A 144,179-nucleotide genomic window follows, 5' to 3' on the forward strand; every position below is an offset into this window, starting at 1 on the left:
TCATCAAGAGAAGTGGCTTCACTGCCCAGTGTGCAGACAAAAGCAGGAAAAGAAATCCCACTGCAGCTGCATGTTCCTTCCAGTGCAATTTCTGCCTTCAGAGGTATATGTGCCACTGGAATGCCAGCTACCTAGTTCCTTCCGTATCATCTTCTTCAATCCTTCCACAGTTGCAGGTGTGAGAAACCCTCCTTCACAGAGGTCAGTCCTCTATTTGTAGGCATCCTCTGATTAAAGTGCTGTTGAGTCCATATTTGGTTTAAAGGTAATGAACCAGAAGAAGGAGCAGTGGGGGTGAGGAAGTGGGCCATCAAAGAGACCTGGAAAACAGACTTAGCAAGAACAGGTCACAACCTTCCATACTACGGTGAGGGACGTGTTGTATTTCTACTTACATTATACTCCATATGTCTAAATTTGCATCCGTCAGGGATAGTGAAGGCGCTGCTGTGGGATCTTGTAGTTTTTGCTAAGGTTTAATTAGAAGTAGTCTGGAAGGTTTTGGGCCTGTTCGGCCTCTCGAATATTAGAATCTGTGTGAGTTGAACTCTGCCAGCATTCTCAGAACAGGGATGGGGGAGCCTCCCTAATGCCACAGCCACCTGCTTGTCTCTAGCCACCACTGAAAAGGCCCTCTCCCTTGTTGCCATCCTCTGAGCTCCCCATTTGAGGATGTATTCAGAGGAAAGCTACAGATGCTGATTGTAATGTCTGGGTAGGTTCACATCAGGAGAGTTGCTCTGTCAGGTATTGCATTCCCGAACCTTGTAAGGCTTTATCGGTTAAACCAGCGGTTTGAATTGGGCTCAAAAACAGAAATAGCCAATGCAAGTGGACCAGAATTGGTGCTATATTCTTAGACCTTCTGGTCCTCGGTATTAATCTGACTGCCACATTTTGCACAAACTGCAGCTTCCGAACCATCTCCAAAGGCAGCCCCACATAGAGTGCTTTGCAGTAATCTAACTTGGAGGTTACCAGAGCATAGTTTACTGAAGCCAGGTTATCCCTGTCTAGATAGGGGTATAGCTGGGACATCAGTTGGAGTTCGTGCCACAGAGGCCACCTGAGCCTCAAGTGACAGAGGTGAGTCCAGGAGAACCCCCAAGCTACAAACCTGCTCCTTCAAGGGCAGGCAACCCCACCCAGAAGAGGTTGAGTATCCTCCATCCACTGTTTTTAAGCTGCAAGCCACTTCGGAAAGGTTTTTTCTTTAAAAGTGGGATAGGAATTATGTCAATAAATGCATTAATTCATAAAGGAAGTGAAGCAGGTGGCGACTAGGACGAGGGCCTTCTCCTCTGTGGCACCCCGGCTGTGGAACGAGCTCCCCAGAGAAGTCCGCCTGGCACCTACACTGTACTCTTTTCGTCGCCAGCTGAAGACCTTTTTATTCTCTCAGTATTTTAACACCCATTAACTTAAATTTTAAACTTTGCTGTTTTAATTCCATATTTCAACCTATATCATATTTTGCTGTGTGGTTTTATCCTGCTTGTGCTTTTTATATTGTATTTTGTATTTGTGTTTTTAGATTGTTGGTTGTTTTTATGCTCTTCATGGTTTTAATTTTTGTGAACCACCCAGAGAGCTTCGGCTATTGGGTGATGTAATAAATAAATAAATAAATAAATAAATAAATAAATAAATAAAGCAGGGACGTCATAGGGTTAGTGAGTTTTTTGTCCTCCAGAAACCAGATAGTAGAAGCTGGCCTGGGTAAATAGGGACAGTTGGATCACATGCATAAAGAACCTGACCATCTTCAAGTTTGTCTAAGAACCTCACATGTGTTTTCCTTGTTCTGCCTTTTGATGTCATTTGCTCTGGCTGCTATACTGCTGCATTTGTTTCCTGCTCTCCTCCCTTTCAGTTCGGTTTTTCACAGGAACCTTGGAAACCCATGCTGCTCAGCAAATGAACTCTGCACAGTTTACAGCCTTGTCATTTTTTTCTTTTTTACTGAGTTGCTGGAAGGAGAACGCAATCTCTGCTTTGTGTACAAAAACAGGGGAAAAATGGAAACGCACACTGGAAGATGAGAGAGTTCAATTTGGAGTCTGGAATTTAGGAGAAAATAAACTCTCTCAAAGGCCATTATGAATAATAACTGATTTCATGGCAATGGCCAGGTTGGAAAGCTCAATTTAACTGTACAAAACTTCTATTTTTTAACGTGGTGGATGTTTCCATGTGAGATGTGAAAGGAAAGGACAGAACCATTATGGTAAATCAGGAGAGAGGACAGGACAGGAGCAGGAAACTAGAAGATACATTTGAAAGAAACTGTCAGTGCTATTTGTTTAAATAACAACAACAACAACAACAACAACAACAACAACAACAACAACAACAATACAATTAATAAGGATAAGACAATACCTTGCAACCGACCAGACATAACAGTTATAGACAAAAAAAAAACACATTTACCTCATAGACATAGCAATACCCAATGACAAAAATGTTGTGGAAAAGGAAGAGGAAAAGAGAGAAAAATATACACTACTGGCTATGGAAGTTGAAGAACTGTGGCAACAGGAAAAGGTCACAATTATTCCATTAGTCACACCAGTCACTGGCATCACATCAAAAAACTATACTGAAAACCTTCAGAAACTGGGCCTACCAAAATAATCTACACCAACATCCAGAAAGTCATTCATGTTCAATAGTCAGGAAATTTTTGAATCGGTAAAAGTATGGCTTGGCAATGCCTGTCATGCCTATCTAGAAAATCACCATGAATGAAAAAAGAGAGATAATAATCATTTGTTTTGAGGAAACATGAATTCTGCAAACTGTCCAGCCCTTGTGCCCTCCAGATATTTGGGTTACAATTCCCAGTATCCATTCTGGTCATGCGCGCAATAAACAGATTTGAATTGGAACTCCCAGGAGCCAGCCAGGATGGCAATTCCCAAGCCCACACCAAGCTTTATAGCCTCAGGGCAGACAAGAGGGGAAAGCTGATTGGCTCCTGAGTGGGACCTGCATTATGGGATGGCCAGGCAGCAAATCAGCCTGGCATGCCAGTGGCCATGTGAGGAAGAGGAGCCCTTTGCCCCCACATGCCCCATCCCAGGTCAGGCACAATGAGGGTCTACTAGTAGTTGGGTTCCCAGGGCCTATGAACAATGCTTACCTGTGATGGGTACAGGGAACTTCATTGTTTAGAAGCAGTATGCCACTGAACACCCATTACTGGGAAGCAACAGTGAGAAAGGGCCATTACCTTTAAACCCTCTTGATGGATTTTTTTTTCTGGAGGCATCTGATTGGACACTTGGGCCAGTTCCCACATAATGCTAAGCCGAAGTTGGTTAATTAATCTGCAGGGCTTTGCAGTGCATCCCAGCCGCCATTTTGAATATGCAAGCTGTAGTGCTCACACACCATGTTTTATTCGGTCAGGGTGGTGTGGGTAGAACTATCTGGGTAGGGCTGTGGGAGTTGAGGTTGGTGTGGGGAGTGTGGGTAGGGTTATCTGAAGTTTGTTTACCAGCTTTGTGTGAAGAAGGCTCTTGATCTCATCCACCTAGGATACTCTTGCATTGTCAACATTAATGCGTCACATATAAAAGATTGTCTGATATAGACTCACAAATTCAGAAGAGCCATTTGGGAAACTAATTGGCCAATATGATAATCGTTTTTGAAATGCAGCATTTTGGTGTCTGGTCAACACTGAAAACCCCTTTTTGGCATCTACATATTACAGCAATGGTCATAGCCAGAGGGCCTGTCCTGGCCGGTCTCCAGTGGAACAGGAAAATGAGAACAGAACAGGAAAATGAAAGAAAGAGGGTGGTGTTATCCAACTGCAGCAAGCAGAGGGCACAAATGAATGGAAGAGGCTAGAATAATTCATTGCAAAGTTGCCAAGGTCTCTCAGAAAATACCCTTGATGAAACACTAAAGATAAATCCTGATACGTTTTGCATTATGTAAACATTTCGTTGCCAGGTTATCGAATAAAAAAATCTTATTAAAGTATCAAAAAGAGCATGAAACATTTCACCCATGTAGTTAGGAATGGTACCAAAGCATTTTGGCATTGTAGGTCTCCCTTGCTATTCCATTATCAAATCCGTATGTCAACTTCACCAATAAACTTAAAAACCTAATTTAAAAAAAAAGAAATTTCCATATTCTGTAGTTTATCAATTTGTTTAAACATTTATATCCTGGCCTTTTGATACAAAGGCGTGATGCCAGGCAGTTTGAAACTTTTAAAAACAGTAATTTCAAAACAGTATCACTAGCTTAGGGGCATTGTGGGTAACTGAAATGGTTCTTAGAGCTAGCTGCCCAATGTGGAAGACCCTATGGCCAGCATCAGTAGTGCTGGGTCCTGAGAAGCTGCTGGGCCCATAGGAGCTGCCTGGGTGTGCCCTCAGTACAAATTACATTACTTTTAAATGGGGTGGGCAATTTGAGGCCCTCCAGATATTTTGGCCTCCTCCCATCAGTCCTAGACAGCACAGGCAATAGTGAGGGTGTGGCGTTACACCACAGTTCCCTAATGTATGTCTAGGATTTGTAAGTCTATTGTGTTTAGAATGTTGACCTGAGTGGGTATAGATTGAATATCTTAGGACCGGGGGAGGAGGATATATAAGGGAATGACTGAGGTGATAAGGGGGGGAGGTGTTTTTAAAATAATTTGGTTCGAGGGGAGAATTAGAGGATCAGGGTAAAGAGGGGTGTCTTTTGAGTGTTGGGTGCAGATAGTCAGTTGGTGTATATTAAACAATCCTGATAATAAAGAAAGCTCAAGAGTGAATGTGTGAGAGAAAGGAAAGTGTGTATGAGAAGAGAGAAAGGATTGGATGAGAGGTTTTGACAAGGGCCTGAAAAGTTTTATTATGAAACAAAGTTTGTGAACATTGAAATAAATTTTTATTCAGTTTGTTTTACTACCACAAAAATCCCACGTGTCTCCTTGGCATTTATCGTCTGCAGTTATATACATATAACACCCGCTCTGACATTAATTCACCATCAGCACATATAATTCACAGTGCATTATTTTATTCTTGAAATTCTTCCAGTTTAACCCCTTTCTCCACATAGTTTGTAGAAAGGTGGTGTTTGTCCCTCGCCTCAGGCTCATAAAGTGGTGGCACTTAGCTTGAGCAGGGAGTGTCCATGGATAGGCCTGTTGTAAAGAGCCTGTGTCGTGGCACAGAGGGATCATGGGACATGTAGGCCAAAACATCTGGAGGACCACAAGTTGTCCACCTCTGACTTTCAACTAGTAATAAGCCATCAATTCCAAAGGATGAAGAAAGGGTATACTTTCTTACTTTGTGGCCAGTCTAAGGGCATGTCTACATCTGAGGGTGTAGAGGGAGGGAGGGGAAGGATTGCGGACTTACCTGCTTCCGTGATCCTCCCCCAGCATCTAGATGGCTGCACGGAGTCCCAGAAGGGAAGTGGGATGTTGCGGCTGCCATTTCTTTTAGAAGAAGAGGAGCTGCGTGCATGCACGCTGAAAAAGCTAAGTTAAAAAAACACGCCCACCCACCCCACCATCCTTGGGATGGCGAAATTGCTTCCCTCCTACCCCCATGGGCATGGAGCCTACCTGCACAGCTCTGTGCCCAGCCCTGCTACTTGCAAGGAGGAAGAGAGAAGCCAGGAGCGGGCGTCACACTGCCCATGGTCTTCGGTATGGGCCTGGGACTGCAGGCAAAATTGGGATAACCGAGGTCTCCATTATCCAGGGCCAGATATAACACTTTGAAAACGTTTTGAAGGCTATATAGGGAGTTTGTCCTGGGCCCCAACAGTTCTCACTACTGTTATAAACCATTTTAAAGCTGTAGTGTAGATCCTGCCCTGGAAAAATGGAGGGGTCATCCCTGTTTGCCTTCGGTATCCCCTGTGTGTCATTTGGATGCACAAGGATAATCTAGGGACGACCCCGGGGAAAAAGGCTGGTATAGACATGCCCTAAGTTTTATACTCATTGTGCGATTGGCTTTGTCACCTAGGTTGCTTTCCTGTTGTTCTTTTCACCTGAAGAATCCATAACATCATAGAGAAAACTGTCATTTTTCAGACACATGACGTTTAGCACTTTGAATTAATCAATTTGACCCTCAACTCGCCTCACGCCAGCCCTTGAGGCTCTTCAGTTGGCCTTGTGGAATGCTTTGAGCATGGGGGATGTTCCCAACAGGTTGGCATCAGCGAAATATCACCATTCCTGTCATCCAGGTGTCTCAAGTATTGAATAAAATGAGTCCCAAGACTGAGAGTCAGAAAAAAAACTCTCAAACTTGACAGGTTCTCTTCCTCCTGCTAATCAACTCCTTGGGGGAGAGGACTGTGTCAACTATGCACAGTTTCCAGCACAGTAATACCCCAATGCTCTGCATCTACACTGATAGTTGACTTCAGTGCAGGCATTCATTAAGAGTACAAATCAATGCATGGGAATTAGGGTTGCCTCTCTGACTGCCACATGTTCAGTGTGCCATTTGCACAGGAGCATAATATGCATGTACAGCCGGTCTCGGCAAAGAAAGGAGGGTACAGATTATGCATAGGGAAGCTATGTGCTATGCACCTTTTTAAAAAATAAAAAATAAAAAATGTATGCACAGAGGACTCTTGTGCTAATGGGAGTTTCGATGTGCCAGAGTCTGAGATGCTGCCATTTAGCATTGACCTATGGTAAGCAAGTAGTGCATCAAAAGTGTTTATAGAGTCCTAGATGGTGTAGACATCATTAGTAACCAATCCAGAAATGGATAAGGTGAGACCTTCATGGTTACTTTCCTCCTGCAGCGGTTGAATACCTGCTTCTCGGTATTTCTCTATCTCCTCACATCTCTTTAATTACAGAGGCAGAGAGACTTATAAAAATACTGGCTAATAAAATGAATAGCTCTTCAGTTGAAATACACTCAGCTCAATGTCTGCGGAGTCAGAGTAAATTTACGGATGTATCTGTCTTGTCACAGGTATATGAGAATGATATTTTGCGGTGAAGCTGATCAGGCAGTGTGCCCGTAAGAGCAACATAAACTTCTGGTTTATGGGGCTCCTTTTCTGCTTTTATGTTTCCAGTTTTAAATTTTTTACAGCATTGCTCACTGTAGAACAACAATTTCTGCCTTCCCCAACCTGGTGCCTTCCAGATATTTTTGACTACAACTCCCAGCATTCCTGACCATTGGCCATACTAGCTGCGGCCAATGGCAGCTGCAGTCCAAAAGTTCTTGTGTGTGTGTGTGGGGGGGGGGGAGACCAGGTTGGAGAAAGCAATATTATATGTACCACAATGATCTTAAATTCTGGAGACCATTTCTCCCCTGCAAAATGGTGTCAGGAAGGTCCAATTTGCAGGGGAGAAGGAGGCAAGAAGAAGGCGCTTAACCCTCACCCTACCTGCCTTGCAACCTCCCCCCCAGCCACTTCCTGCCCAGAATGCACGGGAGACCTGTAATTGGAGTGAAACAGCCTAGAGTTTGAGCCAACTGTTAAGGAAGAAAAATAGAGGCATGGCACAGATACCTGCATTTTTCCCCTCTACGGTGAGACTAATTGCAGTTTCAGAGCAGGAAGGTGATTTAGATCTGGACAATTTCATGGAGGTGAAGGGTTAAGCACCCACTCCCCTCAGACCTCTGTTCCAGTCACAATCAGAGCTCTTTCCCCAGCCCATAGCTGCTTTAAAGAAAAACCAAAAAACCAGATACCCACCCACCTGGAACAGCTTGGGCAGGAAAACGGCCATTGTGGGTGGGGAGGAGAAGAATAAAGTGCCACGTGTGTCCTGAACATATATGTCATGTGAGGCAAGGGCAGGGCAGAGCCTATATAGGCCAGCCCCATTAAGCATTGGCGTCTTTCACTTCCTGGCCCCCATCCTCTCTCCCTTCATCTAGAATGGGATTTAGCCAGTCGCTCCCTTTGGAGGGAGGAATGAGTAGGAATTTTTCCTCCCACTAAAGGTGGAAAGGGTTTTTGCCTACTTCATATTGGAAGTTATATTGAAGAGGGTGGATGAATAGGTTGATTTGTTGTGCAGGAATTTGCTGTATTAGAACAAGGATGGTGAGCACTCTGGTGATTGGCATATCCGGAGGACCTGCTCCTAGGGGACTATGCAGCTCCCATGTCAGGATTTTATTTATTTATTTATTTATTTATTTATTTATTTATTTATTTATTTATTATATTTTTATACCACCCAATAGCTGAAGCTCTCTGGGCAGTTCACAAAAATTAAAACCATGAAAAGCATAAAAATAACCAACAATCTAAAAACACAAAAACAAAATACAATAAAGGACAACCAGGATAAAACCACACAGCAAAAAAGTGATATAAGTTAAAATACGGAATTAAAACAGCAAAGTTTAAAATTTAAGTTAATAGGTATTAAAATACTGAGAAAATAAAAAGGTCTTCAGCTGGCGACGGAAGGAATACAGTGTAGGCACCAGCCGAACCTCTCTGGGGAGCTCATTCCACAGCCAGGGTGCCACAGCAGAGAAGGCCCTCCTCCTAGTAGCCACCTGCCTCACTTCCTTCAGCAGGGGCTCACGGAGAAGGACCCCTGTAGATGATCTTAAGATCCAGGCAGGCACATATGGGAGGAGGCGTTCCTTCAAATAACCTGGCCCCAAGCCGGTTAGGGCTTTGAATGTTAGTACCAGCACTTTGAATCGGGCCCAGAGCTGGACTGGCAGCCAATGAAGCTGGAAAAGGACTGGCATGATGTGGTCTTGCCAGCCAGTCCCTGTTAGTAACCGTGCTGCCCTGTTTTGTACCAGCTGAAGCTTCCGGACCATTTTCAAAGGCAGCCCCACATATAACGCATTGCAGTAATCCAAACGAGAGGTTATCAGAGCATGGATAACTGTAGCCAGGCTATGTTATGCCTTTGGGGACCCTCCTGCTTCATCTATTTGGAGTGTTTGTGCCACCGGGCAGGGGTAATGCAGAGCGGTCTCCCCACACTCACAAAGTGTCACATAAGAAGGGGGCCGGGTTTACCTGACTCCTGGCTTTGGAGAGTAGCAAGTTGCCAGAGGTAAGGACACATCGATTCCTGCACTTTCACATGCAGATCCAGGAAAGGGGTGAATCTCCCTTATTGTTTAAATAAAGAAGCCCTAGTTTATCCCAAGCTCTGCTGCCTGTGTCTTTATTCTATGCTTCCTTCTCCACTCACATCAGTTGGCCCAATCGGTTATTTATTTATTATTACATTTATATACCGCCCCATAGCCAAAGCTCTCTGGGCAGTTTACAACAGTTAAAAACAGTGAGCATTAAAAACTATACAGAAATCTAAAACCATCAAAAAAATAAAAACTACAGTATAAAAACAATGGTATCAATTTTAAAACAACAGTTCCGAGGTCTGTTAAAAAACAAACAAACTTAGCATTGTTAAAATGCTGTTAAATGCCTGGGAGAAGAGAAAAGTCTTGACCTGGCACCGAAAAGATAACAGTGTGGGCGCCAGGTGAGCCTCATTAGGGAGATCATTCCATAATTGGGGGGGGCACCACTGAGAAGGCCCTCTCCCTTGTTGCCATCCTCCGAGCTTCCCTCGGCGTAGGTAGTTGGAGGAGGACCTTAGATGTTGAGTGCGGTGTACGGGTAGGTTCATGTCGGGAGAGGCGTTCCATCAGGTATTGTGGTCTCAAGCCGTGTAAGTCTTTATAGGTTAAAATCAGCACCTTGAATTGGACTCGGAAACATATAGGCTGCCAATGCAAGTGGGCCAGAATCAGTGTTATATGTTCAAACCTTCTTCTTTTCCCCTTTCAGTAGGGGTTCCCCAAGGCTCGGTGCTTGGTCCGTTGTTGTTTTCTTTACACATGTTGCCCTTGGGTAATCTTATTCAATCTCATGGCCTCCAATATCATCTGTATGCCGATGATACACAATTATATCTTTCATCTCCGGATCTTTCTCCTGATGTTCACGATCGTATCTCGGCATGTCTTTCAGATATCTCAGCTTGGTTGCTTCATCGTCGTTTGAAACTTAATATGGCAAAGACTGAATTGCTTGTTTTTCCTCCTAAACCTTCTCCTCATCTCTCATTCTCTCTTACTGTCAATGATGTTATGCTTACTCCAGTCAAGAAAGCTCGTAGTCTTGGCTTTATATTTGATTCCTTGCTCTCCTTTATTCCTCATATTGAGGCAGTAGCTAAATCCTGTCATTTTTTCCTGTATAATATTGCCAGGATTCGATAATTTTTGTCTGTCTCTTCTGCCAAGACTCTTGTTCATGCATTGGTTATTTCTCAGTTGGACTACTGCAACCTTCTTCTCACTGGCCTTCCTTCTTCTCACATCAGTCCGTTGGTTTCTGTCCACCAATCTGCTGCTAAGATCATCTTCTTGGCTCGCCGCTCTGACCATGTAACTCCACTTCTGAAATCTCTTCATTGGCTTCCAATTCACTTCAGAATCCAATATAAACTTCTCCTGTTGACCTACAAAGCTTTTCACGGTCTAGCTCCTTCCTATCTCTCCTCTCTCATCTCACACTATTGCCCCGCTCGTGCTCTTCGCTCCTCTGATGCCATGTTTCTCACCTGCCCAAGGGTCTCTACTTCCCTTGCCCAGCTTCGTCCATTTTCTTCTGCTGCCCCTTATGCCTGGAACGCTCTTCCAGAACATTTGAGAACTACAAGTTCAACCGCAGCTTTTAAAGCTCAGCTAAAAACTTTTCTTTTCCCTAAAGCTTTTAAAACTTGATTTTGTTCTGACTTTATACTGTTAGTTTTACCCTACCCTGTTTACCCTACCCTGTGCCTGTTTGCATTCTCTTCCCCTTCTTATTGTTTTATTATGGTTTTATTAGAATGTAAGCCTATGCGGCAGGGTCTTGCTATTTACTGTTTGTACAGCACCATGTACATTGATGGTGCTATATAAATAATAATAATAATAATAATAATAATAATAATAATAATAATAATAATAAACCTTCTGGCTTATGGCTCTCCCAGGTCCCGTTGGTCTGGTCCGTCACCTCGGGGGAATTTAAAGGATGTGTTTCTTCAAATCCGGCTGCGTAAAGGGTAACTAGGGTCAAGCCCGAGTTTCGGGTTGAGTGTGTGTGTTTTCCCGCCTCCCGTTCCCTTTCAGCTGACCTCTTGCAGACTTCTAAGTGGGAAGATACAGGTCACGGGGAAAGGCAACGGCGTCTGTTTCTTCACTTCCCATGTGTCACACTCATTATTTGGAAGGAACAATGCCAACTGCTAATGAGCTCTTTTCCATTCAACGCTGCAAGTCAAATATTCGTTTCTCATTAATAATTCAATGTGACAAATTTATTACCTTGAAGGTGCTGGGAGGCAATTAGACAATGGGAAATTGTGTCTTCCTTTCAGCCCCCTTAATTGGCTTTCAAGTGTGACATTCATCAAAACCTTGACTTTTTATGTAAACTTTTCATTATGCGGACGGTGAGCTTCGAAACGCAGGGAAGATGAGCGTTTGACTCAGCCGGACAGTGAGTTTGCCTTGCCATGAACAGCAAGAAGAAGTGGGGAGAGAGAGAGAGAGAGAGAGAGAGAGCAAGCGAGAGAGAGAGAGAGAGAGAGAGAGAGAGAGAGAGAGAGAGAGCACAGAGGAAGACAAAAGAAGAAAAGGCCCTTTGTCAAGGTGTAATAAGCTTAGGGATGGATTTCGATGGATCTGTTCTCATGGTTTCAAGTTTATTTGTATTTGTATTTCGCATGTATTGCTTCCATCAACCAATACACAACTGTCAATGGTGGAGAATATTGAGGCTGGGGCCTTCTGGATGGCCAGAGACAAGTTCCCCAGCTTTGGAATACCTTTCCGAGGCACTGACAGAGTCGGACACAAATTCAGATGTCTACTTTTGAGCCGCACAGAAACTTTGCCACCACATTTTCACCAGGGGAGCTGTTTCTGTGAAAGAGCTTCCATGAAGAAAGCTGAATTGGCTACCTTAGAGGAAATGCAACTTTTGCCATTTTATCTCTAATCAGTTGACTGTTCCGCCTAGTGTTCAATAGTCTCCCGCCCTCTTCTTCTGACTGTTTTTATGCTCTCCAGACAGGGGCGGCCCTACCATCAAAAACAGTGGGGCAGCTGCCTCAGGTAGCTGATGCCAGGGAGTGTCAGCAAGGTATTAGAGGACAGAGTTCTGTGTGCCATGTGGGCATGTCTAGACCAGGCGTTATCCTGGGGGTCATCCCTGTGCATCCAGATGACACACAGGGGATCCTGGGAGCAGGGAGGGGTGATCCCTCCATTTCCCTGGGATATTGGCTGATGCTTTTCCACAGTTTTTCCCACGGTCCCAGGACAATCCCGAGGACTGCAGGTGGTGTGGCTGTCCAACCAGCTTTTTCAGAGGGAAGGAGCTGGGCTGGTGGTAGTCCAGGGCCGCTGGGGATTGGAGGTAGCAGAGTTGGGGCGCTTTTTTTTTTTTTTTTAAATACACACTTTTTCTTACTTTTTTCTTTTTTCTTTTTAACAAAGGCAGGCGCGATGTCCTGCTTCCTCACTGGATGTCGTGCGCCACAAGTGAACCCAGTGGGAGGATCTTGTGATCAGCATATCGTGAGATCCTCCCCCCTCCCTCTCCTGGTCTAGACATGACGGCAGCGTGCCCTGTGTCCCTTGAGCTAGCCTGCTGACCATGACCGCAGTGAAAGATGTGATGTTTATCACTAACAGTGCCTTCTCCATAAACTTTGAAGCTGTACCTGGCTAAAGTCTTTCTTCTCTTCAACAAGAAAAAAACCCTTGACATATTATTATTGTAAACAAAGTGTTGTGAAGTTTTTGGTGAGAAAATTTGTTACTTAGTTCTTAGTTGTGACCAATACTCCAATGCAATGCAACTCTGAAGTGAAAATTGAAGTATTCACTAGGAATGGATATTTCGAAACTGTATTTAATTGTAACACACACACACACACACACACACACACACACACACACACAATTGTTGTATTGTTTTATGTGGTAAGCCAGCTTTGGAAAACTATGGTCTTGAAAGGTGGCTAAGAAATGGATTGAATCAATCACTCAATCAATCTCTGGTCATGGACTACAATAAACAGAATTGGCTTTGGCTTTGGAGTCAATCCCACTGGGTTCCATGGGGACGGCACTGTAAGTCCCATTAAAGGAATCCAACTTTTTACTTGTGAACAAAGTTTTGAGAAGGTTCAGTGTTTGATCTCAATTACAGTTATAGCTTAAGGTGCAATTTTAAACACACTGCCTTGTGGGAAAGTCTCACTGAATTCTATTCTTTTCTATAAAATGTAAAAAAAAAATCTATATAAACTTTTTACATGAACTAAGTTCAATGGGATTTACTTCTAAGTAACCATGCATAGTAGGATCACTCCATTGATTTCAATGGAACTTGTACACCTTTCCCATGCAGGTTTGCTTAGAAGTCCCATTCCAGTCAACTGAACTTATGTCCCATTTCTGAGTAAGTATGCTTGATTGAAACTCAAAATTACAGCCTAGTTCCATCAATTTCCAACTAAATCTGAACATGAACCACAAATGAGTCTTGCCCACAAACCCAGGAAGACAGATAAGACCACAAACTCAGGAAGAAAGACACAACAACAATAGATGCATTTAAGCTCCCACAACTTTATTACAATTTCTTAAACTAGGATGATGCAGCATTCTGATGAAAGCGATATGAGAGAAGATGACAACCCTTCCCTATGCTGCTACATTTCTGTCAGCTCATATTTAATCTTCACTTGATTTGGCCCAGGTCTGAGGTTCTACTCCCCTGGTGTAGACAATACTGAACTAGTTGGACCCATGGTCTGACTCAATATATGGTAAATTTCTATGGTTCTGCAGTGTAGGGGAGAGTGCAGCCATGACACATTGGGTATATTTCTGGTTCCTAGGATCCAGCAGGAGTCAAAAGTGGAGCATTCTCCTTGGTGACTATCTAAGAATTTCCATCAGAGTCTGCTGAATTTACTGGGACCTGGGCTGGGTTCTCCTTTCTTCTAATCCAAGCTTTGAGTTGGCAGGTCCTGCCAAGTTTGAAGGATCTGTTCATAAAATATTTGTTTGCTTTTTTGGGGGGCTGTTTATCTAGCTTGCCTGTAGACTTCTGTGGGACCTATTGTGAATATGAAATCATCTCTAGCTTGGAAGATGTTGGTCCTTCCTCTCCCTCAATGTGGTTGGTTTTGTAATACTGAATTCTGCCACTAGTTGTTGCCACAATGCATTATAGGGCTTCTGCATTAGCTTTCATGCACCAAGAAGTAGCAAACCTTTTGATGGAACACACCATTAACTCTCACTGAACTATGAGATATCCGTACCTATTTTTATCCATGCCTTGATCCAATAGCCACAGCGTGTTAAGAAACATCGTAGGTGTAAATAATTCTAGAGCATGTAATTTCCAGGGTGTCTAATGATTGATGAAGAACTCAGCTGTCCTGGGAAAACCACAATTCCCTGCGTTCCCTGCAGTACTACTGTTGCAGTGTATAAAGCAGGGGTGGTCAGTCCTTAGTGCTGCATAGGGCCTTCAGCAGAATTTCAGAAATGCTCTGCAGGTGATCCATTTGGGTCTCTGGCAGAGCAATCAGGCAGCATGCGTGGTGAGAAGGGAGAGGGAGGGGGTGTCCGAAAGAGGAGGAAAGTGTTATGAGCTGGACTAATTCATATTCCAAATAACTGGCATTTGTGAAATCACTGCGTTCCCTCCCACCCACACCGACGGTGGTCACCACTGTCTGACCTGATAGGACACATAAACGCATCTGTTTATTTGTTAGGGTGGGGATCTTTGCAAGCAGAATAGGGCATGTGCGGCACTTCTGGATCAGGGCCATCGTTTTGTACACGTGCCAACAGCAATGTATTTGTGTTGGAGTAAATGTGTGGCTTCCAAATAATCCCTTCAAAGCTTTTGATCCATTAAAGCCATCATTAAAATGTCAGAATTACAGTTGCTCTGGCAAGGGAGCAGGAGCAGAAGAAGTATTGAAGGTCAATGTTGCATTAGGCTTTCCAGTAAAGGCCTGCCTTGTGAATTATTCAGCTACTTGGATCAATCCATTCCCCCCTCCCTGTTTTCAGTGGTTGGACAGTAAAAAGAAAGGTTTACTGCAGCAAGTGAATAATAATAATTTTTAAAATTAGTAGGACACCAACCGAAAGCCGTTCGCTCTGCAACCTTCAGCGTTAATCAAAACCTGAAGCTCAAGAGTGTAAGATCAATATTTTGCTTCCGTAGGAGATGGTGCAAAACTTCCAATTAGAGGGGAACTATTCTGAATAATAATAATAATAATAATAATAATAATAATAATAATAATAATAACGGCTATGACAGGGGGGAAAAGGACTAAATATAACAATCCGTGGAGCCCTTTGGTGATGGGTGATGAAGCGGCCTCATTGGAGCCTGACAAATTACAGTGTTTTTATGCACATATCAAAGTTCAACTTGATTGTCTCATAAGGGGGAAAAGACCATCTGTCTGTATTCTCAAAATAATCTGCATAATTGACTTTCAAACAAGCTTCAAAGAACAAGACATTTATCACCCTAATTGTGACAGGCAGGCGGTATGGACCAGCTCTTTTATCAAGATAATGGTAATAATGTAGAGCTATTTTTACCTATCCTCATGCCCTCCATGGCTTTCCAATGGGTGGTGGGATCGGTCTCTTGTAAATATTGTATGCGATGCATAGAATTTGGGAAGCAAAATTAAATGGAAAGATCTAGACACTTTCAAAACCTTGGAGACACATGGAACAGATGACAGTCATTGTGGTGGTTTTTTTTTCCTTTGACCCATCAATAAATTAAGAAATCTTGAAGTATGATGCAGAAACAGGGGAGATGGTGGGGAATTTCCTTGGGTTTGCATTTTGAAGTGAACCAACTTGATTCATACTTCCTAAGCTATCAGTGCAAGCCTATGCACATCTGTTGGGAAGTAATTCCCACACTTATCCCGTTGAATGGGACTTACTCCCAGATAAGTGTGAATAGGATTGTCATGGATCAGAACTAGGGTGACCATATGAAAATGAGGACAGGGCTCCTGTATCTTTAACAGTTGTATTGAAAAGGGAATTTCTGCAGGTGTCATTTGTATATATGCAGAACCTGGTGAAATTCCCTCTTCATAACAACAGTTAAAGCTGCAGGTGCCCTGCCCTCTTTTAAATCTGGTCACTCTAGTATAGCTCCTGTAGCTTTAACTGTAGTGATGAAGAGGGAATTTCAACAAGTTCTCCGTATATACAAATGACACCTGCTGAAATTCCCTTTTCTATGCAACTGTTAAAGATACAGGAGCCCTGTCCTCCTTTTCATAGGGTCACCCTATCAGAACACTGTTTTCTTTCCAATTTTGCACTTCTCTAAATTTTGCAATGCAGTTTTCGGCTCAAAGAATGTGCCTGACAAATGTGGATATTAGGGGAAACATGGACCAAAATGTGTATTTAAAGGAAAATACACAAATGCGAATTTTAAGGGGGGGGGGGAAATGTACGAAAATGTCTTCTATCAGCTCAGACCATTGGTTCATCTAACTAGATACTGTTTGCATTGACTAGCAGTAGTTATTCAGGGTTTCAGACTGGTGTCCTTCATAGCCATATCTAGAGATACTGAGGATTGAACCTTCTATATGTAAAGCATGTAATATGCCACTAAGCTATAGCGCTTTCGGATCAGCAACAAAGGAGAAATGCAGTCCCTGCTTTTGGGCCTGCGAAGAGGAAATGCAGCTTGTGGTTTCAAGTAGCATCATGTTTGCATTTCCCCCATGCGCTTCCTAGCACCTGACTCCATAACATTTTACAGTGACAGGCCCTTTATGACATACACCTGGTCATAACATAAGGGATTGATGGGGTCTCAAGCCTTATGAGATGGGTAAACAGCATTCTTAGACAGTTTGGCAATATATTGTCAGAAGAGCTAATGCAGTCTCCTGTCTGTTTCAAGCTGGCTAATGCGGTAGTTTGCATTTAAGTCGGTAAATATCATGGACCCTCATGATGGTTTTCTATTCACAGGGAATAATTAGCAATTCCTTGCATTCCCCTCCATTACCTTATTATATATATATATATATATTTTAGTGCTGAAGTAGAACAAAAAGAATAGCTTCCCTCTTTTTTAGTGGTTATTGTTGTTTCAAGTTTATGTTAATGCAGCCGGATCTCAACAACAGGGACATAAACGGCTGACAGGTTTATGCTGTTAATAAATAGGCTTTTTATAAGCAAAATGCTTCTGCATTATATTCCAAAATCCAATTCGGAGAAATACTCTCACCTGCAGGAAATGCTAAACAATGATTTATTTGATGCAAATGGCCTGATTCCACATAGAAGCATGGAATTTATACCTCAAACTAATGGGAAATAATGTAAATATTATTAATAGAAATGCAGTACTGGAAATCATATAAGTAGTACCGATGAATGTTGGCTAGCCAGTGAGAATGAACATGGACCTAATCTACACTAAGGAGGATATTGCACTATGAAAAAGGTATGAAAACGGTATAAAAAAAGGCAGGACCCACACCAAGAAGGATATAGCGGTATGAAAGCGGTATACAGTATGTGTCAATGGGCCCCAAAAGTTGTCAGTTCACTTCAATACCACTATGAAGCAGTAGTGTGGCTCCTGCCTTTTATATACCGCTTTCATACCGCGATATCCTGCTTGGTGGAGATTAGGTCATGCCCTACAGCCTGGTAAGGTCCTGAAGGATCTGAACGCAACAGTAGGTAAATTCATAACAGGTGACAATAATCCACTAATACTGTATAATGACCAAATACCATGAGTAAATTCAGATCAGCAGTTTTCACCAAAATGATGACTAGGTTTTGCTGATTCACACATCACACACACACAGATGAAAATTCACATTTATTTTCACTTGCAACTTTCCCTAAGGTGCAGATTTCTAACAACTTTCCCTAGCATGAATATTTTGTATGCCACTTTCCCTAAAATATGCATTTTTGTATTTCTGGGCAAATAGCCACATTGCAAAATTTAGCTTCAAGTTCCTACTGCTGGTATCTAAGCCTTAGGAGAGGGATTTCAACCTTTCAGAATGGGTGAACGACAGAAGCTGGAAAACCAGCAAATGATCGTTGTTTGACAGAAAGGGGATGGTTCCAGAGGAAAGGTTTGTGGTCGTCTCAGGAACCCTAGGGGGCTGGATTTGATCCCAGCACTGAAGCAGTGATGGATGAGAATTACATGTTTGTTCTAAAAGCACACAAAAACCTGGATGTTTCAAGCTCTGAATACGAGCAGCAGCACAATATTTGTAAATTGTCCAATTATTATTATACGTGCTTACGTTCACCGTGTTTCTGATTCCCAGTTTGATTGGCTCAAATATCCTAATTTGCACAATTTCCCTCAGCAGACTGAACGAGCCCCAATTTTGTCTCTGGGGGAAATTTGCACACACTTGGGGGAAACTTGCATAACTCCCCCATTTGATTTGCTGCTCGATTTGTGCCATTTCCCCATTTGCAAAGGGTGAGCAGAGATTGCAAATGTGAACGTGAATCAGGCATGAAACAATCTTGCTATCTGGAACCTCCCTTGTACATCCATACCTATCCGGAAGTTCCCCACACCTTACCTATGCGCACAGCCACTGGCTCTCCAGAATTTTTCCTAGCCATACCTGGCGATCCCAAGGATTGATCCTTGGACCTCTAGCACATAAAGTCTGTGCTCTACCGGTGAGCTACGGAGCTCCCCTGTCTGTTTGCTTTCCATTTCTACCTTGGTCCTTGTGTTTCTGCTTGTCCAAGGACAAATCTTACTCCTGAAGCTAATGCTGGATGGCTGTTACACAGTTTATTTTTTTAAAAAAATTTATATACCGCATTTATATACCCCATAGCCAAAGCTCTCTGGGCCAGTTTACAGAAGTTAAAAACAGTGAACATTAAACAGTATGCAAAATTTAAAACCATCAACAATATAAAAACAACAGTATCCATTTAAACAACAACTGCTCTGGAGTCCATTAAAAAACAAACAAACTTAGCATAAGTTGTTAAATGCTGTTAAATGCCTTGGAGAAGAGAAAAGTCTTGACCTGGCGCCGAAAAGATAACAGTGTTGGCGCCAGGTGAGCCTCATCGGGGAGATCATTCCACAGTTGGGGGGCCACCACTGAAAAGGCCCTCTCCCTTGTTGCCATCCCCCGAGCTTCCCTCGGAGTAGGCACTCAGAGGAGGACCTTAGATGTTGAGTGCAGTGTACGGGTAAGTTCATGTCAGGAGAGGCGTTCCATCAGGTAGTGTGGTCCTAAGCCGTGTAGGGCTTTAGAGGTTAAAACCAACACTTTGAATTGGGTTCGGAAACATATAGGCAGCCAATGAGTTAATTCATATAGTGTAGAACAGCAAGCAGAGAGGGGTTTGTGTGTGTGTGTGTGTGTGTGTGTGTGCGTGTGGGTGGGTGGGTTAATGTGTCATGAAGTGGGGGAAAGAGCTGGTCCAGGAGATATCTTTGGATTGAGATCAGAGATGCAACAAATACATCAGGGGTCTGTATTTTGATCTGTAACACACTGGTGAGTATGGGCTAAATGCCATACAGAGATGGCATGTTACCAAGGACAGATCCTAGGAACAGGGTAGGTATGGGCAATTGCAGCCTATGCAAGCTCCACTTTGAAAACTATCCCCTGCCCCGGCACATTTTCTTCTGCGATCTGTTGGGAAAAGAGAAGGAAAGGAGTTGATAATAGGCTGTTTTGAAACGCTAGCCTACAGCTCCTCATAAGAAAATGACTGCCGAAACTTGACAGATATCACATCCGCCTCCATCAGCATTTGCCAGCCGCCAGGAGTTTCTCCCCACCCTAATTTGTACGTTCTCCCTTTACGACTTCCCATTCTCCTCTGCCGCATTTTGTCAATAGGCCATAAATCTGAATACATTTGCAAGTCTAATACTGGCACCCCCCGCCGTGCTTCTCACTGTATTGCCTCCCAAGTGCCCATTATTGTTTTAAATTTGTACTTACATACTGTATGGTTTGCAGCTTGCATTTGTCACTGGCGTGATGCCCTAAGAGGAAACACAGCATTTGACAGTATATAGACTTCATCCAGCAATGCCAACCGATACAAACCTAGGCCAGTGTCCTAAATCACGTAGGATCTGGTTCCAAATAATGACTGTACATTATGCAGTCAGTACATGCAGACACACACAGAGCGAGTTCATGGAGAGAATCAGCCATATCATAGCTGACTGTGTCGGATGGCAATTCTACATCCAGTCGCTGTTTCTAACTCTGTTTTTTGAACATGCCCGGCTTGATAAGCATAACATTTGGGCTTTTTCAGCAGCAGGAGGCTTCTGAGGCCTTTCCCCATTGCCTTTCAACACCCATGTTGGCATATCCTGATGGTGATGCATTATCTATTGCTCCTTTGGGGTGCATTCCTTTGTTTTGTGGTGTAAAGCAGCAAAATACGACATGATTGACCTGTCACAGCAAAAGGAATGGAAAGCAACGTGTGTTTCGAAATGGCAGGTTCAGAAGAAACTTGCTTCTGCCTCTAAGCCAATCACTCCACAAAATGTACTTCCCGTGGCTTTCGATGGATTTGTAAACTGGCTTTGATGTTTGTGAATGCTTCCAACAGAGGATTGCAAATTATGTCATGTGTTTCATTTTCAATATGCTACCATTGGCGAGGGTAGAAAGAACACATGGGAAGGTGTGTAAATTGCAAACCATAAAGGCCATTTAACTCCCCGAGTTCCGATCGAGATGCACAACCCAAACCCAGAAACCCAGAAATTCGTATGGATCTCTTATAACTTTTCAAAACATCCCCTTCTCAATCTGCTATAACTAGAGGGAGGTAAGGGAGACATTAATATTCACAAGAATATATTTGGAGTCCTACAGGGTACAGGGTTAATAGATATGCCAATTTCTCACTAGGGCTGAGAGAGAACATTTTAATTGGCCAGGTAAGCGATTGAGCAGGGGTGACAGGCTTGCTAATATCCCATAAGATTAGGTAGTGGTAGTGTCTCATAAGACCTTTGCCTGCACATCCCTAGAATTAAGACACGAGAAACTGTAATTGGGTTGACCTATGGGACAGAACTTAGCTATATTTTATGTCTGATCTGTACCTTAATGAATACTTAAAGTAGGGTGACCCTATGAAAAGGAGTACAGGGCTCCTGTATCTTTAACAGTTGCATAGAAAAGGGAATTTCAGGAGGTGTCATTTGTATATATGGAGAACCTGATGAAATCCCGTCTTCATCACCACAGTTAAAGGTGCAGGAGCTATACTAGAGTGACTGGATTTAAAAGAGGGCAGGGCACCTGCAGCTTTAACTGGTGTGATGAAGAGGAATTTCCCCCAGGTTCCCCTTATATACAAATGACACCTGCTGAAATTATTTATTTATTTATTTATTTATTTAGAGTATTTTTATCCCGCACCTCAGCCAAAAGGCTCTTGGAGCGGCTTACAATGTATCAATAAAGAAGACAATAAATCAATAAATTCCCTTTTCTATGCAACTGTTAAAGATACAGGAGCTCTGTCCTTCTTTTCATACGGTCACCCTAGCTAAAGCAAATGTCCCCTCTGCCTCAGTGCAGGTAAGGTTGCCACCAAGAAAAGAACTTATAGACAGCATCTGCTGCTGCCCACCAAATCCACTTTGGTGACCAAATCCAGCATTGGATCGGTGATTTAACTGGGTTTTAGGGATGTTTGAGAAACCCACAACAGATTCAAATGAGTTTGGGCTACTATGAACCTGACCTGGGAATTTTGCAGTTTAACGTTCCCCTCCAAGTGACAAGGTTTCCAGTAGGGCTGTGCACAGCCCCTCCTCACCTTGGAGGCTGTTTTGGAGTCTCACAAATGGCCTCCATTTGACTTCGGGCTAGGCCGCCTCTCTTCAGAACTGAATCCGAAGCAAATTTCAGCCTTCCCGAAGTGGGTCAGCCCTTGTGCGTTCTTGGATGGCCATCACATGGCTGCATAACAGGTGCCTAGGAAATCCAGGTGCAAGGCCGACCAGGAGTCCATTGGACTCCCTGCTCACTTCTTCCCAAACTACTGAAATGGCCCTTTACAGCCACCATAGTTTGAGATTGTGGATCTAGGAAAACGTCAGTGCACCCCTTGTACTTTTAAATCTTGGCTCTAACGGAGGAGGACAGATGGCCAAGGTAAGTCCCATGGGCAGCAGGAGTGGCTGCTCTGTGTTTTTTTTTTGGGGGGGGAGCATGAAGGGAGTGAGCAAGTGAGTGAGGGGAGTCCAATGGAATCACAGTCAGCCTCATGTGGGTGGGCGGAGTGGTGGTGGAAATAGCCCAGCATCACCATGAAACAGCCCAAGGCATCCCAAGGCACTTTAAGCCCAGGGAGTTAACCCAGTACAGCCTCATGTTCAGTCCAAATTGGCCCATATTGGCTTGGATTTGGATGTTCAGCCTGAGGCAGTGCACTGCCCTAATTTCCAGGGTGTTTTGTTTTGTTTGGGGGGGGGCAATTTGCACAAATGTGCACTTGTGCTAATGTGCATTAATGCGAGTGCACAGTAGCGCTAAGGTGCACTTGTGGTAATGTGCAAAGGCTAGGGTGCACTTGTGCAAGTGGAATAAAATTCTCATACATCCCTGAAACCCTCCCATCCAATTCCACCAATGAGTGGACGATGCCTGGCAATGCATGAAACACAGACAGAACAGATCTAACAAAATCCATATGTCCCTACTGGTCTTTGGTTTTCAATGCCCCACACCTTAAAGGAGAGTCCGTGTCCTGCTGCAAGTGCATGGGATAGCAGGCAAGTATAATCAGATTCTACAGAAGTCCAAGGTCAATCATTCAGAAGTCTAAACTTGAGTTAAGGTCAGGATACAAGATTCTGGAGCTGACAACTAGTATTATTTTCAACAAAGTCCAGACAGAAAATGCAGGCTTCTATTCCCAGGGCCTCCAGGGCTCATCTGCCATACATTACAATCCTTAATACTGAGGAGTTCTTTTTGGAGTTAGATACTTCATCTTAAAGGAGACTTACTGCTCTGCTTTTTGAAATGATGGTGCTCTCTGGGACTGGGTGGATGGTCAGCCTCTGCCTCAGAAGCAGAACTCCTCTCTTCCAGCAGGGGCAGACCCACGGTCTTCTCCTCAGAGGGCTCAGGCTCCCCCATGTCTCCTAACAGAGGTGGCCCCATGGCTTCACCTGTCTCATGGAGATTTAGCTCCTCAGAACAGGAAGAGGATCCCTTCAGTGGGTGTGTGACAAAAGGCATGCCAAGGAGGATCTGTCAGTGCCCTCAGACATAGGCCAGTGAATGTTGGGTTCAGTGAAGCCACTGGGACCTTACAGGGCACTCCCCTGCCCCAGATCTCTTTGACCCATTAATTCAGGGATGCAGAACTCCAGGCTTGGTGGCCAAATCTCTCCTGCCTGGGGGCCAAACCTGGCCTTTTGGGATTCCTCAGATGGCCATGCCAGAAGGGGAATTTATTATATAAATATAATAAATAAATAGTGATCAAATTCCAAGGGACTTACGACTGAGTAGCCCTGCTTTGAAGCACATTGCGGAAAATCAACAGGCTTCCTTCAGCTTTGCCTTTCCACCCAAGAAGGTTGTCTTACTATGGTTTTAATTTTTGTGAACTGCCCAGAGAGCTTCAGTTATTGGGTGGTATAAAAATGTAATAAATAAATAAATAAATAAAATAAATAAGAAGTGCCTTGTGAGACTTGAATCTGTAATCTCCCCCCTCCCTCCTCACCTTCACCAATTTTGTGTCCTCAATTCTGTATTTTGCCTGTGACACAAACAATTGACTTAGCATTACTTTCATTGTTTCTTGAAGTCTACAGCAACTTGGAGAGATACGGTGAGTTGTTTCCACCCTGGCCTCTGTTGGAAGACTGGATGAAAGCTCTCCCAATTGTGTAGAGTTTAAGCGGCTTTGCCAATGAGATAAAAAGTGTAACTGCCTCAAATACTTTCAAGATGAACCATTTCCAGAATTTCTCTTATTTCCATAGCTTCCTTAACTGTTAATGACATTGGAGGCTTTGCATATTATTATTCAAAAGAAAATCCTGCATGTGTGCAGGGCAGCTAATAAAGAATTTAAGCTTTAAATCACTTATTGCACTTTTGATGGTTGCAACATGTTCTGGGATTAAGTGAACATATTTGTTTTGCCCTAGATTTTAAATCGGGAGAAAAGTAGTTTAAATACACAGTGTCAGCAACATCCCCTAATTTTTCATTGAGAGAACAAATGACATATTTTCTTTTGTCTGTTCTCATCAGCTGAGTAAATATGATCTGAGGACACTACTTCACTGCATTAACAAGGCAATTTCATGAACAGGGTAAGATATTTAGATTTTAAGAAAAAAAGTGTTGATGATTGGATTTTAAAGGCACTCCAACCTGGAAAAACTCGTTAAGTTTACTGATGCTGCCAAATTTTGGAATTAGTCAGCTTGCTGGTTAAACTTCACCTGTTTGTAATGAGCCTGGACCAGCATTTTACAAATTTGCTATTAAGTTTGGAATTGATTGCAAGCTTCTGAGCATGCACAGTCTGTATCTAAACAATGGCCTGGTTCAGACAACACACTAAACTATGGTGCTTAACCACAAAATGGTTAAGGGAATAACCATTTTGTGGTTAAGCAGCATGGTTTAATATGTTGTCTGAACCAGGCCAATGCTATTTCTGTGCATGAACTGAGCTGGTTAGATTAACCCTTGCCTTGCTTCCTGTAAACTGTGTTAATGTCACACCTCTCTCTTACTTTCATTGGATCAGATTTGGGGTATCACTCGTACAGTACAGTACTTTCTTTTATTTTGTCCAGTAAGTAAGCATGTACTTTACTGAGAGCTACCTGCAGTAGATTATTTCTGCGAGAGGCGGTATGAAAACAACCAATTAGGAAGGAGGCACATAACGTGGTGACACATGGCATCATGATGCACAGCATTTCCAAACTACAGCTCTAGAGATGTTTGAGAGACAGAAAGAACACGTGTGTGTATGAGTAGTGTGTGTGTGTGTGTGTGTGTGTGTGTGTGTGTGTGTGTGAGAGAGAGAGAGAGAGAGAGAGAGAGAGAGAGAGAGAGAGAGAGAAAGAGAGAATGCATGTGTATCTATGTGTGCATGTATATTTATTTATTATTGCATTTATATCCCACCTTTTGTCTTCCAAGGAATCCAAGGCGATGTACAAAATCCTCCTCCTCTCCATTGTATCCTCACAACAACAACCCTGTGAGGTTTGTTGGGCTGAGAATCTGTGACTGGCCCAAAGTCACCCAGTGGGTTTCCATGGCCGAGTGAGCGCTAGAAACCAGATCTCCTGACTCCAAGTCCAACACTGTAGCCATTACACCACATTGGTATATGTGTGCATTTATGTGTGCATGTGTGAGAGAAAGCAAGAGGTGTGTGTGTGTGTGTGTGTGAGAGAGAGAGAATAGGTTTTGGGCAATCACATTGGGGGCCACTTTCATGGAACCAATTCAGCCAAAGAAGTTTCCCCAGCCCTGACTAGATGGTCCTGCAATTATTCTAAATATGGTAAATCAGCCCTGCTGTATTTAAGGCCCTCCTGCTCTTTCTTCTGGGTGGGGTCCTGAACATCTTCCCAAGTGTTTTGGATTCCTGGGGCAAGTTTCTTTCAACCCTAATCATAACCATAGGCATGTTGACCAGCTTTCTCCAACTTGGTGCCCTTCAAGACCCATGATCCCTCAGCCAGCATGGACAATGTTCAGGGATCCTGGGAGCTCTAGTCCAAAAATCTGAAGGGCACCAAGTCTGGAAGGCTGTCATGGGCCATCTCAGGTCTGTTTACCTTCTTCAGTTGGCCAAGCAAGCCTCTGCTTTCTCTTCCACCCATGTCCTGTACTCTCATGGCTTCCATTGACAAATGGTGTTCCATTGCGGGTTGCCATATTTCCTTATGATGTTAGGAGATTCTATATACCATGTCTCAACTTGCCTTGGGAAAATGTATGTGAACAGTCTACAAATGTATTCCAGCCTTCAAGCAAGAGTGAAAAGATCCACAGATTGTTTTTTAATATGATAAAAAAGTTTAAAGCAAAATATTTTACAAAAATATTTATTTCCATCCCTATTTGGTCACAGTGTCTATTTCAATATGGAATAAATAGGGACTCTTTTTCCCCCTCCCAGTTGAACCTGGGGAATGTCCTTTTCTTCTCTGCATCTTATCCGCAATCTTATTCATTTCAGCTGTCTCTAACACTTTAATTAACCATCCTTTGATTACAGGTTTCACTGCTTTTTCCAGTGTCAGGCCAGAACAATCTTGGCAGCTAATAAGAGGCTTAAAGCAAATAGTGCAGTAGCATGTTGGGAAATGATCATACTTGTAATTCAGAAAGTCCATAAGCAAATCAGATCTCACAATAACACCAGCAATTTGAGAAATAACCCTGAAACTCGGAGGCCAGTAAGTATGAATAGGATCACATCCCTATGAAGGTGCTGGATAATCTTGTAAAAAAAGCTATATATACTTTACATCTGCTTCACAAACCAGCACATGAAATGCCAAGATAAGGCAGTTAAGATGAAATGCACTTGTTAGAATTCTTTCTTTCAATTCAAGGACTTGTATGTTAATGGATACCAGAAAACTGTGGGCCAAACTATTCATTACATTAATGACATTGCATGAAGCTCCCTCTTTTGGGTTTTGTTTACTCACCAGCAAGCATCCGAGTGCCATCTGGATGTGGGGCCCAAACAAGGATGGAGAGGTATAATCCTTATTATCTCAGCTGCTTCTGCTTGAAATCTCCCCACCCTCCCAGTGGGACAGGGAAAAAAAAATCAATGGGCACCAATGGAAGCTTCCTTTCCTTTCCTTTTTAAAACTGCTCCATGAGGGGTCACGGTTGTTCTGCTCCATCCTGGATCCTATCATCCCTGCTAGGTGATGTCTCAAGCACGACACGGTACAGGCAATGAGAGCAGGAGGAATTTCAGTACCATGGACAGCACCACAGGTACCAGCGCTGAACTTGGAGCGATTTCAGGACCACGGAGAGCAGTCCTGCAGCTAGAATGCCGGAAAATTAAGAGTAGTGACAAGTTTGATAGAAGAACCGGATTCTATGTTGTGCAGGAAGCCCCCATGAGTAGAGAAGTGCCCCTGCTTCAGACGTTCACCTTCCCAACACATGGAAGTCCACAGAGGTGGACACGGTGACATGGTCTTTCCTGCCTCCCCCCACCCACGGGCATTGTATATGTGCACTAGTGCCTGAAGACAGCTTGTGCCTTCAGACATTGTTTAAAATTTGCCTGTTGTCTGAGCATTTTCTATTCCCTTTTGTTTCTTTGTTATGATCACTAACCGTTCCCCCTTTCTTTCTTTTTTAATCACTGCAATGTGCCGATCTTATTTAATTGATTTCTGGGCTTCTTTATTGTGCTAAATGCAGTCCTTGCCCTCCTCTTCCATGATTCCTGGGTTATATTCTGTTGATTTGTTTTGTATTTCCCCCCATTCATGTTATTGTTGAAAGTGGCCTTGAATTATCATCATTATTATTTTTCAAAATGGGCATAATACATTTCTAAAAAATAAAATTTAAATCTGTCAGTCAACCACTCAAACATAAATAATTAGATACGAATGTTGTGGGAAAGAAATTACATATCATTTAAGTATTAAATGAGAAATTAAGATATTGTTTTGTTTTTTGCATTTTGAGATATTGTGTTGGTTATATACAGGTGAAATTATATGTGTGTATGATTCTCTCCTTCCCCCCACTCCTACCCTACACATGTTCTGGATTTATTAAGCTGACATTTTTAATGTCAGATTTCAACGTTATTTGAATTGTATATTTGATCTTGGCTTGATGGTTGTGCTTTGCTCAGGAAACAGATGTCGTTTAATGTGGCAGGTATCTCTCTTAGGCTTTCCTGTAGCAATGAATGTTTGATGATGCTACTCTTTTCCTTCCTGTGCTGTATCTTAAAAAGCACACACAACCCAAATACAGCAGTCACTCTTTCATCAATATAATTCCTTCAATAATGACTATTAAAGGCCCCCCACTTTATTCAGTAAGTTTCACACTTGTCTGCAGTGGCCCAATTCCATAGGTACAGCTATTGCTAGTGTGGAGAGGACCTGCCTGTGATGTAGCTGTAAAAGATGAGAAGCCTGACAGAAAAAGAAGTGGGAACCCTGATTCAGGACCACAAGCCTGGTTGAATATGCAGGGTTTCAAACCCAGAGGTAAGCACTCAAAGCCCTCTGTCCCAATGGACAAATCTGTTCACATTCAGCATCAGGGCCTTCACACCCACCACATAGAATCATAGAATAGTAGAGTTGGAAGGGGCCTATAAGGCCATCGAGTCCAACCCCCTGTTCAATGCAGGAATCCACCCTAAAGCATCCCTGACAGATGGTTGTCCAGCTGCCTCTTGAAGGCCTCTAGTGTTTTCCCTTCTCTATCCATTGTTTGTTACCAAATGGTTTGTTCTTTGCTTCTGTAGCTTTTACAATAAGATCGGATGTCTAAGCTTGGGATGTGAAAAATCCCACCACCTCAGCTGCTCATTTCACTTAGAACCCAAAACAATTAGAAGAGGTAGGCTGAGGAAGGTCATAGGAAGAGAAGTGCTAGAAGCCAAGGGCCCTTGACAACCAACATACAACGGGTTTTCTTGTTCTCTGCCCTGCCAGACTTTTACGAGGTAAGCTCTCAAAGGCCTCTGTCCCAATGGACAAATCTGTTCATTTTGCCTTCTCCCACATCCATTTTTTAAAAAATAATATAAACTTCTTTCCAGTCAATTCAATATATATCTGTGAATGGTCAGTTCTTGTCAAAAAATGAACAGACTGACTGTTTTGCCGATCTTCACCATCAATACATTGTTGAGGACATAATCTGCTCGGTAGTTCTGTTGCAAGTGTGCTCACAGTGGTGTAAGCTAACCCTCCAGTAATCCACAAGAACATTTGGGGATCTGCAAAGTAGCAGAGTCTAGCTTGCCCAGAGTGGGATGAGATCCATGTAGCCTCTTGTCCCTTAACTCATTTTCAGTTGGGTGCTAAAGCAAGGAGAACTGGAAGTGTGGCAAGGCATAATTTTGCCAGAATGAGAAGACTGGATACCCTAATAGGTACAGGGCATTATAAATGAGATTCCAGATTTTGAACAACTTTTGACCACAGAAGAATCCAGTGGCACTTGATGGCTCCTATGTCAGTGGGGCAGTGAATCAGTTTTGGGTTTCTGTCAGAACTAGTCAGAACTCTAAATAAGCTATCCAGCACTCTGGTTCTGGCTGAAACCCAGAGTAGATTCACTGCCCCATTGACATAAGAGCTACCAACTTTGACTGGATTCAAGTTAATTTGAACAACTGGTACTATGAAATTATGAGAAAACATGTCCCTTTAATAACATTTCATCTTAAATGTGTATCCGTATTTTCAGCAGGAAGCCCATAGTTAATTTAGCTCAGTTGTCATTTTATATGAACTTTGTTGTAATCTGAACTGAGAGTTTTATTAAAAAGTGGTATGTAAACAACAACCATAATAAACAAAGGATATTTAAGCATTAAATTAGGGATGGAGAGACCTTTCCCCAGTGTATGTCGCTTTCACATGTTTTAACCGATAGTTTCATTTCTGATCTCATTGAAGTAATCAGCAATTCAAATATAAATAAATCCGCAATATGCTGATTCAGATTTTCACTTTTTCATCTCAGACTCCATATATAAATATGGATTTTGATGTGTATTGAAGCACACACTTCCTCAATAAAAGTGTATTTAAATGTGCATCCATATTTAAGCTACATTTAAATTGCTGAGAATTGCGTTGCGAGTTTTGGAGAAGGGCAAATTATGATGGATTGCTATGTTCCAATCCACACATTAGTCTGAGAGGTGCATTAGTCCAAGAGGAATTTGTAAGATCAAATTTGTGAAGCACCACAGAAATAGACAACAGAATGCTATATGTGTCTACTCAGAAATGTCCAATTCAGTTCAATGGGGCTTACTCACTGGTACATTGGTAAAGGATTGCAGCACAATAGTGCTATTCTACAGTATATGTGTCTGCTCAGTTGTAAGTGGAGCCTTAATGCATGTGCATGATGCATGGATTGGGAACATCATGCATCTCTAATACATGATCTCATTATGTTTTCAGTGCATGAGACTCTCTGACTTATTTAGCACTTTGTGTGTGGCCCCCGTTCACAATGTGAATTAATGAACTCATGTTGCAATAAATTGTAAAAGAAAACCATACATATGGGGTGATTTATTGTTAATGTGAAACTGAGCACAAACCTGCAAATTGATGCACAGAAATTCCCAGCTGTTACGAAATTATTGTGACAAGACAGACAATCAAATGCCCAACAAATACAACATCTTGTACTCTATTAATCCTGCTGTGACAGATCCCTTTACACATATCTGTGTTTTTTTCAAATAAGACGCAGAGATGTCACCACTCGTGTTTTATTGATTTTGGATTCTTTTTCTTTTTTAATGTTGCTGAAGCCTGATGTGTTATGAAGATGTTCATTCTCCAATCATTTGTGCCGACAAGTGAAAAGGCAAAACAAGGAAAAAGAAGAAGCACCTTTTAAAAATCATACATGAATAACACCTTCCTATATGGAGGAGGTGCAAGTATCTAAATTCCCATAGCCTTCCAGATGAGGATAGGGAGACAAATCTAGAAAAAGAGAAAGAATATGTCAGGGGATTTAGTTCTCATGGTTCTAACTTTCTGGAACTTTTATTTATTTATTTATTTATTTATTTATTACATTTATGTTGTTGTTTTTTATTCGTTCAGTCGTTTCCGACTCTTCGTGACTTCATGGACCAGCCCACGCCAGAGCTTTCTGTTGGCCGTCGCCACCCCTAGCTCCCCCAAGATCGAGTCCGTCACCTCCAGAATATCATCCCTCCATCTTGCCCTTGGCCGGCCCCTCTTCCTTTTGCCTTCCACTTTCCCTAGCATCAGCCTCTTCTCCAGGGTATCCTGTCTTCTCATTATGTGGCCAAAGTACTTCAGTTTTGCCTTTAATACCATTCCCTCAAGTGAGCAGTCTGGCTTTATTTCCTGGAGTCTGGACTGGTTTGATCTTCTTGCAGTCCAAGGCACTCTCAGAATTTTGCTCCAACACCACAGTTCAAAAGCATCTATCTTCCTTCGCTCAGCTTTCCTTATGGTCCAGCTCTTGCAGCCATAGGTTACTACGGGGAATACCATTGCTTTAACTATGCGGACCTTTGTTCCCCACTTTTTTCCTACAAGGAACCCAAGGCAGTATACATAATCCTCCTCCTCTTCTCCATTTTATCCTCACAACAACAACCCTGTTAGGTAGGTTGGCCTGAGAGTCTCTGACTGGTCCAAAGTCACGCAGTGGGTTTCCATGGCTGAGCAGGGACTAGAACCCGGATCTCCCAACTCCCAGTCCGATACTTTAGCCATTTCGCTACACTGTCTTGTTGCAGAAATTTTATGCAATTTTACCTATAAAATACATAATATTAAAAATAACAGCTGAAAATGCAAAGTTCCCCCATAGGATAAAGCATGAAAATGTGTATTTTGAGAGCATTTGTGCACTTGAGGGGGGAATTTATGCATTTTGAGATGGATTTTTACATTTTTACAAATGCAATTTTTCACAAATTCAAGAAACTGGGGGAAAAAAATCTGATTCTGGCAATGAGAGAATGATGGAACAAGAAGAGATGCTTGACAATCTACAAGACAAAGGTGGAACAGGTCCCCCCCTCCCGAATCCTATATCCCTAGTTGAAAGCCTATCCCTAGTTGAACAGCCATGTGGGAGAGTTGTCATTACAGAATGATGGCAGGAGATTCCCAGGGCTGGTGCCAGACTATTTTGCGCCCTAGGCAAGGTGAGCTACTTTCACCCCCCCCCCCGCCAAAAAAAAATGCCAACTTTGATTTTTAAGAACATATGTTTCCTGGAAAAAATAAGAAGCACAAAACATGAAACTGCTAAATTTATTTCAAAGTGCAAGAAATGCGTCATGCCAATTATAGCAAACAGATTGGAAAGGAACGTCTATGGGTATAAAATGCATTATTTAATAGGAATATCACCTCCAAATCATCCCCCCAACTCACACGCATGCACACACTCAGCATCACTCACTCCAAACAAACACACGCATGAACACATGCATTCACTCAAAGACCCCATGATGCACCCCATTCACCCATACATTCTCTCTCTCTCTCTTCCGGGAGCGTTCCGGAAGTCCGAACGTGGAGCCACCCCACCCCCACCTCAGCGTCCCTGGCTTCGCTTCAGCTGGGTGGGCGCGGGGCACCATCTCGCCCACCCAGGCCCAGCTGAATCCTCAGGCCAGCCCGGCTCACAGCCAACGTGTGAGTGCTGCGCTGTGCCTGGTGCCCCTCTTAGCTTGGCGCTGTAGGCGGCCGCCTGAGTGGCCTCTGTGGTAGCACCGGCCCTGGAGATTCCATATGTAAATACTCGCCCACATTAAAAATAAATAAAAGATGCAAATAGAGAATTAGAACCTGGGTTTTATCAATGGCTACGTGTTTATCCATGATTCTATCAATGGCCTGCTCTTGGGGTCTCCTAAGTGAGTGCTGAAAAAGCAAACACACATGGTGCAAAAGTCTGAACAGACCTGCACCAGACCAGTGAGATAATTTTATACAATGATGGCACACAAATGATCATACCAATTAGTATAAACATTGCATAAAATTGTCTGATTGGTCTAGCACAGTGGTTCCCAATTGGTGGTCCGTGGACCCCAGGGGGTCCGCATAACCCACCCAGGGGGTCTGTGGCACCGTTCAATTAGCTCTGCAAGGTCCGCATTTTAATAAAAGAAAATACACCATCTCCCACGCTCCATTTGCTTCGACAGTGACATCATGCGCGGAAGTACCTGCGTAATTTAGTGACTAGCTTCAGAGATTACTTTCCTGCACCTAATCCTGAAAACTCATGGAGAAGGAACCCTTTTGAATGTGGTGATGTACAACTAGCAAGTCCATCTGCGGAAGAGCAAGAAACACTTGCTGACGTGACTTGTGATGGTTGGTTGAAATCATTTTTCAAAGAATATAGACTGGACCAATCCTGAGTGAAGGTTTTTCCTGATTCTAAGAAGTTAGGTGAAAAAGCTTTGAAACATCTAGTTCCCTTTTGTTCCACGTATCTTTGTGGACAAACATTTTCGACAATTTGTTATATGAAGATCAAGCATAGAAATCGGCTCGATGTTGATCCAGATTTGAGATTAAAAGTAGGAAATATTGAACCGGATGTGGAAGGGATTGTTCGGGACAAAAAGAGGCATGATTTCTCCAATCACATTTAGGTTTAGTAGCTGCTTAACAGGTCACAATTTATTCATTTGTAAACTAGACTTTAGTAAAATAAAATTTGGCTTCATATTCCTAAATCATTGTCATTTTTGCGTGGTAATATCACAAATATCACAAATTTTATGTGTTTTTTTTAGTAGACCTAAAATCCTTTGCTTATAAGGGGCCACCCCTTATTTTCTCCAAAAAATTGCTTTGCACAGGTTACTGCCATAGAGATAACAACATTTTCAAAAGTAGGGGGTCCATGGCTTGGCATTTGAAAAACAAGGGGTCCGCAGTACTTAGCTAATTGGGAACCACTGGTCTAGTGCAATTCTGTTAGGTCTCTTCATAGAATCATAGAATAGCAGAGTTGGAAGGGGCCTACAAGGCCATCGAGTTCAATGCAGGAATCCACCCTAAAGCATCCCTGACAGATGCTCGTCCAGCTGCCTCTTGAAGGCCTCTAGTGTGGGAGAGCCCACAAACTCACCAGGCAGCTGATTCCATTGTCGTACTGCTCTAACAGTCAGGAAGTTTTTCCTGATGTCCAGCTGGAATCTGGCTTCCTTTAACTTGAGTCTGTTATTCCATGTGTTTGTGTGTGTTCGTGTTGTTGTGTGTTTGTTTTGAGCTGTCCTTGGGGTTCTTGTCTCTTCCATTTTGTACAGTCTCCTAAGTGGGAGCTCAGAATCTCTCCTATGCATCGATATATATATATATATATATATATATATATATATATATATATATGAGCCAGCTTGCTTCCCTGGATTTTTGAATTTTGTGCAGCTTTATGCAAAGTCAGGGACTCTCACTGTTTCCAGCCCTGCCAGAATGGTAATGTGTGTCAAAATGGATGCTTCTCAGAATATTCCGCTTGCCTCCAATAAGCGCGTGGAAATGTGAAGGCTTAACAGAAGCTTATCTCTTCTATCCAAACAGCCTGAGCCTGCATAACTGAGCTGGGCGTCTCAGAAGAACAGGCTTTATTGTGAAACTTAATAGCACTCCTGCTTCTCATCCCAGCCAGAAAGACAAAGCTGTCTCTTTCATTGTATATCTTGGCAGGAGGAGGGCTGTGGGGCTCTCCCGGGGGACGCTACATCCACCCCCATCCCCACCCTATCCGCTTAATCTCTCGCTTTCTCTACAAATCCTCCCACACCTACCTCTGCCCTTCTTTTATGCCATTTGCTTAGCATAGCTAATAAGGTGCTGATTATACTTCAGAAGTGCAAATAACGCTTTCCTTTTTTTATATTGAGGATTCCTCTCTGAAAGAAGGAGGAGGAGGAGGAGGAGGAGGAAGAGGAAGAGGAAGAGGTAGTCCTTGCCAGGGACATAGATAGGTATTAAATGACCTGGGGCCCTGACCCATGGCCCCAAAATTTCATATAATTTGCATATCCTAATGGATATGCACATTTTGAAATAATTACTAGAATTCCCATCTCACAGTAGGCAAGCCAATTCGCTGCCCATCCACGTAAGCTGCAATAACCTTTTTAATAAAGTTACATCCTACCCAGAACACCCAGATCAAGTTCAATGAATTTACCTACGACTCCCTGATGAATTCTCCACCCGGACAATCCAGATCGTGCTCCAAGATCAATGTCTCATTCACTGTCATGTTATTACGCCTCTACGCTCAATCCAATTCAAAGGAAAAAAGAAACGGTAAACCCAATGCTGGTATCAGTGTGCAGCGGCTCGGTTCAACAGCTTGCTTTGCTTTTGCTTAGGGCACAATCCTATGGACTGAGCCTTTTCTGCTTGGAAGCTCCCAGACCTGGAGGCTTCCAACATTTCTACACCCTTCCAGGCTGAAGTGGGCAGTGTGTCAGAAGCCATGGAGGCAACATTTGCCTCCCCATTCCTCGATCCCTTTCATTTATCCCAATAACTCCGATATCCTTCCCAGCCCATCCAGCAAGAGTGCTTTGGAAAGGAAGGAAAGGAAGAAGAATATTATTGTTGCTGATCATTGCTCAGCAAAGATAATATCCTGCCCTCTCCAGCCTCTTCCTCTCCCTCTCCCTGCCCACTGGAACACAAAGGCAATGTTCCAACATATCCAACATACTGTTTGCTTAAAGCTGGTAACTAAGCCTTAGGACAGACATTTCAACCTTTCAGAATGGGAAACTAGAGTCACACAAAAGCTGGGAAAACACCCAATGATCATTTGTTAGGAGAAAGGGGGCAGGGCCGAGGGGATGTTCCATGTCCATCCAGCGAGTCCCACAGGGTCAGGTTGGGGCTTCCAGGTGGGCCCACGGGCCTGAGCGGTTCAGATTGGTGGCTCTGATGTTATGGTGTGGTGAATCTGCTCTGGGTTTGAGCCATGACTCTAAAGGAGTATCCAAGTTACTGAATCCTAGCCCCCTAGGTTCAGCACCTTGGATAGCTCTTTTAGAATTCTGACTGGTTCTGACTAAAACCCAGAACAGTTTCCCTGTCTCAATGACATTGGAGCTACCAGTCTTCACTGGGGCTAAAGTTCTGCGCCCATGGTTTGGGGTCTTCTTCTTCAAGTCCAAAATAAAAAGGGCCAAACTGCACATGAAACCTTTAAATACTAGTCAGTGATCAGTATTGGGTCCATATTACATGGTAAGGGTTTCTTTTGTTTTTTGAACTCTTTTCTCTCATTCATGATCCTGGAAAATATTTACCTCCTCTCCAAATAAAACCCCCATACCCTCTGTATTTTTTAGGGGTGTGCACGGACCCCCCAATCTGCTTCGTGGCCTGATCTGGAAAATCTGGATCAGGCCCGATCCTCTTCGCCCCGCTCCGCCCCACGGAGCGAGATCCGGCTTCGCCGCCATCGCTATATGGACGGCGGCAGCGGTGGCGGCGCAAGATAACCCCCCCGCCTTCTTACCTGCTTCCGTCACGGGTTTCAACCAGGACCTCAATTGAAGCCTGTGATGGACGCAGGTAAGTGTCCCTCCTCCCTGCTCCCTTACCTGGCGCCGCCACCGTCACCACTGCATGGATGGCAGCACCGGCAGCACCAAATGAGTCCCCCCCGACTTACCTGCAGGCGAAGCTATGAATTGAGGCGATCCTCTTTGCCTCGATCCGCAGTCCCCCTGACTCTCTTTGCCTCCGCCTTTTCCGGAGGCGAATTAGGCCACCTCGCTCCTGCTTCTCTGAAGCAAAGAGAAGCGGAGCACATCCCTAGTATTTTTGGCTTGGGACTAAAGCTTCCCTCCAGTTCCAAATTGCAGTGCTGGGGTTGGGGTGTATGTGTGTGTGTGTGTGTGTGTGTGTGTGTGTGTGCGTGTGTGTTATTTTAATTGTGACCACACAACAGTTCCTATCCTGGCTGGATTCCTCAGTGGCTGTTATTTAAAGTAAAACAACAACAAAGCTATTTAAAGTAAGACGACAACAACACCACAAAAACTTCAAGTGTCATTTTTAGAGTCCCACATCATTTGGCCCTGAAGGTAAATGGTAAACAATACCCCCCCCCATTGAACATGTAGCATATTACAAAAATAAAATAAGGAAACAGCTGTTGTCATCATCTTCATCCAACATAAAAACCCTACCACCAACTACAAATCAGTGGTTTGAACCCTCCAGAAAGAACGAACGAACATTTATCTGGTTCTTGCTGAGCTCAGACATCAACGACACACATTGTGCAGAAAGAATCTTGTAATTCTTTGTTTTGGGGTGTTGTTGATGATTCATTTTTGTTTTTAAACCCAAAGCATGACAGGAGGGCCATGTAAGCTGCCTTGGATTCCTTGCAAGAGAGGAAAAGGCAGATACAAATGCAATAATTAAAAAATCAATAATAAATTAAAGCATCCCATTCAGTGCAGGATCCCTGACTGGTTGGGGCCATGCATGTGACTGATCCAGGAAGCATTACTTTCATTTTCAGTTCACATTGCTTGACTTCACTTACTGTATATCTCCATGTACCCATATCTGATTGGCTACATACTGTCATGATGTCATCCCATTCATTATGTGGTCTGCAATTGGCTAGGATTGTCCATGTGGAGTATGGAGAGGAGAGGAGGATGACTATGGCTTCCCTGCGAGAGAAAAAATGGTGGGATATAAATGTAATAATAAATAAATAAAACAGATTTGGAGTCATACCACCCATTTCCCACACTCATTTCAGTTTTCCGTTTGGGACTTTGCCATTGTACAAAAAGGGATAATTGTCTCCCATGTAATTCGTGTCTTTTCTTGTTTGTTTTTGGTATGTAACACCCAACACATGTCATAGGCTCAAAAGATAATAAAAAACCTGCATGTTACTTAATGTGTGTAAATATCCCCACTATTGGTTTAATTAATGGTGGTCCCTATATATTTCTCTCCTTCTAGAGTTTGGGGTCTAGGACAGAAGTATATTCCTTGGATGCTTGATTGTCAAAGTTTGAAATTATTTTCACTTTTATTAAAGTTACCGGTAGTCACAGTTCATATGGGTTATTTCTAATGCAGTAATGTGTGTGTTAGTATCTGTACATATTTATATGTGATACCCCTCTGGCACAACAGTCTATATTTATTTCTGTGAGCTGTAGCTGATTTGCAATGTTTACAGGTCAGAAGCAACACATACCTTTTTTTTAAAACCACCTCTGTTGACATGGAAACAACCTGGTTTTCCACAGCTTATAGAAAATATGTGCTGGGGTTGTAGAATAGATACATATGCTCTCCTTTTATGTGCCTGGTAGGCTACAAGTAGGGATATGTGGAAATTTCAGTTCACTTCAGTTTTGACAGGAATTCACCAACATTGGCAAAGTTCTCTTCATTTAGGGCCTTAGCTAGACCTAAGGTTTGTCCCGGGATCGTCCCGGGGTCATCCCTGCCTGCTCCCGGGATCCCTTCTGTGACATTTACATGAACAGGGACGACCCCGGGATGATCCCAGGATAAACCTTAGGTCTAGCTAAGGCCTAGGTGAAAACAAACTTGGGATAATACATGGCCACTGTGCGAACAGAGCGCTGGGCTAGACGGACCCTTGGTCTGATCCAGCAGGGCTCTTCTGATATTCTTACGTTGTATGTAAAGACTCCTCCTCCATCTACCTGATCAGACTCTTGGGTCATCTTCAGAGGCCCTCCTCTGAGTAACCTTGCCAAAGGAAGCTAGGTAGGAGGCTACAAGGGAGAGTACCTTCTCAGTGGTGGGACCCCACTTGTGGAATAAACTCCACAAAGAAGTTTGCCTGGCAGCTCCCTTTTGGTGCCAGGCTAAGACCTTTCTTTTCTCCTGGGCCTTTTAGAAATCTAGGTTATTATGGCTGTTTTATTGATTCCTGTGCTGTTCAATTTGCATGATTTTGTATTTTATTATTTTCAAAATTCGCATTATGTTTTCTTTTCAGCTGTGTTTTAAAATGGCATTTTAGTTTTGTTAACTGGGCTCTTCTGATGTTCTGCCCTCACTACTCCAGCTGGACAACCATCTGTCAGGGATGCTTTAGGGTGGATTCCTGCATTGAGCAGGTGGTTGGACTTGATGGCCTTGTAGGTCCCTTCCAACTCTGCTATTCTAGGATTCCACTCACTGGCATATGCTTGGCCATGCCTTCCTCACTTCCTTTTCTTGAGGTAGGAGCTCCGACAGAGCTTTCCAAAGCAGCTGGGAGAGGCAATGCTGAGGATATCTCTGCTTGAATTTCCCTCTTTGGGGTCATATCTCTGTTTACTGCCTTGGAAGGGGAAATACTCAGCCCCTGTCAGGGTCTGGGGCACGGGCGGCAAGGCCTCAGCACAGGAACGCCGGGGCAGGGATGGACAGCAGTGGAACCAGCAAACAGAGTCCAGGCAGGGCCAGAAGCAAAAGGCAAGGTCCAAAGGCAAGCAAGGGCCGGAGTCCAGCGGCAAACAGAGTCCAGGCAGGACAAAAGGCATAGTCAGGCAAAGCCTGACTATGTTGCTGTGGCAAAGCTGGAGTGGAAATGCACTTCTTATATAGCCCTTTCCTGGCTGCTCCCAGCTGGTATGCATCAGCCCGCCTGTGAGTGCTTGATGATAGGATCCTGGATCCTGCAACTGCTCTGTGGCCGGCAAGGTGCACTGCAGCCTCCAGGTGGCGCTGCAGGACAGAACCTGACAGCACCCCCTCCCATGCCTTCTCAGACACTGCTTAATGACCAGAATCAGGCTGGTGGCTCCGATTCTGGTGGGGCTGCAAATATATTCCAGATTTCAGAACTCGAAAGGTCCTATATCCAAAGTGCTAAACTTTTAGAGTTCTGACTGGGTTTGACTGAAACCCAGTGCAGATTCACCACCCCACTGACATCGGAGCCACCAGCCTCCACTGATCATGAAAACATCTGTACATTGTTAGGTTTGGCTTCCGTTGTTAAGATATCCAGGGAGTAGATCTTATGAAGGTCACAGAAGTAACTTTAGTCAGGATGGATTCCCACTCCCTCTGCTCCAACAACAGCACTCAGAGGTTTTTCTTTGTCCTCACTTTTGAAATGAAGCAATTAAGCCTAGTTATTTGCAGCTCACAAGTGCTTTTCTCTCTGCTAGATGCACAGAAGAAAAGGGCACTAGCAGGTACCCTGGCGTGGCATTTATTTTTGCCTACTTGACATTGCAAGCGCTGAGCTCCCATCTAGCATTCAAATCCCAGCGGATGGCTTTCTGGCGTACCTTTTTCTTAGTCGCTGTTCATCTCAGTACTGCTGGAATCAAAACTGAAATTTGTCAGTTTTTTTTAAAAAAATGCTTATTAACTAAGAGGCATAAAAATAATGTGTGTTAGGGTGCTCGTTAATATGCATAGGAATCCTTGTTTTGACTTAATTAAGCAAAGCACCACTTCACAGCATTATTGCATCATCACATTTAAAGGGGTGTGTGTGTGTGTGTGAGAGAGAGAGAGAGAGAGAGTGAAAGAGAGAGAGAAGGAGAAGGAGAAAGTAGGAGGAGAAAGTAGGAGGAAGAAATTCCACTCTTTAGCAAATATTCAGTATTCAGACCTAATTTTTCATGACAGAACAGCTTTGCCTCATATTTTGCTTCTGGGTAGCTAACAACATCCACTGTGTAGCATTGTGGCACTTAAGAAGAATTGTTGCTTAACTATATCCAGGTCTGATGGTGGCTCTGGTGTGTTTGCAGAACTTCATCTGGTGGTCCAGGGCAAGCTGGTGACTCTGATTTCAGGGGGTGGAGGATCCATTCTGGCTTTTAGGCACAACCAGCCAGAATTGTAGAGGAGCTAGCCAAGGTGCTAAACCTATTTTGGGGATTGGAGTGCTGACAGTTCTGACTAAACCCCTGAGTGGACCCACAGACCCACTAAAATTGGAGTTAGCCTCCAGTGCTAGGGACAATAAAATTGCCCTTTCTGGGTAGTTGCATCCTTTTCTGGAGAAGGTCAAGGTAGTCACTGTCACCCAGGGCATGGTCACAGCCAGGTTGAATGACTGGGTTCTTATGCTAGATGGCCTGTGAAACCTGGCCAGAAATGGCAGCTGGTGCAGAATGCTGTGGCCACACTGCTGGAGGTCCGCTTTGCATAGATCACGTCCATCCATTGCTGTTAATCTACATGGTTCCTGATGTTGTTTTTGAGCACCATTCAAAACTCTGGCTGTCATTACCTTTAATGCCCTATATAGCGCAGGCCTAAGAGAACCAATGTGGTGCATTGCTTATTTACTTATATTTATTTATTTATTTATTTATTTATTTAAAACATTTATATCCTGCCCTATATCATTAAGATCCCAGAGGGCAAAGGTAAGCAACTTGGTATCCTTGAGATGTTTTGGACTACATCTTCTATAAGGCCCAGCCAGCACGGCCAATGACCAGCAATTAAAGAAGTTGTAATCCAAAAATTCTGGAGGGCACCAAGTTGCCTCATCCTGACTTAGAGTGTTGTACCAGGCCTGGAGAGGACCAAGGGCCAATCCTTTCCCCCTCCCCCCTCTCTCTGTACTACCTCACAGGGTTGTTGTGAAGATCAAATGTGTGTGTGTAGAAGAAGTATGTTTTTTCACCTTGAACTCATTCAACGTCTCAAGGTCCACATCCTTCCATACAAGCCTGCAAACCCCTTGAGATAATCAGTGGAGGCTTTGCTTTGTGTCCCACCATCAGAAGTATGACGGGAAAGATGTAATATGTGGCAGGACCTTTTTGGTAGCACCACCTACGCTATGGAACTCTCCCCCCCCCCCCCGAGATCCACATGGCGCCTGCTTTATCATGTTGTGACATTCTGTAAAGAATAGGGGTGTGCACGGACCCCCCGCTCGGCTTCACTTCCAGATCCGTGATTTTCAGATCGGCCCGCTTCGCTCCGCCCCCGCTCTGCCCATGTCCGCTCCGCTCAGCTCGGAGCTCCGGATCCGGATCAGAGCTCCGTTTCCCCCCCCATAGGCTTGCATTAAGCTTAAAAAGTAAACAACTTTTTTCTGTGAAAGTTAGAAACCTCAAGTTTGGCACCATGACACCTCATGGAGGTATACACATGCACACCAAGACTCAAGGCAATCCCATCATCCCCTGATTTTTGGGGAATTTATGAAAATCGGGCACCCCATTCACCCCATTCACACCCCTTTCCATAGCTCCGTCAATTTGCACGTTAGAAACCTCAAACTCACCACCAATGACAGCTTATCCAGGGATACACATGCACGCCAAGACTCAAGGCAGTCCCATCATTCCCTGATTTTTGGGGAATTTATGAAAGTCCAACACCCCATTCACACCCCTTTCCATAGCTCCGTCAATTTGCACGTTAGAAACCTCAAACTCACCACCATGACAGCTTATCCAGGGATACACATGCACGCCCAGACTCAAGGCAGTCCCATCATCCCCTGATTTTTGGCGGGGCTTAAACCTGCAGACATCTCAATGGGGCCATTTCAAAGGAAATCCCAACATGCCATGAATTGGGGAGTAGAGATAAACCTATTTTAATCTTCTTCCACACTTGAAAAATGGATTTGGAACTTCCAAAACTCCAAGTGAGCGAAGGAAGGACTTCTCCCCTGAGTCAAAGCCAGACACACACAACATCCCTGCAAGGTGGGCAGGGGAGAAGGGAGGGAAGGCAGGCAGGCAGGCAGGCAGCAGACATTTCTGAGGGCATAAGGAAGTGAGCCAAGGATAAGCCAGTAATGCATATAAAATGGAATAAATAAATAAATAAATAAACGAAGGAGGGGTGGAATTAAAAGCAGCAGTGTTGCTGAATAAACAACAAGAAGAACTTTTTAAGAAAGGCTATATCTGTCTTTTACCAGCAATAGGGGGACGTGCCCAGGGGAGGGGGAAGCAGCAGCTGCCAATTTGACTGGTGGTCAACCAGTCTTTTAAGAAGCAAGGCTGTCAGTTCAACTCATGAAAGCCATTGCTTCACCACAACAGAAAAGTGGAACTGTCACTTCAACTCATGATAGGCATCGCTCCATCACTAAGAGAAGTAGACCGCTCACTTCAATTCATGAGGCATTGCTCCACCGGGTTACTCTCTTTGGAAGGCTCTGATGGCCTTCCAAGTACAGGAGAGAGTGGGGGCATGTCCACATGGGATGCCCTAGGGGAGCTCATCCCCTTGCACCACATCTTTTCAGTTGTTCCCCAAAGTTAGGGTGGGTAGCAGTGCTGTGTTTCTATCTCTTATTATTGGCTTAGTATATGATTTCACAGGTTGTGTTTGTGCATTTGGTGGGGCTACTGTTTTAAAAAACATTGGGAAAAGTTCGTTCAGACTAAGAAAGAGAAGTTCCCAGAATCCCAAGTTACCCGTTTTGCCTATCCCCTCCTCCAACTTTGGGATCATGTGATCATGACCGGGAGTTGACTCTGCCCCTCAGCCCTTCGGAAAAGGTATTTTTCCCGCCAGTTTTTTAAAAAATTCTAGCGCGCGACCCGCACCACGCAGAGAGGTGAGAGTAGTCTCAAAATGACCCCCATCCACGACTCTCCAAGCACAACAATTTTTAGAAATATAGCTTCAAAAACAACACAGTTATCTGCGATTCTTTTCCGCAATGCGATCCTATGGGCAAAATGTTTCAAGATGGCGATAGAAGCGGAACGCGGAAACCGGAGCGCTCCGAAAATGGGCGCTTCTCTTCGCCTTGCTTCTAGAGGTCCGCGGTCCGCTTCTACTCCGCCTCTGGGCAAGGCGGAGCAGGCCAATTCGCTCCTGCTTCTGCGCTTCTAATCGGAGCGGAGCACATGCCTAGTAAAGAATGTTGGGCCTTCCGTTTGGAGTAATGTCTGAATTCCCTGTTTAGTTTTGTGATTTTGTTGCTTTTCTGCTACTTGCTGTCTCCTTCTCCTCTTCCTGCTTCTATTTTGTTCTGAGGATTTAAGATCTTGCTATTATTCTGTTTTTATTCTGCAACACAGCTTGCAGACCTTTTAGTGGAAACATGGCACAAAGTGCTCACGTAAATATACCTCAAAAGGAAATTGTGTTCCCTGCTGCATTTTAGAATGTTTCGGTATTGTGGAAGGCCATGATACAGAGGCTGAGTTGTAACTGAGAGGGCCACTCTTGCACCTTCTCGTATGGATACAGGGATGTGATCGTGACACCACAATTCTCATAGCAAGAATCATTCCATGAGTCACTTCATTGTGCTGCACTTTATTCTGCCACAAGCAATGCCTAAATGAGCCCACTAAGCGCTCAAAGCCAGGCCTGTAGCCAGGCCTATTGTGGTGAAGGGCCTCGGGGGATGGGGAATTCTTGCAGAACAGCCAGACCATAAATTCAGGCAGCCGGATGGATTTTAATTCATTTAATTGTATGACGTTGCAGAGAGCAATTAGATAGAAGAAGTAACCTGCAACGAAGTGTTGCAGAATAGAGTGCAACTGTTCAGGGTTCCAGCCATCCAGTTATGCATTTTTCTAGTATACTCCATTGCATCCCTCTCCCCCTTCCAGTATGCCATTCCTGCCTTCCCAGTCAGTCAACATTCTGTGCCCACTGAATATGTTTCTTGGATCATTTGTGGGGTTTCCCCCCACCCCCTTGGTTAGTTCTCCCCCACCCCACCTTTCTATTGGAGGGTACTCCTGTGAAGCATGGAGCTTCCCCGACCCTGCTGATCTCTCTCTCTCTCTCTCTTGTATGCAGTTGATGCCGTTTTGTCTACATAAAGACCCACACTCAGAGAATGAGTTTGGTATTAGCTTCTGGGATCCTGCCTGCCTGCTTTCTCATATTCCCCCACAAATAAAAATGCATAGGCTCTAAGGGCATGTCTACACCAGCCATTTATCCTGGGCTGGTCACATGGTCATCCCTGAGTGTCAAAATGATGCACAGGGGATCCCAGGGTTAACCAGGGATGACCACTCACTTTGCCCGGGATAACTGGGACTGCAGTTTTCCTGAATTTTACTGTGGTCCACGGACAACCCAGAGGTCTGTGGGTGGGGTGGTGCCGACTCTTGGGATTGTCCCTTCTTCCCTGTGAGCAGCGGGGCTCTGCCACTGGGCATGGAGCTCTGTAAGGGGTCTCTGTGCCCATCAGGGGGTGAGGGGGGAGTTGTTTTGTCATCATCACAGTGATGGCTATCAGTACTTTACTGACTTTTCCGCACACGATCCTGCCCGTGTTGCTGTGCAAAAGTCAAACAAACAAAACAACATCCACAACACCTTCCTGGATGTCCCTCTTTCCTTCTGGGACATCACACTGGCATTTGGACACTACGGGAGGATCCCCAAAATGGGAAAGCCCGAGATCCCTCCCATCCCAGAAATAGATGTAGACATGCCCTAAGCCTTAATGGGCAACTTCTGGCCCTCCAGATATTTTGATCTACAACTCCCATCAATACTACACACAGAGCGATGATGAGGGATGACAGGGGTTGTTTTATGTATTTATTTACGTATTTGATTTGTACCCTGTCGTTCCACCAAAAAATGGCACTCAAGGCAGCTTATCCTCACCGATAAAACAACAATAAGCAAATACATTAAAACACAATTAAAAACACTTAAAAACACAACCCGACCAGAATAAAAAGAGACCTGCTTACACACCAAAGTCTGCTTCATTGAAGCAGTCTTTGCCTGCTGGCAGAAGGACAGCATGGAGGGAACAAACCTAGCCTCCTTTGGCAGAGAGTTCCACAGCCATGGAATGGCCCTCAAGAAGTCTCTCTTTCTCATTGCTACCAAACTCGCCTTAGGAGATATCAGATCCTGTTTGGGGATATATAAAGACTAAGTCGAGGATTGGGTCTAGTTGCTTCCTGGTGTCCTAGGAAATCTTGTCTTTCCTAGGAACTCTCCATGGTGCTGAAATAGCTGAGCTTAGAAAATTGGTGGAAAACTTCTGGCCTCCAGATGCTTTGGCTTACAATTCTCATCAGCTCTAGCCAGCATGGCCAATGATGCAGTCATGGGAGTTGTGGGTCAAAAATCTGGCAGGGGAAAGAAGTTGCCCATGTCTTGTCTAGTAGTTGCTAGTAACAGGTACTGTTATCTGCTCTCTGCTGCCATATCCTGCTGCAGGTTACGGTATACCTCATGTCAGTTCCTTCTTGAGCTCAGAGCTTAGCTGAAAAAAAGGAGACCATTAAAGGGAAGTTTCTCTCTTCCTCTCCCTCCCTCCCTCCCTTTCTCTTTCTCCCCTCTCCCAACAGGAGGTGGCTTTGGCTTATTGTTAAATGAAAATGAGAAAGGAGGTGTGAGTGAGAAAGAAAACCCATTCTCTCTGCCATGAATAAGAAATGAATGGAATAATTTACTGTGAATCCCTCTCTCTAATAGAATAATGTCACCTGCTTTGATACCAGTGCCACCATCTTCTGCTTTGTGCGGAATCTATTCTTGTTGGCTAGCAGATGTTAGTGGCATTTTCAGAAGGTCTGGCTGAAGGTGTTTTCCATAACAATAGGCTGACCGCACCTCTTCCGACATCCTCTTTCCTCTCCTCTCTCTGCAGATCCCTGCCTCCCATTGGGTGTTTCTTCCACTGTTGCTTCTTCTGCATTTTCATTTCATGTATTTAAATAGTTTCCGTTAGCATCTGTTCTTCAGACTGTAAAAGTAAATCAGCCAGCTTCTTGAATATCAGGGGTATCTGTATAATTCTCCAACTCATTAATATAAATGATAAAGACCTGGGTTTCTTTCATGACTTGCTGAATCTCTTGATGATACCTTATTTCCACATTCCTCCTCCTCCTCCTCCTCCTCCAAATCATAGAATCATAGAATAGTAGAGTTGGAAGGGGCCTATAAGGCCATCAAGTCCAACCCCCCACTCAATGCAGGAATACACCCTAAAGCATACATGACAGCTGCCTCTTGAATGCCTCTAGTATGGGAGAGCCCACAACCTCCCGAGGTCATTGGTTCCATTGTCAGACTGCTCTAACAGGCAGGAAGTTTTTCCTGATATTCAGCTGGAATCTGGCTTCCTGTAACTTGAGCCCATTATTCCATGTCCTGCACTATGGGATGATTGAGAAGAGATCCTGGCCCTCCTCTGTGTGACAACCTTTTAAGTATTTGAAGAGTGCTGTCATGTCTCCCCACAATCTTCTCTTCTCCAGGCAAAATATGCCAAGTTGTTTCAGTTTCTGCTTTAGCCCTTCTTCTTCTTCTTCTTCTTCTTCTTCTTCTTCTTCTTCTTCTTCTTCTTCTTCTTCTTCTTCTTCTTCTTCTTCTTCTTCTTCTTCTTCCCTATTATTTTTTTTGTATTGTTTATAGGAAGCCCCCACAGGCAAATAGCCAGTAAAAGCTTTTCTTCATGTGGCATTTATTGTTGGCTCATAATTCCCTACTCACAGTTGTTTATGGATGCTTTATATAATGTCATGACCCTCCAGGTTCACTTCTGTTATTAGAGCACTTTCGGAGAGTGTTTTTAGAGCAGGGGAAAATGTGGTATTATTTGTAAAAGTGAAAAAAAACCACTTTCCCCAGTTGCGTATTTGTGCTTTTCCATCATACCACAGTGCCACCTCAAAGTTATGTAACATAAATTAATTAAGGAATACTGACAAAGTTGCAGTTTGAAGCATGAAATATGCATTTTGCCATACATGTTTACAAAAAGGAATCATGTATTAGTATTATGCCACAGGAACAGGCAACTGTGGGGTGGATTCCTGCATTGAGCAGGGGGTTGGACTCGATGGCCTTGTAGGCCCCTTCCAACTCTGCTATTCTATGATTCTATGAACTTGTGACTCACCCAACTCCTATCAGCCCCAGCCAACATAGCCAATGGTGAGGGATGATGGATTTTGGGGGCAAAACATCTGGAGGGCCACAAATATCCCACCCCTGCTATGTTGATCCTATTTAACACACATAAAAGCATAAGAACAACCCGCTGGTTCAGACCGAGGGTCCATGTAGTCTAGCATTCTGTTTTTTAATTTAATTTTTTTTTCTATACTTCCTGATAGCCGAGGCTCTCTGAGTAGCGCATAAAACCCATAAAAATACCATGAGAATACAATAAATTAAAAGTTAAAAGGTAAGAGTGCAATATAAAATGAGATAAATTACAGTCCAGGGAAAGCCTGTGAGAAGAGCTACATTTTTAGGAGGCATCCCGAACCACATGAGGGAGGGTTTTCCAGAGGGTGGGTGCCACTACAGAGAAGGCCCTGCCACCAAGGTTCTTCATGATGACATTCCGCCTGTTTCAGAATGGTCAGCCGGGTCTCCATTGAAGATCATAACTGTTGTCTGGGTGTATATAAGGATAGGTGGTCTGCTAGGTCTGCTGGTCCCAAGTTCTGTTCACACAGTGGCCAACCAGCTGCTTACAGGAAACCCACAATCAGGACATGAGTTCAACAGCACCCTCTCACCCATGTTCCCCAGTAACTGGTATATATAGCCATACTGCCCCTGATACAAGTGGTAGCATATAACCATCAGGACTAGTAGGCCTTGATCGCCTTATCCTTCAGGAATTTGTCCAATTATCTGAACAGAGATAGCCTAGCTACAGTTATCCATGCTCTGATAACCTCTTGTTTGGATTACTGCAATGCGTTATACGTGGGGCTCCCTTTGAAAACGGTCTGGAAACTTCAGCTGGTACAAAACAGAGCAGCCCGTTTATTAACAGGGACTGGCCAGCGAGATCACATTACGCCAGTCCTTTTACAACTTCATTGGCTGCCAGTCCAGGTCCGGGACCGATTCAAAGTGCTGGTATTGACATTCAAAGCCCTAAATGGTTTGGGGCCAGGTTATTTGAAGGAACGCCTCCTCCCATATGTACCTGCCCAGACCTTAAGATCATCTACAGGGACCTTTCTCTGTGAGCCCCTGCCAAAGGAAGTGAGGCAGGTGGCTACTAGGAGGAGGGCTTTCTCTGCTGTGGCACCCCGGCTGTGGAATGAGCTCCCCAGAGAGGTCCGCCTGGCACCTACACTGTACTCTTTTCGTCACCAGCTGAAGACCTTTTTATTCTCTCAGTATTTTAACACTTAAATTTAACTTAAATTTAAATTTTACTGTTCTAACTCTGTATTTTAATCTTATATCAATTTTGCTGCATGGTTTTATCCTGGTTGTGCTTTTGATACTGTATTTTGTATTTGTGTTTTTAACCTGTTGGTAGTTTTATTATGGTTTTAATTTTTGTGAACCGCCCAGAGAGCTTCGGCTATTGGGCGGTATAAAAATGTAATAAATAAATAAATAAATAAATAAAGCCATCCAAAGTGGTGGCCATCACTACATCTCATGGAAATGGACCCCACAGTTTAACTGTATACTTCATGACGAAGCACTTGCTTTTATCTGTCCTAAAAAAACCCCACCAATTGCCAAATAAGCAAATGCAATTAGAGAGTTTGGGCAAGGTAGTGGCCAGAAATATTAACTGGGAAAGCCTTAGTTTTGGGGTGAGTGAAGCCTCATCTAGGCATTATGTTGTTGAGTTATGGCTTTAGAAGCTGATTAGTTATGGCACAGACTGGGTTTCTGGCACATAACCTTTTGTGTTAAGTCTCTGTCTGGGCCTTCCAGAGACTAGCAGAGATTGCAGCGGTTCTCAGCCAAGTCAGCAAAGACGTGAATTAAGACAGAGATTTTTGTAGGTTAAAACAAACCTTTTACTGGCAAATAAATATATAATTTAGTTATGGCAGTACAGATACAAATACTTACAAACGGTCAGTCAATACAGCTCACATCAAGCTGAGTAAGGGACATGGAAGTAGAGTGAACATGAAAACACATTTACTTTTATAGACAACCTGTACAATGGCGCAACTCCTTGCAACCCTTAATTGAAGACAATCAGTTAGACAATTATTCAATTATGACACTTAATGTCCAGGTGTAGAGTTGACCTTTAAGTTTCTGTGGAGTCCTCTGTTCCTCCAGATCCTCAGCAATTAACAAAGCAATGGAAAACATAACCATGATCCATTCCAGGATCCAACATATGTAGGAGCCATTACATTTTACAACCTACCACTCAGGGCCCCTAATTTCATCTATGAGAGTCAATCCTTCAGCCTGGGTATGATGAGTCATATTTAGGAAATGCAACTTTTCCCGGATTGTTATGTTATATACTTTAGAAATGGAGAAAGATGGGAAGCTCTATCTCTCATTATGCCTTTCGCTTTGTATTGTGATATCTCAATTTCTGAGTAATTTATTTTTTATGTGACTTTCGAGAGAGGGGGGGGGGAGAATCATATTCAGTCAAATTACCCAACTTAAGCTTGAGGCCTCCTTAATACTATCAGATGCCCATTAAGAAAACCAAGCCTTTATTTTCAGTGTGCAGAATTAGCCCAAGACTATTATTATTTCCAGAGTAATTTAATTATAACTGATTGCTTCTTCAAAACATTTTGGACCTCTTCTCTTCAAATCAGCGGTATCTTCCCTGACATTAAAGCAACATATTATTGGACTGCAAATAAGCTACTGGCTCACAAAAGCTTTACTGTCATGCCTGCCTACACATACCCACATTGTTAATAACCTGAAAAACAATCAAGCTCTTACCACTCACAAAAGCTTCCCAATCTAGCTGCCTGGGAATAAGTTATCAGATCAATGACATGGGCCTCTTTGGTAGGTGGAGAACTACTCCAGGCCGAGGGGTGGTCCCTACCTACTGAAGGCTCTCCTCCAAATCCCCATCTCCTGATGACACAGGGACCCCTTTCTCTGTGCAGAGAAAGGCAATGAGGAATTGCTCCTTTAGAAATATGGCCAATTCTGACTGGATTTACAGCCCCACTGAAATGAGAGCCAACAGCCTCCACTGAGTGAATGCCATGTTTTGACTGTCCCAAATAGAACAAAACAAAGCAAATTTGCCCCATCTGTAAAAAGTTTAGATTTTAAAATATATATACCGTATTTCTTCGATTCTAAGCCGCCATCGATTGTAAGACGCACGCTAATTTCAGTACCACCAACAGAAAAAAAAATGTTGATTCTAAGAAATAATAAATGCACCCGTGATTCTAAGATGCACCCTGTTTTTAGAGATGTTTATATGGGGGGAAAAGTGTGTCTTAGAATTGAAGAAATACGGTAACCCTGCACTTAATTCACCAACCACAAGAAGTTTACCAAAAATACTGAATGCCCCAAATCTCTTGGATTCGTGGTAGTGCTGTCTTCTGCTCGGACACATGACAATTAGGATTGTGCCAAATCCTTTCCCCTATTTTCAGGAAACTTTTTTTTCTCCCTGTGAAAGAGGCATTTTTTCTGCCTCTTTTGCAGGGAGGGAGAGAATTTCAGAGAATTTTTTCTTGGGGAGGAGGACAGAGTTTCACATACTTTTTTAAGTTTAGGAGATGACTGAAAGATCCTCTTTCTATTGTATTTTATTTATTTGAAAAATGCCCCAGCAGAGAGGTTTTTCCAACCTGGCTGCACTCCTTGAACTCCCATAAGAACACATGACCTCACCTTCTCCTATGGGCATCCAGGAAGATTTCCTGGGCTGCAGAAGCTTTGCAAAGAGTCTTGGAGGGGATCTACACTAGTACATGAAACATTGTTTTTACAGTCATTGAATGTTTTGTTTTTGAACGATTTAAAACGTAGCAGTTTTTAAAACGTTTACTTTTTTATTCTCTCAATAGTTTAACACTTAATTTTAACCTAAATTTAAATCTTACTGTTTTAACTCTATATTTTAATCTTATATCAATTTTGCTGTGTGGTTTTATCCTGGTTGTGCTTTTTATACTGTATTGTGCTTTTTATTGTGGCTTTAATTTTTGTGGTTTTAATTTTTGTGAACCGCCCAGAGAGCTTCGGCTATTGGGCAGTAAAAAATGTAATAAATAAATAAATAAATAAATAAATAATAAATTACTTTTCTCTTTCCATGGGAATGCATTCCTTTTGGCCACACTAAGAAAACAAATCCGTTTGTTCTCTCCCCCCCTCCCCCCCCCCCCGTCTGCCAATTTCCCCTCCTACTTCCTCTTCTCTCCACTGGCAAACAAACCAGGAAGCAGCCTCTCAAAACTGAAACTAAAAAAAGGAGCTTGAAAAAAACCCAAGGGCTCCAACTTTGAGCACAGAAATTACGTAAACATGCCCCCCCCCCCCCGGAATGCGATTGGCTAATTAAGAACTACAGGAAACCCATTTAATATGATGAAATCAGCCACATCATACCAAATAGAATGACTTATTTCAGAGAAGTTCAAAATAAAAACCGGAGAACAGACAACAATAAAACTACCAAATCCACACTTTAAAAAGGTAAGACACGCTCTAACTTGACTAGTGTAGATCCCTTTTTGGTCTGTTGCAAAGCAAGAACAAATGGAACTTCTGGAACTTTAGAAAAAAAGTCTTATCTTGCTTGCTCTATGTTGCTACAATGAAGATGAGAATGTATCTAAAGATTTAAAATCCCATTGGTTCTTTGCTTTCTAGAGCTTCTGCAGCCTGGGAAGTCTTTCTGAATGCCTATAGTGCGGTCACGTGGTCTCCTGGAAATTCAGAATGTGTTGCCAGGCACAGAAACGTCCTGGGCTCCCCCAAGTGGACGAGAGAAGGGTTAAAGTAAAACAAACAAACAAACAAACAACAAATAGAAAAAGTTCCTTAGCTACGACCTGCACTTAAAAAGATAAGGGGAGAACCTGTCCTCTTCTCCATGGAGAAAGTTACTCAAAATTCTCCCCTCCCCAATCTCTTCTGCCAGAGCTTTCATCTTGCTCTCCACCTTAAAAATGGAAGAAGCTAAATTTTCAGCACAATGATTACCAGCACAATGGTCACCAGCATCTAATGATACAAATGTAGAATGTGATCTAAAGGAGCACTGAAGTGCCAGAAAATATTTCTTCCCCCTTCTTTTTGCCAACACAAGAGCAAAAAGAGAGGGTGTATTTTGCCGCAAAAGTTACACACAGACCTCTTCCACACAAACAACAGTTGCTGGCAGGATGAAAAGGCTCTTCTTCAATATTGATTTTAGGTCTAAAGGTTTTCTCTGTGACAAGCATCAGCAGGACATTGGAGAAGAACAACAGGAAAACCAAGGGACTGCTGTGGTTATGACGACCCTTGCTCTCAATATCTCATCATAGCGTATGGATTGCAGGAAGGAATCATTTCCCTGCTGTCAGTTCCTTTCATCAGGGGCTCATCTGCAGAACCAAAGGGGGGAAAATGGCTTTTGAGATCTGTGTTTTCTTGAAACTGTGTTAGTGTTTTATAATCTAAGTAGTGGCATTCCTTGGAATTCTTTTTTAGTTTGGTCCTCCCTACTCTGATAACATCTTTTCATTCCTACACGTATTTCATGAAACGGTTTCACATTTTGTCTTGCAAATAATAGCTGGTTGTTTTTGTCGTCGTCTTCCCTGTGCTCTTTTTGGGGGAGGGAAGGGGGTCTTCTTTATAAATAATCTATTTATAAGAAGCATTTCCCTGGTTTCGGGGATCTCCCCTCAAGAGATCCATCAACATGTCTCCCACACTTTTTTTTCCAGCTTCTGTCTCCAGATCCATTAGCACTTTTGGAAGGTGCGTCAACCCATCTCGGCATTTTGTCAGCTGGAGGGATCTCTAACCTTTCAAGAACCGTTTTGACTACCATTTGCACTCAGAGTTATGCTGAAGGGCAGAGTCAGTAGGTGCCTACTTTACATCTAGCTGCCACTTTTATTTAGGGGAAGCTGCGGTTGATACAGCCCCTGGGAAATTCCAGGGAAGGAAATACTTCTGATGAAGTTAGCAAACAATTTAATGCCAACACTGATGTATACAGATGCCACTGGGGAGGGGAAAAAAGAGAGACATCCGGGTTAATTAATTAGAAAACGTTTCTTGCATGTGTTTGGTGTACAGAACCATCACATTGAAGAAATCTGTTGCCAAGCTGGCTGGCTAGCCGGTATTGTTTGGGCATTAAAATATCAAACCCCCCTCCCCCCCAAAATTGCCTGTCTGGAGAGGTTGGCCAGCAGAATGACATGGTAACAGAGTCAGCCCTAATTTAACCCAGTTAACAGATAGGAGAGTTAGGCCGTTGCTAGACCACGGGTTAGCACAGTGCGAGGCCCGTGCTCGTCCCTGTGCATCCAGATGACGCACAGGGGATCCCGGCCTCAGCCAGGACTCGAGCCGCCCTGGCACCGTGCTAACAGGAACCACTTGTAGTGCGGTTCTTCCCACGGTCCCAGCCTCAGGTCGGGCTGAGGCCGGGACCGCAGGCGTGTGGACCATTCCTCCGCTTTTCCCGGCTACCGCACTCACGCGTGAGTAGCTGGGAAAAGTGGCAGATGGGCCACAGTGCTCCCACCACTGCTGAGTCCCCGGCATCCATTTCCCGCCCCCCCCCCCATGTCCCCGGCCTGTGATGGCCTCTGCTGCCAAGTCCCTGGCCGGGGAACATGGCAGTGCCGGCCATCACAGGCCAGGGACTCGGTGGCAGAGGCCATCACAGGCGAGGGACTCGGTGGCAGAGGCCATCACAGGCTGGGGACATGGGGTGGGGGGAGGGAAATGGATGCTCGGGATATGGGGTGGGTGGGAAACAGAGGCCGGGGACATGGGGATTGGGCGGGAAACAGAGGCCGGGGACATGGGGTGGGTGGGAAACAGAGACTGGGGACTTGGGGGAAAATTGCAGGTGGTGGACTGGACATCGCGGGGGGTGGGGGGGAAAGGAGAATGGGCCAGGGAGGGGAGAAGGAGACTTTTTTTTTTTTTTAAAAAAAAAAACACCTACCTACCTGTCCTGGCTCCTGCGCTGCTGCTGCCTCTTTTTTTTAAAAAAAGGCACCCGTGCCGGCTCTCCTCCAGAGCTCGTCGCAGCTCCTGTCTGAATAAGGGTGAGATTTCGTGTTATTCCTAACGCGAGATCTCCCCTCCTCTCCTCTGGATTATCAGGTAGGTCTAGCAAGGCCCTTAGGCTGCCCATTAACCAAATAAATAAATAAATAAATAAAATAATAAAACAGGATGCAATCTGTCATGCTGTATCCAAATGTGCAGTTAATCAGGTGTTTAGATAAACAGAATTGCTATTTGCATATCATTATTTTAAATATGAAGCCTCTCCTAATATCAGTGCATTCCCCTTCTCAAAATAAGAAAACGAACTATGTATAAGGGCTGGACCCAATTAAGAATAGATTTATTCATTCATTTAAATAATTTATAATTCAAAAGACTCTCAGAGTGTCTTACAAGAAGTCTTCAGGCTTACAATTTAACAAACAAACACAAGACATAGGAGAGCTTCGGCTATTGGGCGGTATAAAAATGTAATAAATAAATGAATAAATAGGATTGGGAAGGATGGTTGTTATTGTTGTTGTAGTTGTTGTTGTTGTTTAAAGCGTGGTGGTGAAAAGGTGATGCTTAATTCAGTTGCCCAGATGGATGGGAATATGTATCAGTTGAACTCAGGTTTGCACTGCAACCATTATCCATCTGGGCAGGCCTGTTCCTCTTTATCCTTCCCTGTTCTTTCAAACTCAAGCTTAATCTGTTTCTTCTTCCTTCCCTTTAGAACAAGATGTTCCTCAGATGCTCATCTCGTGACAGTTGGAGGAGAGAGGGGTCACCACTTGACTTTTCAAGTAGGGTGAATTTGTATGTTGAGCCTCCCCACCCCACCTCAGTAGAAGTCTCATAACTTCCCAACCTGCTTCCCTCTCCAGCTTCTCTGAAGCTGGTCATGAGCCAAGCTGGGGTGAACATGCTTGAGGTGATGGAGAAAAGGACATCACCATCACCAACTCCACCATTCTACATGTGAATGGCGCAGACCTATAAGCCAAGAGTCAGGGCTGTCCCTGCTTTTTGGCTTCTTCTAAATCCAAATGCTGAAGCATCCAGCAAAGGCACAGCTCAAAGGCTCTGTGCTCCGAACTTCCTTTCCCATACTGTCAACATCATCCATGGACTGGCCCATGGCCAGGAATGCTGGGAGTTGTCACCCAAAACATCTGGAGGGCACCAGGTTGGTGAAAGGCTGGTCTATACTAATGAGATCCATGATGTGCATACCGTTACTGTGAAACCCTTGCAAGGAATGTGAATGTCCAGTTTTTGGATGTGTTCTTTTTGTCTTTATGGATTATCTAGGAAGTGGAAAAGAAACTCAGTGTGTGAAATGCACTGGTCCAGAGAGGCAGGTGTTTTTCTGCTAGAATAAGAGCATGTCTTTTTATTTTGGGAAGAAGTCATGGGGGAGGTTGTTAAAAATGGAGAGTGCTATTTTTTCCTCTGACTGTTCACAAGTTTGCTCACGGTTTTGCTTTTGGTCTTGTGGATAGTTGCAATAGAGCATTGCACCTTTTCTCTCAATTTGTCACAGAAGGTAGATAGCAAATTTCTCGATGTTTTCTATGGAAGCACATTAGTCATTTAGATTTGTGTGTGTGTGTGTGTGTGTGTGTAAATCTAATAATGTCAGTAAGAAAATCCACGCAAAATACCATTACATTGATACGACACTATGGGTAATTAGAACAACTGCACCATTTAATTGATTCCTCGGTTAGATTAATTGAGCAAACTCCTCTTTAATTGACTAAAAAGGCACTGTTCATTAAACAGGTGACAATTTAGTTTTTATTTTATTTTTATTTTTTTAATGCAACTGCTTATCAGAAACTGCAGGTGGCAAACACACCCTTAAATGCATCCTCCTCCTTTGTTACACACAGAGGAGGGACTGAATCTTCTGCTTTCTATGACATATTGGTGAATCATCTAAAGAGGAGGGAAATGTTTCATGCTTCAGAAACATTTTTACTCATATAAAAATATATGCAAATTTCATCAATAGATTTAATGAACATGTACATCAGTCTCCTGACTCTGTAGTCCTATGCTGCCCCATTCATAAGAATATCAGAACCAAAGAAGTGCCCTGATGCTGGGTCAGACCAAGGATCCATCTAGTCCAGCACTCTGTTCACACAGCGGCCAACCAGCCATCGGCCAGGGATGGACAAGCAGGACATGGTGCAATAGCACCCTCCTGCCCGTGTTCCCCAGCAACTGGTGTGCACAGGCTTACTGCCTCGGATACTGGAGTATTCTACATTCACTGAAGATTCAGGAGGGTGTGGGGAGTGTGACAGATTGGTTACAGCTGTGCTGCTATGGCTGAATCATGCTCAGTCCTGGGGCAAACTATGGGGCAGATCCATTCAGCAAAATCAGAAGGAAAACTGAGATTAGAAGCACAGTATTACCAGCCAAGGGGAATCATAGATAGAATCATAGAATAGTAGAGTTGGGAGGGGCTCTTGATGATACCTTATTTCCCCATTTCTCCTCCTCCTCCTCCTCCTCCTCCTTCATCTTCTTTGAATCATAGAATCATAGAATAGTAGAGTTAGAAGGGGCCTAAAAGGCCGTCGAGTCCAACCCCCTGCTCAATGCAGGAATCCACCTAAAGCATCCCTGACAGATGGTTGTCCAGCTGCCTCTTGAATGCCTCTAGTGTGGAAGAGCCCACAACCTCCCTAGGTAACTGATTCCGTTGTCATACTGCTCTAACAGTCAGGAAGTTTTTCCTGATGTCCAGCTGGAATCTGGCTTCCTGTAACTTGAGCCCGTTATTCCGTGTCCTGCACTCTGGGAGGATCGAGAAGAGATCCTGGCCCTCCTCTGTGTGACAACCTTTCAAGTATTTGAAGAGTGCTATCATGTCTCCCCTCCATCTTCTCTTCTCCAGGCTAAACATGCCAAGTTGTTTCAGTCTCTCTTCATAGGGCAGACCCAAAGCAGGGTCTGAGGCAGAGCCAAAGTCAAACACAGGCAAGCAGTCCAAACCAAGAACAATCTAAGGAACTGAATCTTTGCAGGAGTACGAATGTCAAAAGCATGAGAGATCAGTCCAAAGAAGAAGCAAGGTCACAAAAGCTAGGTTGCAAGGTACTGAGAGCTGATATAAAGGTGTTGTTCCAGCAACCACCAGGTCTCCATAGAGAGCTTCAACCATAAAGACTCTCAGCTAGGGATGAGCGGACCCCCCAATGTCTGGTCTGGGAGGGGTCCATTGTGGGGAAATTCAGGCCACTTGCAGCCCTGTGGATTTCCCTGGAGCTCTGGTGCTGCCACTGGAGTTTGTGGGACAGTGTTCAGGCTTTTGAAAAGGAGCGATAGACTAATGGTGGCTGCCATTAGCCTATCACAGGGAAGTTACTGCTGTAAATGGAGTAATTTACAAAGATGATCAATGCATTTCAATGCCTGACTAATCAGAAGTAAGTCCATTGAGTTCACTGGGATTATACCCTCAAGTAAACATACTGAAAAAATCCGTGATATGAATCAGAGGAACAGAATTGGATGGTGGTGGGGAGGTATTTTGAATATTAGAGTGGAAAGAAAAATAAATAAATAAATGATTAATTCTGTATAGTGGAAACTTGACATTATAAAAGAGAATAATTGTGAGGTCCTTAATTTGTGAGGTCCTTAATTTTGGAGACTGGTGATATTTTGCAACTTCTCCGTCTTTTTATTGTTTTACCCCTTAAAGTCTCTGATTTGTTGCACTGTTCTTGCACTCAGCGGTCTCCTCTAGCTGCTTGCTCTAACTCAACAGACAGACGAGGTCCTTTATCACTTGTCACATTCAGAGATGTGCTAAAAGCGTTAGCAAAATGAAGATTTTTTTCTCTCTTTCTTCCTGGTAGAGAGGGAATCCTCCGGGTAAGTCACCTGGAAGAAGGCTGTTTATTTGCACCGCTCAGGGATGTAGCAAAAATGATTGTGTTAAAATGAACTTAAAGCAATTTCTTTCTTTTTAATAACAGCAATTTGAGGCCTCTGTTTCTCAATTCCAGAGGCTTGTCTTAGACTGCACTCCAAAGCACATTTACTAGGCAGAAGTCTTTGGGAAGTACTCATGACTTAAAGCACATGAACACATAGAAAGAGAGAGAGGCTCACGTGCTGTGAACTTGATCCTGTGGATATTTTCACCCGCTGATTCCATCTAGCAACTGTAACACTTTGCAAGGATGTTCTGTACTGCTTCACAATGACAACTTGGCTTATACGGAGATAATTTCCACATTGGGGATGGGGCGGCGGCTTATGAACTCCCCCCCCCCCAAAGAAGAAAAAAGAGGACAATTATTTGCATAACATTTGCATATGCTAAATTATAGGTACAGGTGGAAATATAGGTAATAATAAGTATAATTGAAATAGAAATACAATACACCTCTCCGTAGTGTGGAAGATTGACACAGTGTCTCTGCTCAGTCTGCTATCCAGGTGCTAAGTAGGAGTGTTGGAGTGTCCCACTCAGGGACTCGGATGTGACCAGCCTGGACTGTTGGGCTGGTGTAGACATGGCCTTTGATGAAATGAAACTTAACTGGAGAAAGGAAACTTAACCAGGGAATAAACCTTAGCTGGAGAAATGAAAAGTCTCCTCTCAGGGATACCCCCTCCCAAAAGAAAGCTCCAGGCCTGAGCCTATTAGCTTGCCTCTTAGGTCTCAAACCTTCATACCAACAATCTGGTCATTCCACCCTAAATCATTATCTTGAAATGGAGGAAGCTTTGGGTAACCAGGAATGGGGCTTTCTGTGAAAAGACTGTGAGCTGTGTTCCATCATGGTACTCAAGACAAATGCCTGAGCTCCATATTCTGTCATTCTATGCGTATCTCTATTGCACCCAGCTCCAGTTGGTGGATCTCAGAGGATTCTACTAAAAATACAAAGCTGAAGTCTACCCATCCCTGGCCTGCAAGACACTTTCCAATTCTTTGATTCTGTGATTTCATGATTGCCCATTTCCCCCTTCAGTCTCTGAAGCGCTAAAAAAAAGAGCCAACCTGTGTGTTTTAAAGAGTTGCTTTGAAGCACATAACACCTGCATTTCTGGCATATTGACAAGACCAGATGTATGTTCCTGAGGGGTGTTAGCAATTCATCTTTTCCACTGGTGCGTGTATATATATCTATAAGGCAAGATATATTTCGATTGCCTGATCAGCTTTAATGCATTCTCTTTGTTTCTGATCCTGACTGGAGTGAGGGTAGCCTCAGCAGCCCAAATTTGCACGTCTGGCTTTGTTGCTTTGGTTACAGAAGGGGTTTCCAGCAAGGGCTGCACTTGTACCAGTTCAGGATTCTTGCAGATTCTTGGATTTGCACTGAGTACTTGTGCAAACAAATTCAGGGACAAACTAGATGCTCTGTTAAATGCTTTACAGTGTGTGCTTACAATGTCCTACTTTCTATCAGGGAAGAACAATAACAACAGCTGTATGTGCAGCATCTGGACTCTGGATTGGGACCATGGTAGAAGGATGGTCCCAATCCAGAGTCCCATGGTCCCAATCCAGCAGCCAGATGCCACACACACAGCTGATTTTTTGCCCCTTGATCCCCATGCCTGTGGCTTAGTGGTATAGCCCTGCTTTGCCTGCAGACAGCCCCTTGTTTAACCCTCAGCTTCTCCAGCTATGGTTGCAGAAACTCCTGCCTGAATCCCTGTAGAACAGCTGCCAGTCAGTATCAACAATACTGGATTAGATGGACCAAGGGTCTGGCTAGGTATAAATCAGCTTCCCATGTTCATATGGAAAGCATAATTGAACCCATTTCCCCCATCAAAAATCGCCACAGATGCTGCCTAGGGATGAATGAGAAATTCATTTCAGTTGTTTTTGATCAGGATTTACCCAGTTCATGCATTTTGAGTCATAATGTGAAATTCAGAGCGATCTGTGGTTGAAGACTGTTCAGTTCCGAATTTACAATGTGATTTGCAAATCTGAAAAAATACATCAACGGCATGCATGCATTTGAAAAATGTGTGTGGAATTTTTTTTTTGCACTTCTGAAAAATGCCCACAAATATGCTTTAATCAATGGGAGAAGAATGCGTCGATTTCAAGGATGCATGCAGTTGTCGTGCATGTTTGGAAAAATACGCATGAAAATTGCGCATGGATTTTCGTGCAAAAGGAAAAGAAATCCAAGCTCGCAATCTTCAAGCTGGAATTCAGAGAACTTCCATGAGCTCAGGTCTTAGTGATCCACACATTCCCTCACTCCAGAGCCTCAGGAGGAGAGAATTTCCTTGGGAAAATAGCCCAGGGAGTAAAGGGTTTAACCTCCTTTTCTCATGCTGCAGTCGGGATGCAGGTCTGACTCCCATAGCTGCTTTTTATGAAAGAGAGAACGGACGGTTTTAAGTAGGGATGTGCTCTGCTTCTAATCGGACCAGAGAAGCAGGAGCGGAGCGGGGGGCTTCGCCTGCCCTTAAGGCGGAGGTGAAGAGGATTGGGGGGCCGGCGGAGCGTGGCGGAGAGGATTGAGGTGAAGGCGGATCCTTCGCCTCGATCCGGAGCTCCGCCAAAAAGGTAAGTGGGGTTTATCGGGCCCTGCCGCTGTCGCTGTCGCCCATGCGGTGACAGCGGCAGGGCCCGGTAACCCCCCCCGCCCTCCTCTCCCTTACCTGCCTCCATCCGCGGTCCGTCAGCGTCTTCAATTGAGCCCGCGGTTCCACCAGGAAGTCTGGGCCGCTTGCAGCCCAGACTTCCTGGTGGAACCGTGGGCTCAATTGAAGACGGCGACGGACCGCGGACGGAGGCAGGTAAGGTCCCCCTCTCCCTTGGTCCCTTACTGGGCTCTGCCGCCATCGCCACATGGGCGGCGATGGCGGCAGGGCCCGGTAACCCCCCCTATGGGGGAGGAACGGAGCTCTGATCCGGATCTGGAGCTCCGAGTGGAGCGGAGTGGGCACAGGCGGAGTGGGGGCGGGGCGGAGCGGCCCGATCCGAAAATGGCGGATCTGAAAGTGAAGCGGAGTGGAGGGTCCGTGCACACCCCTAGTTTTAAGCCTGCTCTTTAACGTGCCTGCTTAACATAACATGTAGTTTATTTAGCCATGAATTCCATATGCATCATGTGGAAATACCCCATGAAGTGGCCACATAAAAATGGCCAAAAACACAAAAACAAAACACCCCCACATCACTAACAAAGTGGGGGGGGGGGAAAGCGGAGACAGATTTGCATATGCTAATGAATTAGCATATGGTAAACTTTACAGATGCTAATTCATATTTGTATACGTGCACATTTAGAAGCAATGAGAAAAAAATATATAGAAATGCAATACACATCTCATCATAGTGGGGAAAGATTGTGACCAGGTGTCCTGTGGGCTGGCTCAGTCTCCCCTACTGGTGTGTGGGTGCTGGGGACCGGAATAAAATCATGATATACTAATGCAGAATATCCTTTCATGCATTTGAATATAGACTCTCCTAACTAGGGATGGGCAAATTCACCCATGTCTGATTTGCCGCTACCCAGCCCTGCTCATCGGGCCATGTGAGCTTCCTTTGAGGCTCAGCTTGTCCCAATAAGCACTTGACAACTGTCTTCCCTCACACCAGAAATTGTACAGTTCCCTCGTTGTGTAACTGGCAGCCATAAAGACCCCATTTATGCAAGAATAAAGGCAGGAATCGGGCATTTGCCCCTTTTCCCTGGGACAATGGACTGGATGAGGGCTAATAAACTGAAACTCAATCCAGACAAGACTGAGATGCTGTTAGTGGGTGGTTCTTCTGACTGGATAGTGGGTGTTCAACCTGTTTGGATGGAGTTGCACTCCCCCTGAAGGAGCAGGTTCATAGCTTGGGGGTTCTCCTAGAACCATATCTGTCCCTTGAGGCTCAGGTGGCCTTGGCGGCTCGGAGTGCCTTCTACCAACTTCGGTTGGTGGCCCAACTATGCCCCTATCTGGACAGGGATAACCTGGCTTCAGTTGTCTATGCTCTGGTAACCTCCAAATTAGATTACTGCAATGTACTCTATGTGGAGCAGCCTTTGAAGATGGTTTGGAAGCTGCAGCTTGTGCAAAATGCAGCAGCCAGATTGATACAGACAAGCTGGAGCATGTTCAGAGGAGGGCAACCAGGATGATCAGGGGTCTGGAAACAAAGCCCTATGAAGAGAGACTGAAACAACTGGGCCTGTTTAGCCTGGAGAAGAGAAGATTGAGGGGAGACATGATAGCACTCTTCAAATACTTGAAAGGTTGTCACACAGAGGAGGGCCAGGATCTCTTCTCAATCCTCCCAGAGGAGGGCCATCCCTAGTCCTAAGTGCTTATGTAGGTCAGGCTGGACAAAATGGCTCCCATTATTTGCCACAACATTGTCTCCTAGATGTTGTTGGAATGCATCTCCCATTATCCTTCACCACTGGCTTTTTGTTGTCTAGGGTTGATGGGAGGTGTAGTCCAACAACCTTTGGAGGGATACACATTCCCCACCTGCAGCACAGAAATTGCCGCTGGTGCACCGCTTGCACAAACTCCCAACGCTTTCCCGTCGAACTCCACATCTAAATTACAGTACTGAGCTACACCTCTTGAAATTATATATGAAATCCTGGCTAATTATCAAAGAAGTATGTTTTGGCATCTGACTGTTTTCAAAGCCGGAGCTTCCAGAGTGCCGCACTTTAAATTTATCTTTATTAAGCCCTTGTCCAAATGATAAATATACACTGCCGCCTTGGTATCTGTCACTTGGAAAAATAAATCACTTTAGGATTGATTTACTAACAGCTTTCTTCGCTCCGTGTGTCCTCCTGCCTCGGAGGTCAAACTGAAGCCCTTCACAAACAAGCACACCCAAGCAGACTTGAAATATGTGGGAAAGAAACCAAACAATTAGCAACTGAGAGACCTGTTTAGGACCTGGCAAATGCACTGTGGTGTCAGTGTGCATAATAGTCAAGGCATTGCACTAGAATCATATATATATATATATATATATATATATATATATATATATATATATATATATTTGCTTTTGAACTATGATTATATATTACATTACATTACATTTATATTCCACCTTTTTTTCCCTACAAGGTGTCACGTCTAACCCTACTGCTCCTGTTTTGGGAGAAGATGTTTCAGGTAATCAATCAGAATCAGATTCAGAACTAGAAGACGCAGCGCCAGACACCAGCCAGCCTGGACCAGTGGGGGAGGAAGCTCTCATGGGCAATTCCCCAGCTGGGAGTCAGCCCTCTCCAGAGCTGATCTCCTCAAGGCCAAATCCTACACACTCAGTGGGAAGTGAGGTTTCTTCTGGAGGAGAGTGCCTTGACAAACTAGCTGATGCTAGGGTCCACTGGAAGCTGAAACACACAGAGCAGAAGGAAGGTGTGAGAAAGTCAGTTAGATTACCCCAGAACCTGCCTCCACACCAGGCACTCTAAAGTTACGGGCATTTGAGAAGTGGCTTCCTATTCTTGAACAGACAATTGTCTTGCTTAGTTTGCATAGTTTTGCCTGGGGGATGTTTCCAAGAGGTTAGACTCTATTCAGGTAGATGAGATGTTTGTTGCTTAATAAAAGCTTTGTGGATTACTTAGCAAGCCTCGTCATTTGCCTCAAATTGAAAGCAGGAGTGTTCTGAGAAAGGAACCAAGGTGGCATACATAATCTTCCTCCTCCTCCTCCTCTCCATTTTATCCTCACAACAACAACCCTGTGAGGAGGGTTGGGCTGAGAGTCAGTGATTCACCCAAAGTCACCCAGTGGGCTTCCATGGCTGAGGGTGGACTAGAACCTGGATCTCCTGACTCCCAGTCCAACACTCGAGCCACTACACTACACTGCACGGTGTTAATTACAGTCCCCCTTCCCCAAGAGGTTACCTTCTCAAATCCTATGCCACGAAATGGCACAAAACCAGCACAAATCTTTGGCTTAGGTTTTGAGTGCAAACAGCAATTGCTGGTGGGTTTTTTTTTTGGCATTAGTCTCAGAACCACAATCGGATGTGTCAATATGGAGTTGTGGGTGGTAGCACATAGTTTGTGGTGCAAAATAGCACAAGACGGACATAAAACTTTGCAGGGGATACAAAATTTCATGGTTCGTTAGCAGAGCTTTTGCTTTGTGGTACTCAAAACCTTTATTGCTTTGCATTACAACAGAATACATTCTCTGAGATCCAACCAAGCAGATCAGCAAATGGAATCAGGTATCTCTGCATGCATTCCTTGGCTGGATCAATCAACATGTACATTGACTTCACATCAAGCCATTTGGGTTGCATGAATATTTTTCACTGCAGGTTTAGGGACCCGATGTGATGACTTGGTTTAGTGGTTTTAGCAACTGGGGCACCAGGCTTCCACAGCACATCTCATGGGCTACCTGCAGGGACTCCAATGTGGAGCCCATGGGCATCAATGGCCCATGGACCCCTGCCCATCAGATTCACTGCCCCTCCTAAATTTAATTTTATTTTAAAAAGTTTAAAGTTTTTCTGTTTTCAAACTCAGGACTTTGACTTGCTACTTAGGTTCTTTGGTGAGTGACTTTTCTTTTAGGCCATAGCTAGACCTAAGGTTTATCCCAGGATTGTCCTGGGGTCAAACCTGTTCATCTAAGTGCCACACAGGGCATCCAGCGCTCAGGCAGGGATGAACCCGGGATGATCCTGGGATAAACCTTAGGTCTAGCTATGGCCTTAGTCTCACCAGTTTGACTGGCAATGCCCACCATGGGAGCCATCATATGAATAAGCAAGCGGCACTCCTATGGCAGCCATTTTGTGGGCGCGCCCACAGCATTCTCTCAAATATCCAAGAAGTTTGGGGTTCCATGGGCCATCTCCCCAATCATCCTCATGATTTGCCTCTCCAGCCATTTTCAAGCATTAATCCGCCATTTTATAAAACCCCCAAAACATAGTAATAAATGGAAAATGCACTACAAAGCAGCACCATTGGCTGTTGGTGAAATTGAAACGTATGGGAAGGAAATGGCAAAAAAGGGGGAAGGGAGCGTATTGTGTATTGTGTATTGTGTGTTGTGCTGACCCTTAAATGTGCAAAACTCTGGAACTCAAAGCCCTGATAGGCTGCAGGATTTTTGCTAAATGTGGAGAAGCCCAGAAACGGAGAGAAGATCTATAGCCTTACTGAAAAAGAAGCCACCAGCTTCTACTGGCCGGTTGCCTCTTGTTTGGTTATTAGGAAGTTGCTAGCTTATCCACAGGTATTAAATTGTCATCTGAAAATGCTTCTCTGGAGCCTTTAAGTGCTCAGGTCTGCTCCCCCCCCTCTATTTTCTGTCCCTAATTTTCATTAAATAATAATACAAAGTTTATTTTCTAGGTTGTAAGCCTTAGATCAGGGTCTGTTCCTTTTTAAAATTAACTATTTTTAAAAATTTTAAATTTTAAAATTTAACTATTAAAAATTACAATTTTTGTGAACCACCCAGAGAGCTTCAGCTATTGGGCAGTATAAAAATGTAATAAACAAACAAACAAACTATTGTGGATCGCCAAACCTCAAGTTATTTTATTGTTCCAGCCCCTTTGGAAACAGGCCTTGAGCCAACTCCGGATGGTAGCCTGTGGCACTCAAGGTAGGAGTTAGGCCATTTCTACACCAGCCCAAAATTGCGGGCCGGTCACGGCCAAGTTCCTGTGTATCCAAATGACACACAGGGACTCCCGGGAGGAAAGAGGGACAAGAACGGGGTTTCCCAGGGATAAATAATCCCTGGGAAAATCCGATTCTTCCCATGGTCTCGGGATCATCCCAAGATTGTGGGAGGTGTGGCCACCCATTCTGGCTTTTTTCCTCCTCCCCATGAGTAGCGGGGAGCAGTAGAGGGAAGGAGCCAGGCCAGGAGGAATTGGGGGTGGGGGTGGGGAGTCGGGGTGGGGCATATTTTTCTTTTTAAAAAACCCTCACTGTTCATTGGAGTGCACATGCACTCAGCTCCTTTAAAAAATAATTTTTTAAAAATGCTGGGTTCAAAACCCTCCTTCCTCCCGGTACGTTCCGCCTGCTTATGGAGTAAGGCGAGGATCTCGCGACCAGCATATGGTGAGATCCTCCCCCACCCTCTATGCCGGGCTGGTGCAGAAATAGCCTTAGCTTCTCCCACCACCAATGCCACACTTACAAGTGGGTGAACTGTCCGACATACTCTGTGATTCACATCTCTCTTGCAGCCTCTTATTTAAAACAAACCAGGTTGATTAAAGTTACTGCAATTTAAAAAAAGAAAAGAAAGACAAAAAAAAAAAAAAAAAAGAGAGAAGGAGGAAACCAATTGACCTTAAAGTACCTCATCAATCTTCTAGCCTCTTCGTTAATGTGGAAGTGATTACAGACTGGCGATAGTCGCTGGGATATTGTGCGGCGATCGTTCACTTTCTCAAAACTGTGAGAATAGGGTGTGTGCTGCTATTATGTTGTGCTTTATTCCAGGAACTGGTGAAATTATTACACTCTTTATTGAAAATACAATACACCGGGGTCAGATAGTGGTCTTGGATGCTTTGGCATCAGGTGAAGCAAACTCACTGCCGATGGCCTGGGTGTTCTGAAACCGCTACATGCAATGCAGTTGGTTTCTAGTAGTACTAGAAAGATAATTAGCTCATTCTTAATACACCCGTCGTAGTCATCTGCTTAATCATCGTTGTGCCAATATGGCTAGAAGTGGTTGTTTGTCTACCGACCAGGACAAAGTATTAAGTGTTGAAGACATTATTTAATTTCAATCTTGTTTTCGACTGTTTATAGGCTGCCTTGAGAGACAGGTCCTCTCAAGGTGGGAGAATTATGGTAATGCTACTATATGGTAAGAGCCTTGTGTGGCGCAGAGCGGTAAAGCAGCAGTTTCTGCAGCTGAAACTCTCCCCAAGGCCTGAGTTCGATCCCAGCGGAAGCTGGTTTCAGGCAGCCGGCTCGGGTCGACTCAGCCTTCCATCCTCCCGAGGTTGGTAAAATGAGTACCCAGTTAGGTGGAGGAAAGGTAATAACAGTCAGGAAAGGCAATGGCAAACCACCCCGCTATAAGGCCTGCCAAGAAAACGTCACCGAAAACTGGCATCCCTCCAAGAGTCAGTAATGACTCAGTGCTTGCATGAGAGGTTCTTTTCCTTTCCTACTATATGGTAATGTTACTATATATTAAAATGTAATATTACATAATATTAAAAATTGGCAACAGGTCACCCAACAGAGACACAGATACAGTGACCATATTCATCAGCAGTCCCAGATGCCAGCTCCATCCCCATATCTGAGGCAACAAAAGCACCTCTTTGTGTACACACCTGCCCATGTACTAAGATCTGCCAAGGGGCTTTCTTGTGCATGCCATTCTTAGCAATGGTACAATATGTGGAGACAGGTCCTTCTCCACTGTGGCACCCTGGTAGTAGAATGCCCTTCCATTGGAGGCCCAGTAGGCATCAACATAGGTCTCATTTTGGCACCAAGTTAAAAGCAGGATATTTATTCAGGCTTTGGAGTCTTATTGACTATTTCTCAGGTTTTATGTTTGCTTGTCCTGCTGTTGTTAATAATGAGATTCATCCCATGTACCTGCTTCTCTTGGATTATCCCCATAGCGCTAAGCTTTTGTGGTTGTTGTTTTTGCTACCGGGCGACAGCAATCCTTTGCAAACCAGGAAGTGATTTTAAGGGGGGGAATGTACAAAAATCATTAAAAAATCAACAGATGACCCAATTCAATTCAAATTTGGTATGCTTAAAGCTCTCCCTAATAACTATTACTGTGCCAATTTTGGTGTCTTTATCTTTAAAGCTTATGCAGATATCAGCGTTTGTTTAAAATCCTGCTCCTGTGCCCCAGCGGCGGCTCGGAAGATACGCTAAAAAAGTAGGGGCTAAATACGGTGAATCTTTTGGCTTTATAGAACAATTAAGGCAGGATGCCTGGGAGTACTTCACAATCAAAGCAGATTATAAGGTGGAAAAGTTCAGAGTCCTTTGCATGCAATTTGCAGTGATTGCACAGTATTATTTATTTATTTATTTATTTATTTATTTATTTATTTATTTATTCATAATGCTGGTGTGATAAAGCTCAATGGGTCAGTTTGATGTTGAATTATTCTTATTTATTTATTTAAAACATTTAAATCTGGCCCCTATCAATAAGATCTCAGGGCGGCGTACAGATAAAAGCATACAGTATAAAAACAATAAATATACTTCTTGATGAAGAGGTCTAGCGAACACAAAAGCTTGCATAATTTTGTGGAATTTTTGACTTGTCCTAAAGAAGGCATTGCCCATATATTTCAATCATTCCTTGAATCAGATCGGAATAAGGATGGTTTTTACATTTTCAAAAGGAGTGCAGTCAATGCTCCTGAACTCTAACTAGTGAATCTGGACTCCGTGAAATGTAAGTAATGCTGTTTAAAGACCGGGAAATTGTTTCCTATATGTCTGGCACCGTTTAATAACATAGCTTGGTATTTTATACCGACTAGAGTTTCTAAACCATCTTCAATTCCTGGTATCTCCAGGTGGGCTGAGATTGAAGACTCCTGTCTGAAACTCTGGAGAGCCACAGCGAGTCAGTGGAGACAGGACTGAGCTTGGTGAAGATGCCAACCGAGTCGGTATAAGGTAGCCTGCATTGGGTAGCATCCAACTGTGTTAGTCTATTAGCGTAAAGGTCGTTGTGCTAGCAGAAAATAAGTTCTGAACAATTTATTTATTTATTTATTTATTTAGAATATTTATATACCACTCCCTATTGAAAAATTTCGGAGCGGTGTACAAGGTAAAATGAAAATAGAAACAGAATAAAACAGTTAAAACAAAATTTAAAAAGAAGCAAAAGACAGAAATCCAGGGCTGCATGTTAAAGAAAGGCTTCATGGAATAAAGATGTTTTCAGGAGGTGCCGAAAGGAGTACAAGGTTGGCGCCTGCCTGACCTCCAGAGGCAGGGAATTCCACAGGAGGGGGGCCACCACACTGAAGGCTCTTCCCCTGGTGGATTCCAATCGGAGGATGGATTTAGGTGGAACCACCAGGAGCAGACCCTCGGATGACCTCAGTGACTGGGCAGGTTGGTAAGGGAGAAGGCGCTCTCTCAGGTATCTTGGTCCCAAGTTGTTTAGGGCTTTGTACACAAGTACAAGAACCTTAAACCTGGCCCGGTAGCGAATAGGCAGCCAGTGCAGTTCCCTCAGCAGAGGAGTTACATGCTGGAAAGGGGCAGCTCCAGATCTACAATGTACAAGAAGTGATTCCAACTAAAGTTAAGTTTCCGCAAGCATGGTTGAACAAGCAGTTGTGCATTATCCTAGTGCAACCGATTGTACAACCTGTTGCACATTCTGCTTGTGCAACCTGTTGTGCAAGCATTATGGGAAACCCCTTGCACAACAGAAAGATTGTGCAGAGCTCTGCTAGCACTACTGGAGTTTGTGGAATGACACCATTGGATAATGTCCAAAGTCTCCTCTGTTGGGTTAAAGACCAGCATAGAACACCTTGCAATATATCAAGTGAGATGTTAACAGAGTGTCAATAACTGGTACCAGGTTATCTACAGAGAGGGGTGGATGAGCATTTGATTTCAATTCACATTTAACAGAATTTGACCAATTTGCACCTCCTGGAACTTGATGTCAAAGTCCGTCCGTTTCCGAGCTTATGATGTGATTCATGGAACAACAACAAAACTTTCTTTCGAAAAAGGACAAAGATTTGAAAACTGCACATGGGGGAAAAAAGTGCACTTTTGCAAAAATGCAAAGCAGCTTGTTTGAATCGATGGGCTAAAAATCTGTAAGTTCCAAAAATGTATACAGTTATTCAAATGCGCACCAACGTATGCAGAACTTTTATGCAAAAAGGAAAACGCTCACAATCTGATACGGACCTGAGCTGGAATGAGTGTGGACATGGAATGCAGAGCACCACAATGTGTTCAGGTTTTGCTGATTCACCTATCTTTATTACTGTCTAGGAAGGTTGCAGCTGGTATATCGGATTGAGCTGTTGAAAGATGCTTCATGCCCCGAAAGATAAGGCTGGATCTAATAGGGCACTGTCTCTCCCCCGCACCACCCGCCCCAAACTGCAAACCTAATCTTTAAGTAGGAGTGAAATCCTATCTACAAATGCAACACAACATTCTTCAGTTGCCTTCTTCAATGTGTCTTTTAGACACCACTCCCTCACCCCACTTTGTCATCTCACCATGCTTCTTACTCCTAAATTACTTCTATTATATCCTTATTTTTCCCCTGTAGCACTTTCCTTTTGTTCAATTCCACAATTAAAAACACACACCCATGAATGATTTCTCTCCTTTTCTATCTCTTAGAGCTGTTAATATGCTGCTGTAGTTATCACATTTAAATGAACTCACGAGTTAAACATGTTGATGTTGAATTAAATTAGCATAATCCTGTGAGAAGCACTCTAATTGGTATGCATAATCTGCATGCAATAAAGCTGATACTTATGCAAGGTAACAAGAGAAAACATGGTGATCTGGTCTTCTAGATTTGGTCAGACAGACCCCCCCCCCACCATATGATTTTAACTAGAATACTGGCCCTCTGTACTTGTGACTATTTGGATCCTAAATATTAGAAGTAGCTTCCTATTGTGGTTTTTTTGTTCATTTCATTTTTCTTTCTCCTGCCTTTCCTCAAGAAGTCTTCTAGGAGACTGACAACAATACATGAAAACAATACCACCACTGTACCCAAAATGCAAATAATTGTAATATTAAGAAGATAAAACAGTAATCAAATATCATTCAATACAATTAAATGGCTTCCAACCAAATTCAGGCTGCAATCCAATAGCTCGTCAATAGCTTGCCAATTTCTGACAGGCTGTAGGATGTTGTAGAAGTTCCTTTCTGCTGGTGGAAAATACACATAAAGTACATTGGCAGAAAGCTGTAACACTAGTGGTGCTTTACCAGTGGTAGGAGGAAAAGGAGGCATTCTGGAGGGGGGGTCTTCCCAGGATCCAAAGGCCCCTCATTCCTCCATTAAACACCTGGCAAGGGAGAAAAACTACACAAGCACAGTATGTAGCACAGAGATCCTCCCTTTCTTTGGTGTCAATGGGACCCCACTGGTGTCAATGGGAGTGTCCATTACAATAATGGAAAAGGAGATTGGGAAGGAAAACCCCGCCTGATCTTCTACTCTGGAAGGGGAAAGCTGGCTGGATTTAGGCTGTTCCTTTGCTACAGTTTCTCTCCCTACACACCTACCCATCCTCATAGAATTGCTCTGGTAAACACTTTAACAAAACTCTTTCTACAAACTTGGCAGAAGGCCATTCAAGAGGTAGGAAAGTGGGAGTCCCAAAGCCTGGATGGTTCTTCTGGTTTTGGTTTAGGGATGGCTTTAATCATTTACTGTTCTGTGGGTTTGGTCCACTCCTCCTGAATTCCAATCGAACTTGGAAAACTTCTAATGTTAGTCCCTCATGTAGATATGCCCAGAGAAATCAAATAGCAGCTGTGTGTATGGCAAAGGGGTAGAATTGGGGCCATGGCACTGGAGCATGGGAGTTTGAAGTTCCCCTCCACACAACACTCCCCTCCATATGGGACTCCCTGAAGCAAGTAGAAGATCGGTGGACAGTCGTGCAGCAAGGACCAAAAAGCCATCCCAAGAGTGGCAGGTGTTGAGGAGATCAGGGCAGCAGAAACAGATTCCATTTTATTTCTGTAGCCATAATTAGCTCTGTGCTGAAAATTTTGACCATTCTCAAAATTGGAAAAAGTACAAAGAGACTTCAGGGAAAAGTGTAATGGGGGAACTCCCCCCCCCCAAATAAAGCAACTCAATGAAGATTAATCATAATTAGTGGTAATAGAATATTCAGTGTCTGTTGCAGGGGTGGGGGAGGAATGGGGAACCAGTGCCTTATGTGTTTTACAGCACAATTCAAAGCATGTTTATCTGGACTTACATCCCATAGAGTTCAATGAAGTGTACTCCCTAGTCTGTAAGTTTCAATATTCATTATTAAAAATCCCTTCTGCTATGCTCTTTTATGTAATTGATTTTGTTGTAGTTCTTGTTTTCCATTTTATTTATTGTGAGTTTTGGTTTTTAATTTCTTTGCCACTTTAGGAGGTTGGTTTACCACCTGAAGAGCAAGAGAAAAGTCCCCGAGGTCAGTAAATAGTTCAATAAATATTAAATAAAATGGAATCAAATAAATATGAAATGTCCCTATTCTAAAAGAGAGGTCTAAATCTTCAAATGGATAGTGGAACATGAACAATGAATAAGCCTGCAATTTCTTTGGTTTTAAATTTTTAGATTGGGGTGAATTATGGCTTTAGGTGGAGTGATGCATCTACTGGCCACGTCCTGTCTAAGACCCTGCCCATGAAATCTGAGGTCCAAAGGAGCCCTGAAGATAGAGATGTCTTTATATTTAACTGCAGGTTTTTAAACATGTGAATTGCTTCAACTAGTTTTTTTTTTAAATAGGAATTCAGGAATTGGAAAGGGGGGACATAAGAAGAGCCATGCTGGTTCATACCAGAGGTCCATCTAGTCCAGCATTCTGTTCACACAGTGGCCAACCAGCTGTTGACCAGGGATCCACAAGCAGGACATGGGTGTAACAGCACACTCCCAAACATGTTTCCCAACAACCGGTGTACATAGGCTTACTGCCTCTGATACTAGAGGCAGCACATAGCCATCAGGGCTAGTATGGCCTTCAAGGTGTTGTTGGGCTGCAATTCCCATCAGCCACAGCCAGCATAGCCAATGATGAGGGGTGATGGAAACTGCAGTCCAACAACATTCCTTATCCATGTTGTAAAGTGTATCTTAGCAAATGTCTTTGCTGCTAGTATTGGGTGCCCTCAGTTTACTGACAATTAAGTTTATGCCCAAGGGAGTATGTTAGCCACATCCCCAGAATTAAGGACTTATCTAGACAAAATCTAGGTGAGATGGTATAGAAATATTCCTACAGAATGTACTATCTTGATAGCAGTTTTGGAGTTCCTAATTGGGCTGTACACAGCCCCCCCCCGACTCATCACGAAAGCCATTTCTGAGTCTCTGAAACAGCCCCAATTTGACTCAGGGTATTTTGGTTCTGGGCTGCTTCCCTTCAGAACTGAATCCGAAGTGAAGTTTGCTGACCCGAAGCGGGTCAGCCTTTGTGGGCTCCTGGATGCGTCAGGCACACAGGAAAGGTGGATGCAGGGCTAACAGGGAGTCCATTGGACTCTCTATCTGCCTGCCTGCTGCTCACCCACTCACTTGCCTTCCTCCCTTCCTCCCCACTCACCCCCTTGAACCCGGAACTGTCCTTTTACAGCTGCTGTAGTTTGCAGCCATAGATCTATGAAAACCACTGAGCCTCCATCTTAGTTTTAAGTCACAGCTCTAATGGAGGAAGATGTTAAGGTAAGTCTCACAGGGGTGGGGGTGGCGGCTTTTGGTTTAGGGGATGAGCAGGGAGGGCGAGGAGGGGGCAGGGAGGAAGTCCAATGGGCTCATGGTTGGCCTTGCACTGGCTTTCCCGCGTGAGAAGGGGGAGTGGTGCACCCCTGCCCTGAATCGGCCCGAGGCACTTAGGAACTGATACGCTTCGCCTCAGGGTGCCCCGGGCTGACCTGGTACTGCCTCATATTCAGTCCGAGGTGGGCTGAATTGGCTCGCCTCACCTCATATTGGGGGTTCAGCCCAAGGCAGTGCACAGTCCTAGTTCTAAAATAAATGGGGTTGCAATCTTTAATTGATTAATTGTTGTTATTAATCAGCTGAAGCATTAATTGTGGACTGAAGTTTCAATTACAGACCGAAGTTTGTCCTTCAATTAATTGATGGGACAGACAGGAAGGACAGAACTTTTTTCCAGGCTGGTCAGAATGATGTTTGTGTCATAGTGTGTGTGTGTGTGTTTGTGTGTGTAGGAATCTTTCCGATGATGTTTGCTTTTGGTTTATATCCAAAACTAGCAGATAATTTGAAACTGCAGCTTTTTTCTGACTTTAGAGAAACTTCCCTCAAGGACACCTTCTTTGAGTGTCGGCAAAACAGATTTAAGTTGAATTAATTATTTGATCAATTAATCTCTTAAAAGGCAGCTAATCAATTAAAAGTTAGTTTAAGCCTACAAGTTGATGAGCCGGCTGTAAATCAGTCTTTCCCTCACCTGGTGCACTCCAGATTTGTTGAACTAAATTCCCATCACTTTAAGTGTCTGAGAATGATGGGGATTGTAGTCCATCAAACCTGGAGGGTACCAGGTGGGAGAAAGGTGCTCTAAATTGATGGCCATATAGCTAAACCTTTTAGATTATTGTTTACTTTTTTTCTTAGGGTATATCCAGATGGTAATTCCAACACCTAGATAAAATGCCAGACAACTTTAAATAATTTAATGTCCCATGGAAGTTAGGCATGCACGTAAAGTTCTCCCATTGAAATCAATGGGACTTAACAGTGTTTTGCACTGAATGGGTTGTGCTCATTGGGTTATATCCAATATTATGCTCACAGAAAAAATGTATATGATAGTTGCTGTTGTTCTGCTAGTGGTTGCACAAACAGAACAACAGCAACTGTATGTTGCTGTTGTTAAGCACAAGCAAAACTTTGCTTATTGAAGTTAGAACAAGTTGTGGAATGCCTTGTGCTATGCTTTGTGCAACAGTTTGCAGAGTGGCTTGTGAAATGGCTTGCCCACTAGGGGAATGACATCACTGGATATGAGCCATTGTGTCTTGGGTTATGTAACTGACATATACCTGAGAGAGCGCCTTCTCCCCTACCAACCTGCCTAGTCACTAAGTCATCCGAGGGCCTGCTCCTGCTGGTTCTACATAGATCCATCCTTCGATGGAGTCCACCAGGGGAAGAGCCTTCAGCGTGGTGGCCCCCCTCCTATGGAATTCCCTGTCGCTGGAGGTCAGGCAGGTGCCAACTTTGTATTCCTTTCAGTGCCTCCTGAAAATGTCATTGTTACAGGAAGCCTTTCCTTAATGACCAGCCAGGGTTCATGGTTCACTTTTCAATTTGCTTCTTTTAAAAATCTATTTTAAGGTGTTTCATTCTGTTTTTATTGTATTTTATCTTGTACAACGCTCTGACATTTTGAATGGGGAGTGGTATGTAAATATTGTAAATAAATAAAATTAATATAATAGATTGAGACTGGAAAGAAGATTTGTTGATATCTGTGGCTTTGCATTATTGCTCTCAGCTCTTGCCCTTCTGCCTTCCTTATCATGTCCTTTCCACAAAGCTTTGGTAGTAATAAAAGGATCTTAATTTTTTTAAAAATACACTCCCAAGTGCCCTGGGATAGCATATTCAGCAGATTTCCCAAATTCTCAAATGCTTGTTTATTTAATAATTATGGAGCATGATTATGGTAATGAGAAGTTCAGATTTACGCGCATTAGCCCTGCATTTTAATGATCTGATTAGACAAACTTGAGATACAGTAGATTTAATTTTATATGAAGAAATTTGCGAGCAGACTGGAATCAAAAGAAAATACATGAGGAATGGGAATGAACACACACACACACACACACACACACACACACACACACGATGTAGCTTGGTGACAGCGGTGGGGAATTATTGTGGGTTTGTAATGAAAGAAGTAGAAGAGAATACAGTAACACAACAATTATACACACCCAAATCCCCCCTGAATGCATAAATATTTTGGAATGACATAAAACAATGCTGCCATTGAGTATCAATAAATATGTAAACACTGCAGCTTTCATCGTTGTGTCTGAGTGACACCTCCCCAGGTGCTCTCCCTCTACAGATTTTTATTTCATTTCTTAAATTTTGCTTTAAAAATTAAAACAAACCTTAACCTGGAGGTTGGAATGTTGAAAAGCAAAGGAATGTCCTCTGGTGCCATCTTTTCCTGTGTTGTGTTCAAAAGAGTGGTTGTGCGTTTTGAAGCTCAGAGCCCTCCTTTGTCTTGTACCAAAGTTCTTGGTCTTATACTGTGGTTGTTCTATTTTTGTTTCAGCAGCTGAATTTCTGGGGAAGGTTTTGTTAACAGCCATGGCAGCCATTTTATGAAGAAAGGAGCAACCCTGCCAATGGCAGCCATTTTGTGAGGGACCTCACAAAACTTCCCTCTTCCCCAAATTCTAGTGTCCACCAACCCAGAGGTTTTGGGGAACCCTGTATAACAGGATCCTTGGGAAACAGGATGGTGAAAAGTTCCAACGTAGAGTAATTGTTTGCTTTGTTGTTGTTGTTTTAGCTCTGAAGTTAACATGCTCAGATGATGAGGGAAGTGAATGACCTCCTCTGTTTTCACCTGACTTGCATTGCTTTTGATCAGTCGCATCCGTTATTTAATATGGCTGCTCGGCTTCTTATGCTTCCATTCCGTCTGGCTTTATTTGGAAAGTGCTGCTACATTTTAGTACAAATCAAGTTTAGCTTTTATGGTTCAGGTAATTAGATTTCACCATGTCTGTCTTCCTTTGGTAGCTTGGAGTCTACATCTCAAAGTAATCCTTTTTTAATGTAAAGACAAGACCAATCTCTCATCGTTTGGGGGGAAACAACATTGTCTTATTAGGTGCCCTTTATTGTTATTCTAAGCGATGAGCAATTTATTTTGTGCAGCATCCTAGAAAATTAGATGATCCTTAAATCAGGAGTCCAAGAGAAAGATAATGCACCCGCCCAAAATGTGCGGAAAGGTTCTCTTCATGCTTGGAATTTTGGGTTTAGCTTTGAGGTCACTGATTTGAAAGAGGTCTCTTTGGAGAAGAGTGAAGAGAATAGTGCATAGTGCTATTGAAAAAAATGAGAGTTAAGGCATCCTTTGTGAATGCTCTGGCTTGCACTTTAACAATCCTACTGACTCATTGTCAAACACTCTGTTGTTGCTATGTAAGGGTGCAATTCTATGCAAGTCTAGACAGGAAAAAAACCTCCTATTTTTTCTGTCTAAGCAGCATTCTTTTTTTTTTGAGTTTTTAAATATACACATACATAAATTAGTATATATCTACAGCAATGAAGTATATGTAATTCAAATACATGAAAATACAACTTACTAGCAAAAAGGATTCGAAAAAGCAGAGGAGTTATCCAATTAAGTATCCATTTGAAGGTAGTGTCTTTATTTATTTATTTATTTCATGTACATACTGCCCCATAGCCAAAGCTCTCTGGGCGGTTTACAAAAGTGAACATTAAAAACAAGTATACAAAAATTTTAAACCATCAAAAGTATAAAAACAACAATATCCATTTAAAACAACTATTCTGGGGTCAGTTAAAAACTCAGCGTATGTTGTTAACTGCCTGGGAGAAGAGAAAAGTCTTCACTTGGTGCCGAAAAGATAACAATATTGGTGCCAGGCGAGCCTCATTGGGAAGATCATTACATAATTGGGGGGCCATCATTGAAAAGGCCCTCTCCCTTGTTGCCATCCTCTGAACTTCCCTTGGAGTAGGGACTCGGAGGAGAAGCTTAGATGTTGAGCATAGTGTATGGGTAGATTCATGACGGGAGAGGTGTTCTGTCAGGTATTGTGGTCGCAAGCCATGTAAGGCTTTATAGGTTAAAACCAGCACCTTGAATTGGGCTTGGAAACGTATAGGCAGCCATTGCAAGTGGGCCAGAACCAGTCTAACAACCATTTAAATTATGAAAGTGTTAGAAGGTCCTCAATCCATTGCATTATAGGAGGTGAGCATGTATCTTCCTAGTGTTGAGATATGAGTCTTTAAGCTGTCATTTACGCTGAACATTTATTCATTTCCATGAAGCAAATAATTTACAAGAGTATACCCATCAGTAAATATTAAAGACTGTTCCAGTACAAGATGTGTCATATAATCACCACTTCCAAACAGAAGGGGCTACTGGACATTACCAAAACAAATGTTCAAAAGAAGCATGAACTTTATTGCACCACCAGCAATTATCTGAATTAGACAATCCCTTATTAAAGAGACATTGCTATGCCCAATAGACATGAAATAAATATGTTTGCGGAGTAACATAAAGCCTAAGATGCATAGACAAAACAGTTATACTGTAGATGCTAAAGCACTGATTCACTGATTAGGCAAAATAGGACCATCCAATCCCCTATTCCATACCTGCTTAAAACCCTGTATGTCACATTTATTCACCAATAACAAGTATTTATAGATTTGGATCATGGGCCACCAGGCCTGACCAGCCTCAATTATGCTTCCAGTAATGATATGGTGACTCTTGACGCTGCATAAGTGTCTGGACCAAACCTTGGGCTCATCTACACCAAGCAGAATATTCTACTATGAAAGTGATATAATAAAAGGCAGGAGCCACACTACTGCTTTATAGTGGTACTGAAGTGCACTGACAACTGTTGGGGCCCATAACAGATCTGGCCAAAGAAAGAGAGAGAGAGATGGGTGGCAGAAAGAGTGGGTGGCCCTCCTCTCAAGGGCAGTAGTATGGGGCTCAGTTTCCTTTGGGTGAGAGAACAATGACCACTTAAGAGACCTTAGTAACGTATGCTTTATTTACAAATATAAAAGCAGAGGATAAGTGAAGCTAACAGGGTAGTCCTATGGGCAACAGAACCATTATCCTGCATCATACCCATTGAAGAAACTTTCAATATTGAGGTCTTCCATCCACTCAAAGCTCTTTTACCCGTCTTCTCTCTGTCTGCCAACCACAAGCTATTGTTTCTCCCCTTCCCTCCATCTCCCCTCCATTTCGCATCGAAATACCCATATTCCATCCTGCAGTTGTAGAGATGCTACTTTCTCCAGTTGTGGATATGCCTGTCATTCAAAAACAAAGAGAGATTCCCAGCCGTCAAGGAGACCATCTGCCAACTGCTAGCTCCCATTGATATAACACTAGCCGACCACATTGGACTATTTACCAGCAATCCATCTAGCAAAAGATCGCAGGTTATTCGATCAGTAGCAGCTGTAATGCTATTGTTGTCTTTCCTTTCCCAACTTCTGCCATCTCCAGCCAGTCAAGGTGACACAATGCGGCACAAGTCCATATAACTGGGTTGTCCAGCCTTTCCACTTGCACTTGGCCGTTCTTCTCAAGGACACTGTGTGGGATGAAGAGTCAGTTTAGTTCAAGCCACGGCTATGAGTCACCTGAGGCAGGTTGATACTTTGCCCCAGCCTAAACAGAACCACTAGGTGGAATAGGTAGAGAATAGCAGAAAAGTGTCTGCAGAAGAGATAGCACTAAAAGATGACTCCATCGAGAGGCTCCTCAGAGCCTGAGATGAGAAATGCATTTCTGTACAAATCAATGGAACGGTGTTATTTATGGCTCTAAAAAGCTTTGCACAGTGCCTAAAGGAATTGGGTCTCACCTTGTGGCCCGTGGGCAGGGCTCCAGTGATGGTGATTTACAAGGGCTACATTCCTGATCAATTTATACTGGTTAGTAGTAAAATGTTTTTTGCAATCCCTTTCCGCACACAGCTTGCTATAAAGCAGAATGTATTTATCATTATTATATTTTGCAGCTCCTGAAAATTTATTACCTGCATCCAGCCTCTCTATATCTTGAAAGCACACGAGCCTCCCACCCACCCTCATCCCCGTTGCAGAGGAAAAGGCTCGTTCATGACTTCTTTCCCGGCAACATTCACCAAAGAGGAGGTGGGGTTGACTCTTTTAATGGGTATTGCTTTGTATGTCAGCGGAAAATGGATTCCCTCTGTTCCTTTATCCTTCTTTCTCAAGGACTTGTAGGAAGAGATAAACATGCTTGAAAGTGAGAACCTGTCATTGAGGGAGTCTTCCTTGAGCAGGCTTTCTGCATTAATAATGGTGCCCACCAAAAGGTCATTGCTCAGACTGGGAGCTCTGCTTTGAGACTTACAGTCCTTCCCTTCTCTCTGATGAATCATGATGTCTCCTCAGAAACTTTGCTCATACTTGTGTGTGTGTGTGTGAGAGAGAGAGAGAGAGAGAGAGAAGAGCATCACCTCACAGTGGGGATGTATGGCAAATTCATTTCATTTCTGATCAGGATTTACCCAATTTGCACCTTCTTGGCCAAAGACAGACTCAATCTGCAGTCGATGTTTATACATTTCCAAGCTTGCAAATGTGATTCACGGACAAACCCCCCCCCACACACACAAAGAAAAAGTCTTCAACAGTACACATTCATCTAAACAATGTGCATGAAAAAAACACTTACCTGAAAAATAAGTACAAATATGCTTGAATCAATGGAAGAAGATTGCGTACATTTCGAACATGGACACCATCAGTGCATACATTGGGAATCTGATGCGGATTTGATGTGGAATGAACTTTGAGGTGAGATTGACCTGTGTGTGTGCTTGTCCAAAATACCCACACCAGATTGAGGAATTGGGACATTACCTCTTGAAATGTTCAATGGCATTAGGATCGCCTGGTATTCTAGGATTGCCTGTGTTTGCTTCCAATAAAGAAAGAATCTGCTATTTACTGCCAGGAAAGAAAATCAGAGCAAACTTCATTGTTATGTTGAAGGAACCTGAGACTGTCTTGTCAAGTACATACTTTTGTCTTGCTTTCTCTCTCTCTTAATTTGTACTTTTTGAGGTGAGGTTTCATTAGTCATGGAATTCGGCTTGTATAATAAATGTGTGATGACTGTGTTCATGACTGTCAATCCGACTTGACTTTTGTGTTCTATTTGTCTTTTTACTCCACTATAGGTTATTCAGAGGAAGAGAAGACCCCATGAGCCTTTGCAGATTAATGGCTGATTCACACACAGGTTTTTGTGTGCATAAATAAATAAATAAATAAATAATGGCTGACTCCACAGCTGCCTTTTTCCCCTGCCATCTTATCCTTTGAAAAAAGCATTTTGCAGTCCATGCACCTGTAGCACCACCACAGTTGCCCCCCAAAATAAGTGGGTTCAGCCATCCTTTTACAATGCCCCTGGGAATGATGCTATATTACAAAATAGCATTGTTCCCATTGGGGCATTCTAAAGCAGGCTGGGCAATGGGTGCAGCCCCAAATGTATTGGCCTACAACTCCCAGGATCCCTCACTATTGGCCATGTTAGCTAGGGCTGGTGGAAGTTGCAGGCAAAAACTTCTTGTGGGCCAAAAGTTCTAGAGGATAGACCTCAGATGAGCTGCAAACCTATGTGTATCTGTGTGTGCGAGCAAAACCCTTCAAAACTGTCTGCCACCACCAGTAATAAGTAATAATTATTCAGCTGGGCTGGCACATTTAGATGCCACCATAACCCCCCAAAGTGACAAAAAAATACTGGGCCAAATGCTTCAGGTCAACAGTTCAATGCATGAATAAAAACATCTATTTATTTTACTGGTCCTGTTCAGACAATATGCTGAGCCATGGTTAATTGGTAAATTATGCAGCAAATGGTTGGTGAAAGTGTTTAAACCATGTTTATGTAGCCACCATGGTTAGGAATGGTTCAAATGACACACTAAGGCAGGATCTACACTGCTTTATAATGGTACTGAAGTGCACTGACAACTGTTGGAGCCCAGGACACATTCCATATATGGTTTTCAAACTACTTCCATAGTGTTATATCCTGCTTGGTGTAGATCTGCCCTAAGCCATAAAGTTCAGCTCAAAATGCTTAATCACTGTGGCTTAGCATGTCGGCTGAACAGGGTCATTATGTGATTAATTAATTCCTGCCAAAAATGGCTCTCAAGGCAGCTCACAATAAAATTCAGATTAGAAATGAAATCTCAGTGAAAACATAACACAAATGGCACACTTCCCAACTGTTACCCCATATTTGTCCTAACCTCACCTCACAACGTGGTTTAAAAGGTGTAGTGCAGTGGGCGGGTTCAAAGGAGTTGTGTAGTGTGTTGCAGCTCAGACACCACTTCTCCCTTGCACTACATGTTTTGGGCAGGTTACCTGTCTTTCAGGAGTAGCTGCATCTCCCATGGCAGACATTTTATGGTGGTCCCTAAGACAGTTTCTCAAACTGCCAGTTGTGTACATGGGTCCCGAAAGGTTGCCTACTTTTGCTCTAGAGTTGCGGGGATCTTGATCTGGTTTGGACTCATAGCGTGTGTGTGTGTGTGTGTGTGTGTGTGTGTGTGTGTGTGTGTGTTAGTGTGTCTATTAAGTTCCCTATTGGTGTCCTAGCACTTACTCTAGAAGAAGAAGAAAAAATGAAATTAAGACCTAGCTGCTGAACAAATGTTTAAAGTAATGTTTTATCCTGGTTGTGCTTTTTATATTGTATTTTGTATCTGTATTTTTAACTTGTTGGTTGTTTTATGATGATTTTAATTTTTGTGAACCGCCCAGAGAGCTTCGGCTATTGGGCGGTATAAAAATGTAATAAATAAATAAATAAATAAATAATGTTTTCTTTGGCCCTTAGGTGAGGAGAATTCCAGAAACATCTTGGGCTCCTCTACACCAAGCAGAAATTCCACTGTGAAAGTTGTATGAAATTGTATATAAAATGTAGGAGCCACACTGCTGCTTTATAGTGGCATTGAAGTGCACTGACAACTGTTGGGGCCCATTGACACCTGCCATATACTGCTTTCATACCACTATAGCCCGCTTGGTGTGGCTCCTGCCTTTTATATACCACTTTCATACAACTTTCATAGTGGAATATCCTGCTTGGTGTAGATGAGCCCCCTGACCTGCTGATTATGGCATTCTCCTCATCTAAGGGCTAATGCAGCCATTATTTTAAATATGTCAAGCAGCTGTATCCCCTGGTATTTGCATTTCTCGATATTTGGATTCTGGGTGAGGCACTCGTTTGAGCAGTACCTTCTTTCCGGGCCTTGCTAGACCAGGCCTTAGCGCGCCTTCCGACCCGGTTTCCCTGCTGTGCGTCCACATGACGCACAGGGGAATCCGGTGGCAGGCCGCGCTGAGGCCTCCTCCAACGCGCCATAAGCGAATTCGCTTATGGCGTGCCTTTTCCCCAGCTCTGGCCTCAGGGGGGGAGAGAGGGGAGGGGGAAGGATGGCAGGGTGGGTGGCAAGGGGGCAGGGCGGGTGCGATCACGCTGTGCGCCGCCCGAGCAAGCAGGCGAGCGGCGCTTGCCCGGGCAATGCCGCCCCATGCCAGGCATTGCCCGGGCAAGCGCCGCTCGCCTGCTTGCTCGGGTGGCGAGTGGTGCGATCGCACCTGCCCTGCCCCCTTGCCACCCACCCTGCCATCCTTCCCCCCCCCCCGTTTTTTAAAAAACCCACTTACCTTCTTGGAGTCTTCGGGCCGCACCCGGCCCCTTTAACAACAACAACAAAAATGGCGGACGCTGCAGGGACTCGTCGTCCCTGCGCATCGTGCGTCTGGAAGCCTGGGGGAGGCGCGCTAACGTTAGCGCGCCTCAGCCCCGCCTCCCTGCCGGCGTAAGCCGGCAGGTCTAGCAAAGCCCTCCGTCTCATTTGTTTCATTTCAGGTTAGTGCTGCAGTCGCTGCTGCTTGAAGCATCCAGAAAACGAAAAACAAGAAGACTTGGATGAAAGATGATGATGGCTAATTCTTTGTCAGGACTGTGCTCACCTATGGTCAGACAGATAAATTCCTTTCATCCTATGATAAACTGCTAGCGTTACAAGTCTCATGATGAAACACCCCAGTTCCCTTTTCTAACAAAGAAACAACCCCATACTTTCCCCGATCAAAACGCTGATGAATTTCAACTTGTGTTGGTCTCCCTCCCCCCCCCCGCTTCCTAAAATATCCTCATGTAGATGACCCTTCTGGCCCTTCTTCCCTGCTCCTCCACTTTGTCACTTTGCTAGATGAAGTTCAAAGTCTATCCTGACAAGATAACGTGACATTTTAATTAGACATCTAATCACAGGCTGCACAAACAGCTTAAAAGGTTAAAAATGCATAGGTAGTTGTTTTTTTTTACTAACATTGAAATATAGGCTTTTCTCTGCATAAATATTGGTTGCAATTAATCAGAGATTAGTAAAGCAGTGTGGCCACACACACACACACACACACACACACACACACACACACACACACACAGAATACTATTTTGTGTGTGCGCAAAATGCTCTTCTCTATGGTTGAGTATGGAAGGAGAGTTTGTGGATTGCAGAACCATTTCTACATGGGGCCTACAGATAGGGTGTTTCATATGTGCATGGATAATGTCATCAGATAGTTTAGTCACTAGATGGCACTTGAGTTAATTTTATCTGGATGGAGTTGGGAGTTTCCTGCTCCACTCTTCTATAACAGAGGCAACAAAGGTCTTGTACAGCTTCCTGGCTGATGTGCCCTGTAAGCTTTTGATAGCCACGCAAAGCTGGCATGGTACTCTCTTGATAATAGAGACCACACCATCCATGTTTCTTTATGAATTTATTTTGCAGGGGGAGACACTTTCCACATCCTAATTATATATGGAGTGCCGGTCACTCCTGTAGAGGAAAATATGGGATTCTCGCATCGTAATCCTAGGCAGGCTTTCCTGATGTTAAGTCCCATGGAAATCAGTGAGTAGGGCTAACGTCTGATAACACATGCAGAGTGCTAGTCCCAATGTCTTTTTTCCCTTCCCAATATCTACTCCTCCAGGGCTGTCTTTGCTATGCAGCAAGGTGAAGTGGGGTAGGAATTGATGAAGGCAGAAATTGATGTCTGAATGGGAGGGAGGGAGGGAGAGAGAGAGAGAGAAAATATATATATATATATATGCTCCACTTGAGGGAGAACATATATTGGATGGGGATGGATGAACCTGTCAATTTCTGTTTATCATTCTTTCCAGTCTTAAGTTCGGGTCATCTCAAAATATGAGAATTTTCCAGTCTTCGTCTTTAGGAGAGGAGAAATAAGTTGTGTGATAGGCCCTGTCAATGATGCACTGTACTTCTGAGAAACTGTTGGTGAATTTCTCCCCCACTTGGAGAAATTCTGTAAAATTGTCCTCCCAGTTTTTCTGCCCACCAATAGGATGGAGAATTTTGAGTGGCCATTTGTGCACAGCTTTCGTGAGGATCACACTTCACTGATGAATGCATGCATGCAATTTTATCTCCAATTGTATTTTACTCTTGAGAGTGAGGACATCCTAACAGAGGGAGAGTTTTCCATGACTCACAATTCACTGGGAAGGTAGAAGGGACATAATTCATAATTTAAGGCAAGCCACAGCAATGATCCCTCGGAGAGCCATGAACCATGCTGGTCCACCAGCTGCCTGCACGGCAGAGGTGAAATATGCTCTTCTGGTTGGCCCCTTCTCCAAAAATAACCCCGGCCAGAGATGCTATGCAAAGAGATCAGAGCATAAGCTGTGCTCCTACTTTGTCAATTTCAGAGATGAGATGGAGGAGAAATCTCTGCTTGCTCTTTCCTGCCTTACTGGTTAGTCCGTTCTCTTCCTAGGCCAGTATTATTTATAATTCCCCGAATAACAAAGCATGGGCCATTGATTGTTCCACATGGTGCCTTTCTGAAGTTCTTGAAGCCCAAACCAGAGACTAATGGGAACTGGAATAAAAGCAACTGCAAAAGCGAGCAGGCAAGAAAGAAAAGAAATCCATGCTAGAATGGCCAGAGGAGAAATGTTTATCTCTACATCTGTACGGAGAGGTGTAATTATCAGTGTCTGCTTAAATACTTATTGAAAGTGAAAGTCACTACCAGATTGGGGTTTGCAATCTATACGGTATTTCACCCACATGTAGCCGGGCCTTTGATCCGGATCATTGCTTTAAATGGGGGAAAAAAATAACGAGGAAGAGAGCAACAAATTTGAAACAATGAGCACGTTGTCAGTTAACGCATGCAGATGCTATTGATGAAAGCGGCTGCACTGGCAATTACATTCTCTTATGGCCGAGCGTTTCGCCCGTTATTCCCTCTGACCAAATTAAAGAGACGATTGTCTTCAGGTGCAGCCTTCATTTTCCAGGCTGCAAGCCGGCAGAAACGGTTTCTAATAATACCCTCTTCCGCCCGCCTCCTCATTATTGTGGCAATGAAGCATCATTCACGGGGGTGGGGGTGGGTGGGGTGGGGGCTGCAGTTGTTTTGTGGTTTGTCCATCTCCCAGAGTTTCAAGCCATGAGCGTTGCCCTATGGGATGACTTCTCTGGACAAAGCACCCCCAAAGGTCATGAGCGGAATGGAGTCTTGACGTCTCCCCTTGCATTTTGGCCAATTAATCTTTGATTAGAAAATACAACTGGGTCTCTTCAATTCAAGTGCTAGAGGAGGGGCAGGTTGACTCGATCACAATAGACAGTTTGAAAGGCAGACAATGCATCTCCCATCACTCAGCGGTGGGAGACAAGACCCTTGGATTAAAAGGACGCCTCGGAATCTTTTAAAGGGATGCGTTTCTTTTCACCTTATTTTCATCTCTCCGAAGCATCAAAGCTGTTCTTTAAAAGGAAAGGTAGCGGGGAAAGAATACCTGTAGGTGTGCTTCTTTCAAAAGGCGAGTAAATAATTTAGAGGGCTTATCACAAAGCTGACAGCCTCTTTGCCAAAACCGCTTTAATTGGCAGAGAGCTCAGGCAACTAACCCTTGACTTGTGGAGCTGAACAGTCGTGTGTTGGGCTATTCTAAATAAAATCTCTTCCTCTCTGCCCCCACCGCCCAGCTGCCACTGCCAGGACGAAGGACACCTCTGCCAGTAAACAGATTGACCAGCAGGGGGTGCCAACTGCCTTCTTAGGGGGATCTAGCAGTTGCATCCCGGTTTCTTAAATTGAAAAACCAGATTCTGTCCATTCTTTCAGGCTTGAGGTTTCTATGCTCCTTCTTTTCTCATTTCCTTCCTTCCTTCCTTCCTTCCTTCCTTCCTTCCTTCCTTCCTCACTCACTCACTCACGAAAGCTGTGTGTTGCTGTGACAGAACTACTAACACAGCAACTGCTCAGGGTGTGTGCTCAGACAGAAAAGAAGCCCTACAACTCCCCAGACTCCCCCCCCCCCCGGTCTAAACATGCATAGGATTGTGCCTTCAGTAACTTCAGTATCAGTCATAAATAGCATAGTGAAATGGATTCTGTGGCGCCCACCCTTCACTGGGTTTACTCTGGATCACTCTTTGTTCTAGAACCCAAAGGACCCAGCTCAGGGGCCTTCGACAGGGGTTTGGGATGCTAAAGCCGTCCCTGTGGCTTGCCTACTTCTGCTTAGGCCCCACAGCTATACAGATCCACATCCTCGCCCCAAACTTCTCCCTTCTGCTGCCACCATAGATCGACCTGTACTCTAATGACCACACCCGGTGTAAATGAATGTAATTTAATAACAAGACATAAATGCAGGTTCGAAAGCGTAATGGTTTCTCTCAGTTCACAAGCGTATGGTTTCAAAATATAACTGTGTAACAGTTTCAGATGGTAATTTCACTTAAGTGTTTCAAATGTAACTTTATAAGTAGGGGTGTGCACGGACCCCCCGCTCCACTCCGCGCCGCTCCGCCCATACTCCGCTCCGCCCATACTCCGCTCCTCTTCGCTGCGGAGCTCCGGCTCCGAATCAGAGCTCCACAGTGGAGAGGAGTGGTGCCAGGTAAGGCCGGGAGAGGAGGGCGGGGGGGGGGTGTTACCGGGCCCTGCCGCCGTCGCCGCCCATGCGGCGACAGTGGCAGAGCCCGGTAAGGGACCAAGGGGGAGGGGGGCCTTACCTGCCTCCGTTTGTGGTCCGTCGGCTTCTTCAATTGAGCCTGCGGTTCAGCCAGGAAGTCTGGGCTGCAAGTGCGGCCTAGACTTCCTGGTTGAACCACGGGCTCAATTGAAGAAGCCGAGGGACCGCGGACGGAGGCAGGTAAGGGAGAGGAGGGGAGGGTTACCGGCCCCTGCCGCTGTCGCCGCATGGGCAACAGCGACAGCGGCAGGGCCCGGTAAACCCCACTTACCTTTCCGGCGGAGCTCCGGATCGAGGCGAAGGATCCGCCTTCACCTCGATCCTCTTCGCCACGCTCCGCCGGCCCCCAATCCTCTTCGCCTCCACCTTAAGGGGAGGTGAAGCACCCCGCTCCGCTTCTAATTCGCTGGTCCGATTAGAAGCGGAGCACATCCCTATTTATAAGTACTCCTACCTTCTAAACCACACTATTCTCTCTCCCACACTCTAATCCACCAAAACAACAAAGCACACAAACACTTCCTATCTCTATTCCAAACCTCTCTCTCATATACTCTCATCTCATCTCATCCTTCTCTCTTTACATACCTGACAGCAGCAGCTTATATATCACACAGTCCTCTGACTCCTCCCCTTCTCACAGCCAATCCAATCGCTCCACACAAACTTCCAAACAGCACTCTCCTTCCATCCAGCACTCACTCCCCCCTCTATGGCTTCATACTTACCATTTTGCTACAAACACACAGTGAATACCTTCTTTAAACTCTGCACACCTTAATAAACTTTCATATTAAACCTAACAACATAGCTACATGCAGTAAAACATCACAGCTTCATCTGTTGGAACTGCACTTAGATTCTCCATAGAGTTCCAAATTTGGCAAGAATATGGATTTCTGGGAACGACAGTTTTCATTCCTCCTTTGCTCCCATTCCACAACGCTTAAAGAAGACAGTTGTAAAACATGAAGCACTGCCTGGCTATCAAAGCTGTTCACAAAGTGAAACCTGTGACGTTCTGGCTCTGGTGCCCTAGAGGTTAGTCATTCAACCTGTCCAATGAGTCTAGACTTCTCTTAATATCCCCTTTGCCCCCCAAAGAAACCACACACCTGCTAGCCTACTGATTTACAAAGAGCCATAGGACTCTCCATTTTAAATATGCAGCTGTGTAATTCAAAGCCAGCACATGGGATGAAATATGCTAACCATAGAATCCTCCAGATAAGAACACCTTAAAACTCATACTTATATTTATTGATGGAAAACAAGTCAAAATGAATAGCTATTTGATTCAAGGAATACTCTAACTCAACATGACTGTGGCCATATAGCTAGACCTAAGGTTTATCCCTGGATCGTCCAGGGGTCAAACCTGTTCATCTAGGTGACACACAGGGGATCCAGTGCTCAGGCAGGGGCGAACCCTGGATGATCCCAGGATAAATCTTAGGTCTAGCTGTGGCCATAGTCTCCAATTTAACACCTATTCCAGCTGGCAGCTTTTTCCCTCATTCTTGCTCTCTGCCCCCCCCCCATCTGTTTACTGAACATCTTAACTCCCCTGATTCTCTCTGTCTTCAGCTCCCTCTTCTAACTGCCTTTCACAACTAACTCTTCCTTTATGTCACTCATCTAACTCCACCTACTCCTGGCATCACGGTCCCCAGCTGTCAATCATGCACGCACTCATTCTTTCAGGTTTCATGGTGTCCTGCTCTTCCCTAGTGGCAAGTTGTCATGTTCTTTGACACTACCACAGCCACAGACTCTGAGAATTGAATGACAGCGGCTGACAAGCAAAGATGTAATTGGCAGATAGTGTTGGCTCAAAGCATTGGAGGCAAGAGGCTCTTAGTGGGCTGGCCTCCTTCTCAGATGGCAGAACCTCCCCACCCCCAGAAATATGTGCAAAAAAGTTCTTGGAGTTCAGGGAACAGCTCACAGCTTGGCTCAGCGATGCAAAGCAAGCTGTACATGCCATGGAACTCTGACGAGACAAAAAAGAACCACATAATTGGTCAGGAAACATTGACAACCATTATTTTTCTTAATACACAGACACACAACTGCTTCTTAAAAACTGCAGGCAGCAAGTGCCATCTTTAGAAGAGGCATGCCCGGCTGAGTGTGAGAAAAGCACCCACATTTGGAGAAGGCTCATTGTTGCAGATGTTCACCTCCAACTTGTGGAGGGAAAAGAGGACAGCATTGGAAGAAGAGGGAGCCAGTGGGGCCATTTGCTTGTAACGGTGGCAAAACAGAGTTTAGGAAAGGAACCTCTCCTGCAAGCACTGAGTCATTACTGACTCTTGGAGGGACGCCAGCTTTCGCTGACGTTTTCTTGGCAGGCCTTATAGCGGGGTGGTTTGCCGTTGCCTTCCCCAGCCATTATTACCTTTCCCCCAGCTAACTGGGTACTCATTTTACTGACCTCGGGAGGATGGAAAGCTAAGTTGACCCGAGCCGGCTGCCTGAAACCAGCTTCCGCTGGGATCGAACTCAGGCCTTGGGGAGAGTTTCAGCTGTAGAAACTGCTGCTTTACTGCTCTGCGCCACACGAGGCTGTAAAACAGAGTTTAATGACCCACAATTAGCTGGATCATGTACCTGATGTGAGCTGCTGCCACTTTGCATCATCAACCTCTGCTTGGCCCAATCAGAGGTTGTTACATGATATGCGAACCTGGGCACCATGGATTATTCATAGTTTAAGCAAGCCACATGTTTCATCCCATCCTATTCACACATCAGGTGTATTTTTAATTGGTATACAGTGTTGGATGGGTGTGTGTGACAGGTTTAACCTTCAAATAACCCATGGTGTCCGGGTTTGCACAACATGAAACAACCTCTAACAGGGTGGATTGTAGGATGATTGTGCAAAGTGACAGTGCCATGCACATTCCACTTGTGTAACCAGTTATGCAACTGCTTCCACCCATTGTGCAACTGCTCACAGAGCCAGTTGTGCAACTGTTCTAGGCAATCGCTTGTGCAACAGAAAGATTCAGTGGTGATCCGCTAGTGCTGTTTGGGTTTGCAGAATGTCACCGTTGGATACTGCCCAAAGAACTCCAGCAGGTAAGACCAATGCGGTGTCAGATCACAATGCACATTTACTTAGAATTAACAAGCTGTTCTGTGTGAAATGAGCTTCTTCCCATGTAAGTGTGTTTAGAATTGCAGCTGTTAAATCTCAATCATATTCCTAGTCATGCTAAACCTCAATAGCATCCAAATCCCAGGTGTTTTCTTATTTCCTGTACTACAAGTAAAAGCATAATTGTAACTAGGTTTTTAATAAAAGAAAAAAGATACACACCATAGCATTCCATTGGTGGATTACCCAGTCCACGTATCATGAAATCATCCTTCTGTGTGGCAATTGCTCATAAGAACATAAGAAGTTCCCTGCTGGATCAGACCAAGGATCCATCTAGTCCAGCACTCTGTTCACACAGGGGCCAACCAGCCATCGGCCAGGGATGAACAAGCAGGACATGGTGCAACAGCACCCTCCCACCCATGTTCCCCAGCAACTAGTGCACACAGGCTTACTGCCTCGAATACTGGAGATAGCACCCAACCATCAGGGCTACTAGCCATGGATAGCCTTCACCTCCAGGAATTTATCCAACCCCCTTTTGAAGCCATACAAATTGGTGGCCATCACTACATCTTGTGGCAGTGAGTTCCATAATTTAACTATGAGCTGTGTGAAGAAGTACTTCCTTTCATTTGTCCTGAATCTCCTATCAATCAAGTTCATGGGATGACCCCAGGTTCTAGTATTTTGAGAGAGGGAGAAAAATGTCTCCCTGTCCACATTCTCCACACCCTGCATAATTTTGTACACCTGTATCAGGTCTCTCCTCAGCCTCCTTTTTTCCAAGCTAAACAATCCCAGTTGTTGTAACCTTCCCTCATAGGGGAGATGCTCCAGCCCCTTAATCATTTTAGTTGCCCTTTTCTGCACTTTTTCCAGCTCTATAATATACCCTTTTTAGGTGTGTTGACCAGAATTGTACACAGTATTTTAAGTGTGGTCGCACTGGTGTGCCCTTTGTCACCCCAGATAAGAGTTTTGGGGGACAGCATTTGCTGTCATTGAACAAAACACTGGATCAGTCTGACAGGATCAGCGCCTTGCAGTGTAATCCCTAAGTGTTCTGTGGACAATGAGACCTTTGGGTGAAACTCTGTAATTCCAGGCTGCCTAACGACAAATGCAAATTTGTGACAATCACATATAGAAAGCAAATAAGCTCAGTTGATTGGGGAATGAAAACAAAGCAACTGAAACTGTCTATCACACCGAAGAGTTGATTAGTTTCTGCATGCATGGCTGGCCATTTTACCTGGATATCAGACACCTTCCATTTATGAACAAGTGGAGATTGCTGTGGGCCATGCGTCTTCCTTTTGCTGGAAAACAGATTGGATAACACTGGCACTCTTTCACCATTGCCAAGAACAGTCCATTGCTTCCAGCAAGTACTCTTGCTTGTTTAATTTCCCCCCAGTTAGAATCAGGAGAAATCCCTCTGGGTTCCTTGAGATGATCAGTCATGTGCAAACCTTCCCTCGCTCCCATTCAATGCAGAATGGAGCCCGGCAGACCAACCTTCCAAACTACTTCCCAATTTTTTTAAAAAAAATGGCTCGGTAACTTTGAACCACAGAACAAACATGCAAGACCCCAGTTGTGGGGAAATGAGCACACAGTCTCGGTAATGTTTGTAAGATGCAAAACACGGATAAAATTGAAATAATTCTACAATCATGCATTGTGGATAACACCCATTAAAACAATACAATGGATGTTATTTAGCAAATCTGCCACTTTGGAGTGCTCGCTGTCTCTCATTTTGTCAATCCGCAGTTCATTCCATCCCATTTCCACATTGTAAGTACATTTGTGAGTGTTTCCCCTAATGCATGTGCCACAATTTTTGCAAATCATTTTCCCTTATAGAATGTGGTTTTTATAAAATGTTCCACCAATGTGTGCCTTTGTGTGCACACCACACTTTCTCTCTCTGTCTATTGTATGCAGGTTTTGCTTGGAGAATTTTGTCATGAGCCAGGGTTGAATTCTTTCAGTTGAATCCACACCTTGGGAATTTGTCTTGTATATTCTAAACATTACAGAGATTTGTCACACAAATTGGGGTGTGTGTGTCTTGTGTTTTCATTTTGTTTTTCCCTGTGAAGTCCTTCCTCCCTTTGGTTAGTGTGTCGTTGCACATTGAGAGCAAGGAAAGGTGAAATCCTTAACCAACCATCATATAATACTCGACAAGAAGTTAAGGATATATATACAGTGAAACCATAATATTTAATATACAAAATAAAATAAAGATTAACAATAGTATTGCATTAAAAGTGCACTAACATATTGCACAGACCAATGTATTTACTGTAAGTAAATGCTGCAAGTAAACTTCTGATGTATTTCTTCCATTAGTTTATAGAGAGGCAAATTTATAAGGAATTCTCATTAACAACGTGGGACTGCTACATGTATTATTGTGTAAATATTTTATTATTCCTTTTAGGAGGCCCTGCGTATTTTCAAAGGGGAGTGACACCCTATACCACATAATTGTGGGAATTGTAAAGTTAGCCCCAATAAATCTTCAGGGAGCACACAACAGCCCGGTATGTTAATTGTTCTGTCCTATATACACACCCTTGTGTCTACATTCAAAATAACAAATGGACCCTGTGTTTGGTCCATTTGCCCATGTATGTATATTAATGTAACATGTTCTTTTTGTATATTGCATTTTAGTATTGGCCACTGATGTCGAAACACATTTGGCCTTTTTCTACGTTGTTTTAGTTATACATTGGTCTGTGCGATATGTTAGTGCACTTTTAATGCAATACTATCGTTAATCTTTATTTTATTTTTGTATATTAAATATTATGGTTTCACTGTATATATATCCTTAACTCATGGCACATCGAGCCAACTTCAGACTCTTTCACAATCCCAGTGATGTGGTTGTGAACATAACATGGTCCGGTGTCTCTTGCCATCACCACCCCCTGAAAGATTCCTCTTCCTGGCTGCTGTAATGGTGTCATCAGTGGCTGCTATTTTGATAGCTATGCCTTGATGTGTAGGAGGTAAGTCTCTATTTCCCCCTCTTCCTCATGACTTTCTTCTCTTTCTTCTATTCTGGGTTTCAATCAGAACTAGCCAGAATTCTAAAGGAGCTACAATATCCAAGGTTTTGAATACCATCCCCCAAATGGGACACACTCTTTAGATTTTACATCACTGACTTTTTGTGGGGATGCCGCCTGCCGCTACTGTCCAGCCCCTGGAAGATTAGCAACAAGGCCAGGCAAAACGTGACCCCCCAAATGCCCCCCCCATCCCTGCTGTAGACCTCAATGGGCTAAATGGACCAATGGCAACTTCCTATGCTTCTAATGCCTTGCTGAAGAAGGCCTGATTGGCTCTCACCCACTTTGATCCTTGCTGCCTTGTGAAGACAATTTTATTCTGGAGGCGTTGGAAAGCGTCTGGCTTCCTGATGTTTTATCATTTTTTAGTGTGTGTGTGTGAATGTGTGTGTACCTGTTTAAGACAACTTCTCTCTCTCTCTCTGTCTCCACCATCCCTTTTACAATATCATTTTAATGGTTTGGGACTTTTAATTTATTGGATTTTTTTAAAGGGATATAAGCTGGCTCTCCTTTGAGACAGGGAATGAGGGTATAAATCTCTCAAATAAACAAGCCGATGAATTGACCCTCATGTGATCGAAGTGGCTCTTTAAGATCTAAAGTGGTCTTGTTAGCAGCTATTGTGGAGTGCACAGTGAGGAAATTTGGCCATCTCCTCACCCAACCAGCAGAACAATTAGATACATGACACATAGTGTCAGGTGTCTGACTGACAAGAAAATGTATTCTGCTTTACATGGATTTGATGTCACATTCAGAGATAATGGCGTTTGATTGATGGGGCCTTCCTCGGAACATTTTGCCATGAAAACGTTCCTCAGCCCTTGCTTAATTGCTCCCCCCTCCTGTCTCTCTCCGGTTGTTGCCTTCAGCTCCATGTTGACCTCCAGCAGACCTGTAAGGTTCTGTTGGAAACCCAGAGACACTTCTAGAAGGATATTTGACGATTTGAGCTTGCAGGTTTTAAGTATGGTGAAAAAGAATTTGCCCTAAAAGTAAACGGTAGTGACAGTCAGTCCCCGTCCCCCCCCAGTGCCCAAATTGCCTTTAACGGTCTGCAGGATCCATCCCTAGAATCTGATGTGGGGAGAAGAGGGGGGGAAAGGTGGTTGCGAGGCAGAAGTTTGGAGGATGCTTTGGCAAGAGTGGTTCGTATTAAGCCATGGGGTGTGTGTGTGTGCTCACAATAGAATCATAGAATAGCAGAGTTGGAAGGGGCCTACAAGGCCATCGAGCTCAACCCCCTGCTCAGTGCAGGAATCCACCCTAAAGCATCCCTGACAGAGGGTAGTCCAGCTGCCTCTTGAATGCCTCTAGTGTGGGAGAGCCCACAACCTCCCTAGGTAACTGGTTCCATTGTCATACTGCTCTAACAGTCAGGAAGTTTTTCCTGATGTCCAGCCAGAACCTGGCTTCCTGTAACTTGAGCCCATTATTCCATGTCCTGCATTCTGGGATGATCGAGAAGAGATCCTGGCCCTCCTCTGTGTGATGCAGGTTGATGCAAAGCATCTCCTTGTTTGCTTCACCCTCCTGGCAAGGGAGAAGGCCCACCCTTGGGTGGTGCTCTGGAGTGCCAGTGTGGTACCTTCTCTGCCCAGCCAGCCAGCCTGCGGTGCACCATTCCCAGGTCCAGCGGAGGCTCCCCACCTGGCAAGGAGACTTACTGAGCGGGTCCCCAAGGGGGGCTGGCTGGGGCTCCACCCCATCACGTAGAGGCCACTCACCCTCCACCCCAAAGGAGCAGCACCATGGCAGGTGCTGGATGGGCCAAAGAACCCTTAAAGGTCAGTACTGCACCCCTCTGAGGTCTGTGCCCTAGGCGGCTGCCTAGTTGGCCTAATGGTAGCACCGGCCCTGGCCCTTGGCAGGCACCCAACCATGCCTTCCAGACAACAGGCCTATCCTTGATAGCAGTCCTGACCTCAACTGCACTTATCTCCCTGGGGGGCAAGGGAGATATAGAAAAAACCTGGATGCATACTTAACATTGTATATATAGTGTAAACATACATGTTACTCAATAAGCTTTTCCCTTCTTGTAGCTCCTAAGAAATTATAACCAGTACAGGTGATGGAATGGAGTTCGCCGCACATATCAATCCCCTTATACGCCTGCCTGGATCTGTGGATTAGGGCCTTCGCTCAGCATCACCGTTGTCGAGCAAATCATATAAAATCTGAACTTATCCCAAAGCCCTTGAAATGAAAAGGGCACTGCCACATTTTACATCCACCCCATGTCAATGTGAATTACATGCGAAACTCTTGTCGGTAGAAATTTGCAAGAGCCGTGTGATAGGAAGGAAATCTAACCTTTTGTCAAATGACATGGTGTGATATATAATTAGATAATAGCTGTTGCCTCTCGAGGGAGGGAGGGGGACTGGCAATTTGAAAATCGTTCTCGCCAAATTATTGTGGGATCGATCTGTGCTGAATAATTAAAATTCAATACTGCTATGTCTCTATCAATAACACTGTGGGGAAATGATGTATGACTGACTTAATTGAATTTGTCAGACACGATGGCTACATGCATAGATCACTGGGGTATTTTTAGCATTATGTATTTCTTTCTGCAGCGAGGCTCGTATCATACCTTTTAACATTTACGATTACTTCCAGGGTAACAAGTGCGCTTGGCTCAGGGGGCTTTGACAGTCACCCTGAATCAGTGCACAACTTGCAACCGAATTGCTAAAGGTACAATATGGTGCTCTTGAGTGGCAGCCATTCATTTCAAAGGAATGTGTGCAGGAAAATGCTCCAATGTGCCATACCTCCAAGTTAGTGATGTGTCCACAATCCTCTCTGTCTTTGTCACAATCCCAGGCATTGGCGGCAGGGTCCTGAGGCAGGAATGCCAGGGCTGGAATGGATGGAGACAGAACCAGCTTCGGCAGTTGGAATACTGGTGAAGCACAGGTCTTGGGTGGTAGAATCCAACAGAGGGCCAGAGGCAAAAGGCAGATCCAGGAAACAGGCACAAGGTCAGACACAGGTTCAGAATTCAAGCAGAAGAGAAGTCCAGTCAACAAGCAAGCAAGGTCCAGGCAGGGATAAAGGCAAGAGGCATAGTCCAGGAGGAACAGAGTCCAAACAAAGGCCAAAGGCAAAAGTTGATGGTCAAAGGCAAAGCAAGGTTCAGGTACATACCAGGTAGCAAAGGGGGCAGAGGCATGGTCAAGACAAGCAAGAGGTCCAGCGAGGCGAGGTGAGATCTGTGGTTGCAAATGGTCAAGAACTGGCTGCAGCTAGCCCGAGAGCCTGTGTTGCTGTGGTAAAGGTTTAAGGGGAAATGCAGTTCTTATATAGGCCTCTCCTGGCCACTCCCAGCTGTTCTGTATGAGCCCACCTGGGAGTGCCTGCTAGTCTGGGCCTGAATCCTGCAAGGCTTTACCAGCCAGGGCTCACATCCTGCGAAGCCCTGGGGCAGGTTGTATGGAAAGCTGCCACTAGATGGTGCTGCAAGGCAGGACAGATCCTGACAGTCTTGATTTCAACTGCTGAAAATTTTGACCATTCCTTTTTTGGCGTTTTGTGGGGGGTGGGAAAAAAATGCAAACTTAGGTGAAAGAGGCTGCGAGATGTGAGAATTTCAGAGGATTCTCTCCTTGGGGAGAGGGGGGTCAGGATTTCCATGTGCCTTTTTAAATGTAGACTGTTGTTTGTTAAAACACCCCCAGCATTTTTAGGAGCCCAGGAGTTCTTCCTGAGGGTGTATTGGAGAGGGTGAAGTCACATGGTCTGCAATAGGCATTCATTAAGAACTACTGGGCTCCTCTGAATGCCAGGAGAAGGGGGTTTGAAAAATAAAAACATAGGAGGAAGGCCCTTCACCAACCAGTTAAACTTTAAAAAAAAGTATGTGGAAACCCTGCCCTGCTCCCCAAGGAGAAAAATTCTCCAAATTTCCCCCCTCCCTGTAAAAAAGGCAGAAAAAATAATGCCACTTCACAGGAAGAGAGAAAGTTCCTGGAAATAGGGATCAGGATTTGGCCCAGCACTAAATTTTACCACAAACCCCCCCCCCCCCAAATATGGATAAAATATGGTCACATTCTTCTGAGGCTAGCTAGATGTGCTTATCCCTGGTTGTTTCAATACTCTGTCTCTTCTGCCAAGACTCTTGTTCATGCATTGGTTACTTCTCGGCTGGACTAATGTAACCTTCTTCTGACTGGCCTTCCTTCTTGTCACATCAGTTCATTGGTTTCTATTCACCACTCTGTCGCTAAGATCATTTTCTTGGTTCACCGCTCTGACCATGTTACTCCAATTCTGAAATCTTTTCATTGGCTTCCGATTCACCTCGGAGTCCAATATAAACTTCTCCTGTTGACCTACAAAGCTGGTCACCGTCTAGCTCCTTCCTATCTTTCCTCTCTCATCTCACACTATTGCCCTGCTCACGCTCTTCGCTCTTCAGATGCCATGTTTCTTACCTGCCCAAGGGTCAATACTGCTCTTGCTCGGCTTCGTCCATTTTCTATCTCTGCCCCTTAGGCCTGGAATTCTCTTCCAGAACATTTGCAAACCACAAGTTCAATCACAGTTCTTAAAGCTCAGCTGAAAACTTTTCCTTTTTCTAAAGTTTTTAGAACTTGATTTTGACCTTACTTTTATACTGTTGGTTTTACTCTCCCCTATGCCTGTTTGGTGCATTCCCTTCCCTTTCTTATTGTTTTATTATGTTTTTATTAGAATGTAAGCCTATGTGGCAGGGTCTTGCTATTTCATTGTTTGTACAGCACCATGTACACTGATGGTGCTAAATAATAATAATAATAATAATAATAATAATAATAATAATAATAATTCTTATTTGGTTTTGTGCAGTGTGTGTGTGTGTGTGTGTGTCCAAACATCCAGTTTTTTTAAAAAAAGACTTCAACATAATTTAAACTTTGTTGTTTGAAACTTTGTAATCTCTTTTCTTTCTGAGTTACTCACCCCATGTGTAATACTTAACCTTCACACAACCTAAAGTAGATACCTGAGACCCAGAGAGATTTAAGGCTGGTTTAGGGGAGGTAGCCAGAGACTTGGGTGAGGGGAGAAGAGAACAATTCCCACCTGGTGGCAGCAGAAAAGACCACAGGAAGGAAAAATGTCCTGTTGAGCTCAGTTCAAAACCAACAAGGTTACGTGGAAGAAAGCAGGGTGGAGTGCAATCAGTCTCATCAGGTGAACTCAGGTTAAATCAAGACACATCCCGTCACATCAGATCAAGTCAGGTTAAACCAAGTCAAATCAAAATATGTGAAGTCTGCAGAATCACACCACAAAGTTAGACTAGGCAAGGATTTTCAGGACCTTGGATAGCTCTAAGCTAGCTGAGGCAGTCATAGAGCTATTGACTCTGCCACCATCAAAGGCTTTCCAAAGCTTTATGAAGGCCAATTGATCTAGACCTGCAGTTAACCCTGCCCTGTCAGAGATGTTGTTTCTATCTTAAAGGGCATTGCCTGATTTTGTAGCCCCTGACCTTTCCACTCGGGGTGCTGGTTCATGACAGGGAGACTTCAATTTTTGTGGGGAGTGATTAGTTTTCCCTCCTCCTATTCTATTGGTAATTTGAATAAAAATAGCTGTTGTGGACGCCTGACTGGGTCTGGAAGTCCAATGGACTCCCCCACATGTGCCCACCCCCAGACCTAGCTTGCTGGGCCAGGATGCATTCACAGGCCTGCTCTTTGAGCATCCTATGGCCTCATTAGCATCCAGCAACCATCCACCCTGGTCTGTAGCCTCCACTGTTATGCACAATGGAGGCGCCAGAAATTGCATATCTTCTACCTTGCATAAATGTGGCCTTTACGGCTGCCATTTATGCAAGTTAGGAGATATGCCATTTCCAGAGCCTCCATTGTGCACAACCACGGAGGCTACACACCAGGGTAAATGGGCTCACATCCTCATCAGGGGTTCCCTGGACCGAGAAGAAGCACTGTGAGTGTGAGCAAGCAGTAGCTTGGTGAGCATCTGACAAAGCCAGACATGGGCAAGTCCGTCCATTCCTAAAAATGGCATACATCTTAGCAGTGTCCCCAAGCAGAAAACCTGCAAAGTTTCAGAAGGATAGGTACAAGGGCTCATGCATTTTCATGAATGAAGAACAGTATAAGGCCCTTTTATTTTCTTCTCAATTGCCACACAAGTCACAGCAAATGCAATAGGACAAGAGTGGAGAATGGATGAGGAACATACAGTAGAAGAGGCAGAAAGACCTGAATATCCATATTTTTTCAAGTGAGCATCCAATGTGGCACCCTTTCAGGTTCCACAGACTCCACAAAACTCTTTTAACAGTCTGCTGTTAGAGGAGAGAGATAGCAAAGAGCACTCAGCATCAAAACGTTCCCGTGATTTTTCACTCCAACAGTTCTGCTCCAAATAACTGAATTGGAAAGTGCTTTAAAATCATCTACTGTCATTAGAACCTACACCCCTACCATATTTCCAGCTGACTGGTCATAGAGGGAAATCACCCCCAAACCCAAAGTCTGATGATGATGATGATGATGATGATGATGATGATGTTTTTAAAAACTTGACAATGTTACTTTAAACACAACCCCAATTAGTTCAATCTAACAAAGGCTTAATGAAACAGAAAGGTCTTATAACTAAAAGCAGGAAGGGCTGAGTTGAGATATTATCCTGTGCAACATTCTGAAAGTTCTGGAATCACAGATCCATAAATGCCCCTCCACCCCAAAAATTAAATACAGCCACCTCTAAGATCTTAAAAGGATGCTAATCTTAGAATTTTGCATGTTCCACAAAACTGAAGTAAGTCTGGGTGACATTCAGTCACTTGTATTAATCAGGTCATTACATTGTTATAATTCTTGCTCTTGTCTTTAGATATTTCTTCTCTTTTTCTTTTATCAAAGATCTCTCTCTCTCTCTCTCTCTCTCCCCCCACAAATGGGTTTCTTAACACAAATTCTGTAACCTTTTATGTCATTCCATTGCCACTAGTTGAGATATAAATGAGTAAAGAGAAAGCAAGGTTAGGCAGGAGAGTGAAGGTAATTTTAAATCATTGTAAGGCCATTTGGGAGAAGTAAATGAATACTTCTGGTTGGGTGACCTGGGGTAAGGTAAGAATTTCTGAACACAGCTGTAAATTTGGAATGAGAAGAGATAAAATTTTAATCCCCTAGAAGAGATGGTATTAGCAAGGCTGTTTGTGAAGAGTTGAAGAGCTGGAATTATTTCCAAGTGGCATATATGCTTGAAATGTTTTTGTTCACTTAGGGTCAATTAAGGGTGTGTCCAAAGTTGCTAATGCAAAATTTCACAATGAACCTGGGAAGAAATGGTCCTAACATTCCTTCCCCACCAATTACTTTTCAGAATGGGGGCAAAATTCAGCAGAAAGAAAAATCCTCTCTCTGGTGGCCTGTAGTTGACACTCACCGTCATAGTTTTACCCAGAATCACCACAGAAAGGTACTGGCTTGATAATATATAGTTATAGTGGCTTCTGTATTATTATTTTTTTAAAATGGAGCCTCCATCTGCCAGTAAAGACAGTCCTCCTTTTTTTTTTTACCCAGAAGCCCCATATTGCTATGTCATCAACATTATTGACAACCTTCCGCAACCTGGTGACCCTTGATATCTTGAACTACAACTCCCAGCATTCCTGACCTTTGTCCATACATGCTGGGGCTGCAAGGAGTTGTAGTACAAAATATTTAGAGAGCACTAGTTTGGGGAAGGTTATTCTAGGATGCTTTTGGTATCATCATCATCATCATCATCATCATCATCATCATCATCATCGGATGGTTGATGGCTAATGACCACCAGATGTGTTTGTGATCACCATCAGTCTGAAGAGGACATAGGTATATTTACAGATGTGCATGTTTGGGTTCTACCCACAAGTTGACCAGACTGACACAAATCACGAGTTGGCCAATAAGAACATTGCCACCTATTGGTGGGGCTATTCAGACACATGTTCAGAACCCATTTAACACATTCAGTACTCACGGGCACCAGATGTCTCAGTTTGCCTTCCCATACCTGCTTGGCTGAAAATTTTGGAGTCTGAAAAGGATTGCGCATTTGAGGTCTTTTATAAGAGATTTTATATGTGCCTGAGGAATCCTAGATTCTCGCAGACGTTTAGGTTGGTTTTTATAAAGTTTCGGGGCATCCCTTTGCTTCCACTTTGAACCTGAGCCATCTGACTCACTTTGAGTTAATGATGGAGGAGCTAGTTAATGCCTGAAAGCCGTGTGGTATATTGACTGACCCCAACTGCTGCAGAACTGCTGGGAAACTCCTTGAACTCAATACAGATCTTAAACTTTTGTATTTGAGCCATTTATGAACCTTCACTCTCTTTAAATGTCAGCTTGTGACAACAAGAGCCGTGTAAAGGGGAAAGTCAGAAAATAAAACCTTGCATGTGGATATGGAGACATTTTCCTCTCTCTCTTAAAATGCTAGAACCTGGGGTCATCCCATGAAGCTGATTGGTGGGAGATCCAGGACAAATGAAAGGAAGGACTTCTTCACACAGCACAGAGTTAAATTACGGACCTCACTACCACAAGATGTAGTGACGGCCACCAATTTGGATGGCTTTCAAAGGGGTTGGATAAATTCCTGGAGGCGAAGGCTAGCAATGGCTACTAGCCCTGATGGTTGTGTGCTTTCTCCAGGATTCAAGGCAGTAAGCCTGTGTGCACCAGTTGCTGGGGAACATGGGTGGGAGGGTGTTGTTGCACCATGTCCTGCTTGTTCATCCTTGGGCAATGGCTGGTTGGCCACTGTGTGAACAGAGTGCTGGACTAGATGGACCCTTGGTCTGATCCAGCATGGCAATTCTTATGTTCTTATGATAGATTCCCAACATGAAGCAATGCTACTGAGAAATACAGTCAACACCAACAAGGTGTATACACATGGACAGGGAGAGGCCTGGAGAATAGCTAACCTCCCATTACCCTACAGAAATGGCTATCCAGGTAGGGATTTACATTCTTTAGAAATCATGCAAGCACGTCCCATTTGCAACCCCAAATTTCAGCCCAACACCCAGGAAAATGATCAGAGCTCCCCTTTGCCTTTCTTCCTATCGGTGAAAAAACAATGTGTGGAGGGGTGTTTTTGATCTGAAACATGACAAAGGGAGACAGGATTAAGAAATCTCTGACCATCCTTCCACTGCTAAGACAGACACAACTTGCCCTAGTTGATTGGTTTAAAGAGAAGAAGTTATTTACTATTTATTTATTATTATTTATTTATTTACAATATTTATATACCACTCCATTGAACATTTTGGAGCGGTGTACAATATAAAATGAAAATAAAAACAGAATAAAACACTTATAACAGATCTTAAAAGAAGCAAATACAGTGACTCCTGGCTGGACATTAAGGAAAGGCTTCCTGGAATAATGTTTTCAGGAGGCACCAAAAGGAGTACAAAGCTGGTGCCTGCCTGACCTCCAGAGGCAGGGAATTCCATAGGAGGGGGACACCATGCTGAAGGCTCTTCCCCTGGTGGACTCCAATTGGAGGATGGATCTATGTGGGACCACCAGGAGCAGACCCTCGGATGACCTCAGTGGTAGGTAGGTTGGTAGGGGAGAAGGTGCTCTCTCGGGTATCCTGGTCCCAAGAAGTTGAAGGAATGTGAGCCCTCTTCAGCAAATGTGATCATGGAAGGGAAATGAGGACGCACATCCCGGCCCACTCCTGATCTAACTTTCATAGGATAGGTCTGCAGGGTTGCTGCAATGGTATTGCTTGCTGTGATTAAGAACCCTGCACTATCAGGTTTCTAGATCATCCAAAACACTGTAAAGGCATTCAACTTTTTGGGGTTACAGCATCGCTGCAGACCAATACCATCAACATGGAGTGGGTGGGCCACACATACTGTCTCCATTCCATGATTACATTTACTGGGCTTGTTAAGACAACCTGCTAAACCCTGGTTAAGCTGCTAACCCCTTTGTAGCAACTGATGAGTGAGCATGTTTAAACCATGGTTATGTAGCCACCATGGTTAGGAATGGTCCACACAACACGCCAAGCCATAGTGTTTTGCTCAAAGTGCTTAACCACCGTGGCTTAGCGTGTCATCTGAACAGGGTTGCTGACTGCTTGAGGAGGGCTATGGAACTCCATGTAACGTAGAGTTGGAGCTTGAGTCAATGAAGAATTAAGCCAAAGGCCATGTGAATTCCAATTACTATCAGAAGCTTGACCTACTTGTTAATGTACAAAGGTTGTCAACCGATTAAATAATCTTTAGCCAATAAGTGCCTTTTAACCTGTTAATTAAACTATTATATTGAGAGAGACTTGGATATTTCTAAAACATTAATATGGGCTCCTTGTTGAGATTGCAAAAGTTTAAGATGACTTTCAATTTAATAAAGGGAAGCTACCTTTCACAGCTAGGAGGAAAGGCCATCTGTAAAGGTGCGTTTCCCATTTCCTATTACTGTAACCCACTAGCCCAATATATCCTCCAGAATCAGTGTGACCTTAGCTCACAAGCTAGCTAATTAAAATTAGTTCTCTCCAATTAATCAACCAAAGTTATAACTATTGAGGAGCGAAATGTGTTTGAGTGTTTATGAATTGTTAGCATCAGAGACATATAATCTCAACACCATTCCATATATTCCCCAGTCTATTACAATACACAGGTTATTGAGCTATGGAGATCCAGATTTTGTTTCTGCTTGACTATGAAGTCCAGACATCTCACCTGTCCAGCTATGGCTGGGTAAGTCTCTATGCTATACAAATACAAGAGTAAATCCAACAGGTAAAGTTCTTTAAACCGGCAAATGGTTAAGCAAGTAGATGGTTTCCAGAAGAGAGGTCTGATGCATAGCCAAGATCAAAGCACAGCTAAGCAGTCCAAGAAATAGAGTCAAGCAGTGTGGGGCAGTGGTTAGAGTGTTAGACTGGGACTCAGGAGATCCAGATTCTAGTCCCTGCTCAGCCTTGAAGCTCACTGGCTGACTTTGGCCCAATCACTAACTCACAACCTAACCTACCTCACAGAGTTATTGTGAGGATTAAATGGAGAAAAGGATTACATAAGGCTCTTTGGAGAAAAGGTAAGATAGACATGTAGCAAACAAGGAGAGATGCCAGACCTTGAAACTAGTATAAGGATGTTGTTCCACCACTGGCTAGGCTTAAAATTGAAAGCTTATATAGCCAGAACTTTCTGGTCCCACATAACGCTCAGCTGTGGTTCATTTTAGCCCTCTAGCAAAAGTCCTACTCATGAAGATGGCCTTGCTCATGAGGAGTCCTTTCATCTTGAGGAGTCCTCCTTTGTAACTGAGTATTAATTTTCGAAGGACCATAACTGGCCTGCCTCTTGAGGCAGCAACGTTCTTGGGATAAAATCCAACATAAGTCCTACTTACAGCAGACCCATTGGAATGACTAGGACTTAAGATAGTTATGATTAATTTCATTTCATTTCAATGTGTCTACTCTAGGTAGGCCTTAAATTGGAGTTTTTCTTGAGGGCCAGGGCTACCTCAACTTCTGCTTCAGACGTGGAGTTCCCTGCTGCTTGTGGGGACAGACCTGTGCCCGTCTTCCCTGAGGCCCCAGATCCACTGGTCTTCTAACATGGCCTATTCTGGTGGGGGGCAGCTCTTTGTCTCTGGGAGGTCCAGATCCTCCTCTGAGAAGAATTCCTTCAGTTCGGGTATGACATAACCTATCTCACAACTTTGTTACAAGAAATCAAATAAGGATCCTAAAAAACTTTGTAAAATAAAACAATTGTGATATTGTTGGCGTCCCACCAACACAAGACATATGCGATGGTGGGACATGGGAGAGGGCTTTCTCTGTGGTGACCCCCCAGCTGCAGAAAGCCCTCCCTTTGGAGGCCCAACTGGTGCTGGCTGCATTTCATTGCCAAGTCAAGACATGGCTTTTTAACAAAGTCTTTGATGCCTAAATCCACCAAGGTTGCACATATTTTTAATTGTTTCTATTGCTTTTAAATTCTATACTGGTTTTAGCTTGATTAATGGTTTAATCCATTCTTAGCTGTGTATATTTATTGTTTTATACTATTTATATTCTTTTATCTGTACGCTGCTCTGAGACCCCAGTGATATAGGGCGGGATACAGATGTTTTTAATAAATAAACAAATAAATGAGTGAGGTGCTGAATAGCAACTGAATGCTTTTATTGATCATTGCGATGACTGCAAGATTTATCGCAGAAATTTAGCTGCCTGCATGTGCACACAGGGACACCCATAAGAATCTGAAGTTGGTTGCCTGCCATATTCCTTCTGTATAGCTAAGGCCCTTTAATCTATTTTTCATTCAATGTATAAAGGAGGTGCATAACCTTTTCACTTAATTCTTCTTTTTAAATTACCCCCTCTCTCTCTTTTTTTGCCCTAGATCCACATGCAGGATTTTGACATAAGACGCTGATTTCTTCCCTTTGTATGGGTATTATTGTTGCAAGCTGACATTTAAACAGAGTTAAGGTTCACAAAGGTTCCAATACAGAAGGACAATGAAAAAAGAAATATATATATATGCGGTGGGTCATTGAGAAAGCAAGGTGGAGGTCTGTTTTGCTGAAGTCAATAGCATTGTTGTAAGTAGGTATTGTGTGCTTCTACGTAGTAGGCTGAAACAAATCAATTTCAATTTACTTGTCAAGCGAAGAAACCATTATTTAGAACCAAACGGCCCCAGCTCCCACAACGTATTGTGAAAACCTATTGTAGTTTTTACTGGGAATTATCTTATGATGAAATTATTTGTTTAGAAGCAAAGAGAGGATGTTTCCTGAATATAAATCAGGGAGACATTGATCAGGGTTGAGCGGTATTCAGGTTCTTAAGGGAAACCAACAGGATGAACAAACGTTTATACGATGGAGGAAGACCTTCAGCTTTCTGCTAGGTGCAACTCAACAATGCTTCGTACCACAGGGTCTTTAAAAAGGACCACACCCATCTTTTCTTTGTATTTAACAGAACTATTCCACCCAGCAAAATCTTATAGCATTGCATTGAGCGAGGGCTTGGACTCAATGGCCTTATAGTAGGGTGACCATATGAAAAGGAGGACAGGGCTCCTGTATCTTTAACAGTTGCATAGAAAAGGGGATTTCAGCAGGTGTCATTTGTATATATGGAGAACCTGGTGAAATTCCCTCTTCATCACAACAGTTAAAGCTGCAGGAGCTATACTAGAGTGACCAGATTTAAAAGAGGGCAGGGCACCTGCAGCTTTAACTGTTGTGATGAAGAGGAAATTTCACCAGGTTCTCCATATATACAAACAACACCTGCTGAAATTCCCTTTTCAGTACAAACTGCCAAAGATACAGGAGCCCTGTCCTCCTTTTTATATGGTCACCCTACCTTATAGGCCCCTTCTAACTCTACTATTCTATGATTCTATGATGCCTGCCCCTGAGGGTGGGTATAGGGGTGAATTTGCCAGTCAGCAAAAAATGTGGCTGCACACGGATGCAGTGCATCATACAACTCAGTGGGCAGGGGCTCACCAGGTTTGGGGAACAAGCAAGGGGGGAGTCTGATAGACTCCTGGTTGTCCTCATGCTTATCTTTCCTGGGCTGCTTGGCAGGTACCTGGGAAACTGCAGCATCCAACTGGCTTCGGATGTCCGAATCTCGCTTCGGGTCTGGATCCGAAGCAGGTCAGACTGTGTCTGAAGCAGGCTATGGCAGATTGGGGCTCATTAGGAAGCTCTGATTCGACTGCTGGGGGGTGGGGCATACACAGCCTTAGGGCTTTGTTTTGTCCATGCCATAAGTACAGACATGGGCTCCTAGACCCCTTTTGCTTACTTTCTTTGTTTGTGTGTAAAGGAAATGGAATCATAATGAAATGTCATCCTCCCCCCCACCCCACCCCAAACATAGTTATTTAAGTGACATCTCCTATTACTGCAATATATAAACTATTACTCAAGGGAGTCTAATCTACAATGAACAGCCTCCTTGTCGCAGAACACTTAGCGGAATGTAGCACTTCTGTTTTCTGGTCTGCCTGCCCTCTCCTTAAAAATTCTCTTTGTGAAAGGAAAAAAGAAGAAGTGAAGCACTCTGGAGACCAGACTTCTTTTATGTTCCCTCTTTCTAAAGTTAACTATTACTTGTATATCAGCATCTTTTCTGAAAGCTACAGAAAGTTCTAAGGCAAACTTGCAATCAAGTGAGCATCTCAAATATTGCTCCTAGCATTGCTGGGATGGCAATCTCATTCCATCTATCCCTACATGGTCACCCTACTTCCCTTGGAATGGGCACCCAGCACGAAACGTTTCTCTCCTCCTCCTCCTCCTCCACCACCACCACCACCTCCACCTCCACCACCACCACCACCACCACAGGGTTACCTTCTCTGTTTCTTCTGAAATACGTTTTGATCAACGCAAGTAGATTTACTAGCTGTGATTTGAGTAGATGTACAGTTGTTATATCTACAAACAATTCTGTCTGAGTCTCAATAGTTTCAGCTCAATAGTAATGTCTCAATAGTTTTAGCTCTTTGTTTAGCCTTGTGAAGGGAGATCAACAGCAGCAACAAAAAGTTGAGTTGAAAGAACAAATTAAATAAAATACAGACATTTCACTCTCTCCACTCTTGAAAATATGGAGTGGATGCATCACATCGTCTTCGTCTTCGTCTTCCTCCTCCTCCTCCTCCTCCTCCTCCTCCTCCTCCTCTTCTACTACAATGCCTTATTTTTCATTAGAAATAGTGCCTCAGTCTTTTGTTTGTTTTTCAGTTGGGGATCTTTTATAAACATGAAGCTCACTCTATCCAAGTTGATTTCAAGGGGTTTGTTTTTTTAAAAGGCTCTTGCAGCAAACCTTGATTTCTTAGCATTCAGATGAATTGCCAAAATAACTGCCATGGCAACACAGACAATCTGACTGAAGTCATGGCCTACAAACAATAGGGCTGGAGTTATGCCACTTCACTTTTTTTCCGATGTTTTTCAGCAGGGCCGGAATCAGGAATCAATGTGGTGGGAAGCTGTCGTGGACCCATGAGTTCAGAATAGGGGTGGGCGTAATCAGAAAGCCCTGCCACAGACTCCAGAAAGTGTGTGTGTGTTCTCCCCCCCCCACAGGCAAATGAGGGCCTTCAAGACCCTTTGAATGCAAGGGTAAACCTTTTTCCTTGCATTAATAGGGTCTTTAAGGCTGCCATTAACACAGTGAGGAGAACTTCCAGAGCCTCCAGAAAGCACACGTCTCCCCCCTCTGCACCAATGGGGTCCTTGAAGGTTTTGGAGTCTAAGCATCAGATATGAGAAATATTTAAAGCTGGGACTTGCCAAGGTGAACAATTCAAGCAGGAAGAGTTGTTGTTGGTGAAGGGTTGGGCGTGGCTAGTGAACAATGCAACGTGTTCTAATATCTCCATTTCTTGGGTCTTGCACATTGAAGCCAGTGTGGCGTAGTGGTAGAGTGTTGGACTTGGAGTTGGGAGATCCGGGTTCTAGTCCCCACTCGGCCATAGAAACCCCCTGGGTGACTTTGGACCAGTCACAGACTCCCAGCGCAACCCACCTCACAGGGTTGTTGTTGTGAGGATAAAACGGAAAGAAGGTGGAGGAGGATTATGTATGCTGCCTTGGATTCCTTGCAGGAAAAAAATGCAGGATATAAATGCAGTAATAAATAATAAAATAAATAAATTGCTAAAAAATTGGAACCTTTCAAGAGATGCTATGTCAGGTTTCTCTAAAGGCAGCAACTTCTGCAGACCCTTGTTTCAAAAGTATTCTTTAGCTTATGCTAAATATCACATTTATGAATGAATGCATGGGCCAAACCCTCCTGAAATCAATTCTATGTGGTTTTATAAAATATGCTGAATTATACTAAATTTAACGTGCATTGAATTGATGGATAGATTTCAATACGTCAACTTGACAGAGCAGATAGTCTGGCAGGTCATAGATATCATTCACTCCCCCTCTTTTTAAATGGTGCAAGGTGGATTTCTGAATGCAGCAGGCTGAGGGTAAAAATGAGTAATGGTTACACAATGCACTGGACTTATTTTACTTAATACCTGTCTCTTATTTTCCCTCCATCTCCACAGCATTCAAAACCAACTGAGAGTCTAGCAGCACCTTAAAGGCTAACAAATTTATTATGGGAGAAGGTTTTGTGAACTATAGTCCACTTCAACAGAGGTATGCCATTTCATTCTAAGTTGGCATATATGTGTGTAATATGTGTGTGTGTGTGTGTGTGTGTGTGTGTGTGTACGAAGGAGAGATTTGAAGCCATTACATTAAAAGGAAATGCAATACAAAAGTACAGTTTATTACTTTAAAGGTGAACTATATGTCTGAAGGAATGAAGCCGTTTGGCCATTTTGTGATTTGTTCTTAGTTGTAAAATAGTTGCCTGATCCTGACACTTACTGACCCAGAAACTCACTGTACTGAGAGGTTTTAGAAGGCATGGGCAGGGCCGGTGCTACCATAGAGTGCCAAGGTAAGGGGGGCACTGAACGCTGCACCTGGAAGCCGTTCTCCCACAGCGGCTCTGATAGGGCGGCTTCTGGGCACGCCATTCCGAAGCCTCCCGCCTGCCCCAGCGTCCTGGCTTTGCTTCGGCTGGGCGCCCACCCAGCCGAAGCAAAGCCATGCCTGCTCCCCCAGCATCCTGGCTTCATTTCGGCTGGGTGGGCACCGAAGCGAAGCCAGAACGCTGGGGTAGGGGGGCGGGGGGCTTTGGAACGGCGCACCCGGAAATTGCTCTCCCAGAGCAGCTTCTGGCTGGGTGCACCATTCCAAAGCCGCCCGCCCGCTGGCCCCCCCACCCCAGTGTCCTGGCTTCACTTTGGCTGGGCGTCCACCCAGCTGAAGTGAAGCCTCGCCCACCCACCCCCAGCATCGTCGCTTCGCTTCATTTGGGTGGGCACCCAGCCGAAGCGAAGCCAGGACACTGGGGGGGGGAGGCAGGCGGCTTCGGAACGGCACCCCCAGAAGTCACTTTCCCAGAGCGGCTTCTGACCGGGCATGCTGTTCCAAAGCTGCTGCCCTGTCCCCCCCCACCCTAGCGTCCTGGCTTCGCTTCGGCTGGGTGGGCGAGATGGTGCCCCACGCCCAGGTAGGCTGGGGTGGGTGTGGGTGAAAGCAGCTCACCTGCCTAGGGCGCAAAATAGTCTGGCACCGGCCCCGGGCATCGGGTAAAAATTACCCAATATGGTGAGTTGGCTGTGTCAGTAACAAAGTCACAAAGGATAGAGGATTGTTTTATTGAAGGTACCTAGGGGGGGAAACCCCAAAACTTTCATTTGATAGTAGCAGTAAGAAAATAATGGTGAGTTAGCCAATTACTTGCCTTCCCATCCCCTCATGGCCATAAAGAAAGACATTATATTGATCATTCACTCTTGCAGTGTCGTTGATAACATGGACAAACATCCTGGCATTAGCATGATAAGTAACTCTTGCAGTGTGAATGAAAATCCATGTACTCGATTCATGCTGCAGGAGATAAAACTGAACTTCTTGATCAATTGCAATTCAGTGGATTCACGCTGAAGCCTCCCTTTCAAATTTCTTTGTTCAAGAATGGGCACCTTAAAGTCTGTAAGAAGAGTCTCCACAAATCTCTTTGTTTCTTTGTTTTTTCTGCAACAGGCGAACATGTAGACTCCACTGGAAACAACATTCAAAGGATGCTGAAATGCTCTTATTACACTAAGTAGATGGATTCAGTACAATTTAAGTGTCATCCTTGGCTGTGAGCATTCGGAGCGGCTTTACTTCTGTTTTCCATTATTCAATCTGCTCTCCGCTGCATTGGCTTTGATCATTCCTCCTCCACTTCCATGCCTTATTATACAGTACATCTAGTCTGCTAGCACTGGAGGAAGGTCAAAATGGCAGGACACAAGAGTCTTCACCAATTGATCAATTGACAATTGATGCTAGAGGCCTTCAAGAGGCAGCTGGACAACCATCTGTCAGGGATGCTTTAGGGTGGTTCCTGCATTGAGCAGGGGGTTGGACTCGATGGCCTTATAGGCCCCTTCTGACTCTACTATTCTATGATTCTATGACACCTTCAAGACAGTTTTACTGGATGCAGGAAAGGGGATAGGAACACACCTGCTGCCTTCACATTCAGCAAAATGTGTGAACAGAATACAACTGTATGCATCTAGGCTCTGCCACATGATCAGGAACCCTGATGTTCCCAGGGTCACCTCTGCTCCCTTGCACCTCCCCGCTGCTTGAATTGGGGCTTTTAAAGAAGATGGGAAAGCGCTTTCCAGAGCTTCGGGAAAGTGGATAAATTCCCCCGAGTATGGCACACTTTTCAGAGGCCCCAGAAAGTGTGATTTCCTGACCCCACTGCTCCAATTGGGGGCTTAAAGCAGTGATGGGGTAGTGATGGGGGTGCTTTCCCCTCCTCTGCTCATATCGGGTCCTTTCAGGTGCATACCCTAATGAAATGAGCTGTCCATGCCTATGCCTGCATGGCCAGGGTCCCCCTATGTACATCAGGGATGTTGAATCTTGGGCCAAATCTGTCCTACCTGAGTTCCCAATCTAGTCCTCCAGCAGCCAGTGGGCATGTTTAGCCTGGAGAAAAGAAGATTGAGGGGAGACATGATAGCACTCTTCAAATGCTTGAAAGGTTGTCACACAGAGGAGGGCCAGGATCTCTTCTCGATCCTCCCAGAGTGCTGGACACGGAATAACGGGCTCAAGTTACAGGAAGCCAGATTCCGGCTGGACATCAGGAAAAACTTCCTGACTGTTAGAGCAGTACGACAATGGAATCAGTTACCTAGGGAGGTTGTGGGCTCTCCCACACTAGAGGCCTTCAAGAGGCAGCTGGACAACCCTCTGTCAGGGATGCTTTAGGGTGGATTCCTGCATTGAGCAGGGGGTTGGACTTGATGGCCTTTTAGGCCCCTTCCAACCCTACTATTCTTTGATTCATTTCCCAGATACCCCTTATCCTTGATTGCCAATTGTTTGGTGGTTCCCTAGAATTTGTGCCATTTTTCCTCATTCTTAAAGGTTCCAATGACTTTTCTAAGGCTTTGTTATAGGCAGTAAGAGTGTTAAGCTCAAATATGCTGGCAGTATGCTGGGGAAACACAAATGCGAGGATGCTGCAGTACTCACGTCCTGTTGTGAACTTCTTGCAGGCATCTGGGTAGGAACAGAATGTCAGACAGGCTTTTGGTCTGATCCAACATGACTCTTTTTATGTTTCTGACTCTTCTGGTGGTGGCCAGCAGCAGCTGGCCACCACCAGTTTCAAGGGGCTGTTTGCCCCCTCCCCACCCTTGAAATGAGTTCTAGGCCTTATTTATTTATTTATTTATTTGTTTGTTTGTTTGTTTCATTTCTATACCGCCCAATAGCCGAAGCTCTCTGGGCGGTTTACAACAATTAAAAATAGTAAACATTAAAAGTATACAAAAATTTAAAAACATAAAAACAGTATAAAAACAACAGTATCTATTTAAAAACAACAATTCTGGGGTCCATTAAAAACAAACTTAACGTTGTTAGATGCTGTTAAAATGCCTGGGAGAAGAGAAAAGTCTTGACCTGGCGCCGAAAAGATAATAACGTTGGCGCCAGGCGAGCCTCATCGGGGAGATCATTCCACAGTCGGGGGGCAACCACTGAGAAGGCCCTCTCCCTTGTTGCCATCCTCTGAGCTTCCCTCGGAGTAGGCACTCGGAGGAGGACCTTAGATGTTGAGCACAGTGTACGGGTAGGTTCATGTTGGGAGAGGCGTTCCATCAGGTATTGCGGTCCCAACCAATATAAAAGCTCAACCAAATAAAAATAGCAGCAATGCAAAATTACGAATTTAAAACACCAAGTTAAAATTTATTTATAGACTGTTAAAATGCTGGAAGAATAAAAAGGTCTTCACCTGGCGTCTAAAAGCATATAATGTAGGTGCCAAGCAAACCTCCTTAGGGAGCTCGTTCCACAGCCGGGGTGCCACAGCAGAGAAGGCCCTCCTCCTGGTAGCCACCTGCCTCACTTCCTTTGGCAGGGGCTCGCGGAGAAGGAACCCTGAGGATGACCTTAGGGTCCAGGCAGGTACATATGGGAGGAGGCTTTCCTTCAGATAGCCTGGCCCCAAGCCTTTTAGGGCTTTAAATGTTAATACCAGCACTTTGAATCAGGCCCGGACCTGGACTGGCAGCCAATGAAGCTGGAAAAGGACTGGCGTGATGTGACTTTAGTTTTCTGACTAAACATGCATAGGGTTGTATCTTAAGCAATATACATTAAGCAAAATACACAAAAATCAATATAAAAACCAATGTGGTGTAGTGTGGTGTAGTGGCTAAGGTGTTGGACTGGGAGTCGGGAGATCTGGGTTCTAGTCCCCACTCGGCCCTGGAAACCCACTGGGTGACTTTGGGTCAGTCACAGGCTCCCAGCCCAACCCACCTCACAGGGTTGTTGTCGTGAGGATGAAATGGAGAGGAGGATGAAGATTATGTACATTGGCTTGGGTTCCTTGGAGGAAAAAAGTTGGGGATATAAATGAAATAAATAAAATATAAATATAAAATCAGCATAAAATAATAAATGCATTTAAAACCTCAAACGAGCATCACATCGATATTGTAGCCCATTGTGTGTTTTTTTTTAATGAAAACAAATAATGCTTTGCAGTGCCAAATCCCCCATGTGTCCATAGCTTCGGCCCTGCAAGTATGACATTATTTTCATAGGTGAAATGTTGAACGTTGTTCTGTCACCAAGCAAATCCCCGGTATTAGGTACAAGTTCAGCAGATATCAGGAACCGGTCCATTTGGTTTAAAATTGAGAGAAGGAGGTGGTGGAGAGAGAGGAGAGAGAGGGTATTGTGCCTATTTATTAGGCACAGTTGGAAGACATGCGGAAAAATTATGTGATTATCCTTAGGAGGCTCTTATGTAGCAGACGGAAGTCGTTCTCCTGCCTTCAACTCGAGTATGTTCTCTTGTATCCGTGTAATTAGGAGCAGCCAGTTAGTAAGAGGGCTTTAATGCTGCACTGAATTCATTTCTTTTAGAGCTTATCTAAAAAGTGCAGCAGGAATGGGGGGAAGATTTGGTCTGGATTGGGAGTGGGTTGCTGGTTCTGTCTGTGTGGAAAAAAACCGAGAAAGACACAGAGAGAAGTAAATGGGACCATTAGAATTCCTCTTCTTATGGGTCTCTGCTGAGAGGCAGATGGGTTTGTGACTGCGTCGGCCACCTAATGAGGTCTAATGTGTAAAGATGGCAGAAATTGGGAAAGCTGTTAAAAGCAGAGCGGTGAGAAAGGTGGGGAAACGATGCACTGTACTCCTGGCAAGTCAGGAGAAGATGACATAGTTGCCACGTTCTTTCTATGCAGCTCCATCTATTGTATGGAAGAAGATAAAAATAGAAGGGGAAAATCAGAGGAAATGAGTCTTGCACTGCGGTTTCTGCCGCGCTAAGACTATTTTATCAGCCTGCCAAAAAAGAAGAAGTTTCCTATCTGAAAGCTGAAGCTTAAAACTTAGACTTTCGAAAGGTCATCAAGTTTATTCTTCCTTCCCACTTCGGAACAACTGACAAAAGTAGCAGGCAGGCATTTCCAAATAGGAATTGCACTAGCGCTGTGCCAAAAATGTTGACCATTCAATTTTTGGCGTTTCGTGTGGGGTGGGAAAAGAAAATGAAAACTTGTGCGAAAGAGGCTGGGAGAAGTGAGAATTTCAGAGAATTTTCTGCTTGGGGAGGGGACATGGTTTCCACATACCTTTTAAAATGTAGCCAGTTGTTGAGGAGGTCTTCTTATACATATCACAGAAACACCGCCAGCATTTTCAGGAGCCCAGGAGTTCTTCCTGAATGCTTACTGGAGAGGTAGAGGTCACATGGTCTTCAATAGGCATTCACTAAGAACCGCTGGGCTCCTCTGAATGCCAGGAAGTATGTGGAAACTCTGGCCTTCTCCCCAAGGAGAAAATCCTCCAAATTGCCCTCCTCCCTGCCAAAGAGGCAGAAAAAATAATGCCTCTTTCATAAGGAGAGAGAAAGTTCCTGAAAATAGAGGCAGGATTTGGCCCAGCACTAATTTTTTTTTACCACAAATCTCCCCACTTCAAACACAAAACAGCTAATGTTTTGGAGAGTTGGAAGGGGCCTATAAGGCCATCAAGTCCAACCCCCTGCTCAATGCAGGAATCCACCCTAAAGGATCCATGACAGATGGTTGTCCAGCTGCCTCTTGAAGGCCTCTAGTGTAGGTGAGCCCACAACCTCCCTAGGTAACTGGTTCCATTGTCGTACTGCTCTAACAGTCAGGACGTTTTTCCTGATGTCCAGGAAATTAGTCCTGATTGTGGACTAATTATCCATATCATAGAACCAGGACATGAAGACAATAGCCTTCTACTGTTGTTACCCAGCAACTGGTCTTCAAAGTCATCGTACCTCTGATCCTGAAGACACTAGCCATCACTCATGACAAGTAGCCACATTTTATGGTTGTGAATCCCATAGTCAGTGGAGGCTGGTGTCTCAGATGGCTCAGGGGCAGTGAATCCACTCTAGGGTTCAATCAGAACCAGTCAGAACTCTCTGAACCTTGGACAGCTCCTTTAGAGTTCAGACTGAAACCCAGAGCAGATGTACCACCCTGCTAATATCAGACACATCCTCCTCCTCCGTCCATCATTATCTATGTTCAAAGTGAATACGTCCTTCTTTTTGTCTGCTCTGAGTCTCCCACCATTCAGTTTCATTGGATGGCCATAGGTTCTAGTATTATATATATGAAAGAAAGACAGAATGAGAGATAGGGAAAGAAAGAAAGAAAGAAAGAAAGAAAGAAAGAAAGAAAGAAAAGAAAGAAAACCTTTATTCACTTTCTATGCACCATGCATACTATGTCTTCCACCCCCTTTTCCCCCCTAAACTAAAAACCAACCCCAACCCCAAATGTTCAAGACTTTCCTCACAGGGTTGTGCTCCAGCCCCTTGATCATTTTTGCAGACATTCGACTGGCCCTGATCCCAGGAGCTGGGCTTGCTGAGCACTTAGAAGGCTGCATGAACCTCCCAAGCTCGCAGCAAAACACTTTCTGGGGCTTCTGGAAAATGTGCAATTCTCCTGGCATGCCATTAGTGTGGCTGGAGAATTGCACCTTTTCTGGAGGTCCAGAAAGCACACTTTGCACCAATTGGGCCTTAAAGACCCTCTTAACCTTGCATTAAGATAGTTGGTACTTCTGCAAACTGTGGTGTTTCCCAAGCCTGCTGATGCATCCTTCCTCTCTGTGTGTGTGTGTGTTTGTGTGTGTGTGTGTGTGTAAGAGTGAGTGTGGTTGCTTATGCAGTCAAAATGCACAACAACATGAATATCAGGGACTTGATATTTATATGGGACAGACCTTATTTGCTAGTACCTGTGTTTGGTAAATCCCTCCCCCCTCACTCCACTGCCCTTGCTTTTACCTTGTTAACATGTTGTGAGAGTGAGTTACTAGAATTGCCATTCTTCTGTTCCATTCCTGGCGTCTCTAGAAGTTAAATCTCTGTGTAGGTGGACACGCCATTATTCTAGTCCACATGTAAATGCATGCACATCAACAGAGTGGGTGGAAAGAAGACGTGAATCACACACAGGCACACCTTTTTGCAGGCTGTCATTTTTAGAGGGAACAATTTGGGATGCATTAAAAATGCAAAAGCTGCTCTTGCATGAAACCCCCTGTACCTATTTATCTGAAATTTGTCAGCAGGGACAACTATCCCTGCCAATTTCATAAAATACTGCTAAGAACTAAAATAGTAATACTGGTAGTTCCCTGAAATATCTATCTACCTATCTTTCTGTCTATCTCCAAATATAAGGGCATGTAGCAGAAAAAACTGGGATCTAAGTTGAATGTGAAGGTTGGTGTGCACCTCTGTGACTTAGTATTAAAGCAGCATTAATTGGGTCTTTTCCACTTGCAATCACAGCTGAATATAATGCACAATATAGAGGCCAGTACTAAAATATTACAGCTGTCTGATTCAATAAGATAATTGCCATCTTTCTTCATAAATATTGTGCTTTATGGCTCTCTGCTAGCATGGCATAAGAGGAATATATAATTTATATCAATTATATCTGCTAGGTGCTCATGGAATGGCAGTTTAAGAAGATGTATTTGCAGTACTGCCCTCCATTGGACACTGCCGTCCCATATCGATGGGTTGCTGTGATTTTTTTTCCAGTTTAGAAAGCAGCAGGGGTTAGATCCAGACTTAGACATACTAAATCAGTGAGTCTGCTCCGAGTATGACTACATCTGCATCCAACCCTAGGTGACTGTATGTTCCAACACACATTCGTCAAGATGGTTTTAATGGGAGAATATGCACACTGCCTTTTCAAATAAATCAACACAGCACCAAGAATCATAAATGCCAACTCACACAACCAGTGGTGTTCCTTTCAGAATGCGGATGTCGGGTTCCACAGGTAGCTCAAACCAGAGGGCCACATGACTCAGGCAATGGATTTCTGCTCTCTACACCACCAAGGTTACTGGTTTAACAAGAGAAATGAACATCAAAGCCCTGTCCTCCTATCCCTGAATAGATGCCCGAGAGTAGGGTTGTCGTGAGAGCCCCACAGGGTCCCTCCTGTGCCTGGCCCTCATGGACCCAGTGGGTCACCCCGGCAGTGAGCATGGACCACTGCCAAGCTCTTGCGAGATCTCAGTAAGCACTCGGCAGATGTGCACAGCCACTGCCGAAATTGCACACTCCCCCTCCACATAATTGGTGGTTTACCCTTGTGTCAATGCCCCCCCCATTGGCACAGGGGTTGGGTGGGAAATGTGCAATTTCCCAAGGCTCCGGAAATTGTACATTTCCCCCTTCTATGCTAATGGCAGCCACCATTAATATGAAAGGGGCAAATGCAGAATTTCCATAGCCTCCAGAAATCACATCATTCCCCCTTTCATGCCAACGGTGGCTGCCATTAGTGTGGCATTAGTCTTGTGAGACTTTCAAGTGCTCAGCAGAGGCTCACGCAGCCCTCGGTGATCTCACCCATCCCTACCTGACTGTTAGAGCAGTACGATAATGGAACCAGTTACCTAGGGAGGTTGTGGGCTCTCCCACACTAGAGGCCTTCAAGAGGCAGCTGGACAGCCACCTGTCAGGGATGCTTTAGGATGGATTCCTGCATTGAGTGGGGGGTTGGACTCGATGGCCTTATAGGCCCCTTCCAACTCTGCTATTCTATGGTTCTATGATTCTACCAGAGAGTGAATCCATTGGCACTGCCTACTATAAAACTTCCAGGTATGAATGGGCAGATCTGTCAATGCCAGTCTTGGTGAGATTGTTGTCTCTTTGAAGTCGCACCAGTTCCATCCTATTCCCACATGAACGTGCAAGTAAATCCATACATGCATTCATATGCCATTTTTGTAAGGTATGCATTAATATACACATTTTTGCACACATTTTGGAAATGGCACCTTGGCACACATGCGTCCATTGACTAAAGTGGGTTTGCATTCATTTTGGAAATGTGCACATTTTTGCACACATTTTTAAATGTGCACACCTTTGCGCACATGCATCCATTGACTAAAGTGGGTTTGCATTCATTTTGGAAACGTGCAAAATTGTGTTTGCACAGATTCCAACGTGTCCATGTTCTTAAACACAGTTCTCTTTTGTTTTGTGGAGCACATCACATGCTTGGAGACGTACAGCTTTCTGACCACAAACTGCATTCAGATCCGCGAGGTGAACCCATAAAACTAACCTCAATGGAGTGAATTTCTTGCAGATCCCTCTTTCCAGATCTGTTGCCCTGCTCCAGCCTGGAATACTTGCCACAGAGGAAAGCCGTGGGCTGGGCTCTCTTCCTAAACTCTTAGATTCCGTAATTAGCTGCATGTTTTCTGCTGACCTTTATCACTGCTTAGCTGCCTGCTACTCATGGAAAGAAGTTTGGAAGATTCAAATAGGGTGCAATAACCATCTGCAAACTATCGTTGGGTTGTGCCGCTTGATGAAAATGTCAATCCAGTGTGCAGCTGCTGTGAAAAAGGCAAATTTCATGTTAGGCATAATTAGGAAAGAAATTGAGAATAAAACTGCCAATATCATATGGCCCCCATTCAAATCTATGGCACAATCATGCTTAGAATACTGTGTACAGTTCTGGTCATCGCACCCCCCCCCCCAAAAAAAAAAGTCAAGTAAGGGGAGACATAATATAAGCATTTGGAATTACGCATGTGCGTAGAAAGTGTGTAAGGAGACATCACACCCCTCTTTCATACTACTAGAAACTGGGGCACATCCCATGAAGCTGATTGGTGGGAGATTCAGGACAGATTAAAGGAAGGCCTTCTTCACATAGAACATAGTTTAACTATGGAATTCGCTGCCACAAGATGTAGAGATGCCCACCAATTTTGATGACTTTAAAAGAGGGGTACCAACTCTCATGGAGGAGAAGGCTATCAATGGCTAATAGTCGTGACGGCTAAATACGCTACCTCCAATATCAGAGGCAGTATGCTTATGTACACCAGTTGCTGGGGAACATGGGTGGGAGGGTAGTGCTGCCTTGCTTGTTGGTTTCCCATTGTCAGCTGATGGGCCAGTGTGTGAATAGAATGCTGGATTAGATTGACCCTTAGTCTTATCCATCATGGCTCTTATGTTCTCTTGCTCCGCTCCACTCAAAGGCAAACAAGATTAACTCAGAACTTGGGTATCACAAGGTGTGCATTGATCTACCAGAAGGTTCTCATCAGAGGTCTTCTTTCAGAGCTCTGACCAACAGGTGGGTAGCAAATAAGGCAAGCCCATTTACTAACAGGGACTGGCTGGCGAGATCACATCACGACAGTTCTTTTACAACTTCATTGGCTGCCAGTCCAGGTCCGGACCCGATTCAAAGTGCTGGTATTGACATTCAAAGCCCTAAATGGCTTGGGGCCAGGTTATTTGAATGAACGCCTCCTCCCATATGTACCTGCCCAGACCTTAAGATCATCCTCAGGGGTCCTTCTCCATGAGCCCCTGCCAAAGGAAGTGAGGCCGGTGGCTACTAGGAGGAGGGCTTTCTCTGCTGTGGCACCCTGGCTGTGGAATGAGCTCCCCAGAGGGGTCCACCTGGCGCCTACACTGTACTCTTTTCATCGCCAGCTGAAGACTTTTTTATTTTCTCAGTATTTTAACACTTAATTTTAACTTAAATTTAAATTTTACAGTTCTAGCTTTGTATTTTAATCTTATATCAATTTTGCTGCGTGGTTTTATCCTGGTTGTGCTTTTGATACTGTATTTTGTATTTGTGTTTTTAACCTGTTGGTTGTTTTGTTATGGTTTTAATTTTTGTGAACCACCCAGAGAGCTTCGGCTATTGGGCGGTATAAAAATGTGATAGATAAATAAAGGGGCTTTTTAGCTGTAGGGCACCACTTAGGTAATATACTGTAGGGAGGTTTGATTGCCACTACATCTGTTATATTTTCAGCTCCAGGTGAAGATCTTCTTTCATTTTCTCAGACTTTCTTTAACAAAAGATCAAAATGATTTTATCAGCTGATCTGCCTTTGAAACGGCTGCTTGGATAGTATTATTTTATTTTGGATTGATTTTACTTGATTATTAGGCATGTGCTCCGCTCCGATTAGAAGCGCAGAAGCAGGAGCGAATTGGCCTGCTCCGCCTTGCCCAGAGGCGGAGTAGAAGCGGACCGTGGACCGCTAGAAGCAAGGCGAAGAGAAGCGCCCATTTTCGGAGCGCTCCGGTTTCCGCGGTCTGATCCAATCGCCAACTTGAAACATTTCGCCCATAGGATTGCATTGCAAAAAAGAAAGGGGGATAACTGTGTTGTTTTTGAAGCTATCTTTCTGAAAATTCTTGTGCTTGGAGAGTCGTGGATGGGGGTCATTTTGAGACTACTCTCAGCTCTCTGCGTGCTGCAGTTCGTGTGCTATAATTTTTTAAAAAACCGGCGGGAAAATACCTTTTCCGAAGGGCTGAGGGGCAGAGTCAACTCCTGGTCATGATCACATGATCCTAAAGTTGGAGGAGGGGATAGGCAAAACAGGTAACTTGGGATTCTGGGAACTTCTCTTTCTTAGTCTGAACGGACTTTTCCCAGTGTTTTTTTTAAAACAGTAGCCCCACCAAATGCACAAACACAACCTAAAATCATATACTAAGCCAATAATAAGAGAGCACTGCTACCCACCCTAACTTTGGGGAACAACTGAAAAGATGTGGTGCAAGGGGATGAGCTCCCCTAGGGCATCCCATGTGGACGTGCCCCCACTCTCTCCTGTACTTGGAGGGCAATCAGAGCCCTCCAAAGAGAGTAACCCGGTGGAGCAATGCCTGTCATGAGTTGAACTGGCAGCTGCTTCCCCCTCCCCTGGGCACATCCCCCTATTGCTGGTAAAAGACAGATATAGCCTTTTTTAAAAAAAGTTCTTCTTGTTGTTTATTTAGCAACACTGCTGCTTTTAATTCCACCCCTCCTTTGTTTATTTATTTATTTATTCCATTTTATATGCAGTACTGGCTTATCCTTGGCTCACTTCCTTATGCCCCCAGAAATGTCTGCTGCCTGCCTGCCTTCCCTCTCTCCTCCCCTGCCCGCCTCGCTGGGATGTTGTGTGTGTCTGGCTTTGACTCAGGGGAGAAGTCCTTCCTGCGCTCACTTGGTGTTTTGGAAGTTCCAAATCCATTTTTCAAGTGTGGAAGAAGATTCATACTCCCCAATTCATGGCATGTTGGGATTTCCTTTGAAATGGCCCCATTGAGAGGTCTGCAGGTTTAAGCCCCGCCAAAAAACAGGGGATGATGGGACTGCCTTGAGTCTGGGCATGCGTGTGTGTCCCTGGATAAGCTATCATGGTGGTGAGTTTGAGGTTTTTAATGTGCAAATTGACAGAGCTATCGAAAGGGGTGTGAATGGGGTGTTGGATTTTCATAAATTCCCAAAAAATCAGGGGATGATGGGACTGCCTTGAGTCTGGGCGTGCTTGTGTGTCCCTGGATAAGCTATCATGATGGCGAGTTTGAGGTTTTTAACGTGCAAATTGACGGAGCTATCGAAAGGGGTGTGAATGGGGTGCCCGATTTTCATAAATTCCCCAAAATTCAGGGGATGATGGGATTGCCTTGAGACTTGGCGTGCGTGTGTATACCTCCTTGAGGTGTCATGGTGCCAAACGTGAGGTTTCTAACTTTCACAGAAAAAAAGTTGTATACTTTTTAAGCTTAATGCAAGCCTATGGGGGGAAACGGAGCTCCGCAGTGGAGCGGAGCAGGCATGGGCGGAGCGGGGGCGGAGCGAAGCGGCCCGATCTGCAAACCGCAGATCTGGAAGTGAAGTGGAGCGGGGGGTCCGTGCACACCCCTATTGATGATGATGATGATGATGATGATGATTGTATTACCCAGCCCATTAGTATTCATACTGAAGGGCTAGATACATTTTTTAAAACACACACACATACAAATAAATAAAAGATAAATCAACACAGAAAAATGAGTCAAATGGGTTGGAGGCTGTTATTATAGCTAGGCAGGTGCCATGAGTCTTATAATAGATGCAGCTCACCCATACACCATGGCCCAGATTAGTCTTGCAAAGAAGAAAACATTATTTGCTTTTTCTAATTTGGAACAAGCCAAAGCGATGGAGTTTGGGCATCACCTAAATGTTTCTCTTTTCCTCCCCCTTTTAATCTCTCTTGCAAACAGACCTGCTTCACAAAATGATGTAAAAAATTACTGGATTCAACAGCGGCACTGTTCTAATAGCCTCCCAGCATATTTAATTGAAAGTCTAGATTTTTAATTATGCATATGTTTGAGAAATATCATGTATGACCAGTATATTTATAGATCCAGGGTTGGTGGGAGTGGTGTTCTCTCTGTATTCTCTAGTTCAAGAATATGGCGTCATTTACTGCAGAAACATACTGCAAATGTATAATAATGGCCACAATATCTTTTTCATATATTTTAGTGTATTTAAAGCATTTCTATACTGCTCTTCATTAAAAGCAGGCTTCCAGAGCAGCCTTACAAAGATTAGAAATAAGACAGTCCCTGCCCTCAAGCTTATCATCTATAAGATATGGCACAAAAGGAAAATAGAATTGGGAGGGAGAAGGAAAAAGCAGCAGCAAAGAAACTTTCATCTACACCAAGCCGGATATTCCTCTATGAAAGCAGTATATAAAAGGCAAGAGCTACACTACTGCTTTATAGCGGTATTGAAATGCACTGACAACTGTTGGGGCCCATTGACACAGACCATATACTGCTTTCACTTGGTGTAGATGTGTCATGGGCCCCAACAGTTGTCAGTGCACTTCAGCACCACTATAAAGCAGTAGTGTGGCTCCTGCCTTTTATATACTGCTTTCATAGTGGAATATTCTGCTTGGTGTAGATGAGCCCTTGGTTATAAAGTTCAGCAGATCAAGAAGCTGGATCTAAACACAATGCAAGAACTACTGACTCTTCTTCCTTTGATGGCGTCAATGATGGCAATTGGTAGCTTGAGGCAGTGGTGGGTTTTCCAGCTGGAGCCTTATCCAGGCGTGATGGTAGGTGGCTGAGTTCTCTTCCTATCCCTCTAATAGCTTCAGGAGCCATGCACAGAGCTGCTGTGAAAATGGGCCAAATGCATGCACGGATGTACATGGGTAGGGACCTTTCACACAAGAGGGAATCCTGGTTGATCCAGAATTCCCTAGCCGGGTCCGACTGTATCTGCACAGGACTCAGCGTGGCTGAATGCATGGTTCTTCCATGCATGACTAGTTCTGGTCACCACACCTAAAGAATGATATTGCAGAGTTGGAAAAAGCAGAGGAAAGGGCAACTACAACGAGAGCTTTCTATTCCCAGTGCGTTCATACACCACACACTGCCCCCATCAGGACAATGCTGGGAGAAGCAGCCTTTTTCCCCAGCGCTGGCCATAACCATGCAAGCCATGCTGTGCCTCCTTCAGCATAGACCTCTGTGCCTCTTTCAGAACAGAGAATGTCCTGTTTACAGGTGGGTCATGCCCTAAGCCAGGTTGGTAGGGCAAGCAGTCCAGGTCCCCTCAGTGAATTTCCAGTAAGGTATCACAAAGCAGAAGCATAGTCAGGTCAGTCCATAGTCTGTTGCCAAGGCATCATGGAGCCAAGAGTCAAAGCAGTCAGGGAGTGTCCAGAAAAGCATTATCAGAAATGTTTCCAAGGGTCTAGGAATCAGAGTCATGATGGCCTTTTGGGCCCCTTCCAACTCTACTATTCTATGATGAAGCCAAGGAATTGGATGGTTTGCTTTCAGTGAGGTATCCCTGGTCCTGGTCTGATTTATAGCCAGCTGTTAATTAGCACAGCTGGGTCATCAAGGCCTTGTGTGGTACTTAAGTGCTCTCTCATGCTGTGATTGGCTTTTCTTCCTTCGCTGTTCCAGCTGTTTGCTTTTTCTCTACTGCACCAGCTGAATTACATCCAGCTCCTGCAATTCAAGCATCTCTGGTATGCAGCCCAATGTGGCAGGTCACTCTTCTGCCTCCTTCACTTGAGAAACCTCTGAAACACTATTGGTCAGGGCCTCCATCCCTCCCTGTACCTCTGGCTACGGCACCATGAGCTGGCTCTTTTCCTCTTCCTCAGAGGACTCTTCTTCGAGGTGAGGCATAACAGAGAAAGGAAAAATGGGCAGAGTGGGGTGCTGATGTCAGTGGGCATGGCCATGGCCCCATCAGCAGACATGACCACAACAAGTGAATCTTCTGGCCCTTGGAGGATCCATGGAGGGCAATTCAGCCCCTATCTCCAATATGGTCCATAACTCAGTGGGTCGAGCACCTGCTTTGCATGCAGAAGGCCCCAGGTTCCATCCCTGGCATCTCCAGGGCTTGAAAAACTCCTGCCTGAAACCCTGGTTAGCTGCTGCCAGTCAGTGTCGACAATACTGGGCTAGATGGATCAATGGCCTGACTCAATATAAGGCAGCTTCCTATTTTCCACAGCCCTCTGGTGTAGGCTTTCCAACAATTCTGCTTTCTCATTCTGCAGCTGCATGTTTCAAACAGGCCTCAGCCATCTCATATAAAGTGCAATCTCCTCCTCCATAGGCAGGCGAGTGAGAGAATGTCTTTTGTGTGGAGAAAAACCACTTTTAACTCTGTGATGAAGTTCAAGCCAGTCAGGAGAAAATAGAGCAAACTGAACTTTTCAACTCGGTTTCTCCTTGCCTTAATGGCAACCTGACAGCCAGGGACACAAGTTCAGTATGTGCAAGGAATAATGGACAATGTAGTTTTGCAACTTTTCTCTGTCAATAACAAAGCTCATCTTTCTGGGCCAGTGAGACATTGCATGCAGCACACATTTCAAATTCACTTAATCTCAAAATAATTCAAAAATCAAAGCGCTTATTCAACTATCAAGATAGACCAGATTGACTTGCTGTGTATTCATAGGAAGGGGGGGGGGGGGAGAGAGAGAGACAGAAGAGAATCCAATATTGGAATTTGTTTTTGTAGTTGTTTATTTTAAATTGTTTTTAGGCCACACAAGCACACTGTGAATACGAAAAAGGATACCAAAAAAGAATGCTTTATGACTGCATTGTTTGCATTATTCAAGCAGCAATAAAATGCATTTATTGGGGGAGATAGAATGAGTGCCTTTCTTTCTTTCTTTCTTTCTTTCTTTCTTTCTTTCTTTCTTTCTTTCTTTCTTTCTTTCTTTCTTTCTGTCCCTCTCTCTCTCTCGCTGTGTGTGTGCATGTGTGTGTGTGTTTAGTTTCATTTAAATGGGGTGTGTGTATTGCCAAGTTGCTAGTAAACAAAGAGCCATGACTGAAATCTCATTGGAAGTAATAGCGATCACACCTATTGCATTTCCACTCTATAATGTGCTTTTGAATTCTTCTTTCATTCATCTCTATTACAAGCTTTCGGAAAGATGTCATTATTATTCTTACTCTATAAGTCAGTAATTCACAGCATCTCCCCACATAACAATTTTCCCTTTGCAGGGATGGACCTGCAATGCCGTAATGAAGACTGCAGCCCAAGACAGCCTGTTTACATAATCAGTTACTCCGAGTTAACTACTCGCCTTAATGTCTGATTTATTCATAAGTTCAACTGGGAGGTTGGAGAGAGATAAAGGGCTTTTCAAATGAGAAATAAAATGGGAAATATTTGAAGTTACCAAAGCATAAAAGCATTTCTATACTTGAACAAGATTTTTTTTTAAAAGAATGCAGCAGAGATAAACACAATAAAATGTTGGCTATATACATCAGTTATAGACACAGTAAGCCTCTGGGGAACATGGGTGGGAGGGTGCTATTGCACTGTGTCCTGGTTTTGTATCCCTGGTTGACAGCTAGTCGGCCACTGTATGAGTGCTGGACTAGATGGACCTTTGGTCTGATCCAGCATGGCTCTTACATTGTTGTGACTAGATGGACCCTTGGTCTGAACCAGCATGAATCTTCTTATATTCTTGCATGGCTCTTATGATTAGATGGACCATTGGTTTGATCCAGCATGGCTCTTCTGATGTTCTTATGACTAGATGGACTGTTGGTCTGATTCAGCATGGATGTTCTTATAGCTCTTCTGATCCCAACCCTTTGGTCCACCCGCCTTTTGCCCCAGCCCACCAATGGGATGTGGCTCCTGTGGCCTTCTTGTAAATTGGATTTGGCCCTTGGGTTGAAAGAGGTTCAACACCATTGATATAAATCAGGTGGATCTGGGATTAGGCTATATGTCCATCCATCCATCCATCCATCATCAGTTTCCGTTATATAGAGCAGGGGTTTATACTGGGCGACATCTTGAAAAAAAGAGAAATGGGTTCTCAGGATGTAAAATGTTTATTTTGCATCCTGAGAACCTGTTTCTCATTTTTCTGACCTGTTTTAGATCCTCACCTACTTTTCTTTTTTGGGAGACATCTACCCCACCCCACCCCACCCCCCACACAAAGATTGGCTAGTCTTTAACGTGTCACATGGCTTTGTCCTCTTTCCAGCAACAGAATGACCTGGCTACCATTGTGGAATTTCTCAAAATCCGAAATCTTCCTTGTACCAGTCACAAAACAGAAGCAGCAGAAACTGCAATGGAGCATGAACTGGAACAAAATGAGCTGAACATTCACATGCTATTTGTGTCAGATCTCACTTTGCTTTGGGTGCTTTTCACACATTTTCTTTAGCACGATATCCACAGGGACGTTTTGAACTCCTGTAGGAAGTGAAAATCACTGAATGTGGCTGCATTCCTAACTGAAGGTCGTGTCAGTTGCTTGAATCATATTCTAGTATGCAACATTATCATTTGGCCTATACAACATACTCCTTTTTTCTTTCCTTTTTTAGTATTTATGCACTTGATGTTCAGAAGACATCTGAAACCATGGCTTTAACCATGGTGGTTAAGGCAGAAAGCCGGGCCGGATTCAGAAGACACCTTAAACCATGGTTTTAACCATGGTCAATAAGGCATGCAGAAGGTCCCAGGTTCAATCCACACCATGTCCAAGTAGGGCTAGGAAAGGATCCTGCCTGAAACCCTGGAAAGCCATTGCTGCCAGTCAGTGTTGGCAGTATGGGGCTAGATGGACCAAGGGACTGCCTCAGTATAAATGACTTCCCATGTTCCTAAGTATTGAACACAGGAGCTCCCAGATTCAATCTCTAGAATTTCCAGAGAGAGCTAGGAAAGAATCCTGTCTGAAACCCTGAAGAGTTGCTGTCAGTCAGTGTTGACAATAATGGGCCAGATTGAGCAATGGACTGACTTAATATAAGGGAGCTTCTTATGTTCCTAAGAACATACGAAGAGCTATGCTGAATCAGACCAAGGGTCATCTAGTCCAGTATTGCGTTCACACAGAGACCAACCGACAGCCTACAAGAAGCCCACAAGCAGGACAAGAGTGAAACAGTAGGGATGTGCTCCGCTCCGATTAGGAGCGTAGAAGCAGTAGCGGATTGGCCTGCTCCGCCTTACCCAGAGGCGGAGTAGGAGCGGACCGTGGACCCCCTAGAAGCAAGGCGAAGAGAAGCGACCATTTTTCGGAGCTCCGAGTTCAGGCGGAGCGCTCCGGTCGCCATCTTGAAAACATTTCGCCATAGGATTGCATTGCGGCAAATAATCGCGCATAACTACGTTGTTTTTGAAGCTATCGTTCTGGAAATTCTTGTGCACAGAGAGTCGTGGATGGGGGTCATTTTGAGACCACTCTCAACTTTCTGCGTTGTCTGGGTCGCGGGCTATATTTTTGTGAAAATCGGGTCAACCGCGCGGCTCAAACTGCGTTTTCGGCTTTTCGCCCATAGGATTGCATTGAGGGAAAGAATCGGGGATAACTGGGGGGGGTTTTAAGCTATCGTTCTGGAAATTCTTGTGCACAGAGAGTCGTGGATGGGGGTCATTTTGAGACCACTCTCAACTTTCTGCATCGTACGGGTCGCGGGCTATATTTTTGTGAAAATCGGGTCAACCGCGCGGCTCAAACTGCGTTTTCGGCTTTTCGCCCATAGGATTGCATTGAGGGAAAGAATCGGGGATAACTGGGGGGGGGGTTTAAGCTATCATTCTGAAAATTCTTGTGCACAGAGAGTCGTGGATGGGGGTCATTTTGAGACCACTCTCAACTTTCTGCATCGTGCGGGTCGCGGGCTAGACGTTTTTAAAAAATCGGCGGGAAAAATACCTTTTTCAAAGGGCTGAGGGGCAGAGTCAGCTCCCGGTCATGATGATCCCAAAGTTGGAGGAGGGCATAGGCAAAACAGGTAACTTGGGATTCTGGGAAACTTCTCTTTCTTCATCTGAACGGGCTTTTCCCCGTGTTTTTTAACACAGTAGCCCCACCAAATGCACAAACACAACCTGAAATCATATACTAAGCCAAGAATAAGAGATAGAAACACAGCACTGCTCCCCACCCTAACCTTGGGGAACAACTGAATCGATGTGGTGCAAGGGGATGAGCTCCCCTAGGGCATCTCATCGTGGACGTGCCCCCACTCTCTCCTGCACTGGAAGGCCATTAGAGCCTTCCAAAGAGAGTAAAACGGTGGAGCAATGCCTATCATGAGTTGAAGTGAATGGTCACTTTTCAGTGGTGGAGCAATGCCTGTTCTGAGTCGAAGTGAGCGTTTTACTTCTTCTCAGAGCTGTGGCTGTCAGTGTCTTGAACTGGCAGCTACTTCCCCCTCCCCCGGGCACGTCCCCCTATTGCTGGTAAAAGACAGATATAGCCTTTTAAAAAAAGTTCTTCTTGTTGTTTATTGAGCAACACTGCTGCTTTTAATTCCACCCCTCCTTTGTTTATTGATTGATTTATTCCATTTTATATGCATTACTGGCTTATCCTTGGCTCACTTCCTTATGCCCCCAGAAATGCCAGCTGCATGCCTGCCTGCCTTCCCTCCCTCCTCCCCTGCCCACCTCGCAGGGATGTTGTGTGTGGGGTGCCCGATTTTCAAAAATTCACCAAAAATCAGGGGATGATGGGATTGCTTTGAAACTTGGCATGCGTGTGTATATCCCCATGAGGTGTCATGGTGCCAAACATGAGGTTTCTAACTTGAACAGAAAAAAAGTTGTATAATTTTTTAGCTTTCAATGCAAGCCTATGGGGGGGGGGGGAAACGGAGCTCCGGATCCGGAAACGGAGCTCCGGGCGGAGCGGAGCGGAAGTGGGTGGAGCGGGGGTGGGGCGGAGCGGCCCGATCCGGAAAATGGCGGATCTGCAAGTGAAGCGGAGCGGGGGGTCTGTGCACACCCCTATGAAACAGCACCGCACACACACCCATGTTCCCCAGCAACTGGTGTATATAGGCTTACTGCCTTTGATACTGGAAGTTGCACATAGCCATCAGGACTAGTAACCATTGGTAGCCTTTTCCTTCAGGAATTTATCCAATCCCCTTTTAATGCCGTCCAAATTGGAGGCTATCACTCCATCTTGTGTTAGTGAGTTCCATAGTTGAACTATGTGCTGTTCCTCTGTACTGGACTAGACATATTTGATCTCTACTTTAGGACTTGCCGTTGCCTTTTTTAGGAGAAAGATTCCATCCTTTTCCACTCTCTCCAGTGACTGCAAGTCGTCACTTCCACGTAGAGCTAAGCTTCATTACAAATCCCAGACTATCTTAAATGTTCCTCTTGCTTTTAATTTTTAATTTCAATCCCCCCTTCAACCCAATCAATGTCTCTTGTCTTACACGAGCTGTGCTTTAGGTTTCGAAACCTCCCTGTCATTCTGCTAAATGGCGAGGAACTAGGTCACACCCACTGCAAAAGAGGAAAAGGAGATGACAGGACCCAGGCTGCTTGCATAAGTGCCAGTCTGTGTTCTTCATATTACCTTCCATTATTTATCACCCTGCCTCTGGCAACGTGCCATGCCTCCACCTTGCTGTGGAGTAATTGATGTGGCAGAGTGATTAGAGATGGCGTGCTACATAACAGCTCCCATTATCATAACTAGGAGGGCATGGACAAACAATGTGCAATCTGTCTTTAATTGCTATTTTCTTAATGGCAAAGACCACGGTCATTTATAACATGCGTTAACTATCCTCGGGAGCAGGTGCCACAGCTGTGTGATGCGCTGGCCTCTTCCCCCATGGAGGCAACATCTGGCGTTAGGAGAGCCAACCCAGAGGAGGTTAGGGCAGTTGCACTCGAAGATCTGGGTGATAGAAAAATTAAAAAAAGAGAGAGAGAAAAGGTTGCTGCCGTAATGAGGTTCATTTTGCGGATGGGTGGGTGAAGTTCACTGGCACGAATCTTGCAAGTGCTGTCTGAAGGCTGAGCATTAATTAAACCCAAAGCAGGAAGATGCACTAAACAGGGGGAAAAAAAAGCTTTCCTCCTCCTATTTGGGAAATCAATTAAGGGAGTTTGCGATTGTTTTTTTTTTTTTCTTGTCGACAAATTGAGCCAAATTAAAAATCACTCCTGGCTGCTTGGGATGCAGGCTGTGATTCCTTCTTGTTTACTTCATGATTGGGAGCTGCTCCATTGAAATCGATGGGAGCCAAGATCACACGGTGGGTCTGAGCATCGCGGGGATGGGCTCTGGAGAGCCTCTTCCCCTGTCATCCAGTGCTGTGTACCTTCCACTTCCCTGCTTGCTTTAAACTCAGAATTATAGACATGTTCTGTTTGATACTGTCGACTGGAATTGCTTCCTATCAAGCCTTTTAGCTGCCTAGTTGGATCCATTTATTTTTAATGTAAAAGACATATAGGCAATTTAGAGCCAACAGTAATGGAAATGTATTATAAATGTCAGAGGTTTTGAGTTAGAGCTCCGTTGTAAAACTTTATGTACACACTTTATACACGCACGGCTCCTGCTTTGGCCGTAGCAAAAAGGCCTGGTTAATATTATTTCTTACAGCTCGACTCTCCTGAATAACCACCTCCCTCCTTACCGCCTCAGCCATCCCTGACTCCATTGAATTTTGGCATTAGCCATGCATGCATTAATGATTACGACGGAGCCAAAATGAGTGTGCTTTTCAAGAGAAAAGAAAAATCCCCTGTGAAAACAACTCCCTATTGCAGAGTGTTTTGTTTAGCTTTGCGTGTTTTTGTGTCATGCCCCTCTAGGAAACAACCAGGATTTTCTCCCCTCACTCCATTCCTGGCGTTCAAGTGGAGGTTTCATTTTGAGTAGCTTCAGTCAGTTACAGCTTTGTCCCCCTTCCCCCCTTCAGTCATCCTCCTCCTTCCTACTAACAGTGTCCAAAAAAACAAAAACAAAAAACAGCTAAGCCCTGAGTATAAAGAAAGCCAACTCAGGGCTTTGCTAGACCTACTGGGTGTTCCGTCGTTGAGGAGCGGTGAAAGCGGCTTTTCCCGTTCAGCCGTGACGCCTCATGATCCACACCTGCCTTCGATTTGTGGCGGAAGTTTGCGCCGGTTGTGCTGCTGCCGCCGCGAGCACGGTTGCGCAGCCACACCGGCCTGATTACCGCAGCTTTTTTTCGCTCGGCGCACGGTTTGCGCAAGTCCGAAAGACCGCAAACTTGCGCAGCCGTCAGCGATGCTGCCACCAGCCCCGGCGGCGGCGGAGCCGGAGCCGGCGGCAGTGCCAGTGCCAGCTGAAGTGCTGCTGGTGCTGTTGAGGGTCAACATTGATGCGCTCACTTCCTGATGGGGGTCGTGGCGGGTGTAATATGACCCGAGGTCAATCGTCTGCATGGGCACTCTGTGCCTACATCTCCCATCATGCCTCTGAGGAGTCGGCGCCGATGACCGCCTCTGTGCCCTCTGCCCCATCCCAAGGAGCCAACCCACATCTGGCCTTAGCCATGGCAGCAGCCCACAAACAGCTCTGCCCTCTGCCAGCCTGGTACGCCCACCACGAGAAGTCACCAACTCCCCATGAAGGCGGACTGTGGGATGCCCGGCTTTCCGAAAACTGACCCACGCAGAGGTTGCAGTAGAAAAAACAGGCGCACATGCCCCAGCAGCGCACCAGCCACTTTTCCGGTCCTCCGGTCCTGCGCAAATTGTCACTGTGGAAATAAAAAAAAAAGCCGCTCCGCCGCGCTGCCCCAGCTGGTGGGCTGGGCGCAAATGGCGGAGGCGGCTTGACCGAAGCCGCTGGCCACTCCCCTTAGCACGCCTTTTCCTGACCAGTGCGGACCGCAGTGACCTCACATCCTCCCACACGTACTCCGAATTAGCGCGGACCGCCAGGAAAAGGCACACTAGAACTCACTTTTTTAAAGTCGGGAGAAAGAGGCTTCACCGCAGGATAACGGCGGATCCTCGTGAACGTCATCTGGAAGCCTCGACACGACTGCGGAAGGTAACGCGCGCTACAGCCTCGTCTAGTAACGCCCTCAGAGTGAGGGTATTGCTTTTTTGCATAGGCACTGCCATCCCTCTGAATTAGGTCAGTGTGATATTTTGGGGCCTACTCAAGCAAGGTAATAAGATCAGGCCTAGAGGCCTGGGTTTTTCTGTTGGGAGGAGTTATCCTTGAAAAGGTTTCATTTTCCAGTTAAGTTTCAATTACTTAATTAAGTTTTATTTCTTCAAGGCTTAAACAGTACTTTCTGTTTTGGGGAAGAAGGTGTGTGTGTGTGTGTGTGTGTGTGTGTGTGTGTGTGTGTGAGAGAGAGAGAGAGAGAGAGAGAGAGAGAGAGAGAAGGAAGACCAGAGCATGCAGTAGGAGCAAGAAGCAGCAGCCTGGAAAAATCTAAATGCAGCTAGGGTAAAGCAAGTTGCATTTTTGCATCTTTTATTTTCTCTTAATGCCTTTTGTATCACTCAGGCCTATCTGGGATTGCTTTAGAATGCTACATCCAGCCAACTAGATGTATGAATACATACATTTATACGTACATACATACATATTTTAAATATGTCTATCTGAGGGCAAAACCCCTCCCAAAGTAACTCACAAACAGAAGATAAAACTTCAAAATACTTCTATTGCAATAAACTACAGTAATTTAAGATGGCATGTAAAATATTTAACAACACAGCAGCGCACTCGAACAAAACTGATTTAAACAATTTAAGAGCAAACAATTTTGTAAAAAAACAGCAGCAATCCCTAAGCCATTCCAGCTCATAAATTCCACTCAGCATTTCAACTAAAAGCATCAACACATACATGCATTGCATGATGGCTTTTGTTATTCATTTGTTTGGCTTTTATATTCGCATCATTTTCGCATGATGTGAAAAGTAAGTGGGTTTCTTTATTTTATAGCACCATCAGAATGCTTGGTGCTTTATGATGCAAAAGGATGAGTCCCTGCCCCACGGAGCATACAATGTCAAATTTGACACAACTGGCGAAGGGGGGTAGGTGTAAACAAAAACGGTATCATGATGGGGGCTTAATGACAGTAGGAAATCATTGCACAACAGACAGAACCTAAATACGGTTAATTGATCATGTTTACAGTTTTTTAATTGCATTACTTCTTAAGCTGTATGCAGAAAATATGGAATTGTAAGCCCAGAGGGGACAAGCTCCAGAGGGGACAAGTTGGAGCGTGTTCAGAGGAGGGCAATCAGGATGATCAGGGGTCTGGAAACAAAGCCCTATGAAGAGAAACTGAAAGAACTGGGCATGTTTAGCCTGGAGAAGAGAAGATTGAGGGGAGACATGAGAGCACCCTTCAAATACTTGAAAGATTGTCACACAGAGGAGGGCCAGGATCTCTTCTTGATCCTCCCAGAGTGCAGGACATGGAATAATGGTCTCAAGTTACAGGAAGCCAGATTCCAGCTGGACATCAGGAAAAACTTCCTAACTGTTAGAGCAGTATGACAATGGAACCAGTTACCTACTAGAGGCCTCCAAGAGGCAGCTGGACAGCCATCTGTACGGGATACTTTAAGGTGGATTCCTGCATTGAGCAGGGGGTTGGACTCTACTATTATTTGTGCACATTTCTTAAGTGTAGACGTTTCCCCCCCCCCATGAGAATTGCAGCTTCATATGCATTTTCAAAAGTATACATCTAGTGTGTGCACATTTCAAATGGACGTCATTATTTTTTGGAGGGATGCACATTCCATCCCACTTTGCAAGCCTCAGAAATGTACATATTTCATTAGCAAGATGCATTCCATCCCATGTTCAGCCTCGGGAGATGCCAATTGCGTATTCTAGCTAAAACTGCCAACCCAACCAATTTCTCACCCCTCTCAGACAACATACCCTTTCAATTTTGGTGTCTGTTATTTTAAACCTGAGTTACTTCAGTAAACTGCTGCTTCCCTTTCAATCCTATTTCAATTTTAAGGATGTGAGAATGAGTTTCTGTATTCTTTGGCTTGCATCTGAGGGCTCCACACATTAAAACTGATGGCCGTTCTATATTCAAATTCATTTCCAGGGAAATCTAGATTATGCTCAACTTTCTTCTGCACTGTTCATACATTTTGTGCTGATACAGGATCTCTCTCCTTATTTACAGGATTATGTTATGTAGATGCTACCAAAGATGTGTACAAAGACAAAGGCGACAGGAAGGTGTGTGTGTTTATGCAGGAGTGGTGTGATGTGAGACATCCCTTGATTTATTAGGAGTGCAACTCTATACACAAAAGGAAGTCCTACTGACTTCAATGAGTTTGGACTCATGTGGAATTTTGAGAGAGTGTTGTGGGTAGCTGCAGGGGGGTCTTTTTGGGTGATCCCCCTTCCAAGATATTCCAAGCCCATTCTACAAATTTTCAGCTTTTATTGAAAAATGTTTGGGTATAACTGACATTCAATAAGCACTTGTGTTCCAATCTATTTCAGGTTTCTCTTCTCTCATTTTTCACCATATGCAGCCACAGAAAGCTTTCACTCCTGAAGGGGTTTCCACTTGAAAGCAAACAATACCTTCTTCTCAGCCACATTGCTGTACCTTCACAATGCCCCATGTCCCCCCAGGTCATAGTACAATTTCTTGTGAAAAAGCAATATATTATGTGTAAAAAATGTGCTGTAGTTTTTTCCAAAGAAAACTGGGATCGAGAAGCAGACTTAAGCATTCTGCATGTCAGTAGGTTGGCACAAGCCATAAGATTTCACGGGAACATCTGCCTTAGCAACTTCTGATGAGCTTTAAAAAACTCCCTGAACTCCCCCACCCCCCGACAAAAGTTCATTTTTATTAATAATTAAAGTTTGCCTAAAGTTATACCTGGTCAGTTTTGGATAAGTTTTATAATATTTTGAATACTTTGAGTTTAAAGCATACTTCTTATGACACTGCTGTCACATTTGAGATGGTGAGGAATTTTACCATCCTCGGATACATTGGGAATTGTCCCGGGGTAGCAAAAGGATCTGAAAACGCATTTTGTGTATATTTTGGGAGGGGGGTTGTTGGATGAGGTTCACAAAAGAACCTTGAAGATGTCTTGGTAGCTAATAAACACCCAGTGCAATTCCTTTAAAAAGGCGTAGTGCATATTATTTATTATTGCATTTATATCCCACCTTTTTTCCTCCAAGGAACCCAAGGCAGCGTACATAATCCTACTCCTCTCCACTTTATCCTCACCACAACAACACCCCTGTGAGGTGGGTTGGGCTGAGAGTCTGTGATTGGCCCAAAATCACCCAGTGGGTTTCCATGGCCAAGTGGGGACTAGAACCCGGATTTCCCGTCTCCCAGTCCAACACTGTAGACACTATGCCACACTTGCTCTGTATGGCTAGTTTCCCCACAGAGCACCGTTGACCGCTGCTTTTTGCACAAGCTGCACCTTCTGAACCAGGTGTTGGACCAGCTGCACATAGAATGCATCACAGTAGTCTAACTGTATACAAGCTGCTTTTGAAAGTATCTACCTTAAGAAATGCCCCTGATTAGAAACCTCATGTTGTTAAATGCATTTAACAGCATTTAACAACATGAGCTGAGTTTGTTTGTTTTAAACAGATGCCAGAATAGCTGTTTTTATAAGGATACCGTTGTTGTTATGCTTTTTATGTTTTTAAACTTTGTATATTTGTTTTTAACGTTTACTGTTTTTAACTTTTGTAAACCGCCCAGAGAGCTTCAGCTATGGGGTGGTATATAAATGCAATAAATAAATAAATAAATAAACATTGTTGCAACAGAGAAATTTCACTCCTTCTTCCTTGGGACAAAGAGCAACTATTTTTCCAAGAGAGATAAAGATATAAAAGAACTCCCTGCTGACCTGGGAGTAAGTCCCATTGACCTCATTGGGACTCACTTCTGAGTAGACACACATAGGATTGTGCTGCAACTCATGTTTTCGTTCTACTTTGGCGTATTGGAATTCTAGGAATTTGTTTTTCATTCCCTCTAACAACTCACTCAGAATGGTGGTGCAGGAATGAAAGGCACGGTCTATTTTCTGTATGCCCGTTAGGGTCCCCATGTTACCTTCAGGCAATGTTTCAGATGGATTTTAAAGTCACCACTTGTTCCATTTATGTCTCACCTGTGACCTTGCCGTTGTGTCGGTATATCAGAGACCTGGAGGCTCTGCGTGCTTCCAGAGAAGCCCCTGTAGTGCAGTTCTGAGGTTTATGGATGCTTCATGCTTTTAAGCCAGGGCATCTCAAACATCCTCAAGCAAAGCATTTGTGTGCATTTCTGGACACATCTGCACACGTCATTCATTTTTATAAGTTAGCAGAAAGAGCACGGGGGTGCTGCCAAGCAAGACAAGCTCAGCAGAGATGGGTACCTCTGCCACATTTGCACTAAGAAAAACTGAGAAGATCGTCACGCATACCTGAACAGCGGGGGTGGGGGGAATGTGATGGTACTAAGAACTGTGAGATGTGGATGGGTGAGCATCTGATGCCCAAGCTCATTGAGGCTAAGCGAATTCCTCCTCGAAGCTCAGTTCGCCTCCTTCACCTTCCTGAACATCTGCGTCTTTTTTCAATCAGTGAAAGGAGCATTTAAATTAGGGAAAATCCACATTTTTAAATGCATGCACCCAAAAGCTGTGCTTCCTACCCCATCGAAATTTTTTCAATGAGGAGCGGTATATAAATATTCTAAATAAATAAAATAAAGAAATAAATAAATCCCCGCCCCAACTAAAGCATGGAAACATGATCGTGGGAGGGAAGTGGGCACTTGCCGAAATGTGCAATTTCCAATTTGGGATTTTCTGTCACTGGGAAATCTGGCCCTTTTGGGGATTTGCTGGTCTTCTGTGGTGCACTCGACTCCGCTTGCATTTGTGAGCTGAGCTGCAGGTTTTATTATTATTTGCAGAAATGGGCATTTGCAAAATTATTCATTTTATTTATTACATTTCTATACCGCCCAATAGCTGGAGCTCTCTGGGCGGTTCACAAAAATTAAAATCACTCAAAGTATAAAACAACAGTATAAAACCATAATATAAAATACAATATTACACATTTTTCAGCTGCAGTTTGCAGAAATGTGTATTTCTACAAATACTACTACATGCATACAGAAAATCTCTGTGAGCTGGCTTGACTCAGGCCAGCTGGAGGAAAGTGGGGTGGAGTCCAGGGGGCTGAGTCCCCCACAAGAGGTCATCGTGTCCCCCTCCAAGCCAGATTCCCCTGACATTCATATTCCCAACATAAACACAAGGTATTTAAAGAGTGCTGTCTCACAGAAGAGGACAATGTCTTATTCTCTGATTCCTCATTAGATAGGGTGACCCTATGAAAAGGAGGACAGGGCTCCTGTATCTTTAACAGTTGTATTGAAACGGAATTTTCAGCAGGTGTCATTTGTATATATGGAGAACCTGGTGAAATTTCCTCTTCATCACAACAGTTAAAGCTGCAGGTACCCTGCCCTCTTTTAAATCTGGTTTACTTTAGTATTGTGCCTGCAGCTTTAACTGTTGTGACGAAGAGATTTCACCACGTTCTCCATATATATACAAATTACACCTGCTGAAATTCCCCTTTCTATGCAACTGTTAAAGATACAGGAGCACTGTCCTCCTTTTCATATGGTCACCCTACATTAGACTCAACTTAAAGCCATTAGATCCAGGGCAGGACTAGATCTAATGGGTTTAAGTTAAATCAAACGGGTCTTGGCTGAACAGTAGTAGACATTTCTTGATGGTAAGCACAGTTTATCAATGGAACCAATTACCTAGCAAGGCTAGTGGGCTGCCCCTCACTGGACGTCTTCAAGGAGGGGCTGGTCAGCCGTCTCCTTTATATCTAGATTCCCCAAACGGAACAAAGGTCTGGACTAGATGGCCTATAAGGCTCCCTCCAACTCTGTTATTCTGCTGCGTCTCCCAATCAGCCATTTTGGAAAGTGGCCACCGTTGCCCGATGATTCCAGATTCAAGGTGGCCTATTTTGATCAGGTTGACAAATAATGCAGTTCATCAAAATCTCAGGCTTCTGCTGGAATGGGCAATTTTGAAGCAAAATTCTTGTCCTTACCCCTCTCCTCTTTGTTCTCGGCATCCTCGGTGATATTCACTGACATTTTTAAAATTTCATTTAGATGTATTTAAACCAAATGACATTTTCAAATGAGCAACAACAACCCCCGCTGTCATGTCTAACCCTACTGCCCCTGTTTTGGGAGAAGATGTTTCAGGTAATCAATCAGAATCAGATTCAGACCAAGAGGAGGTGGCGCCAGACACCAGCCAGCCTGGACCAGTGGGGGAGGAAGCTCTCACGGGCGATTCCCCAGCTGGGAGTCAGCACTCTCCAGAGCTTATCTCCTCAAGGCCAAATCCTACACACTCAGTGGGAAGTGAGGTTTCTTCCGGAGGTGAGTGTCCCAACAAGCTAGCTGACGCTAGGGTCCGCCAGAAGCTCAAATGCACAGCGCGGAAGGAAGGCGTGAGAAAGTCAGTTCGATTACACCAGAACCTACCTCCGCACCAGGCGCTCTGAAGTTACAGGCATTTCATAGAATCATAGAATCATAGAATAGCAGAGTTGGAAGGGGCCTACAAGGCCATCGAGTCCAACCCCCTGCTCAATGCAGGAATCCACCCTAAAGCATCCCTGACAGATGGTTGTCCAGCTGCCTCTTGAATGCCTCTAGTGTGGGAGAGCCCACAACCTCCCTAGGTAACTGATTCCATTGTCACACTGCTCTAACAGTCAGGAAGTTATTCCTGATGTCCGGCCGGAATCTGGCTTCCTTTAACTTGAGCCCGTTATTCCGTGTCCTGCACGCTGGGAGGATCGAGAAGAGATCCTGGCCCTCCTCTGTGTGACAACCTTTTAAGCATTTGAAGAGTGCTATCATGTCTCCCCTCAATCTTCTCTTCTCCAGGCTAAACATGCCCAGTTCTTTCAGTCTCTCTTCATAGGGCTTTGTTTCTAGACCCCTGATCATCCTGGTTGCCCTCTTCTGAACACGCTCCAGCTTGTCTGCATCCTTCTTGAATTGTGGAGCCCAGAACTGGACACAATACTCTAGATGAGGCCTAACCAGGGCCGAATAGAGAGGAACTAGTACCTCACGTGATTTGGAAGCTATACTTCTATTAATGCAGCCCAAAATAGCATTTGCCTTTCTTGCAGCCATATCGCACTGTTGGCTCATATTCAGCTTGTGATCTACAACAATTCCAAGATCTTTCTCGTTTGTAGTATTGCTGAGCCAAGTGTCCCCCATCTTGTAACTGTGCATTTGGTTTCTGTTCCCTAAATGTAGAACTTGGCATTTATCCCTATTAAATTTCATTCTGTTGTTTTCAGACCAGCACTCCAGCCTATCAAGATCACTTTGAAGTTTGTTTCTGTCTTCCAAGGTGTTAGCTATCCCACCCAATTTTGTGTCATCTGTAAATTTGATCAGCGTTCCCTGCACCTCCTCGTCGAAATCATTAATAAAAATGTTGAAGAGCACTGGGCCCAGGACTGAGCCCTGCGGCACCCCACTCATTGCCTCTCCCCAGTTTGAGAAGGTTCCATTGATAAGTACTCTTTGAGTCCGATTCTGTAGCCAACTGTGAATCCACCTAATAGTTGTTCCATCTAGCCCACTTTGAGCTAGTTTGTTAATCAAAATGTCATGGGGTACTTTGTCAAAAGCTTTGCTGAAGTCAAGATATATGATGTCCACAGCATTCCCACAGTCCACAAGGGAGGTTATCCTATCAAAAAATGAGATCAAATTAGTCTGACAGGATTTGTTCCTGACAAATCCATGTTGGCTTCTAGTAATCACTGCATTGATTTCAAGGTGTTTACAGATTGACTTCTTTATAATCTGCTCCAGAATTTTCCCAGGGATGGATGTCAGACTGACTGGTCTGTAGTTCCCAGGTTCCTCCTTTTTGCCCTTTTTGAAGATAGGGACAACGTTAGCCCTCCTCCAGTCATCCGGCACCTCACCCGTCTTCCATGATTTTGCAAAGATAATAGACAAAGGTTCTGAGAGTTCTTCTGCTAGCTCCTTCATTACTCTAGGATGCAGTTCATCGGGCCCTGGAGATTTAAACTCATTCAAGGAAATTAGGTGTTCTTTGACCATTTGTTATCAATCTCAAACTGCAATCCTGCCCCCTCAACTTCTGCTTCACTTTTTCCAGGGGGGTCATAGACCCGCTTTTAAGAGAAGACCGAGGCAAAGTAGGAATTGAGCACTTCAGCCTTTTCTTTGTCATCTGTTATCAATTTGCCATCCTCATTAAGCAGTTGAAACACCATTTCTTTCCTCTGCCTTTTACTACTCACGTATCTGAAGAAAGCCTTTTTATTGCTTTTAGCATCCCTCTCTAATCTCAGCTCATTCACAGCTTTAGCCTTCCTGACGCCATTTCGGCACTTCTGCGCCACTTGTCTGTACTCTTCATTTGGGAAGTGGCTTCCTATTCTTCTTGACCAGACAATTGTCTTGCTTTGTTTGCATAGTTTTGCCTAGGGGGAAGTTTCCAAGAGGTTAGACTCTCTTCAGGTAGAAGAGACATTTGTTGCTTAATAAAAGCTTTGTGGATGACTTAGCAAGCCTCGTCATTTGCCTCCCATTGAAAGCAGGAGTTTTCTGTGAACACACAACACCCTCTTTTATTTCTAATCTCTGGAAGAGGTGAAACAACTATCAGATATCACAAGCACGTGTGCCAATGCTGGTTGTCCAGTGGGCTGGTTTGCATTTGGGATTATTGCACATGTGTGCTTTTAAAGCGATTCTTCCACGCTCGCTTGTATAAACCCTACTGAGTTTCATAAACCTTACTGAGGCCTGGATTACCACGAGAACACACACTGCAGTACATTAAATAGCTCTCTTTGATCTTGCTCCCTAATGGATAGTGTGTAGGTGGAGATTTACGACCACATACAAAGTTAATAGATGGAGTATGAAAATGCCGGGCTGGTTAAACAGAAAGAACAGGCATTTTGCACGGCATGGTAAGATATGCAAAATGTTAAATCCATCAGGAAGAAAGTACCTGCTTCTCATATTTGGCTTTAACAAGCATCAGTCCATTTGCGGTCCCTTTTGATTTGTACGAAGTGGGGAGATTTGCTACAGAAGGGGGATGTGTTTTCCACCCCACCCCCATTCTTCATAGGTGTTTAATGCCTGCTAAATACAGTTGGCTTACTTTTTCATTTCTTTCTTGGGGGGGGGAAGATGAAAATATAAGATGTCACTGCTCTACAGAATAGCCCCACAATCCACTCTCATTAGCTATTTCACAGAAGGAGCACAAAAAGTTATCGCTGGAATGCATGTCATCTAAATTGGCACCAGCGATGCTGCAGTAATGCTGAATTCAATGTAATCCACTGAGCGTAGTAAACATGTATAGGAAATAGACTTCATTATGCAAATTGCCCAGACCAACCAAGCTTCAGGTTACACACTCTCTGAGCCTCCAGCAACCTAGAGCTCAGATCTCTAATTAGCCTTTCACAGTATTACATAGACTACTCGAAGATCCCTTTGATGTATTCAGTATTGCTATGAAAGTTGCAATGAAATTGGCACCAGTTGGAGTAAGAAACCTGAGTGGCTT

This window comes from Elgaria multicarinata, chromosome 15 (assembly GCF_023053635.1).
Source record: "Elgaria multicarinata webbii isolate HBS135686 ecotype San Diego chromosome 15, rElgMul1.1.pri, whole genome shotgun sequence".
NCBI lineage: Eukaryota > Metazoa > Chordata > Lepidosauria > Squamata > Anguidae > Elgaria > Elgaria multicarinata.